Genomic DNA, 117,986 nt, shown 5'->3' with positions numbered 1-117,986 from the left:
TCCTCCCCCCCCCCCCATATTTATCTTTTTAACAGTTAACACCTCTACAGGTGAAATCCACCATGGGGGTCTCTCTGGGAATAATATTTCAGGAGGATGTCTTGGAAATATTGGTTCCTCAGAAGAAGAAGGGGTGATGGGTGCAGTGGTGATACTGCTCGATCAAAGCACCCTTTTAGAATGGAGATTGAAAGAGGTGAGCTAGTGGAACCTATCCTGCTCTCTAAGTCTCAGAGCTCTAACAGAACTCCAAGGGATCAAAACACGGGCCAGAGTGGCCATGTGTCGAACTTTAGAAACAACAGCTCTGTCTTTGAAGGGCTGTGTCCAACTTCAAGAGAAAGAGGCATCAGACGGGAGAGCTTCAGGGGCTTTGAAGTTGCCCATCATAAGTCAGCACCGGGACAGCAAACACACAGCAAAAGCCCCCTGGTCACAGTCTTTCCCACTATGGTGAGATGCAGTGCATTTCCAGTTAGATTCTAGTGTTTTCTTTCTGAATTTGAATCTCTATGTATAAATTAATATGTGCTCAGAGCTGTGCCCCATTTTGCCCTTATTGGCTGTTCATAACTAATGTTGAAGTTCAACTGCCAAAGCAGCAGAAATGGGGGAAGGGTGCCATCATTTTGCCCTTCACACCAGGCAGTAAAATGTCTTAGCCTAGCCCTGCTTTGTTGCACCTCTGTATGCAGAAGGCCTCAGATATAGCTCTGGACATCTCCAGTTAAAAGAACCGGGTAGACAGCAATGTAAAATTCCTCTGTTTGAGACCCAAGGAAGCCATTTCTAGAGTAGACATCTATGGGCTAGGAGCTGGTATAAGGTAGATTTCTTTGCTTCTAACCATGTGCCGGCCTCAGTAGAGAATTTGCCTGTTACTTATTGGATAGGACTAGAAGGCTGAGATTCTCTTTCCAGGTACAGAGTTCTCAACCTTTAGCTATGGTGGTGTAACCTACTGCTTATGCCAACTCAGCTACTCCACATCAATTAGTGTGACAAGGGACATGGATGGCGCTGTGGGTTAAACCGCAGAGTCTAGGGCTTGCCGATCAGAAGGTTGGCGGTTCAAATCCCTGCGACGGGGTGAGCTCCCGTTGCTCGGTCCCTGCTCCTGCCAACCTAGCAGTTAGAAAGCATATCAAAGTGCAAGTAGATAAATAGGTACCACTACAGTGGGAAGGTAAACGGCGCTTCCATGTGCTGCTCTGGTTCGCCAGAAGCGGCTTTGTCATGCTGGCCACATGACCTGGAACCCTCGGCCAATAACATGAGATGAGCGCCGCAACCCCAGAGTCGGTCACGACTGGACCTAATGGTCAGGGGTCCCTTTGCCTTTAACCACTGTTGTCTCTGAGGAGACCATGTACTTCTAGTTTATATTCCACCCACTCCTTTCCAAATGCCTAAAGGTGCACAGATGGACATAACACTGGTGATCCATTGTAATGTAATAGTGTGTCAGAGTAGGAACTGGGAGACCAGGGTTCAAATCCCCACTCAGTCAATTCAGTGGGTGACCTTGGGCCAGTCACTGTCTCTCAACCTAACCTACCTCACAGGGTTGTTGTGATGGCAAATGTTTGCCACCTTAAACTCCTTGGAGGACAGTTGAGATATAAAAGTAATGATAATAAATGACAGCAAATTGGTAAATTCATGCAAATGAATAATTAAAGCCACAGGACTTCAACATCTTGTAAATCCACCAACATTACATTAAAAATAAAGCAATCTTAAAAATGATGTGTGATTTAATTCCACGTGCAATAAATCTTTCAAAGCCCCCAGACTGCTGTCAACATCCTTCTCCTCCTGTTTTGCTATGTTATGGATACGAGCCTTATATCGGGGATCATCATAGCAAGTCTCACATCAGTAAAAGAGATTGAATGGGGCTGAGAAGATGTTAAATAGAGAGGCAGGAGAGGGGTGTGTGATCAGCTCTCGTTGAGAACCTAACAAGGCAGGAGGGAGAAGAGGGACTCGTGACACCACAGTGCAGCCGTGACATGAAAGAGAGGCTGTGAAGAGGAGGAAAAAGACAAGGATCTCCTTATTCTTTCAAGCACCATGAAAATAACTATCCAAATCATGTGCATCTTTCTGTTGATAACCTTGTATGAGTGTGCGGTAATCACAGGAGTAAGTTGTTCTTTTCTTTCTACTTTTCTTGTCTGATTCTAATTGTGGCAGAAGGTCTGGCTGGGATGTGTGGAAACTTGTGCCCCATTTGCTAGGAAGATGGGAGCATGTTTTTGGCAAGTGTGGGGCAGAAGCAAACAGGAAGCCTGATCTCCAGAGCAGAGGTCTTCTTGGCAGAAGCCCCAAATCTGCATTTTAAAAACTAAAATTGCTATTATTTAAGGTCATGGCAATACTTACAGTAGCAATTAGAAAGCTGTGTTACCTTCTATTGTCAGCTGATATAAATGGCCATGCTTAATTCAGATTTGGGCTCCACTACTTAGGTCTAACCACTGCACTGGTAAAGTTGATGGGGCAAGCCTGACTGAAACAAGTGAACTGTGATTTGCATGTTAATATGTTTAGAGCCAGGGTGGAAGAAATGAAGGGGTGGCTTTCCTTTTTTAATATGACAGTAAAATTGTTACTTTACCCTTTATTAAGGACATACATCCATTTAATGCAACTTCAGGATTGAAAAGGGGGGGGGACAAATCTCACCCTGCAAAATGACAACAAAAGAAATCAAACATCAAAAGAAATGGACAAGAGTGACACAAGCTATTTGAATTATTTAAGGCTTGCTGTATTTTCAGCTTCACAAAGCTCCAGGTCCTGGAGTCATGGAACTGGGTGCAAATATTTTGCTTGAACTTATATTGAAGTTTTGTGGGGAGGAGGGTGGGGAATTAAAATGTGACCCTAACCCATTTATGTAATGGTTCAAGAGTTTAGTGTGCAAGCTAAATGAATGTCAAATTATTTTTCATCTTAGTTTTTAAAAACAACAATACTGAATTTGACTAGCAATACTGAATAGTAAGAATTGCTTTTTTTGTCTGTGATGCAGAATAGTTCTCTAAAATTTCACTATAAACACAACCTTAATTATAGAAATGCTTTTCTTCCTTGATAGTGCATGGAATCATACTAAATCAATTCAGAGCAAATCTATCAAAATTAACGGACCTAAGTTATGTCCATTACTTTCAGTAGGTCTACTTGAAGTAGAACTAACATTGGATACATTTGAAGAAGTGTGCATGCACACGAAAGCTCATACCAAAATAAAAACTTAGTTGGTCTTTAAGGTGCTACTGAAGGAATTTTTTCTTTTGATTAGATACATTGTTTGCCACTCAGTATTACTGATTCTGTCAAATTTATTTCCAATATAGAATTTCCTACTCAAAATGGTGAGAAAACTCCCCACCCCCAAATGCTGCTATTTCACAACTTAAAGTAGCTTTAAATTGCTTTAAAATGCCTATTATTACCAGAGCTGGTGCAAATTTTATATTTTAAGTATATTTTAACACCTAATTAATACCTCCATGTGTTAATTAAGGCCTTTATAGAAGATTGCAGCAGTTTATTCTGTGTTTAGAAAAATGGCATCTTACCATAGCTGCCAAGTTTTCCCTTTTCTCGCGAGGAAGCCTATTCAGCATAAGGGAAAATCCCTTTAAAAAAGGGATAACTTGGCAGCTATGCATCTTACCATTATTTCTAATGGCAAAGGTAGCCCCAGAGATGTTTCATAAGTCTCAGTATTGCATGTTACACTTCTCATGTGAGAAGAGCACTTGCGTGAGCAGTTATTTCCACACAGCAGCTGATTTCTACATCAGCTCTAAGGCGAAATTCTGTTTGTGGTTGAAGAAGGGCTGTAGGTCCATGGTAGATTGTCTGCTTTGCATGCAGAGGGTTGCAGGTTCAATCCCCAGCATCTCCAGGTATGGCTTGGGAGAAATCTCTGCCTGTCATCCCAGAAAGTAGATGCCAGCCAGTGTTGAGAATACAAAGCCAGATAGAGCAATGGTCTGATGCAATATAAGGCAGCTTCCTATGAAGCTGCTGGGAAATCTCTTTAGAACTGAAGACTGCTTAAGTGTTTAGAAAGCTGCTGTTATATATACAGTATATAAAGATGGCACAGAGGTGGCAGAAAACCCAGCTGATAAAACAGCAACAAAGCATTAATAAGGTGGCTTTCTAAGGCTCAAGGCAGCTTGTGCTAAAACTGATGTAAAAGCACAGCATGGAAAGTAGGCAGGGTAACCACCCAAGCATTTCAACGCATCTATAAGTGAAAATAGTGTATAAAAGCACCATATTATGGGAAATTGCTTTGCAAAAATGTGTAACTATCAGTGGGATTCGCCTAAGGAGCCCCGTCAGTGGAAGCAGATGCAAAGACTTCCACTTCTTCAATGGGCAAAAATATTACGCGGTTTGGAGTAGCCTATTCTTCTGAGAAAAAAATCAGTATTCTTCTGTGAAAAATAAAGTTGCTTCCAAAGATACGGAGCACTTATTTAGATGTGGCATAGATTTTTTGTGATATAAATGCTTTTAACTAAATTAATAAATTCTCTATAAAGTTCTAAAACAAGCAGAACTCAGATCAATCCAAAGTCTGTTTCATCAACACTCCATCACAGTTGTCCTCCCCAGCCCCCCGTCTCAAACAAGGATGAAACTGCCAAACTTCATATTCTAATAACTGGGTTGTGGTAGTTTCATTATTGATGGGTTACTTCCTGTTCCTTAAATAATTCTGATGGCTTCAACGTGATGTCTCATGAATAAGCTTGGCAGAACTTGATTTTTATTTGTGTGGCATTTCCTTGAATGAGACTGATACTTATTTTCCTCATCTTTACTTAATTTAAACTATTTGAATTTTAACAGATGCAGGAAATTGCATTATTACATATTTGTCCTGACTTTTATCTATTTAAATTGTCACAGCTGTGTGAGTGAGTCAGATGGTTTTTGAATGACAGTGGAAGTAAATGTTTTAAAAAGATCAACCCACTTTAAGGCTACATCTATAAACCAATAACCATTTTAAATAATAATAATAATAATAATTATGCAAGGTTATAGCTAGAATGGATCTTATGACATATTATCCAATGGAATGCTCAAGAGCAGGATCCATTATGTTCACCCCATCTTTCAGAGGGTGGAATCCAATGTAGCACTGAGTTTCTCCTCCACTCCTTCTCCACATGCCCCCTAGATCTTTTCAAAGATGTTTCCCCAACCCTCTAGATTTGGGGAGAGTGTAGGGCAGGCACGGGTGTGTGTGTGGAGTTCCCATTACACAAGCGGAAATCATTGTGCCAATGGGACACCAAACACAGTCCAGTGTAATCAATTCATCAGATTTTCATCCTCCAAAAGGAAAAGGAAAACAAGGAGTAGTCAGGTGGGATTGCAGATCAGAGAGAAAAATATTTAGTAAGAGCTGCACCAAAGGCAAATTAGAGATGAACTTGCAGTATCTCCAAATCTGGGAGAGTTGTGTACAGCTATTGACAAAATGAAAAACAACAGAGCCAGCGGACCTGATGGGATACCTGCCAATGTCTTCAAAGTGTGTGGAATTGAACACACAACAACTTCACAAGCTCATCCAAAAAATCTGGGAGAAAGAGATCCCAGCAGGGCCGGCCCTAAGGCAAGGCTGGATGGCGCAATGCGCCAGGGTGCCAGGCTGCCAGGGGGCCCCCCGTGCTGCTGCACCCACCAGACAGCTGCACTGTGAAACAGGGCGGGGGGCGGGCGCCGGAGCGATCTTCGCACCACGGCGCCAGGGCGCCAGATATGCTTAAGACGGCCCTGGATCCCAGCAGACTTCAGGGATGCCAAAATTATCAATTTCTTTTAAAAAGGTGATAGAACGGATTGGAGAAACTATCGAGGCATCTCTTTATTAGCTGCAGCTGGCAACATTCTTAGCAAACTGTCTCTTAACAATATCTAAGGCTACTCTTCCTGAATCCCAAAATGGTTTTAGACCTCCTAGAGGGACAGTGGAATGCTTCAAGAGAGAAAAACCAACCGCTGTATATGGTGTTTATTGACCTGACTAAGGCCTTCGACACTGTAAATAATAATGCCCTGTGGACTGTCCTTCTGAAAATCAGCTGCCCAGATAAATTTGTGAACATCCTTCAGCTCCTCTATGTTAATATAGCAGCAACAATCCTAGATAATAATGGCTCTCAAAATGAACCATTCATAGTGGGATCAGGGGTTAAACAGGGTTGTGTTATCACCCCAATTCTATTTATTATTTTCATTGCCATAATCCTACTTTGTTGAAGGGAAACTTCCCAATGGTGTAGAAATCATATATTGAACAGATGGAAAGTTCTTTAATCTGAGTAGGCTGAAAGCAAAGAGTAAGGTTACCATAACGTCCGTCATAGAGCTTCAGTATGCTGATGACAATGTAGTTTGTGTACACTCAGAGGATGACCTCCAAACTATCCTAAATATTTTTATTGAAGCTTATGAAAAGCTTGGTCTATAGCTCAACATCCAAAAAACCAAAGTGCTGCACCAACAAGCACAAAACAACCCCTCTGCAGCGCCACAAATCCAACTTAGTGGTATAATGTTGGAAAGTGTCAATCACTTCTCCTGCTTGGGCAGTTATCTTTCCACAAGGGCCGACATTGATGCCAAAATCCAGAGCTCTGTAAGTGAAGCTTTCCCCGGATTGAAATGCAGAGTGTTTGAGGACCGTCAACAATCACAGGGAAACCAAAATGCTTGTTTACAAAGCTATTGTACTACCAACCTTACTGTATGCTTTTGAAACATGGACCACTTATAAACGCCATCTCCAACTCCTCGAAAGATTCCATCAATGGTGTCTCCGAATTTTTTTTTACATATCGCTTGGGAAGACAGGCAAACTAATGATTTTTCAACATCAACTTCATTGGACTGGTCATGTTGTTCGGATGCCCGATTATCGTCTTCCAAAGCAGCTACTCTATTCCAAACTTTAAAATGGAAAGCATAATGCTGGTAGTCAACAAAAGAGGGTTAAAGACTGTCTCAAGGCAAATCTTTAAAAATGTAGTATAAACACTGACAATTGGGAAACACTGGCCTGCGAGTGCTCCAATTGGAGAACGGCCTTTACCAAAGGTGTCGTGGACTTTGAAGACACACAAACTCAGGAAGAAATGGAGAAACGTGTTAAGAGGAAGGCACGTTTGGTGAACTCCTGCTCGGAAACCTACATTCCCATTGTGGAAAGACGTGTCAATCCAGAATTAGCCTCCACAGTCACTTACGCACTCACTGTTAAGGATCCATGTTCATGGAAGACAATCTTACTTGGCTCTGAGTGATCACCAAAGAAGAAGCACTGACTTCTGCCTTTTTCATACCACGTTTAGTTTCATGCTACCCAGACAGACCATAAAGTAAAAGATGTCATTGAATGTTGTCATCATCTACACACGAGGTTGGTGGCAACACCAGGCATCCTCGGTCAGCGGCTGGGGATCTAGCACCTTGGCAGGGTCCAACAACGTAAATGCTTGCTTTGGGATGAGACTAGGCCCAGCCATTCACCAATCTTCTTCTGTCCCTGTGACTGGGATTACAGGGTAGCAGCAATAGCAAGGAGTTGGGAAGCCACTTTCTGGATGTTCCCACAATGCCACAGAGAGATGCTACATCAAGGCCTTTGGGGGGAAATAGAAACAATGGGCAGCTCACAGGCACCCACCACAGATTGCTGCAATGCTGTTGCTGTTGTCTCCAGGAGAGGAGCTACTGGAGAAGGCACACTGGGAGGCACTTTATCAGAAAGTCCCTTGTGCTTGGTGCCAGCCTTGTCTAAATGTTACTACTGGTTACAAAAACCTGTGCCCCTATAATCACCACCAACATGGCTACTCTTCCTACTCCGCCAGTGTGGTGTAGTGGTTAAGAGTGGTAGACTCCTAATCTGGGGAGCCGGGTTCGCGTCTCCACTCCTCCACATGCAGCTGCTGGGTGACCTTGGGCTAGTCACACTTCTCTGAAGTCTCTCGGCCCCACCCACCTCACAGGGTGTCTGTTGTGGGGGAGGAAGGAAAAGGAGAATGTTAGCCGCTTTGAGACTCCTTCGGGTAGTGATAAAGCGGGATATCAAATCCAAACTCTTCTTCTTCTTCTTCCGCAATGTCTCCGAGACATTATGGTTTCCTTTCTAGCCTAAAAAGCTCTTCACCAGAGATTGGCACCTTTACATTTCCTAGATACAATCGCATCTCCAGACAAGTCAGTTTGCTACCAGGAATAGTAGTTTCCTCCATGTTGCTAATTCATACTACTGTGGTGTATCTTTCTTCTAGGCCTGTGAAAGGGACCTCCAGTGTGGAGCTGGAACATGCTGCGCCATCAGCTTGTGGCTCCGGGGGCTCCGGATGTGCACGCCATTAGGGCAAGAGGGAGATGAATGCCACCCCATCAGTCATAAGGTATTTGCAAGTGGCCATGGCCCACAAACCAACATCATTTGTTTTAAATGTTCTTAATGACTGCTGATGCACTTTTTGTTTTTTTTACATAGTTGGTCAGATGGAGGGGAGCGCATTTGGACAGGGTGCTGCCATGCTTGAAGGGGTGTGGAATGTCTCTAAGCAGTGGTTGGCTTGTCTGTCTGCTTGTCTTCAGGCATGGAGGCAAGGGCAGAGTGGAGACAGAAGAGGGACAGAAGGAGAGGGACATGATACATCTGATGCGGTTGCTTTCTGTCTGATCTTTGTACATATCTGCTGGCTAGTATTAGAGTCCAATTTGTAGTATTTGTAGATGTCTATTTGTACTCATATTTGCATTTTAGTCCAGTGAATTTGGGATGCAATAGTTAATTGCTTCCACCACTTGAGCCAGATCTGGATGTGGACCTGGGAGTTCTAGCAAAAACACAAAGTAGATTCCACAAGTCTGCCAGCTCTGTTCTAAAGCATTTACCTTGGGTTTCACTGATAGCATATTATTAACATTCTTCATTTTGTGTTTTCTCTGAAAGGTCCCTTTCTTTGGAAAACGGCAACATCATACCTGTCCATGTTTGCCAAACTTCATATGCTCCAAATTCATTGATGGCCGATACCGATGTTCAATAGACTTCAAGAGCATGGACTTTTAATGGAAAGGAAAGCTGCATAGGCCTTCCTACCCTGCAGTGCATAGTAAACACATCCTTGTTTCTTTGACATCCTATGAGAAAAAATCAGTGTCCATTTACACAAGCATTGTCCATTGACTTTAATGGAGTTCAGCAGCCAGTGATTTATCAACACAGAATAATTGTGCTCACAAATGAGTCAGGGGAGATTTTTGAATATAATTGAAAAAAGGTATGGGGAATTGCTGTTTGCACTCCATCCTAAAAAGGCTTTTGATTGGTTGGGTTTGTCTAGAGCAGACTCTCCAACCCTGCGCATGTTTCAGACTACATCTCCCATCAACCTCAGTCACTGGGTTTTTAAGCTTTTCACGTGCCACACTGAGTGTGTGTGGGAAGGAAATCAAATCATATCAGGATTGCAGTGTGGGAGGTTCAAATCTTTCCCCCTATAGATTTCCCCCAATAAAATCTCCTCTGCAACTTCCAGTTGCCCTGTAGGACAAAATCTGTAGGTACGTTCCCCTAGTACTGTGGTCTTGGTTATATTTATTCCTCCTCCTCCATGACTGCTATTAATTTTTTAAGTTCAAAGTCCCATCTAGTTTGGCACTGCCCCAATTTTACGTTATTAAGGCCTGATTAAGTATTATTTTTCTATAGTAATGAATGCCCATGATGGCCAAATAAATCAGGCATAAGGTTCCATGGAGATACAATTTGAAGTAGTTACTTCATGAAAAAGTGCTTGTGTGGGGACATATCTTCCTGCAGCAAGTTTTTCTGCTACTGGGTGCATGACATGCACACTTCTACTGACATATATGGTACTGGAAGAATATAACACTATATATATAGTGTTGTGTTCTTCCAGTACCAGTTTCCAGGCTTCCATAGGCTGCTCTGGACAGACTTTTACTTCTAATCTTAAACACTCTTCCACCTCCCACCCCCAGGAACTCGGCCAGTGGAATTGTTTTTCCTGTTTGTGTAGATACCACCTCACAGATTATTTTAACAATTATTAAAATAAGAAGCCAATCCTTAAAATAAATAAATAAAAGCATTGAAATATTCCTCAGGGGGATGGCTGGAGGGAAAGAGAAAGGCAAGTGATATGGTTGCCACAAGGACTGACCACATCTGCATTCCACACAGCTAGTTCCCACTGGAATCAAGGGGAAAGCCTCACCTTTTATCTTGACTCAGTTTGACAATGTGTACATCCATTGAAAAATGGGCTGAGCGTGAATTCCTAGCAGGCTCACTGCTGAAGATGTGTATATCCGAATCGCAGCCTCAAGAACATTGCTTTGACTGTGGATTGAAGCCCAGAATTATGGGGCCTGAATATGCCATATAACACGGAATGTTTCTCTGTAATGTGTACATTTGTTTCTTTAACCATCAAGTGTTGCTGTATTGTACTTTGAATTCTTTTCCTGCAGTTATTCATAATATTATATATGTATGGAACTTCTGTCTCATTGTGAAATTGTGGTGTTGTTTTTGGAACTCTTTGGCTGGAGCCAGAAGTTCAAAGCCTTTTCATAGATGCTTGAAAAAGAGGCCACTTCTCGTGACACGGGCACTTCTCCTACTTTGGCCACTGATAAATAGGTTTTGCTGTTTTTGTACAGCTTCACAAACCTGTTTCACCAATAGGGAAAAAAAGAAATTGTGTGTACGCACTATGGGAAGAAGACCCTGCAGGAGCAGGCCAATGGCCCATCTAGTCCAACATCCTGTTCTCTCAATGGCCAACCAGATGCTTGTGGGAAGCCTGGCAAGCAGGAATTGACCACTCTTCCCACCTGCATTTCTGAGCAACAGTATTTGGAGGCATACTGTGTCTGTCAGTGGCAGTAGAATATCACCATCATGGCTAGTAGCCATTGGTAGCCTTGTCCTTTATGAATTTGCCTACTGCTGTGCTGGCTGGTCCTGCTATCAGCCCTGTCTGCAATATGGATAAAACTGGGCTGAGATTGAACTAGTCTCTTACCCAGAAGTCTAAGGAGCAGGTAAATGGCCCGTGTGCCTGTGTTTGTGGCCTATAGATATCCCTGTTGTCTATCCCTCTGGCAAGCCTGGGTTCACGTTCCACCCTGTCCTTGCAAGTCTCCATTTTTTCACTCGGCTCTCCATCTGTAAAATGTGAATAATAGTGGTGTTCCTCACATTATCATTTTGAAAGTGACAACTTTGCACATTTTAAATATCATGCAATAACCTGCCCTCCATGTGCCAGACAATGAGAAGTTTGTGCAAGAGGAGTTGACCTGCTAAGTGAATCCATACTTGCCACGTACAACATCCTAAGAAGGTTGCTTTGTAGAAAAGGTGACCTACAGCACCAGAGCTCTTGTCTCATTCTTTGTTTATTCGCTAAGATAAAGTTGGTAACTAATGTGCTTTGACTTATTTAAGCACTTCAGTGTCAAATTCAAATGACCTGTTGCGTCATGACAAGTCATGCACAAATCTAATAAGGGAAATAGGCAATAAATTTGAATTGAGGAAATAGGACAAGAGCATAGGGAGCCCTGTTGGATCAGACCAAATGTTTGTTTAGTCCAAATGCAACAGTATCTTGTACCAAGTTGAAGACTAAAAGTGCGAGGAGAGGGAGGATAATCCCATTGCATGGACAGAAATCCTTGTACTGATGGGACAAGGGATAGGAATATCACCCAGAGTTCTTGTTCTGCAGTTCTGTGAGGGCACTGGCAATGAAAAGTAAGTATTCACCAAACATCAGATCTCAATCCCTAAAATCTGCTGAGATTTAAACAATCTGTCCAGCTGTGGGGCACAGCTGTGCGGGACGAAATACCCTTCTGGTGTTAAGAACGTCAGAGCAGCCCTGCTGAATCAGACCAAAGACCTATTTTTAGTCCAGCATCCTGTTTTTCACAATGACAAACCAGACGCCTATGTGAATCACAAACAGTAGCACTCTCTTGCGCGTGACCCCGTTACTGATATTCATCCGAGTAATTATGTCAACCATAAGCATGTGATAGAATTTTTTTGGAGGCTGTATCACAGAGATGAGCATCATAACTGATAACTCCAGGTAATGTGTAGTCAACAACACTAGTAACCATTGATAGCCAGCCACTTTATCCTCCACGAAGTCATCTAAACTGGTGGCCCTGAGCATACCCTGTGATAGCGAATTTCATAAACTATGCACTTTTTTATCTAGAAACTAAGATAGATTAGAATCACTGTGTTCATTCACAAACATTTAAAAAAGAAGACTCAATCATGTAATATTTGTCACAAAATGCAGTTACAAAATGGCAAGGAGGGGGTCACATGCAATATATAACACTAGTCACTGGAACTCCTGTAACCACATTCCACACTGCAATGAATGTGCTAACAAGAGAAGGGACCTCATTTTCCTATCAACATTGAAGTCTGCAAGTTCTGAAGATGTGATATTATTGCACCAGAAGATCAAATTGAATGGAATATTTGAGAAATGAGAAGCAGTACCACATACTTTGCATTAAAACGGGTCATTCCTACCAATAATGTTTCTGGAGTGCAAACAGATGCTCGTGGAGAACGTCCATCTGACTGGTATACAAAATTAGTTGGAGCCACATCATGGCACAAAAAAATGTCAGTGAGAAACAACCTGTATGAGGCGAATGTTTTGGAGGATGGATGAATAGGTGGAAATGCTTTTTTATGTTACTCTGAAACAACAGGAACATTCAGATACTGGAGGAGCAATGGAGGAATAAAGGTTGGGAGGAGACAGGGCTATATATTTGCATACACTTAAATGAATGAATACAAATATTATTTATTTGTGTAGCAGAAGACATTACAAAAAGCAAAATACATAAAACAGAACAAAATACACCATACAGTTAAAATAATTATTAAAACCAGGCATTCTGTCAGATAAGAGTTTGCTCTCTTGAAGAATGTAGCTTATCTCTACATTTTTTTCTCCTTGAAATTGCTGCTCTAAAGGCAAAACAAGCCACTTTTTCAGAGGTGCAGGGTGACTTTTGTCCTTTCATAATTCTTAGTTTTTCCTGCATTGCCAGTTGACTAATTTTTTTCAGAAGTCTTCTTAAACCTTGTTGTGTTTGAGACAATTGAATAGCACACACTTGAAAGACATTTACCCAGCAGGTTTGGACTTTAACACCTTGGAGGTAGAGCAGAATTCAGGATGTTGTGCAGAAGCTCATCACAGGACATTCAGATTCGGTGCAAATCCATGAGAAAGAATTGGATCGCATATACCCTAACACACACATAGAGACACAAGTAGCACTGTGGTCTAAACCACTGAGCCTCTTGGGCTTGCTGATCAGAAGGTTGGCGGTTTGAATCCCCGCGACGGGGTGAGCTCCCATTGCTCTGTCCCAGCTTCTACCAACCTACCAGCACAAGTAGATAAATAGGTACTACTGTGGCGGGAAGGTAAACAGTGTTCTGTCATGCCAGAAAGCAGTTTAGTCATGCTGGCCACATGATCTGGAAAGCTGTCTCCATGCAAACCCTGGCTCGCTCAGCCTGAAAAGCAAGATGAGCGCTGCAACCCCATAGTCGCCTTTGACTGGACTTAGGCATCCTGGGGTCCTTTACCTTCACCTTTTACCTAACACGCACCTGCAAAGGTATTGAGAAGCTTATCTCATTCCAGTTTGAGCAGCTTATCAAATTTCCATTAGACTGCTTAGTCCAATAGCAGTGTTAAATATGTACATTTGTTATTAATAAGACATCAAAGTGATTGTGCTCAAATATATGTGTTGAGGACCTCAGACAAGAGTAGTAAATTTGTTCTTTGGACATACAATGCCTGTAAATATACCCATCAAGGGCATGAGAACATTGGCTGATATAATGTAGGTGGACTAATAGCTTGGATCTGTATAAGGGAGCTTTCTCTGTTCCTAATTCACTGGCTGCCTCTACCCCTTCCATTTTGCCCCTGTAAATTTGCTGCCGTCACAGGAGATGTCAGAAGGTACAAATTTCACTGTGTGGAGGAAATTACACCTTTTTCCTGTTTTGTTTTCACTGCTGTACTTTTCCACAACGTCTTCTGATGAACCCAGTAACCCATCATTCCAGTATAGCACCCTTAAGGAAATGATGAAAATAAGATTGATTCATTTCCTTTTGTGCAATTTCAGGTCCTTTCTGGCAACCCCTTATTATTATTATTATTATTATGCATTTATGATATTTGTGCTCATGTGCTATTGAGGTGGTCACATGTGGTCATGATTTTAATTATGTTTGCACATGAAAAATTTCTGGAGTGTCACAGTGCTTCATTTGCAAGCAGTACATATTCTGAAATCACACACACACACACACACACACACACACACACACACACACACACACCACCACCACCACCACCACTAATGCACCATTGTTGTGTCAATACACCTGCAAGAATAGATGGCACCACATTTTCTTGTGTTTTTTGTCCCTTTCATTTTTCAGTCTTTTTTTATAGCAAAAACTATTTTTACTGCCCATATGGTTCTCATGGTTCATCTAGCAGCTAAGTAAAAAGGAAATGCAATCAACATTTGTTGTTGTTGTTGAGTCGTTTAGTCGTGTCCGACTCTTCGTGACCCCATGGACCATAGCACACCAGACACTCCTGTCTTGCACTGCCTCCCGCAGTTTGGTCAAACTCATGTTCGTAGCTTCGAGAACACTGTCCAACCATCTCGTCCTCTGTGGTCCCCTTCTCCTAGTGCCCTCCATCTTTCCCAGCATCAGGGTCTTTTCCAGGGACTCTTCTCTTCTCACTCAAATATCACAGTGCAATGCACAACATATAAATAGAAAATGACAACACAAAATATGTAATAAATCAAAATCAAATCAAATCAAATCAATAACCCTCCTCCCTGTAATGACCTGATCTTAAGTGTCATCAAGTATATGAAACATTTCATGGTTGAGGACTGGAGCGCAGAATGTATGTTTTGTGTGTGTTGCCCTTCTTGCATTTGGGTCGCCTGCCTTTTCCCTGTGGCAGAAGGCAAGGCGTGTTATGGTACTCCCTACTGTGGAAAGTGTTGGGAGAGGGGTCAGAAGCAAAACCAGCTACGGCTATGCTCTTGAGTTCTTAATGTTTTGATAATGTAAACGTTCTAAGTTTTGTACCAAATTTGTATATATTTTACTAAATGACATTGTATACATTGCAGCAGCCTTTGGCTATAAGCAACAAACTTGATACCATACCATGCCATACCAACATGAGTCTGACCAAACTGTGGGAGGCAGTGGAAGACAGGAGTGCCTGGCGTGCTCTGTTCCATGGTGTCACGAAGTGTTGGACATGAATAAACAACAACAACAACATTTCAATGAAGGGTGGTATACAAATTTAAATGATAAAAATACACTATTTAATACAGAGTGAGACCATTGGTCCCTCTAGTTCAGCATAGCCTGTCATCAGTTTTCCAAAATTTCAGACAGGAGATGAAACCAGAATGCATTGCAACACATTCACTGACTTCATTGATATTTATATTTACACTATGCTGGACGTATAACTTCCGCTTTCATTGTGTTTACAAAGCAAGGTGACTGATTACTTCTCGTTTCCAAGAATGGGCGGGACTTTCTGTGATGAAATATGATCTTTAGATGATGGTGGGCACTTCTCAAGCAGCTATAAAATAACAGAGTTTCCCCAACAAGCACCAGAAAAACTAGAGCAGCCCCCACTGGACAAGCAGGATGAAGTACCTTGCAGTACTCTTCACCATTGTTGCTCTCGCCGAATGTCTCGTTAAGTAAGTTATCGTTTTGTTGCTGATATTTACTCTTCTGACAGCTATACTTTCTGATTAACTAATGAAGAGGAGAGGGACTGTGAATTATGACTTCAAATCTTATAGAATTTTTCAGATATATACATATATATAAACACATACACACAGCTGAGAGGAGATCAGTAAATGCAAAATGGTCCTCTGGCAGCAATTACAAGGGTAGAAACACATAAGGTAAAGGTAAAGGGACCCCTGACAATTAAGTCGAGTCACGAATGACTCTGGGGTTGCGGCACTCATTTCATTTTAAAGACCTAGGGAGCTGGCGTTTGTCCGCTTCCGCAGACAGTTTTTCCAGGTCATGTGGCCAGCATGACTAAGCCACTTCTGGCGAAACCAGAGCAGCGCACGGAAACACCATCTACCTTCCCGCCGGAGTGGTACCTATTTATCTACTTGCAAGGTGTGCTTTCGAACTTCTAGGTTGGCAGGAGCTGGGACCGAACAACGGGAGCTCACCCCGTCACAGGGATTCGAACCACTGACCTTTTGATCGGCAAGCACAGTGGTTTAACCCACAGTGCCTCACTGAAAAAAGCATGGCTAACATCTAATTTGAGATGGAACAATATTTTGGGGCATTTGTGTGTGTGCTTTTTTTAGCCCAATAGGTCTCCTTGCCTTCAGTAGCGCAGTAACAGGATGATGATCAGCACCTGACGCTCACCACAGCATGTCCGAAGTGACTAGAGAAAGTGGAATGGTCATAATGTTCTTTGTAATCAATTGAAGGCACAACAGCACACCTTAAAGTGCTGCTGACACTACTTGAAACAAACGGAGTCTAAAAAATGGGCTGCAAAGAATTCATTTTATGTCCTTAGATTAATTCAGCTATCTTCCTTAAATTAATTGAGAGATGAAGCAGATTAACATCATTGTCATGTATCACAGCAGGAGCTGGGATCCTAGCGCTCCATATGTTGCTGGACTCGAACCCCCACCATCCCTGACTAGTTGGTTGGGGCTGATGGGACATGGAGTTCAACAACCTCTGGAAATCCCCACTGGCTTCTTTGCCCTGCATTAAAGCTGTTCAAATCCCATCCATGTCTATGGAAAAGATGCATGAATGAATGTGTGCAAGATTATAGGCTATATTACTATTTCTTGATGCTAAAAAAAGACTTTGATTGCATTGAGTGGGTGCGAACTTTCAGTTCAATTTCCTAAGTACCCCCCCTTTTTTTAGTAGCTTAGATCTAGTAGTTAAGGGAGTTTAGATGAGGTGGTGATATTAAACCTATTATTATGTTTGGAGTTATGGAGTGGAAAGACAGGTTGCAAAATCAGCAAATTTTAGGGAGACAGAAAATCCAAACCAAGCATTTTGTTTCTTATGTTCCAGGATCCCCTTGCAGAGAGGGACAAAAGTAAGAGACACTCTCAAGGAGAAAAATCTGCTGGACAATCTTCTTCAGAAACACCATTATGACATTGGTACAAAATACAACTCAGCTTTTTCCAAGGCTGCCCTGGTGGCTGATGAACCACTTCTGAACTCCTTGGATGTGAGTTGATGCTTTGCTCTTAGCAATTTGCTGTGCTGCGGAACATTTCCCCAAAGTTTTCATGATGCTCAGTTGAGATACTTCTTCATATTTCTCCTGACACCCAGAGGTTATCAACATAATACAGTGGTACCTCGGGTTACAAACACTTCGGGTTGCAAACTCCGCTAACCTGGAAGTAGTACTACGGGTTGCGAACTTTGCCCCAGGATGACAACGAAAATTGCGTGCTGGCGGTGCAGCGGCAGTGGGGGCTCCATTAACAAAAGCATGCCTCAGGTTAAGAACAGTTTCGGGTTAAGAACGGACCTCCGAAATGAATTAAGTTTGTAACCTGAGGTACCACTGTATGTTGGATGCATTTAGCACTTAGATTTACAGTGATTACCTTGCATATCTGTGAGAAAGTAAAATGTTCAAAAGCCTAAAAAGAAGGAAAGTTTTACAAATTGTGTTTGTTTTATGAATTAACAGACTGAATACTATGGAACAATCTACATTGGAACCCCACCACAGAAGTTCACTGTACACATTTTCAATGTACACATTTTCAATTATAACAAAAAGAAAAACATTTCACAAATCAATCAACAGTAATTGTGACACTTTGAATCTCGACTTCCCTCCCCCTTTTCCTGTGGTACCTTAAAAAAAAAACATCTTTCCCTGCATACCCCAAATTGTCTCAATCTATTCTTTTTTAAAAAAATCTATATTATAAAATATTATATATTTTAGAAACTGCAGGTTTTTACAATAGCACTTATTTGTTATGCACAGAAGTTATTTGAAGAGTGGGGGAATTGTCAGTTCTTCTGCTGTATTTCTCCTGTTTGTGAGTTACGTTAAAGCACATGCCGCTTTTACATTATGTCATTTATTATTTGTTTATTTGAACAATTCCCTTTTCACATTATCCCACTTTTGACAGGAAATAAATTTCTCCTTTCTAACTATTTTTTTTAAAATGTAGCACTTAGATTTACAGTGATTACCTTGCATATCTGTGAAAAAGTAAAATGTTCAAAAGCCTAAAAAGAAGGAAAGTTTTACAAATTGTGTTTGTTTTATGAATTAACAGACTGAATACTATGGAACAATCTACATTGGAACCCCACCACAGAAGTTCACTGTTGTGTTTGACACTGGATCATCCAATCTCTGGGTACCCTCTGTCTATTGCAGTAGTCCAGCATGCCGTAAGTAACTGACTATAAAAAAAAGTCTTCAAGCATGACACTCTGATATTAAAAATGGGCTGGGAGGGCCTATGAAGTGGTGTAAAAGGAATGGATTCATTATTTCATAATCCAGCATTGATTGCAGACTCAGGTCATAATTCTATTTATCTATGAGTAAGGTTGATTGAACTCAGTGAGGCCAACTTCTAAATAAATATGTGTGGAATTGAATGTGGGCTTGCAACCCTATACCCACTTACCTGGGAGTAAGCTCCTTCAGATTCAATTATGGGGCATGCTTCTGAGTAAACTTGCGTAAAACTTTACTCCAAATCATGTGGACTTGGTTTTGCAAAACTTAATTCCCATTTTTTTGTCCACAATTATTTTTAGTAATGTATACAAAAACGAAAATGCTAAAAAGAATGTGCTTTTTTGAATATATGAGTTTTTCTGCTGCCAGTTTTATTTCACTTTTCCTGTTAGTAGACTAACAAAATCCCTAAGATTTACTAGATATGTTCCAAATGCCCTACACTTTAAATTGTTCCAACAGTTTTCTTCAAGCAACCAAATTTATGCTGTAGTCTTATATCTATGATTAAAAGCCGTTTTTACGTTAATTAAACACTCTTTTCTTTTTATGTTTAGGAAAGCACCAGAGGTTTAACCCATCTTGGTCTTCTACTTTTCAAAGCACTCAACAGACCATATCCATTCAGTATGGGACAGGAAGCATGGAAGGCTACTTGGGATATGATACAGTCAAGGTAATTCAACTCAGTTCAGTTGCATTACATGAGTACAGCACAAACTGAGAAGACAATGTTATTGTTATAGGCTTCTCTAGAACCAGTGCAATTCAGTCTGCTTGAATGCTGGAACTGGAAAGCAGCTTTTCCTCTAAAGATGTGTAGAAGGATGCACATCAAGTAATTCAGAACAAACCATCTCTTATCCAAATAGTGTAAATTTTAATGGCCATTTTGAGAATCAGAGCCGTGCGATATTAAAGCTGGAGTCCTTAAGTCATAGGATCCTAAAGTAAATTTCAGTGAAAGAGATGGGACTTCCTTCTGAATTAACAGATGGAAGAAGAGGATGCAAGCATGTTAAACAGAAACAAACATTGATGAACAAATATAAGACACATACTCTGACAAAAGGGAAGACTCCCAAATGAGGGCTACATAGGAGGACGTTATTGATTCACGTACAAAATGTAAAGACACAGTTGGCCTTATAAAGAAGTTTCATCTTCAAGAAAAAAGCAAGTTTAAAAGAGCCACTACTTGCTCTGCACCTTTTTACAGATTAACCCTGTTCTATGGTTAAAAGAAAAAGAAATAAACCCTACCGGGTTTAGTTTGCTTGCATACATCACTAGTAAAAGCCTGCTCTGTAGATCACAGCTTGACATAAAAGTAAAGGTCTACTCTGTTTCTCTCCTAGGTATCCGGTCTTTCCGTTTCAGATCAGCCATTTGGCTTGAGCAGCAGTGAGCCAGGCATCATATTTCTCTATTCTAAGTTTGATGGGATCCTGGGCTTAGGCTACCCAAACATTGCTGTTGATGAAGTGACTCCAGTCTTTGATAACATGGTGGAACAAGGCTTAGTTCAGCAAAACCTGTTTTCTGTTTATCTCACCCGGTAAATAGTATTTTTTAAATCTCTTGGAAATATTATTTGTTTTGTATAGATGGGAGGAATCATGTACCTGATCTGAAATGGCTTGTCTATTGGCTATTGCTCTGGCTGTTGTATTGTAAAACAGGCTGGCCTACCCTGTACTCTAAGTAAGATGGCTGCCACTGTGCTGCCCTTGCATTGGTATAAGGCAGGGACCCCAAAAGGTGATTGGCAGAAGGGTTTGAAAGCCCCACTGAATTGGCCAGGGGGCTGAGCCCCTCCAGAGGTGAATGATCTATTGTAGTCAAGGCCACTTGATGAAGAAGGAAAGGTCCATCCAGTTTTCTAGGACGTAACAGCTGACTGCACCCTCTTGCTTGTTGTGCCTTGAGAGCAGGGCTTTGCTATGAAGAGAGGGGCCAAGCTCAGGTAAGCTAAGTGTTAATGTAGAAGAGAGGGAGGTAGACAGAGTTGAGCAGGGAGAGAAGAGGCTTCTAATTCATTTACTATTCTATAATTTGTGAAAATAGAATAGAATAATTAATTAAGTACTATGTCATCAGTAGAGTTAATATCCCTTTTGATTTCAATTGAACCACCTTGATATCCCTGTAAAAACATTAATGGAGTCTTTGCTCCAAATCACAAACTTACCCCATCCAGAATAACTGGAGGGCATTCTTGCAAAGATAATTTCACCTATTTCTGAGGTAGAGGAGTCAACAAAAAGTGTCAATATTTCCCCCTCACCATGTGTATAATATGCAGCCCAGTTCTATATATGTCAGCTTAGAAGTCAGTGCTACTCATGAGTTAGTGTGCACAGGACTGAAGTCTTGTGAAAGGAAGACTGCAATCTTCCAGGTGGTGACAATTCTAGTTCTTGTCCTCTTTCTGGCTGAGAACTATAAGGGCAACACTGAGACCAATGACAAACTTAGTTGGTCTCTAGGGTGCTACTGGAAAGAATTTTTTTATTTTGTTTCGACAGACACTATGGAGGAGGAAACTGAAAAATATTATGAGATTATGAAGGGGGAAATCAGTTTGTGATATACAGACCAGAGTTGCCAATATTATGATGTACTTGACAAGACTGGAGAAATGTATTAACAGAATATGCCTTTCGAAATACGCTAACCACCAATAGATACTTATTCATTGTGAGATATTATACACCTTCTCTCTCTCTCGTTCTCTCTTAATGGGAATTGGGACAGAGGTACAGAAATAAGTGACATTCACATTTTAAATGTGCAGTTTATCTTATTCTGAATGAATGGATTGCCAATAGCACACCATATATTTTTGTTTCAGAGAAGCAAGTGGGAGCATGGTCATTTTTGGTGGAGTTGATCACTCTTACTTTACTGGTCCTATTAACTGGATTCCTGTCACTCAGGAAGGTTATTGGCAGATTGCAGTGGACAGGTAAGCAGAAATTCCTGCTGCTACTATTACTATTACTACAGAAGTACAAAAATACAGAAGTGCAGAAAGAAAGGAAGAAATAGAGGACAGTGAGATGTGAATACTAATGTTCAGTTTACTTTGTACAGTATTTGCTAGCTGGCAGTTAGGTTGAATTGACTAGTTATTATCTAATTATATAGAATCCTCATTAACAGCACTTTTACAGAGTGTATGAAGACAGGTCCCTGCCCAGAATAGCTTGCAAACTATAGTTCCTGTGGTCTTATTGCCTTCTACAATTTCCAATGATGTAATATTGGCTAACACAGGAGAGAATGTTTCCTTAATGAGAATGGATAGCTACCTTAAGGCAGTTACCACATCCTGCTATCCATGTTATTGTAAGTTCATGTTTGGGGGAAGGTCCATTGAAGAAGAAGAAGAAGAAGAAGAAGAAGAAGAAGAAGAAGAAGAAGAAGAAGAAGAAGAAGAAGAAGAAGAAGAGGAGGAGGAGGAGGAGGAGGAGGAGGAGGAGGAGGAGTTTGGATTTGATATCCCACTTTATCACTACCCAAAGGAGTCTCAAAGCAGCTAACATTCTCCTTTCCCTTCCTCCCCCACAACAAACACTCTGTGAGGTGAGTGGGGCCGAGAGACTTCAGAGAAGTGTGACTAGCCCAAGGTCACCCAGCAGCTGCATGTGGAGGAGCGGAGACGCGAACCCGGTTCACCAGATTACGAGTCCACCACTCTTAACCACTACACCACACTGGCTCTCATTGCTCAGTGGCAGAGCATTTTTATTTTGCATGCAAAAGGTTACAGGTTCAATAACTTCAAGTAAGGCTAGGAGGAAGCCTTATCTGAAACACTGATGAGCCCCTGGTAGTCAGCTTGGAGTTTACTCAGTGAGATGGACTAATGGTCTGATTCTGTATATGTCAGTTTTGTATGTTCCATGTCTGAATCTAATGATTTCCAATTTCTCAGCATTCTAGTGAATGGTCAGACAATTGCCTGCAGTGGTGGCTGTCAAGCAATTGTTGACACTGGGACGTCCCTCTTGGCTGGTCCGGGATATGAAATTAGCAAACTCCAAAATGCCATTGGAGCTACCGCAGCACAGTATGGGCAGGTAAGATTTATTCTCCCACACCAATTCTCTTCACTTTGCGGCATCCACAATCAATACTCAAATCTTTAGCCAGAGTTTGGATTTCAGATATGCGCAACATAAGATGGTTAGGTTTAGACTTGATCCCAGTTTCCTCCTGGACTACAGCTGCTGGCATCTCAGTCCCATGCTTCATGTTTCTTCATGATACTGCAGAAGCAAACAAATGTGCACAAGCATAAGGAAATGCGGCGTGTAAGACTGGAGTGGTAACATCCCTTGTGAGCATGTATAAAGGATGCAGAAGGAAGAGACAACGGCAATGGTAGGAAAAGGAAACAAGCTGAGGTTTGGCTGAGCCAGGGTGACATCCAGGGAAAGAAACAGCTCCAGTGGGCCTAATACTGAATTCTGAAGAAGTGTGCATGCACACGAAAGCTCATACCAAAATAAAAACTTAGTTGGTCTTTAAGGTGCTACTGAAGGAATTTTTTTATTTGAATTCACAAAGTTAGCTGAAAAGATGGCACTCATTCGGAAAGGCTTGTTGACTCTTGGTAAATTGCCCTCTGTTGTTAGATCCTGATGTAATGAGAGGATGATCTGTGAAATCTTCTATCTGACTGACTGGAATTTCACATGTTTCCTTGCCGTTATCATATGATAAGGGTAACCTGAGAATGTCCCATGAGTTTATTGGACTGTTGTGTGTGCTTGGGGCTGCCTGGATATCCTTTGCTCTATGCAGAGTTCTGAGAAGGGTTTACAATTTTTTATATTGTAATTTTTTTTTTACATTTTACACCTTTTATAGTTGTGTAGAAGAGGGATTTTCAGTAGGTGTAAGCTAGCATGACAGGCTAAGTCTTCTGACATTCACAAGAGCAGGGGCAGGCAATCTAAGGCCCAATCGCCTTCTCAATCTGGCCCGTGGACAGTCTGGGAATCGGCGTGTTTTTACATGAGCAGAATGTGTCCTTTTATTTAAAATGCACCTCTGGGTTATTTGTGGGGCCTGCCTGGTATTTTAACATGAGTAGAATGTGTGCTTTTATTTAAAATGCATCTTTGGGTTATTTGTGGGGCATAGGAATTTGTTCATTCCCCCCCCCCAAATAGAGTCCGGCCCACCACATGATCTGAGGGATGGTGGACCGGCCCACGGCTGAAAAAGGTTGCTGACCCCTGCACAAGAGCCCTGTTCAATTCTGCATCTGACCACACTACCCGCAGAGAGAGAAAAAGAGGGACACCTTACTGTCATTAATTTGTACTATTGTCTCTCTTCAAAATACCCTGACTGGTAATTGTGAAAAGGGGTCCTTTCCCTCAAACAGTGTTCTTCAGCACAGAGCATACCTAGGCATTCATTACTTCAGCATGCAAATAGCTCCACCTTCAGAATTAGGAACTGAGACTCAGGCCAGAGTTCAAAATGCAGTGCTGTATTATCTGAATTGGTTGGGGCACACATGGTTGTATGTATGAAGATTAGATGAGAAGTTTTAGGTTGCTTTACTTGTAGTCTTCAGTGAGTTGCTTTGCTTTTATGTCACAATGTTCCGCTCAGGCCTGTGGGTTATACCAGATGCTTATCTGAGTGAAGTCCAGAAGTTTCAGAGTTTCACTTCAAGTGGAAGGTTTGGTTTCCTGAGGCAGACTTTTTTTTTGGGGGGGGGGAGACTACTACATTTCTTGAGCAAACCTGAGGTTTGCCTGTTCATTTCCTTCAGAATAACTCAACACTCCTCCTTATCTTTTTCAGTATGACATCGACTGCAGTAACCTCCCCGATATGCCTGATGTTGTTTTTGTAATCAACGGAATCCAGTATCCTCTCACCCCTTCAGCCTATACTAATCAGGTACAAAACAGATTCAGAATTGTATTTACTCATCACGACTGTGCAGGTTCAAAAGGGTTTGGGGGTTTATCAGCAGGGCAAAATCTTTATGAACAAATGGGCTGCAAACCAGAAAAAAGGAAATAAATCTTTGGGAAGAAATATTATTAGATATACAGACACTGTCAGAAGAGCTGGGTTGATACCTGTGTATCTCACACACAAAAATGGTCAACCCAGGTACAGAAGATGGCTCGGTCCTGTCAAGGATCAAGAGACTCTCCAACAACATCGTTTCATGACTGTTAATATTGCATCTCTGACCACAGACGATTCCCATCCTGGAAAGGTGCCCCATTAACGTGGAAGACCTGGGTGCCCGATTGTTCCCAGGAGGACTCACACTACACCTGCCACCAAAAATAGCCTCCTGAGATCAAGCTATAAATACAGTGCTCAAGTGCTACAAGTTATTTGTTTTCCTGTTGCAGAGATGGCAGAATGTGGAAATATGCTCTGTTTTTCTCCCCTTCTTTCCCCTTATCAGATATTGTGCAATCCAGAGAATTTCAAAATCTCACTCCCTGCATTATCCTATTCCCCAATGCATCAAATTTAACCTCGGAAACACAATGCAAGAGAAAGGGCCTCTTTGCACCCGCTGCCCCTGACTGCTCCATCCGTAATAGCTCCTCTATTTCCACACCAAGGGCTTGAAGGCAAAGCGTTGCCCTAAAGCATTGATAGGAAACCTGTGGCCTTCCCAATGAGGTGTGACCCCAGCTCCCATCACCTCTGACCATTGGTCATGCTGTCTGGGGTTGATGGGAGTTGGGAGTCTAACAACATCTGAGAGCCACAATTTCCCCACTCCATCCTAAAGGGGGGGGGAAATAACCTAGATACAGCAGCAACATAACATAATACGAACCCTAGCATACAATATGTTTTCAATATAGGATGCCTGGCAGATTGATTCTATGATTGTGCTGTGCCAGGTAATTGTCACTTGCATTGACTTGAATCCTGTCCTTTGATGTAGCAGAGGCAGGTGGGAGGAAGCAAGTAGCATTTAATAGAATCATAGAATTGGAAGCAACCCCCAAGGGTCATCTAGTCCAACCCCCTGCAATGCAGGAATCAATGCTTTTTTTTCTTGGGCCCTCCACTGACTCCACAAGGAAGGGTCGTAGCTCACTGCTAGAGCATCTACATCGCATGCTAAAGGCCCCAGGTTCAATTTGTGGCATCTTCCATTTGTGGCATCTCCGAAACCCTGAAGAATTGCTACCAGTCAGTGTATACAATAATAGGTTGGATGAACCAATGGTCTGTCTCAGTATAAGGCAGCTCCCTATCTTCCTATGACTTCAATGGAAGTATTCCCCCCCCCCCTTTAGATAACTTCTTTTGCGGGCATATTGTCACATTCTGTTGTCATCCAACTAAGCTCTTCTCCCTATCAAGTGCCCTCCCCCCCCCTTGTGGTGGTGGTGGTGTCAGCCAGGAATAAGGTTAATGTCAGTGCAGCAGTGCAAATTCGCCACACTGACATGACCGTTTCCCTACACAAATTTCAAGGATAGGATTGCATTTCCATTCAATGACTGTTTTCAACAGAGCAGAACAAAAGCAATGTCAGAATCATAGCTGCCAAGTTATCCCTTTTTTTAAGGGATTTTCCATTATGCTGAATAGGCTTCCTCGCGAGAAAAGGGAAAACTTGGCAGCTATGGTCAGAATCATGATTTCCTATAACTTTTAAATACTATCCTTTGCTTATTTGAATTGATTAGGATATTGAATTATTTCTTGATAGAGTGAATACATAATGTGAACCATTCTCTCTTGTTGAATTTGCATTATTTCTCTCCATTTCTTTTGAGACTTTTTCAGAGAATAGCCTGCAGCTTCCTTTTTTAAATGTTGAAATGTTACCCTATGCATTTTTACCTAGATGGGTATTTATGTAGAATAACCCCTATCTGATGGCTGTCCTTTTCTTCCCTTCTAGGTGACGCAAGCAGGTTGCACTAGCGGTTTCCAAAACACATCTGGGGACCTCTGGATCCTAGGAGATGTGTTCATCCGGGAATACTACAGTATTTTTGACCGGGAGAACAACCAAGTTGGACTGGCAAAGGCAGTCTAGAATAATTGTGCTTTTAAACAACAGCGCGGGCTGTAATTGCTCATCTAATCAACTTACTCAGATTGCATCTTAACTTCATAGCTATTTATTTGAGCAAATAGCAGCAACTCCAGTTATGTACTTTTAAAAGTAATTACTATCTAATGTCTTTAAATAACCTGCAGATGATAGCACTGTTATGCCATATACAATCTGAAAATGGTGAATTTCAAATTAATAAACTGTCCTAAAGTGAAGTTTTTTTGTTAGCGATTTCTGTGCAAAGTGCAAAAGCCTAGCGTTAATGTGAGTCGGGGTGCCAACTTGAATAAAATATGGGGGGCAGGTAAACCCCACCCTGCATAATCAATCATATGATGCAGTGTGCACACACTATTTGAATAGCAATGCCCATTAATTTTTTGGGGGGGGCTCAAATATTTTATTGGGGGACCAAAGGGACCCCGGTGCCTAGGAGTTGGCCCCTATGATATGAGTGAAGTTGGGGTGCCATTTCAAAGGTCAGCAAGCAGAGCAGGGGAGGGAAAAGGCACGGGCCAAGGACCCACTCTAAGAATCACTCCAGTGCAAGTTATAAGGAGGAAAAAAACACATCAATATACTTTATTTGTTTTTATTTCTTTTCTACTGCACAATAAAACAAAACAAAAAACAATGCACAGAATTAGAGAGTGACCAGAGATATAGGAGCTCCTAATTCAGGAATGGGGAACCTGTGCCCGCCCCCTCCCCATAGCATAGCTGTCAAGTTTTCCCTTTTCTTGCGAGGAAGCCTATTCAGCATAAGGGAATTTCCCTTTAAAAAAGGGAGAACTTGACAGCTATGCCGCATATGTGAGTTGTAGTCCAGCAACATCCGAAGGACCAAAGGTTCGCCAACTCTATTCCTAATTGATCATCACATTTTGCCCTAAAGTGGGTGGAGAGGATACAACAGTGTCACCTTGCTGACCTAATAGTTTCAGGTGATTCCTATCTTAGTTATCCTTAGAGCCACCTTGTTAGGTAGGCAAGAACAGTTTGAAAAGTGAATGTATAATCAGATGTTGGTCATAATCCAGAATGCGACAGCTTACTGGTGACTGGGAGCGGCCTCCGGGACCACATAACACCGGTCCTGAGAAATCTACACTGGCTCCCAGTATGTTTCCGAGCACAATTCAAAGTGTTGGTGTTGACCTTTAAAGCCCTAAACGGCCTTGGTCCTGTATACCTGAAGGAGCGTCTCCACCCCCACCGTTCAGCCCGGACACTGAGATCCAGCACCGAGGGCCTTCTGGCGGTTCCCTCATTGCGAGAAGTGAGGTTACAGGGAACCAGACAGAGGGCCTTCTCAGTAGCAGCACCCGCCCTGTGGAATGCCCTTCCATCAGATGTCAAGGAAATAAGCAACTATCCTAATTTTAAAAAACATCTGAAGGCAGCCCTCTTTAGGGAAGCTTTTAATATTTAATGCTGTATTGTTTTAATATTTAATTGGGAGCCGCCCAGAGTGGCTGGGGAGACTCAGCCAGATGGGCGGGGTATAAATAAATTATTATTATTATTATTATTATATAACATCTGGATTAACTGAACATTTGGATTAATTGAAATACGACCATATTTGGATCCTGTACGGGAAACATCCTTTCTCCAGGGAGCCTCACCACTAGGGATGGCCAAATCCATCCATTTAGCTTTCTCCCAGTTTCTTCCTTTTTCAGCCTTAACTTCAGTTCTCCACATTTCCACAATTAAAAAAAATGTGTTCATGAAAATTTACATAATTTTAGTTCTAATGTCTCCTAATATGCACGTTTGCATGCCATTTTGCCAAATATGCATATTTCCCCCAAGCAAAAGTGTGTTTTTCTATGCTACTCTCACCAATACATTACCCTGGTATGTGGATTTTAATTTTTTTGCACGCATTGCTTTGCGGGAGAATTGTCCTGCAAAATTTGGAGTAGTCCAACTCCTGAAAGGTGGCTGCATTTTGGCATTTGTTGGGTGGCCTTTCAATGTGAACAGAATCGAATTTTCCCCCCAACTCTGCTCACCACTTCATGTGCATTTCTACTGGGAAATCCACAGCTGCTATGGCATGCTGAAAGACTGACACAAATTGCTCATTAAATAAGCACCTAGGTTTTTGCGCATCCTGTTTTGCACAGCTTTTCCCCACGAGCCCATCAGATAGGCAAGATACTGGGCAAAACCTTGCCTGGTATTTTGCTGCAAAGGCGTCCCGTGCCTATTGGGTGTGGAGTGAGGCATGCAAGATGAATATTAACCAAACAGAGCTTTAAGTTTTTAGAGGCTTTTTATTTAAAAATATATAGAACAACTGAATTTCAAAAGAAAAATCTAATCCACTAAAATATATTGTAAGTCGCCCCCCCCCCATGATAAGTAATTACTTTATACAGAAAATTATGATACTTTAGGAAGAAAAAATTAAAGTAGATCCCTTTCTGCCTTTCTAAAAGTACTAGTTACAGGTAGGTAGCCGGGTTGGTCTGACACAGTCAAAATGAATATAAAAAATCCTTCCAGTAGCACCTTAGAGACCAACTAAGTTTGTCATAGGTATGAGCTTTCATGTGCATGCACACTTAGGACCCAGGTGGCGCTGTGGGTTAAACCACTGACCCTAGGGCTTGCTGATCAGAAGGTCAGCGGTTCGAATCCCTGTGACGGGGTGAGCTCCCATTGCTCGGTCCCAGCTCCTGCCAACCTAGCAGTTCGAAAGCACGTCAAAGTGCAAGTAGATAAATAGGAACCGCTACAGCGGGAAGGTAAACGGCGTTTCCGTGTGCTGCTCTGGTTTGCCAGAAGCGGCTTTGTCATGCTGGCCACATGACCTGGAAGCTGTAGGCTGGCTCCCTCGGCCAATAATGCGAGATGAGTGCGCAACCCCAGAGTCGGTCACTACTGGACCTAATGGTCAGGGGTCCCTTTACCTTTAAGGTGCTACTGGAAGGATTTTTTATTTTTTCTAACAGTAATAAGTTTAAAGTGCCTGTAGGTGGAAGCATTGCTATGGCACAGACAATCTGAAAATTATGAATTATGAAACTGGCTCAAAGCTTGGTTTTCTGTAGTGATTCATGTGCAGAAGCCTATAGTTAATGTGAGTCTATAGTTAATGCCAATGAACTGGATGAATTGCTCTGTTCCAGCCTCTGCCAACCTACCAGTGCAAGTAGATAAATAGGTACTACTGCGGTGGGAAGGTAAACAGTGTTCTGTTGCTCCAGAAGCGGTTTAGTCATGCTGACCACACAATCCGGAAAGCTGTCTCCATACAAACTCTGGCTCCCTCAGCCTGAAAAGCGAAATGAGCGCTGCAACCCCATAGTCATAGAATCATAGAATCATAGAGTTGGAAGAGACCACAAGGGCCATCCAGTCCAACCCCCTGCCAAGCAGGAAACACCATCAAAGCATTCCTGACAGATGGCTGTCAAGCCTCTGCTTAAAGACCTCCAAAGAAGGAGACTCCACCACACTCCTTGGCAGCAAATTCCACTGCCGAACAGCTCTTACTGTCAGGAAGTTCTTCCTAATGTTTAGGTGGAATTTTCTTTCTTGTAGTTTGAATCCGTTGCTCCGTGTCCGCTTCTCTGGAGCAGCAGAAAACAACCTTTCTCCCTCCTCTATATGACATCCTTTTATATATTTGAACATGGTTATCATATCACCCCTTAACCTTCTCTTCTCCAGGCTAAACATACCCAGCTCGCTAAGCCGTTCCTCATAAGGCATCGTTTCCAGGCCTTTGACCATTTTGGTTGCCCTCTTCTGGACACGTTCCAGCTTATCAGTATCCTTCTTGAACTGTGGTGCCCAGAACTGGACACAGTACTCCAGGTGAGGTCTGACCAGAGCAGAATACAGTGGTACTATTACTTCCCTTGATCTAGATGCTGTACTCCTATTGATGCAGCCCAGAATTGCATTGGCTTTTTTAGCTGCTGCATCACACTGCTGACTCATGTCAAGTTTGTGGTCTACCAAGACTCCTAGATCCTTTTCACATGTACTGCTCTCAAGCCAGGTTTAACTGAACATTTGTCTGGACTTAAGCATTCAGGGGTCCTTTACCTTTTACCTAATACACACCTGCTAAGTTATTGAGAAGCTTATCTCATTCCATTTTGAGCAGCTTATCAAATTTCCACCAGACTGCTTAGTCCAATAGCAGTGTTAAATATGTACATTCGTTATTAATAAGACATCAAAGTGATTGTGCTCAAATATATGTGTTGAGGACCTCAGATAAGAGTAGTAAATTTGTTCTTTGGACATACAATGCCTGTAAATATACCCATCAAGGACATGAGAACATTGGCTGATATAATGTAGGTGGACTAACATCTTGGATCTGTATAAGGGAGCTTTCTCTGTTCCTAAATGGCTGGTATAGCACCCTTAAGGAAATGACAACCCCCAAAATAAGATTTATTCATTTCTTTTTCTGCAATTTCAGGTCCTTCCTGGCATCCCTTTTTCTTCTTCTTTTTCCATTCATGATTATTTGTGCTCATTTGATTGAGGTGGTCACATGTGGTCATGATTTTAATTATGTTTGCACATAAAAAAATTCTGGACTGTCACAGTGCTTCGTTTGCAAGCAGTGCATATTCTGAAATCACACACACACACACACACACACACACACAGTCTTTCGTTCAACATTCTTGCTCAGGTAGACCTTTCTAGAAGAATGTGTAGCCTCCTTTTTCTTCCTTTAAGTTGTCCCTCACCTGCTCTTCGAGTTTCTTGAAGCGCTGTAATATCAATGTTAAAACGTTGCAGCTCCCTTGCAATGATGGCAGTTCTGCGCTTGGGATGCTCATTGTCTGTGTTACCCAAAATATTCCACCTTCCAAAAACAATTGTCTTTTACAACCGCTGGGTGGTGACTCCACTGGGAATGGTAATCCAGTCAGGGAAAAAGGGAGGCAGACTAGAATCATACAGTTGGAAGAGACCACAAGGACCATCCAGTCCAACCCCCTGCCAAGCAAGAAACACCATCAAAGCATTCTTGACATACGGCTGTCAAGCCTCTGCTTAAAGACCTCCAAAGAAGGAGACTCCACCATACTCCTTGGCAGCAAATTCCACTGTTGAACAGCTCTTACTGTCAGGAAGTTCTTCCTAATGTTTAGGTGGAATCTTCTTTCTTGTAGCTTGTATCCATTGCTTCGTGTCCGCTTCTCTGGAGCAGCAGAAAACAACCTTTCACCCTCTTCTATATGGCATCCTTTTATATATTTGAACATATAGTAGCACCTTAAAGACCAACTAAGTTTATATTTTGGTATGAGCTTTCGTGTGCATGCACACTTCTTCAGATACACGTGTATCTGAAGAAGTGTGCATGCACACGAAAGCTCATACCAAAATATAAACTTAGTTGGTCTTTAAGGTGCTACTGAAGGAATTTTTTTATTGCTTCGACTCAGACCAACACGGCTACCTACCTGTAACTATATTTGAACATGGCTATCAAATCACCCCTTAACCTTCTCTTCTCCAGGCTATGGTTAGGACAACTTTTCTAGCCTCTCCCCCTTTTTGGGGTGAACTGAGTGGATCCCATATAGAGCTGCTCAGTCATGGATACAGCTGCTGAGCTGCTCAACTGCCTCGTTCCTTGAGTCAGAGTGACTGAATCTGTATCCAGTGATCATGTGCCAGTTCGTGACTAGGGCCTTCCAGATTTTACGGTCCTGCCCCAGTTACCATTTGCCAATGGCCATGGGACTTTGGGGGTTTGGGTTTGGGGTGGATTTTTGGAAGAAACCTGTGTGTGAATTTGTTTTATGTATGCAGTTCATCCTGACCAACGCTTAGTCTTCTCAGTAAGGCTCTATTTCGATGGCTTGAGTACCACGATGACCGGTAGATTCTTATCTGCTGCAGCCTTTATCCACCTTCACAGCCATTGTAACATACCTTGTTATCTTCCACCTGTTCATCTTTTGAGGACTTTTTGGATCATTCTTTGTCTAGCTCCTCCCCTTTGACCTAACCGTCTTGGGTGACTCTGCTGGGAGTACGAGACTCCTGATGGCGTTGCTCACAAGGGTCATAGGAAGGTGCAAACCCACTCTCCCCAACACGGTGACAATCCAGCGAGTGAGATATTTACAATATTATATGCTGGATACATGACTTCCTCTTAGGTATGATTTCATTGTGTTTACAAAGCAAGGTGACTGATTACTTCTCATTTCCAAGAATGGGCTGGACTTTCTGTGATGAAATATGATCTTTAGATGATGGTGGGCACTTCTCAAGCAGCTATAAAATAACAGAGTTTTCCCCCAACAAGCACCAGAAAAACTAGAGCAGCCCCCATTGGTCAAGCAGGATGAAGTACCTTGCAGTACTCTTCACCATTGTTGCTTTCTCCGAATGTCTCGTTAAGTAAGTTATCGTTTTGTTGCTGATATTTACTCATCTGACAGCTATACTTTCTGATTAACTAATGAAGAGGAGAGGGAGTGTGAATTATAACTTCAAATCTTAAAGAATTTTAAAGATATATACATATATATATATAAACAAATAAATACATACACACAGCTGAGAGGAGATCAATAAATGCAAAATGGTCTTCTGGCAGCAATTACAAGGGTAGAAACACATAGACTCACTGAAAAGAAAGCATGGCTAACATCTAATTTGAGAGGGAACAATATTTTGGGGCATTTGTGTGTGTGGTTTTTTTTTTTTTTTAGCTCAATAGGTCTCCTTGCCTTCAGTAGCGCAGTAACAGGATGATGCTCAGCACCTGACGCTCCCCACAGCATGTCCAAAGTGACAAGAGAAAGTAGAATTGTCAAACTGTTCTTTGTAATCAGCAAATTAAGGCACAACAGCACACCTTAAAGTGCTGCTGACACTACTTGAAACAAAAGGAGTCTAAAAAATGGGCTGCAAAGAATTCATTTTATGTCAGTCAAATATTGAACACTCTACACACCTACAGTTGTTGTTTTTTCCTTTCAGATATCTTCCTTTAATTAATTGAGAGATGAAGCAGATTATCATCCCTGTCATGCAGGGGACTAGGATCCTAACACTCCATATGTTTCTGGACTTGAACCCCCACCGTCCCTGACTATTTGCCGTGCTGGTTGGGGCTGATGGGACATAGAATCATAGAATCATAGAGTTGGAAGAGACCACAAGGGCCATCCAGTCCAACCCCCTGCCAAGCAGGAAACACCATCAAAGCATTCTTGACAGATGGCTGTCAAACCTCCGCTTAAAGACCTCCAAAGAAGGAGACTCCACCACAATCCTTGGCAGCAAATTCCACTGTCGAACAGCTCTTACTGTCAGGAAGTTCTTCCTAATGTTTAGGTGGAATCTTCTTTCCTGTAGCTTGAACCAATGCTCCGTGTCTGTTTGGAGTTATGGAGTGTAAAGACAGGTTGCAAAATAGGCAAATTTTAGGGAGACAGAAAATCCAAACCTAGTAATTTTGTTTCCTGTGTTCCAGGATTCCCTTGCAGAGAGGGACAAATGTAAGAGACACTCTCAAGGAGAAAAATCTGCTGGAAAATCTTCTTCAGAAACACCGTTATGACACTGGTACAAAATACAACTCAGATATTTCTAATGCTGCCCAGGTGGCTGAAGAACCACTTCTGAACTCTTTTGAGGTGAGGTGATGCTTTGCTCTTATCAATTTACTGTGCTGCTGAACAACATTTCCTCAAAGTTTTCATGATGCTCAGTTGAGATACTTCTTCATATTTCTCCTGACACCCAGAGTTTATTAACATATGTTAGATGCAATTCAGCAAAACACAGCCACAACTCAATCACACTATGGGACTTAGCCATGACTATCACAAAGCCCTGTTGTTTTCAACATAAGAGGTTGCAACTAACTTTTGCTGGATTGTGACCCATAGAGGAGTTATGATCCAGCCAGTTACATTGAAATCCCATTGACACCTAGGGTAGCCAGAGTAGAGAACAGGGTTCTTGCACCTTTAATAGTTGTGTAGAAGAGGGAATTTCAGCAGGTTGTGGCTTTTCATTCAAGTTCACAGATGCTGAGTGCCCCTTTATTACAACTATTCAAGGTGTGAGAACCTGTTCTTTTTTGCATCTAGCCATCTTATTAAAGGGCAGGGCAGGAAAATGATGAAGCCACGATGTTGTGTAGGCCAGAAAAATAGTACTTTAGCTTGCTTTTTGTGGTGAACATTGTGAGAGCTCCTCTATGGCAATAAATGGTACTTTAAAAATATTTATAATTTTCAATTATAACAAAAAGGAAAACATTTCACAAATCAATCAACAGTAATTGTGACACTTTGAATCTCGACTTCCCCTTTTCCTGTGGTGCCGTAAAATTGTTTTCATCTTTCCCTGCATAGCCCAAATTGTCTCAATCTATTCTTTTTTTTAAAAAAATCTGTTATTATATATTTTAGAAACTACAGGTTTTTTACAATAGCATTATTTGTTATGCACAGAAGTTATTTGAAGAGTGGGGAAAATGTCAGTTCTTCCGCTGTATTTCTCCTGTTTGTGAGTTACGTTAAAGCACATACCTCTTTTACATTATGTCATTTATTATTTGTTTATTTGAACAATTCCCTTTTCACATTATCCCACTTTTGACAGGAAATAATTCCCTCCTTTCTAACTATTTTTTTTTTAAAAATGTAGCACTTAGATTTACAGTGATTACCTTGCATATCTGTGAAGAAGTAAAATGTTCAAAAGCCTAAAAAGAAGGAAAGTTTTACAAATTGTGTTTGTTTTATGAATTAACAGACCGAATACTATGGAACAATCTACATTGGAACCCCACCACAGAAGTTCACTGTTGTGTTTGACACTGGATCATCTACTCTCTGGGTACCCTCTGTCTATTGCAGTAGTCCAGCATGCCGTAAGTAACGGACTATAAAATAAAAAGTCTTCAAGCATGTCACTCTGATATTAAAAATGGGCTGGGAGGGCCTATGAAGTGGTGTAAGGGAATGGATTCATTATTTCACAATCCAGCATTGATTGCAGACTCAGGTCATAATTCTATTTATCTATGAGTAAGGTTGATTGAACTCAGTGAGGCCAACTTCTAAATAAATATGTGCGGAATTGAATGTGGGCTTGCAATCCTATACCCACTTACCTGATGTGTCACCAGTTTAAGTAAGGGTGGCAGTGGAGGGGGAGAGGCAGGGTAGTAGGGGGGGGGCACATCCCATTATGCTTCAAGTGGCAAAACAGGACACTCCACTGCTGGAGAGAGAGAGATCCCAGTTTTTAATGATCAGGTGTAATGATCTCAGGCAGGCAAACGAGCTCCAAAAAGAAGTAATGAGCTTTTTGGAAGATTTACAGTACATTTATTTACAATTAATACGCCATTCTCAGCTACGAGGTGCTCAGTCTGAGTCCCTGCGTTGAATGCAACACGAAGGCTGACAATGTCCGGTCCTTCCCCTCTTGTCCTTCTGTTGTATCTTAACCCTTTGCACCCCTTCTGGTGTTATCCTGTACCCCAGGAACTCTACTTCAGGGATGTGGAATTGGCATTTCTCCAACCATGTAAAGCTGGTGCTCTCTCAGCCGCTGTAGCACCTCTGTCATGTTTCTGAGCTTTCTGAGTAGATCAGAAGATCATCCAAATAATTAATCATGAACATGTCCACTAGGCTCCCTAGAATGTGGTTGATGAAGGCTTGAAACATTGCTGTCCCCGACTGCAGCCCCAAAGGCATGACCAGGTATTTCAAGCTGCCATACCTGGTGCAAAACATTGTATTCCATTCATCTCCCTCTCACACACATATCAAGTTATAAGTCCAGCTTAATGGAAATTTTCGCTGACCTCAGCCTCTCTAATAAATCTCCAGTGCATGTAAGGGGTAGTGATTTGGCTCCATTATACTGTTTTTATTTTCCTAAAACCAACACAAAGTCTCAATTCAGGTGTGTTTTTCTTCTTAACAAAGCACACGGGGAACCCCCTGGCGCTTTGGATGGCCTGATGAAACCCTGTGCCAGATTTTTCTCTAAAAACTCATTCGAAGTGGCCATCTCTGTCTCAGACATTGAATAGAGGTGACTTATAGGCATCTGAGCCACTGGCAGGATGTCTAGCTATCTTACAGTCATAAGACCTGTTGGGGGGGGGGGCAGCTTGTCCGCTTCCTTCTCACAGAACACATCCCAGTAGGCCTTGTATTGCAGAGGCAACTGCTCTTCCTGTCCTGTTAGGGGTCCCAATACCTCCACCCCCTAACTGCTGCCACTACTGGGGCCTCAATACCTAGGCAGAGAAGGTGGCAATAATCTGAAGGAAACTTTATGGACCACTGCCCCCACGCTATGGCTGGATCGTGTCTGTTTTCTTTTTACTTTTAGAAAGACACCATAGATTTGACCCACGCAAGTCTTCTACCTTCCATGGAACAGGAAAGCCATTCTCCATTAAGTATGGGAAAGGAAGCATGGAAGGGATCTTCGGACTTGATACAGTCAAGGTAAACTAATAGTATTTTATAGATACAGGACAAGTTGAGAATACAAGCTTATAAAAATATCAAATCTTCTGTGCATTTCCAAGGCCAATGCTTCTCAATGTTTTTGAATCCTGGAAAATGTAAAGCAGTAAAAACTGAACCAGCCCTTTATATTCTGTGGAGGTATTTATGTACAGTATATATACATTGATGGCTGCTCCTCAAGGAATTCAGAACACAGTATGTGGTAACCAAGAAGTTTATTTAAAATCGTTGTTGTTACAATCAAAGTAGTACAAATTAAAGCTGCAGTACTAAGGTTATGCAATGCTGAAGTAAATATCAATGAAATTGATGAGACCTACCTCTGAATAAACAGGTTTAAAACTGGGACCTAATTTGCTCTTGCCCACTATCCATAGGAACCAATTCCTATGGGTCATGGTCCCTTCATCCCCCAAAGTTTGCGCCCCAAAGTTAATGGGCTTTGCTATTCAAATGGTGTGCATGGACTTTGTCTTGTGATCAATCATGCAGGATGGGACTTCCCTACCGCCCCCAATATTTTGTTACCTGCCACTATCCATGTTTGAATATTATTGTCTGAAAGGTCAAATGAGGTTCCCTCTCATGTTAACACAGGATTGTAGCCTGAATGCATCGCTCGTAAAACCTCTGTACTTCACAACTTGATACAGAAGTAAGGGAATACTTTGTTTTTCTCCTAGATATCTGATCTTACCATTTCCGATTTGGAATTCGGCTTGAGTACCAGTGAGTCAGAAGACCCATTTTCCAGAACTAAATATGATGGGATCCTCGGCTTAAACCCTTGGAAAAAAAGTTCATTCTTTGATAACCTGATGAAGAAAGGCTTGCTTGAGAAAGACGAATTTTCTGTTTATCTCAGCGGGTAAAGACTATTTTGCTTTACTGCTAAGAAGATTTGTTGCATGTTGATGGAGGACTCATGGAAGGAAACCGTGCCTGAGATTACTTTACAGGTTGGCTAATGCTTTGCCTGCTAAATATTGTAGAACAGGTTGTACAATCCAGTCTGCCACTGTGCTTTGTTTGCACAGAGGTTGATGGGCAGAGGGGAATGGAACCCCCATCCCCAAATTGGTCAGAGTGCTGAGCCCCTCCGGCTCCAGGGATGAATAAGCTCTTGTAGCCAAGGCTACTTGATGATGAAGAAGAAAAGGTCCCTCCAGTTTTCTAGGACCCAGCAGTCGACTGCACCATCTTGCTTGTTGTGCCTTGAGAGCACAGCAGAGCAGGGGCCAAGCTCAGGTGAGCTAAGTGTTAATGTGGGAAGAGAGGGAGGTAGACAGTGTTGAGGCAGAACCACTGCTTCTTTTACTATTCTGTAATGCATGGAAATACGGAATTAATATATACGTGTGTGTGTGTGTGTGTGTGTGTGTGTGTGTGTGTGTGGACGTGGGTAGCGCTGTGGTCTAAACCACAGAGCCTAGGGCTTGCTGATCAGAAGGTTGGTGGTTCGAATCCCCGTGATGGGGTGAGCTCCCGTTGCTCAGTCCCTGCTCCTGCCAACCTAGCAGCTCAAAAGCACATCAAAGTGCAAGTAGATAAATAGGTAAGATAAACAGCATTTCCGTGCGCTGCTCTGGTTCACCAGAAGTTGCTTAGTCATGCTGGCCACATGATCCGGAAGCTGTACGACAGCTCCCTCGGCCAGTAAAGCGTGATGAGTGCCACGACCCCAGAGTCTTTCGTGACTGGACCTAAAGGTCAAGGGTCCCTTTACCCCTTTACAGAAAAGGCTACCTTCCCTTTTCATTTTCATTTAATACTGGACCAACTAGAGACCTCCCCCCCCAAAAAAAAAACACTTTAGAGATTTGAAGTTTTTGCTCCAAATCACAATCCTACCCCATACAGAATAACTGGAGGATAGTATCACAAAGACCATTTCACCTGACTATTTTGAGGGCAGATCAAGAACTAAAGGGTATAAATTGCTTCCTCTCTTCAGGTGGCTAATATGCTGCCCATCCTGTACATGTCAGCTCAGTGCTATAGTGCCTGGCACTGCAGCCTTAATGGTTTTTTGAAAGGGAGGTAGCAAGCCTTTCTAGGGCAGAAGGCAGAAAGGGAAGCAGTAGGTAGAAGCAGTAGGTAGAAGCAGAGCCAGCCACAAATAAAGCTGATTTTGCCCGCATTCTCCACTGAGCTGAGGATATATTGGGAGCAATTAGACTGTCTAAGGAGGAGGAATCTGACAGGCAGTGACACACACTCCCTGGACTCGGTGCAAGCAGGCAGGCAGGCAAGCAGATGAGGTTGGCTGGAGGTAGGCTGAGGTTGGTGGAGTAGAGGCCCTTTCCACAGAATGGCTTCCACTGCCCCAGACTGGCTTGCTTAAAATCACAATGAAAAGAAATTAGAAGGACAAAATTTATGAAGATTATGAAGGAGGAAGTCAGCGTGTTGTATACAGAGCTGAACATGAAGCATGGTGATATGGAGAACAAAACAGGAATAGTATATTAACAGCATTCACCTTTCAAAATCTTAGAGCCTTCATTGTCCAGTGTTCACCAGTAGATACTGGTGCAAAAGTTCTATTCTCTCTCTCTTTTTCTCTAATTTGGACAGAGGTACAAGAACATGATACACACACTTTTTAAATATGCAGTCCAGCTTATTCTGAATGAATGACCTCACAACAGTGCACTGTATACCGTATCTATGTTTCAGAAAAACAGATGGGAGCATGATCATTTTTGGTGGAATTGATCAATCTTATTTCACTGGTCCTATTAACTGGATTCCTGCCACATATAAGAAATTTAAGATTGCAGTGGACAGGTAAGCAGGAATTATTCTTATTAGTAGTATTAGCAACTATTGTTAATCTGAACATATTGACTGGGTACAATAAAACTGAAAAGTTTTTCTGAATAATTTTAATGGCTACTAGTTAGCTAAACAGGAAGAGATGGAGGGCAATAAAATGCAAATACGAATGCGCAATTTACTATACTTTGTGTTTTCTAGTTGTCTGTTGCTATATATAGAACCGTTGTTGTACATGGCATTTACAGAGCACATGAGGGTAGGTCCTTGCCCTGAGCAGATTACAATCTGTAGTTCATGAGTTTTGTTTTATGCCTTGTTTTATGCTGCCCCCAGGGACATGGCGTGCGTTCTGGGGGCGGGGCAGGCACGTGTTATGAGCGGGGCACACATTTGGGGCGGGGCACACTCAGGGGGGCACGCGTTTGGGGGCGGGGCGGGCAGCCGCGATGGCACCCCTGGGATCGTGCCACCCGGGGCAGCACGCCCACCAACACCCCCATCTTCCTACGCTACTGAATGCAGCTTCCCGAAAGTACTTATCACATCCCACCCTCCAGTTAAAAAAACAAACCCTACCTCAGGGCCCTACCTCAGCTGAGGACCATTTGCTTTGCAAGCAGAATCCTCCAGGGACACACCTATACAGCTGTTTTAAGTGTGTTTTAAGTGAAATACACAATGTGACGCTAGATGTTGTCGGTGAGCCTTATGGAAAATTCAATGCTATTTTTTAAAACTTTTTTTTAAAAGCATTTTCAGAACGGTTTTTATATTCCACCTGGGTTGCTTAACTGATATTTCCAGGCAGTGCTATGAGAACTCCCTCTCTGAACTCCTGGAGAGCTGCTCCATACAATGTGGCTTTTTAATGTTTCATGTCAGAATCTAAAGAATCTAATGATGTCCAATTTCTCAGCATTCTAGTGTATGGTCAGGCAGTTGCCTGCAGAGATGGCTGTGAAGCACTTCTTGACACGGGGACATCCTTCTTACTCGGCCCAGCATCTGAAATTAGCCAAATCCAACAAGCCATTGGAGTTACAACAGTAAGATTGACTTTTGCTGGTTGTCTTCATACTGTAGCTGAAGAGGCCCTGTACCATCCTATTCACTCCAGCATCCACACCCCATACTCTAATTCAGGCTTCCTCAACCTCGGCCCTCCAGATGATTTGAGACTACAATTCCCATCATCCCTGACCACTGGTCCTGCTAGCTAGGGATCATGGGAGTTGTAGGCCAAAAACATTTGGAGGGCTGAGGTTGAGGAAGCCTGCTCTAATTGTTAGCCAAAGCTCAAGTTTCAGAGGCACACAACCGAAGGTGGTGAGGATTAGGCTTGACCTAGGATATCACCTGGACTGCAACTGCTGAAACCTCAGTGCCAGGCTTCATAGTTCTTCATGACACTGCACATGCATGCAAATGTATCATGAGCATACACATTATGACCATGGAAATGGCAGGAAAAGAAAACAATCTGGGAGGGTGACGTCCAGTAAAATAAACACTTCCAGTGGGCCTAATCAGTGGTGAAGCTGCATGCTCCGGCACCGGGGGTGGAGAGTAGGCAGGGGCACGGCTGGAGCGCATGCCGGGGGCGTGGCACACGTCCCAGAGGTGTGGTACACCATCCTGCGGGATGTGATTTGCATGCGTCCTGGGGGCGTGGCATGCTGCCCACAGGGGCGTGGCACCTGGTGCAGTGGGGGGATGCACAGCGCATGTTGGTGGGGCGGCCGCGATGGTACCCCCCCTCCCCGATGGTGCCAGAGGAGGTGCGCTCCCCCCGCTCCCCCCTTCCTCTGCGCAGCTCTCGCTAGAAAATTATTATTTTTCTTGTTTTCCTCCACTAAAAACTAGGTGTGTCTTATGGTCAGGTGTGTCTTATGGAGCAAAAAAATACGGTACATTGAGGGACAGCTGTGAGGGCTTTATTTCCCCCAAACAACATCTCTCAAAACAGATTCAGTACATCCGTGTGCCCTCAGCACCAATTTTAGAATGGAGAATTTGGTCTCATACTGGACTTTAAAAATGGATTGCATCACCTTCATTGCTTTAGACTGCGAGTTTTTTATATGAAGTGTTGAGATGATTTATTTGTAATATTCAGCAGCATGCCTTGCTTCTGTGCTACAGTGTTCTACAGTGTGCTGTTCAAGTGAGTTACAGTAGATGGTTATTAGGTCCTCACACTTAAAGTGGTACGTTTGCTTTCCTGAGATTGGCTCAGGGACAAATCCACTACATTCTCAAGCAAACTTGAGGTTTGCTGGTTCAATTCCTTCATGATCAGAATAATGCCCAAACTCAACTCTTTTCCTTATCTCTTTCAGCATTCCTTCAACTGCAGAAACCTCCACAATATGCCAGATGTTGTTTATGTAATCAACGGAATTCAATATCCTTTGACTCCACAAGCCTATACTCATAAGGTACATGATAGAACTGGAATATTATCTACTTGCCATAATAATGCAGGTTAAAACAGTTTGGGGCAGATTAGAAGTGCAAAATATTTATGAGCACATGAGCTAAAGACAAGAAAAAATGGAATACATTTTGGGGCAGAAAGCCTATTAGATATGCTAAGCTGGTCAGAAGAGCTGGACCCAAACTTGCATGTCTTAAGCAAAAGGCCAATGCAAATTCCCCAACATAGTTTCATGACAGTTTAGTATAGTATCTCTGACTACAGATGATTCCTAGCCCAGGAAGGTTGCCCCTGATATGTTGTATAACATAGGCGCCTGTTCACCCCCAGAAGGACTTAAACCTTCCATCACATATAGCAACATATATATGCAGCTCTCAGATGTGTTTGCTTGGCAGTTGCAGATATGGAAGAATTTTGAAGCAAATGATGTTCTTTCTCCCCTCGTTTCCTCTTTGTAGTGATGACACAATCTAGAGAGTTTCTAAATCTCACTCTCAGCAGCATCCTAAGCACCCAAAGAAGGGCTTCTATTGCAGAGGGACACAGTGCTCCGATCCTTTACAGATAGCAGGAGAGGCGGAGTGAGGAGGAGATGGAAAATAATTTTCTTGTGATCTCCATTTACTCCATAGAGGGGCCCATAGCTCAGTGACGTAGAGAATTTGCTTTGTACAATTTAGTTGTTCATTATTAAGGTATTATGCTAATTATTATAGGCTGAATACACAATTTACAATATTGTACGCTATTACGATTGTCCTAGTGTTACATCTACAATATTTATCTCCTTTTGAGACTCCCCCCCCCCCAGGAAAAATCCTTCATCGTCCTTCTTTATGTTGGAATGTTACCTTATGCTAGGGTTTAAAATATGGAAACCCTACCTTGTGCATTTTTACCTAGATTAATTTCTTGGTTGATATGGATGTCAAATCACCCACATCTTAAGGATATCCTTTCCTTTCCTTCTAGGATAACGACCATTGCAAGAGTGGCTTTAGCTCTGGCAGCAAAGATTATGATCACTTGATACTAGGAGATATGTTCCTCAGAGAATACTACAGTATTTTTGACCGGGAGAATGACCAAGTTGGACTGGCAAAGGCGGTGTAAAAAAAAATTCTGCATTTAAACTATGCAAGCACTGTATTTGCTCATTTAATCAACTAATGCCAATGACATCGTCACTTCGTAGCAATATATTTGAACTAATACTATCACTTAATATCCTATTAAAAATTATTTGTCAGATGTCTTCAAAGAAGGTGCAGGTGGTAGCATTGTTGTGGCATATATGATCTGAAAATTATGTATTTCAAATTAATAAACTGTTCCATGGCTAAGCTTTTGGATGTGATTTGTGCACAATACCCTATTATTAATGTGAGTGAAGCTGAGGTGCCATTTCTGAGGTCGATGGGGAGGGAAAAGGCAAGGGCAAAGGGCCCACTCTCAGGATCACTCAAGTTTAAGTTATGGAGAGAAAGAGAGAATAAAAAGCCACCAAGATACATTAACAGTATTTGTACTCATTTATTTTCTTTTTTGTGCCCTATAAATAATACACAGCAAGTACTGTACACTAATACCACGCGCAGAACTGGAGAGTTGTCACAGATACAAGCACTCCTCTTGCAGGGACAGGGAACCGGTGGGCCCCCATACGTTGTTGAGCTGCAGTTCAGCCCTAACCTGCATGGTCAGTGTTCAGGGATGATGGGACTGTAGGGTCAAAAGTTCTCCATGCCTGCCCTTTTTGATAATCACATATTGTCCTAAACTGTGTGGCGGTGACAGGACTGTGCCCCCTCACCATCTAGTGGTTTCTCTGGAGCAACATCTGCTTTCACTGCCTCCTTTCACAATTTCACATTCTGACCAGATGAGGCATGTGATTCAAGGGCCAAACTTGGCAGCCTTTTCAACTTGCTTGGACATTGGGGAGTTTCTTGATCAATGAGTTTTTTAGGTTGCTTCACTACCCACTGACTGTATACTACAGATCAGGAAAGATACAGTACCATGAAAGCCCAAAGGATACCAGCATGGTTAACAAGCCATGTTGAATATGAGGATTTCCGTGTTTTTTTTTAATCCTGGTACATTAAAAAGCTGGAAGGCAACCAAACAAGGAATAATTGTCTGGATATGAAAAATTCATGTAGTTCGTCCAGTTTCATTCATTTGTATTTTGGATACAGAAAGAAGAGACCAAAACATGGTATTTGATTATGGCTGTGCCCCCCATCCCACCATCTGTTGATTCCCTGAAGCGGTGCTTTCCTCGTTCCTCTGCAAAAGATAAGGAAAGAAGTTCCTTAGGTCACAGGCTATGATACATAAGCAAAACAGTGCAAAATTCAGAATATGTGAGTCCGTCTACTTTTAACATAGAAACCTATCGGCCCCTTCTGCCTTTAAGAAACCAATAAGACACTTTCCGCATTTAACAGCAGGGAGAATTTTCTACAACACCCAACCTGCAACTCTAATAGTAAAAAGCAGTCCTTTTAAAAACTGTAATCCAGAATATCTGAACACATTTCCTATGAAACATTCCATGAAATACTGGATCTCTAAAACACATCTGCAACAAAGCACTCCAAACCCCCTTTACACGGGGGCACCAGGGGCTTGGGCCAAGGTGTCTCCACACTCAGCCCTGCCAACATCCATATACAGAATGACACCAGTGTCACACTGACAGGACAGAGTCCCCCCTTTCATTTGCTGAAGTGTTTCCTGCCAACAACAGCTAGCTGAAATCTCTGAGCTGCGACAGGGAGGGACTGAGGTGGCCAAAATCTGTTGCATCCCAGTTTGCCTGCACTGCAATCACACGATGGTATTGGGACCAATTAGGGCGCAATTGCTGTGCGAGCTCCAGGCTGGCGCAATGAACAACATGTTCCTCCCACCATCTCTGATTAAACCATGCAAGGCAGTGATCAGCACTAGGGTTATACACCAAATAGTTTATTAAAATATGAGCCTGAAATTAAGGCTGGGCTGAAAATCCCTTTCAGTGGGTGTGGCCAGTGGGAAGCTGCAGTAGGAGCTTTGCAGCATTTCAGCAGAATGGGAATTTTAAAAAAAAGGAAAGAAAAAAGCTTGAATAAGGAAAACCTTTGGCCACCTGGTGAGCTTAAGCAAAGGAAACCCCTCTCAAAACTTCCAAGAAATTTCTTTTCTCCACCCCATGATATTTTGGGAGTCTTTCATTCTCATGCAATGAATGGTTGAAAAGAAAATTTCAAAAAGTCCAGCACAGCACAGCTCAAAGTGATGTTTTTTTTTTTTATTACAGGCAGAGCTCTGATTGCTCTCTAGAGTTCATCAAAGTTGCATCGAGGTTTCACTTGACTGAGCAATTTACTGCTGAATCAGAAAGTTGGAGAGAAACTCCCAGAAATGAAGGTACAACATCATGCAGAGCATACACCAGCATTTCTCTTTCTGGCCAGGTATATAATAATCCCACAACAGCTTAGCTATCTGTGAATAGATGGTACCGTATTTCATAGGAGGAGGAACAAATGTCCCGGAGAAGCAAATCCATCACCTATAAAGGGCAGATGTCCTAAGAATGTGAAATTCTGTGAATATTAGGGGCTGATAGATGCAAGGTTAACCATAGCCTTGCTGGTTAGAGAAAATCTCTGGATCATGCAGCTGTCTTACCATGGGGACAATGACAGGCACAGAAGTCATAGTCATCCCAGAACCTGCCCCAGCATTACTCTTTCTAGCCAGGCTTATGATACCCAGATGATGGCCAGCTATCTTCTCCCAATTACAATCTGTGGAGAGATTATGTTTCTACTAGGAGGATCAATAAGTAAGTTGGAGTTCTTGCCTAGGAATCACACAAAAACGATAAGAGGACAAGAACTCAGGCCACTGTAATAATAAGGTCCTTTTTGTGATACAAATGATGCGATCATTTCAAAAAGTCTCTTCTATATGAAGAGAATATTTGAAACAGGGCCCTGTCCTGATCTGATATCTGACATACCTGATATGCACGCTTCATCTGATAAATAAATCCCCATATAGAAGAGACTTTTTGAAATCATTGCATCATTTGAATCACAAAAGGACCTTATTATTACAGTGGCCTGAGTTCTTGTCCTCTACTTGGAGGGTGGCATGTGCTGGAGAAGCATATCAGCCCCCTAAATGTGCAGTTATCCTATGGAATTCCATGAATACATGACGGAAGCAAGGGTAACCATATCATTATTGCTAAAATATCAGGATTAGGCACCTTTCTTACCATGGGATTGGTGATGGGGACAGAAGTCATTGTCATCTCAGAAACAGGAGACTTGATATCTTTCTTGCAAGAAATCAAATGCCAGTATGTTTCTCTCACCTGAGGATTCAAAATACAAAGCTACTAGGAAGAGATTTCTAGTCTCCCCATAAAAACACTCCCTTGCATAGCTGCCCCTTCTTCTCACATGATGCTGAGTGACAATTGTGACTATCTAACCTTTCTCCTCTCCCCATTTAATTGCCCCATGTCACACTTTCTGCAAACTAATTTTCCTTTTGAAGTATGTGCTTGTTTCTTCCCCACTGCCCCTCTCCTATTTGATTTTTCCTTTCAGATTTTGATGTATGCCCTTCCTTCTTGAGTACTTCAGTATTCACACTGGTGACCATAGATTCCTCTTTTTCTCAGTGCCTCCTTTGATATCCATCCTTAGACTTCCCTATTTGGGGCCTGTCTTTGACCCCCATCCTTTGCAGAGGGCTATTTTACCTAAACTTGTACATCACTTGTTAACACTTTGCTTGATGTCTCATCACTCCATGATTCACAGCTGCAGGTCTGAACCGTCTCTATTGAGCCCACTGTTCTTTTTCTCATCCATCTCCGGAATGCACCTCTCTAGCCAACACCACATCTCCGTTCATGTGTCTCAGTGGCTGTAGGCTTTCCCTTCTAGCACACATCCTTTGTCTCATTTCCAATACATTCACAATGTTTAGTTTTCTCCTGCTTCTCCCCACTCTCAACCTATTGTCTCTCATCTTTTTTTTTATTAAAAAGAATTTTATTGGTTTCCATTTAAAAATCACAGTGCACAACAGTGTTACAAAAACGATAATCACAATATACAGAAATACAAACAAATAAAGATATATACCTCGTCTAACAAGCTCAGAGACGACGAGGCAAAAATAAAGATAAGCTAAAGGAAAAACTAAAGTAAAGAAAAAGAAAGAAAAAGGGAAAAGGAAGAAAGAAAAAGGAAAGATTGAGGTTTGTCTTCCAGTTACTTATCTGTACCTCATCAATTACATTCATTTTCATGGCACGATTCTTGATTTATCTACAATATTAGTCTTCAGATATTCTATTTTGGGCTCAGGTATGCTCTACTGGTTGGCTTAATTATTTATTATTTAATTTGATTCCAGGTATTCATAAAATAATCTCCATTCCATTTTAGTTTTTTGTTTCGTCTGTCCTCTAATTCTTCCTGTAAATTTTGCAAGCTGTGCATATTCTTTCATTAATGATTGCCACTCGAGTTTGCTGGGTATGTTGTTGCTTTTCCAAATTCTCGCTAACAGTATTCTTGCCGCCACTATTCCGTACATCATCAACGTTCTGTTAGCGCTTTTTACATTTTCAGGTATTATATTCAATAAGAAAACCTCTGGTTTCTTTTTAAATGTTGTTTTTATCATTTTCTTAAGTTCCTCATAGATCGTATTCCAATATTTGTTTATCATGGGACATTTCCACCACATATGTATTTGTGTACCTGCTTCTATTCCGCACCTCCAGCATTTATCAGATTGGTTTTTATACATTTTGGCTAATCTATCTGGTGTTTGATACCACCTGTACATCATTTTAAAGATATTTTCTTTTAAATTGTAACAGGCAGTAAACTTCATGTCCTGTTTCCACAGCCTCTCCCATTGCTCCATGAGGATGTTATACCCAAAATCTTGGGCCCATCTCACCATTGATGTTTTGGTTTGTTCTTCTATAAGGTCCCACTCGAGCAATAAATCATATATCTGTGAGATATGTTTCCCTTCTTTATTCATTAAGATTTTTTCAAATTTAGACTTTTCTTTAGCAATACCCAATTTTTTGTCCTCATTAAATCTTTGATTTATTTCAAAGTATTGGAGCCATACCGAAAGGTGATCTTTGATTTCCTCATATTGTTTCAATTTAATTTCATTTTGGTTTATTTCCAATAGATCATGGTAGGTAGCTCTTTTCTCATCCATGTTTGTTTTTTAACTGTTATCATATTTATTGGGGAGGCCCACAGAGGTATGTTTTTTTCTAAAATTCCTCTATATTTTATCCAAATTGTATATAAAGATTTTCTTACCAAATGATTTAAGAAACCCCTGTGAGCTTTAACCTTCTCATGTAGCAAATATGAGTGCCACCCAAAGCGATTATCAACTCCCTCCAAGTCTAGGAGTTCTGGGTTTTCCAGGGTTATCCATTCTTTCACCCATACTAACCCTGCTGCTGCGTGATATAATTCAAGGTTAGGCAGCGCGAAGCCCCCTCTTTCTTTTTTATCAGTGAGTAGTTGATATTTAATACGGGGTCTCTTACCACTCCAAATGAATTTCGTTATGTCTTTGCGCTATTCTATAAAACATTTCATTCCTCCCAGTATTGGTATTACCTGAAATAAATACATTAGCCTAGGGAGTACATTCATTTTGATTACTGATACTCTGCCCCATAGTGATAATTGTAGCTTACTCCACTGCTCCATGTCCTTTTTTACCTCGTTCCACACTTTTTTGTAGTTATTTTCATACAGATTTAGGCTCTTCGCTGTAATCCAGACCCCCAGGTATTTGACTTTCTTTCTTATTTCTAGACTTGTTAGTTGTTGTAATTCTTCCTTTTCTTTTTTATCCAGATTTTTTGTTAATAACATAGTTTTCTTATAATTCACTTTTAGCCCTGCTACCTTCCCATATTCGTTAATGATTTCCAATACTTTCGGGATGCATTTAATAGGGTCCTGTGATGTTATAATTATATCATCCGCGAACGCACGAACCTTATATGACCTTTTGCCGACCGTTATGCCTTTCACCATCTCTTCATTTCTGATGTTATTTAATAATACTTCTAGTACCATTATAAATAGCAAGGGGGATAATGGGCACCCCTGTCTTGTGCCCTTTGTTATCAGGAAGCTGTCCGTCACATCTCCACTCAATATTAACCTGGCTTTTTGTTGGTTATAGATAGCTCCTATGGCATTTTGTATTTTTTCTTTAAACCCCATCATCTCTATTTGTTTTCTTAAGAACTCCCAGGAGACATTATCAAATGCCTTCTCGGCGTCTAATAACAATAATGCTGCTTTTTTATCAATTTTAAATTCCAGGTATTCTAAAATATCAATTACATTTCTTGTATTGCTCGCTATCTGCCTTCCTGGTAAAAATCCTGCCTGGTTTGGATGTATTACTTCTTTAAGGATGTTTTTTACTCGTTGTGCTATTATCCCTGCGAAGATCTTATAGTCGCTATTTAAAAGGGATATCGGACGGTAGTTTGCTATTATCTCTGTGTCTACATCTGTTTTTGGTAATAACGTAATATATGCTTCCTTCCACGACTCTGGTGTTAGTCCCTTTTCTAGTGTCTGGTTCATTAGGTCTTTTAACGGATTGAGGAGAATACCTTCCATTTTTTTATAATACTCAACCGGAAGTCCATCTGGACCCGGTGATTTTCCTGGTTTACTTTTCTTCATTATGCTTTTATTTCCTGTATTGTGATTGGATTTTCTATCTCTTTTGTTTTTTCTTCTATATTTATTTTCAATCTGTGTAACTCTAGATATTGTTTTATTTTTTCCCTATCCTCCTCTTTTTGTTTGTATAATTCTCCATAATATTTCACAAATTTCTTCATTATCTCCTGTGGCTTATCTATTGTCTTTCCCCCTTCTCTTATTCTATTTATCATTCTCTCGCTTTTTCTTTTCTTTAATTGCCAAGCCAAATATTTGCTCGGCTTATTGCCAAATTCGAAGGTGTTCTGTTTCCATGATCTTATCTTCCAATCCATTTCTTGTTCTATTTTAGCTTTATAATCTACTCGTAACATATTAATTTCTTTCTTTAATCTTTCATTATTTGGATTTTTGTTTAGATCTTTCTCTTTTTTCTCTAGCTCATCTATTATTTTCTTTTTTTCTTTTTCTTTGGCTTTATTTACTATGGCATTTTGTTTTATAAAGTAACCCCTGATTACAGCCTTGCTGGCATCCCACACAGTTCTATTTTCCACTTCTTTGTTGTTATTCAATTCAAAAAATTCTCTTAGAGTTTCTTTGGCTCCTTCTATTATTTTCTCATCGTACAACAATGATTCATTCAATTTCCACCTCCTCATTCCAACTTTCCACTCTGGTTTCAGCTGTAAAGTTATTGGGTTATGATCTATTGTCTCTCATCTTAACTCTCAGGCCCTCTCTTAACTACATCCTGTCTTCCCTCTCCTTGCTTCTCTAAAATAAATCTGAGAGTTGTGCTCATTGTCCTCACTTTTGAGAACTCCAGTACAGTGGAACCTCGGTTTAGGAACACCTCGGTTTACAAATTTTTGGTTTACGAATGCCGCGGACCCATCTGGAACGGATTAATTCACTTTCTATTACTTTCAATGGGAAAGTTCGCTTCAGTTTATGAACACTTCAGTTTATGAACAGACTTCCAGAACCAATTGTGTTCATAAACCAAGGTACCACTGTACGCTTCGGTTTGAGTATTTTCAGTTTAAGTACTCCACGGACCCGTCTGGAATGGATTAATCCACTTTACATTACTTTCAATGGGAACGTTCACTTCAGGTAAAGTACGCTTCAGGTTAAGTACGGACTTCCAGAACCAATTACACTCATACTTCGGTTTAAGTACGCTTCAGGTTGAGTACTCCGCGGACCCGTCTGGAACGGATTAATCCACTTTCCATTACTTTCAATGGGAAAGTTCGCTTCAGTTTATGAATGCTTCAGTTTAAGTACTCCGCGGATCGTCTGGAACAGATTAATCCACTTTCCATTACTTTCAATGGGAAAGTTCGCTTCAGTTTATGAACACTTCAGTTTATGAACGCTTCAGTTTATGAACAGACTTCCAGAACCAATTGTGTTCATAAACCGAAGTACCACTGTATTGCCTGATTGCACAATGGAGAGTGAAAAACTTCCAGAAAGAAAAAAAAAGAGAGGGAATAGAGTAGTGCAGATGCTAGCTGCTGACTAAAGGTCTAGCCTCAGTCAAAACCTCCTAGTCTCTGCAGTCACTAGAGTAGCCATCTCCAAACTTCGGCGCTCCAGATATTTTGAACTACAATTCCCGTCTCCCCCGACCACTGGAACTGTTAGCTAGGGATCATGGGAGTTGTAGGCCAAAACATCTGGAGGGCCGCAGTTAGGGGATGCCTGCACTAGAGGATAGCTTATGTTGCATGCATGTAACAAGCAAGCAAAATGGGACAGATTATTAAAAGTGATTTATACACTCTTAATTAGGTTATAGGAAGATGAGAGTGCAAAACAAAAAGAAAGAAAACAGAATGGCACAGATTAAGTTTTACCATCTACCATCTCTGCAATAACCTTTGTTGTTGTTGTTTAGTTGTTTAGTCGTGTCCGACTCTTCGTGACCCCATGGACCATAGCACGCCAGGCACTCCTGTCTTGCACTGCCTCTCGCAGTTTGGTCAAACTCATGTTCGTAGCTTCGAGAACACTGTCCAACCATCTTGTCCTCTGACGTCCCCTTCTCCTAGTGCCCTCAATCTTTCCCAACATCAGGGTCTTTTCCAAGGATTCTTCTCTTCTCATGAGGTGGCCAAAGTATTGGAGCCTCAGCTTCACGATCTGTCCTTCCAGTGAGCACTCAGGGCTGATTTCCTTAAGAATGGATAGGTTTGATCTTCTAGCAGTCCATGGGACTCTCAAGAGTCTCCTCCAGCACCATAATTCAAAAGCATCAATTCTTCGGCGATCAGCCTTCTTTATGGTCCAGCTCTCACTTCCATACATCACTACTGGGAAAACCATAGCTTTAACTATACGGACCTTTGTCGGCAAGGTGATGTCTCTGCTTTTTAAGATGCTGTCTAGGTTTGTCATTGCTATTCTCCCAAGAAGCAGGCGTCTTTTAATTTTGTGACTGCTGTCACCATCTGCAGTGATCAAGGAGCCCAAGAAAGTAAAATCTCTCACTGCCTCCATTTCTTCCCCTTCTATTTGCCAGGAGGTGATGGGACCAGTGGCCATGATCTTGGTTTTTTTGATGTTGAGCTTCAGACCATATTTTGCGCTCTCCTCTTTCACCCTCATTAAAAGGTTCTTTAATTCCTCCTCGCTTTCTGCCATCAAGGTTGTGTCATCTGCATATCTGAAGTTGTTGATATTTCTTCCGGCAATCTTAATTCCGGCTTGGGATTCATCTAGTCCAGCCTTTCGCATGATGAATTCTGCATATAAGTTAAATAAGCAAGGAGACAATATACAACCTTGTCGTACTCCTTTCCCAATTTTGAACCAATCAGTTGTTCCATATCCAGTTCTAACTGTAGCTTCTTGTCCCACATAGAGATTTCTCAGGAGACAGATGAGGTGATCAGGCACTCCCATTTCTTTAAGAACTTGCCATAGTTTGCTGAGGTCGACACAGTCAAAGGCTTTTGCATAGTCAATGAAGCAGAAGTAGACGTTTTTCTGGAACTCTCTAGCTTTCTCCATAATCCAGCGCATGTTTGCTATTTGGTCTCTGGTTCCTCTGCCCTTTCGAAATCCAGCTTGCACTTCTGGGAGTTCTCGGTCCACATACTGCCTAAGCCTGCCTTGTAGAATTTTAAGCATAACCTTGCTAGCGTGTGAAATGAGTGCAATTGTGCGGTAGTTGGAGCATTCTTTGGCACTGCCCTTCTTTGGAATTGGGATGTAGACTGATCTTCTCCAATCCTCTGGCCATTGCTGAGTTTTCCAAACTTGCTGGCATATTGGGTGTAGCACCTTAACAGCATCATCTTTTAAAATTTTAAATAGTTCAGCTGGAATATCATCACTTCCACTGGCCTTGTTATTAGCAGTGCTTTCTAAGGCCCATTTGACTTCACTCTCCAAGATGTCTGGCTCAAGGTCAGCAACCACACTACCTGGGGTGTACGAGACCTCCATATCTTTCTGGTATAATTCCTCTGTGTATTCTTGCCACCTCTTCTTGATGTCTTCTGCTTCTGTTAGGTCCTTACCACTTTTGTCCTTGATTAAATCAAGGACAAAAGTGGCAATAACCTTTAAACAAATGCAAGGAGGTGAGGGTGCTTCAAACAGTGCTTTTGATAAGCACTTTAAGGCAGCTTCTGCACCGACATTAGAGCTGAAAGAGGATAGTGGAGGCTACTTCAAAGTGTTTCTCAAAAGCACTATTTGAAGTAGCTTGCATGCTTTCCATGCAAGCAGGCAGGCAGCAGCGCGGGGGGAGGTTGTTGTCACAGTTGCCCAGCCACTCACTTCATAGGAGCATGAGCTGCTTCAAACAGTGCTTTTGAGCAAGATTTAATCCCTACTCATCAGACGATGAGCGGAGATTAAACCCTGCTGCCTTGGCTGTGTGAACTTTCTTCCTCCTGGGAACAGGGCACACAGCCAAGGCAGGATTAAACATTGCCCTCCCAACCATCATCACCTGATGGGTAGGTGGGTGCATTTTGGGGGAAATGACCTCCTCACATGCCAAATTGGATGCCTAGTAAACCCAGAACAGCTCCCAGACTGTTGGTTCCCCATCCCTGCACTAGAGCATAACCTATATTGCATGCATGTAACAGCCAGCCAAATGGAAGGAAATTGTTCAATGTGATTTATATACTCTTAATTAGGCTTCATAAATTCATTCCACTTGCGCCAGTTGAGAGGAGGAAGGGGACAAGCGCTGTCAAAAGTGAGGAGTTTAGTTCTGAATACCTGTAGTAGCAATATAAATGGTCATTGGGGAGTCATAAGAGGAGGAGGAGGAGGAAGGAAGTTTCTGATTCTGAACCCAAGGTGCACTTGCAGAGCTGATCTGCTCAGTATTGGCTGCCAGGGCCACACAACAATCTCATTCTGTTTCTTTGAGTATTGCAGGGAGCAAGGAACAAAATTGTCCCTTGTTCAACGGTCCACAAACCAGGAGTCAGCCTTGAAAATTTGCACTAAGTTATATCTTCTTGTCAATTTACATTTCTTAGTACAGAAAGTATTGATCTGATGTGTAGAGATCTTTCCTATTCTACTTAGTTCAAGAGGATTCTGGAAGCTTCTCAGTGTGGAGGAATCTTCATGGTGTTTGAGAAGCTGAGTACAGCTGGTTTAAACTGGTTCTGTTATCTCTTTCTGTCAAGGTCATGCCGACTATAATAGTAGGGCCAGAAGGAGTCTGGGTTTCACTTACTTTCTCTTTCTATCTCTTTTCCGTCTGGTGTGGTGTTCTGTATGCTTAGTGTTAAGTTTTAGACTTATTATAAGTATTGTAAGTTTAAGTTAAGTCTGCTGCAACTGGATTTGTTATGGGCAGTGCCAGTCCTGAATGTATTGGATTTGTGACCATTATGCTCATTTGCCTTCTATAGCAGTAAAGCTCTGCTGGATGAAATATTCATTGCCTCTGGTCTAAGTTTTTTCCCTGCTAACTATTCATTGGAATCTGCTCTGGATCAATATTGAGCAGAATTTAAATGACACCTGTATCCCATTGCCCCACATTTTATTTGATATTGCTTGCTCTAAGTGCTGCTCTCTCTTGTTCCATACATTACCTTCTTGTTCAGCAAGCAGTGCACCAGGAAGATGAAGAATCCCTGCACACTGTTGGTGATTGTGAACAGGTATGCCATTACGTCAGCCAGAGGGCCAAACTGAAAGAGGCCTAGACACCAAGTCACGCCCAGGATGAATACATGGGCCATTGCCTTAAATGTCAGTGACCTATAAAAGAGGAAGGCAACAGCATGGATGTCATGAAGAGGTAAAGGCTGTACTGGGATGTTTAATAGAAGGAAATCACAGCTTCATAAGACAGGAAAACTTGTGGGTAGCGATGGAAAGCAGTTAAGATTTGTTATAATCTGAATTTTTCCAGTAACTCAGGGGCCAATCACCAAGTCCATTTTTTAAAATCACCACTTAAAACTGGGCAGCTGGATTTTGCACTACTATGTGGTTTATCTTACCTGCTATTTCTGAGGGTAGTTATCTCTGAATTGAGAGATGCAAGTTTCTTACGCAAGATCATCAGAATAAGGCAGAAAAACATAATGTTGATCTGAGAAAAAGAGAAATGATTTGAGAAAGGATAAAAAGTGTTCCACTGGAAAATGCAAAGCATAATTCTTAGGGCTGTTGCATTTTGTGAGTGGGAGTCAATTGCAAAGCAGTACATTTATGTTGGGCAATGAAAACAAATTTAGTGCTTACGTGCAATATACCCACTTGTAAAACACACACACACCAGACCTTTTGCAGGAAAGAAAAAGATGGGGCAATGTACTGGTAACTCATGTAACTGCACCATGAGCTAAGCAGAAATAATAAACTGGGTCATTGTATAACCTTCCCGCAAATATTGTGAAAACCAATCAGGATGACATTTCAATGAACAAACTCTATGGAAGTCACTTTAGTTCATATCCAGTTTCGAAATGAGGGATGCAGATTCACTGTCAGTTTGAAAAAGTTTCTAGTGACATTGCGAAATTATTCCTAGCCCATATGAGTGTAGTAAAAGGGAGCTATTGCACAGTATTGATAACTAATTAAACTGAAGGCATGAGGGCAAATATAGAAGTAACTCTCAGGGCTCTTGAGGGAAATATAAGGCTGCAGTGTCTGACGCCTTTCAAGTATTAGATGAAGCCAAAGACCTGGCCTAGATCTGGCTGACAACAAGAATGATGAATTCTGTCCCTCAGCCCATAAAAGATTTCCTTTCCTTTAGCAGTTATAAAGCAGGGAGATGTTCAACAAGCAGTCTGTGTTTTCTTGTGTTTTTGCCCCATTTTCCTGTGGGGTGTTTTTTTTAGAGAATGAAACTATTTTTACTGACCATGATTATGGCACAGACAGGTCCCAGGAAACTCCAGATAAAACCTTTCTCATGGTTAAGCCAGCAGCTAAGGAAAAAGAAATACCATCAACATAACTCTTGGAAAACCCACAAGCACCAAAAATGTGGTTACACCTGGAAACATGGCTACATGTACACAACATTATAGTTTACATTCAGTGCTCACTCAGCTTGTTTTTTTCTCCCTACCTAGTCCCACACAGTCTAGAACTATTGCTTACTATATACCCCTCAAAAACACTTTTTCATAAACTTAGTTTCATTCTGAAAGTAAAAACGCAATGCAGATTGATTCTGTTTTATGTCTAATGCCCAGTACGGTATGTCCATTTGATTATAGATGGAAGAGGATCCAGCGATTGCAGGGGGGGTGAGATCCACATCTGCCCAGTGACGTTCTAACTAAGTTCACAGTTACCACTTCCTTATTGTGTTGGGGTATGTGGAAAGGGCTTGGAAAACCTTAGTTGGTCTTTGTGTCTGTTAGCCCACAAACCTGGGTCTGTAGAGTGATAATAAAACCCATCATTCAAGATTGAGGTGCAATAGTTACATGGGCAATCCAATTATTTTAAACAGAGGACTTCAAAGGAAGATCTCCCTGTCTATCTTCTAAAACAGACACTTACTGATAATGGGTCCCATATGAGCCAGGTGAAATTGCTGCAGAAGTGCCAACTATCATGGCAGGGAGCCCATAGCCACAGAGGTACATGGATATCTTCATGCCCTTGCTGGCACCACCATAATTTGCCACTTTCAGGTTCTTGACGATGATGAAGAGGTTCACGCCTTCCAAGAACATCCACACAAAACAGGCCAGGAAGAGGTACTGCAGTGTCCCAGCTATGACTGAGCATAGGATCTGGAATGGAAATGAAAGGGGCCCTTTTGTCAGTACTCAGTACTAGATTCCTGTACTGCTTTGGATCAGAGGGCATGACTGGATGGGGTAGTGAGCAGAGTTATCGAGTCTCCCCCATATCCTTCAAGGACACGCCAAAATACCTTGTTGTATGTTTTGTCAATTCCGATTAAGAAGAGGAGGTCAGCAAAGAAGAGGCACAAACTCAGCTGCAGGTGGATGAAGGTGCTGCTGTTTTGGACGGAGTGGCAAAAGAGAAAGGTAACAATGGACAGGAAGAGGCAGATGAGCGAGATGGTGAGTCCAATGTAGCTGATAATGGAGAGGATCAGAGCTCCCTGTAACACAGGACAGTTGCTCTCAGAACCAAAAACTGACTTTTGATAAACATGGGTTTTTGACACTGCATCTAGCAGATTTTGATTCCATAAAGGAACAAAATCATCAGCTTCCACAAACTCCAGTGATTTCATAAGGGAAATTAAAGTGATGCTGAGCATCTTGCTGAAATGTCATTCATATATATATAAATCACCTAATAGTTATGCCTTAAATATAATAAAAAGTTGATGTGCAGCACCTCAGCCTGATTCCACCCCCTCACCAGGTGTACAAATTGCCCTTTTAACCATTAATGATGACAGAGAATCACAGGTGCCTAGTCTCCCGTATTCCCCGGGAAACCCCCGTTTTTCCAGCTGTTCCCAGCTGGAAAAACGGATTTTTTTGTTTTTCCCCGGTTTACTTACCGGCTGGGGGAGGCTCCTTCTGCGCATGTCTGGAGTCTCTGGACATGCGCAGAAGCAATTTCAGGCGTGGTGGCCATTTTGGAACTGGGCGGAGCATGCTCAGAAGCGACTTTCAATGCTGCTCTGCCCAGTTCCAAAATGGCCGCAGCGAAACTTCCGGCATGGTGGCCATTTTGGAACTGGGCAGAGCAGCATTGAAAGTCGCTTCTGAGCATGCTTCGCCCAGTTCCAAAATGGCGGCAGCGCTACTTCCGGTCTGCCGATCCCTTATTTTTCCAGCAGGAACTTGGCAGGTATGCAGAGAATCCTGCAGCAGTTTTAAGAAGTATTCTATGAACGTGTTTTTCCACCACTAACTCTAGAGTAGCCTCACACTATCTAATCCATGAAATACTATAACAAGACCCAAAATAAATGGATTAGTGGTGACTTAGGGTCTAGTGTTTCACTCTTTCCTCCGTTAGAGAACTCAGACATTGTCGGGCCTAAGTCTGACTTACCTGCTTGGGAGTGGGGGCCATCAGCACAGCAAAGTTGGACAGGTACTGACAGCTGCATTCTGAATGAGTGCTGTTAGACTGGAGGAGACGGCAGCCCTCAGGGGACCAGGCACCACTTCTGCTTGCAGAGTCCCAGTGGACACAAACCACTTTTTCCTGGGGAACTTTATTCTGAAAGGAAGGAGAAGGGTTGGAGGAAGACGGGGAGAAAGTCCACTGAAACCTATGCATCTTTCTGATGCAAAGAATAGGAGCCACCAAGTAAGATTAACAGGTAATGAATACATGACAAGCAGAAGGAATTATGTCTATGACAACATTTCTGGTAAACTAGGATACCTGCCTGTGAATCTGAGTGTACAGAGTATACAGAGAGTTCAGCTGGGGGTCTTGGCCCAACTCTACATTTTCCTTGATATTTGGGGGAGGGGTCTCTCTCATGTCTTAATAGATATTCACAGTATGAATAGAAAAAAAAACCCACTTCCCTGATTTCCTCTACAGAATTCATTTGCACACCTCAAGGTGACGAAAAGTGAGGTTGACAGGGCTGGAAATATTCCTCGCCCAGTGGCTGGTGGAAACGCTTAGCATCCTGGAGTTCATGTGGAAGATTTCTCCCAGAATTCCCCTGCTCTGCTGAGTCTCATCCTGCAAAAGAATCCCACTCAGGAGTGATCCCAGTCCACTGTATGACATAAAGGCCACAGCAACAGGACCTGCAAGAGACAGAAGGAATATCGGAGGCAGAATAGTGAAAATACATGTCCCATACCAAAGATTGCCTCAGTATACGCACATGTACTTTTCTTTGGTAGAATCGAGTGTTGCAGGAGTGAGAACTTGATTGTCCCTTAGGCAATTCCACACATATAAATTTTTCTTGCTGCTGTCTGTCCAAAGCACTCTTAGTCCCTGGCACAGGGACACCACATCCTGATGCCAGCCACAAGGGAGTCATATTTTCTAGTTGTCCTTCCACAAGTCTCAGTTTCTCATTTCCCAGCCAGGGCCAGTGGTTTGTATCTGAAGCCTGGACCTCCTTCTCAAATATGTACAATTAGGTTGCACTTTGTTACTGCTAAGAAATACAGGTCACACTGATGCTGACAGTCAATGAAACTAGTTAAAAGAACATGGTAAAGATAGTAAAACGTTTGGTGTGTCTGAAGAAAGAGAATATTCGAGGTACTTTTCTAAGGGATTTAGAAGCGCTGTGATAAGTTGCTATTCTTTATCTTGAACAAGTCTTATCTGAGAAATGAGCAGAAAGCATACCTTCGGTGAACCTGTCAATCACTGCCCTGGGATCAATGTCCAATTGGTCTTCTTGAGCCTCTAAATGCAGAGCTTCATTTTTTGAAATAACCTCTTCACTGATTATGTGGGTTTGGATCACTACAATGAGCAAAGAAAGGACATGGGTTCTTAGCATAGCTGCCAAGTTATCCCTTTTTTACAGGGATTTTCCCTTATGCTGAATAGGCTTCCTCACGAGAAAAGCGAAAACTTGGCAGCTATGGTTCTTAGATACATATCATGATGACTAACTATGTGTTTGTGGGGCAATGAAAAAGCAAGTCCCAGAAGGGACTGCAACAACAGGCATGCAAGCAGGAGCACACATACACCAACATTATGTGCTGACCTTTGTGGAAAACACAAGCCATGAAACACTGACTTTTCCAAACACTAACCATGAAAGTTCACAAAGAGCCTAGCTCATTCCCGATCTAGCCAATGCGAGCTCACCCATCACTATAAATGACTAGGGGTGTATGGATCAGCTTATTTCCATTTAAGTGACGGTTTCACATGCATTCAATAAAAAGTCTGTTGCATCCCATTTACTGCACTTTTTTTTTTAAGAAGAAAAATGTTTGTGTGGTTTCATTCATTTTCTCCTAATATACACATTTTGTACTTATCCCCCATCCCCCTTTGCATGCAGGGGAGTTTTTAACTGTGTTCCACTCAATGTATAAGTTTGTTAATGTTCTGTTTAAAGTAAGGTTACCAGATTTTTTTCAATGAATCCAGGGACCCTTTAATTAATTAATTACTACACATTCGGGACATTGGTGCTGCAGCAATGGCGATGGCAGAGGGGCCACCACCGCCTTGACCTCAACCGCCACATTTTCCTTTCCTCTGAGGCTTCTATCTCCTTTCTCCATGAGCCTGGGCAGCCCCTGAGTTGTTTGTTCTTTGGTGGAGGAGGAGTGGTGAGGAAGCAGTGCTTGGTGGGTCAGGCGTGGATCACGGAGAAGGAGGGCCGAGAGCAGTGGCGGCGGCGAGGCTCGGGCAGTGTGATGCCTCCCTTCCCATCGGAGCAGCCCCAATCCCATTCCTACTTGCGTGCAAGCAGGAGGGGGTGGGGATCCCTCAGCTGGGAAGGGAGGCTTCACACTGCCTTTCGGAGGGAAGGTGGAGGCAGCCCAGAAGCTGCATCTTAGAGCCCCTGCACCACCATCATATGGGGACTTCCGAGCAGCTCCTGAAGCCAGCCAGCAGAGCCAACTGCTCCGGGCTGCTGAGATTGCCGCTGCTGCATTTCACGGGGACATGAGATGAAATCTGGGGGCATTCCGGGGATGGGGACATCTGGTAACCCTAGTTTAAAGTGCAGACCAAACAGAATTCTCTTCCATCCCTATGTGTGACAAACCTTTCGAAATCTCCAAACCTTCCTTCTAAACCTTCCAATATAGTTGGTAAAAAAAAAATCCCCAATCATGGCTTACTGTTAGCATCACAACAGAAATACAAGGAAACAGAATGAAGGAAGGAAAGGGGAAGCAGAATTTCATCCACTGGGTTTCAGCAATATAAAATGAAGACGAACAAAACATTTCTCCTGCTGCTGCTGCTGCTTTGAAAACCCTCTTAATTCTCCTTACCTATTGAGTTAGTAACCACAGTCTGACGTTGGTGCTCTGGAGATGCAATAGCTTTTGCAACTGCGACTGAGGCCAGTCCGTCCAAAACCAATGTCACAGCTGATACACGCTCTTCATTAGTTTCAATACTCTGTAGGGAACTGCTGACAAGAAGTTCGTCAAAGGAGCCCACTGTGTCCTGCAGCATTAGAAGAAGCAAAGAAACGACATGACCATTCAAAACCTTGCTTGCCTTTTTACAATCATTTCATCAAGAGAGGCAGGAGGGTAGCAAACACGAGAACAGGCCTTCTCTGCAGTGGCTCCTCATCTATGGAATGCTCTCCCCAGGGAAGTTCACCTGGCGCCTTCATTGTACACCTTTAGGTGCCAGGCAAAAATGTTCCTTTTTAACCAGGCCTTTGACTGACCTAATCAACATCCTATACCCTTTAAAATGTGACTTTCGGGAGGGGAATGTTATTGGACTATTGTTTTTACTTTGATTTCATATATTGCGATCTCTTTTGTGAACCGCCCTGACACCTCCAGGTATAGGGCGGTATATAAATTCAATAAATAAAAGAATGAATTCTCAGAATATGTACAGAGCACAGTAGATTTTGTACGGCTCAATGGGTGTACATTATCCTAGAGCAAAAGAAAATATCTACCTGTCTGTCTGTTCTTTAATTGTGAAACAACAAACAACAATTGTGAAACAACAAACAAACAACAAAATTTACAATTTATTATCAACTACATAGACCACTTCAAGACCGAAAAATATTATCTTTCTTTCTATATCCTTCTTCCATGGATAATGGGTAAGGATGATACGGTAGGAGTTCTAGTCCAATAACATCTGCAGGGCCACATGATCTCCGTATTTTTATTTGTTTGAAATTAAACAGTTTTGAACTTTGAAAGCCTTGTCTGTGTAAACTGTCATAGATCCACCCCATCATTCATTGACCACAGTACACAGTAGAAACCACACAGTCTTGCAAACAGGAAGACACAGAACTTCTCAGGAAGGAGACGCTATGGCTAAATGTTGCCTCAGTTCTTGGGAAGCCTTACCTGCAAGGAAGTTGGTGTCACACTGCCATTTTCACAGAAGGATAACAAAACGTCGAAGGCTGGCCCTACCACTGAGCAGTAGAAACTGTTGTTATGACTGAAGTGATTCTAAGAGAAGAGAAGAATCGTGTGTTGGCAGAGATCAGCTGACAAGGAAATACAACGAAATACCTACAAAGTTATATAGGCTGGGATTACGTCAAATGGTCTGATATCGCCTCAGGCATGAGCAGAAAATTTTTTCCTGGGCTAAATAGTGGTTATAATGGTTGCACTGGGATTGGAGATACCCAGATTCAAATCCCCTCTTAGCTAGGAAGCTCGCTGCCTTTTGCTGGGCAGATCAATCAAGCATTTAAAGAAAATTACTGCCCCCAAAGAATCCTAGGAACTGTAATTCCCCCCTCCCAGGGCTGCTATTTGCAGAATCCTTAACAAACTACAATTCCCAGGATTTTGTGAAGAAAGATGTGTTTATTATTGCCCATTGAATATGTTTTAAATGTATGGGGTGGATCTGCCCATTATCTCTCAGCCAGACCTACTTCACAGAGATGTTGGGCAGATAAGACCTATTTCAGTTTCCTCCCTTTGCTTCCAGCAGCTCTTCACAAAAACAGTGGTTCTTTCACAACCCTCCCCCAGCCCCTTTCTTAACACACCCTTTTCTTCAACATCAGGGTGAGGTCTGCAACATAATAATAATAATAATTTTTATTACATTTATTAGTGACAAACATAAAAGTCTCAATAATAGAATACAACAAAAGGATTTTAAAATCAGGAAACTTTATAACAACGAACAATACAAAATATATACTATATATATGAATGCATATGAATACCTCTGTGGATATATAGAGTAACAACAACAACAACAACAACAACAACAACAACAACAACAACAACATAAAGTATTACTTCCCCATATAGAAATCATAAGCAGGTTGCCTCCCACACATGCTTAGCCCAGGCTTTTCATTTTGTGTTCTAATAATTATTTTTCTAATCAGTTAAAAATGGTTTTCCACACCTGCCCAACTGAAAAAAACAACTTTCCAGCAGAGGGGAAGGAAGCACTTCAACATTTTTCAAATGTCCTTTATCCATAAAGTAAAAGAGTAAGTAGAACATGAACTAAGAATTTTCCTTGTTCAATTCCCTCCTTCCCTGTTCCCTCAATTTTCAACAGATTGGGAGAATGAGGGTGAGTTAGCTAACAATAAAAACATCTAATTTTCATTTAGCACTACTGTTCCAGTGGGGAGAATCACCATTTGCATTTCAAAGAAGAAACATTGACAGTGTTAGCACACCAGCCAACCTGGTAAGGTTAAGCATATCAGATTTAAAGGTAAAGGGACCCCTGACCATTAGGTCCAGTCATGACCGACTCTGGGGCATAGCTGCCAAGTTATCCCTTTTCTCACGAGGAAGCCTATTCAGCATAAGGGAATTTCCCTTTAAAAAAAGGGAGAACTTGGCAGCTATGCTCTGGGGTTGCGGCACTCACCTCACGTTATTGGCCAAGGGAGCCGGCATACAGCTTCCAGGTCATGTGGCCAGCATGACAAAGCTGCTTCTGGCGAACCAGAGCAGCACACAGAAACGGCGTTTACCTTCCCGCTGTAGTGGTACCTATTTATCTACTTGCACTTTGACGTGCTTTCGAACTGCTAGGTTGGCAGGAGCTGGGACCGAGCAACGGGAGCTCACCCCGTTACAGGGATTTGAAACGCCAACCTTCTGATCGGCAAGCCCTAGGCTCTGTGGTTTAACAGAATTGTATTAATTTCACACATACCTCTGGTTTTGTTGCATTGAAACACACATCATTTTGTCTTACAATATCTGGTTGGCAGTGGTAGGGAATTTCTGTAAAGAAAACATAATGTACAACTAACATGCAATGGAAGGGGTCCATGTAAACCTGTATGATTTGTGTGCTTGTTATGTGTGTGGAGATGACAGTTTGTGCCACCATTATTTTTTCTGATCAAAAATTATATCTTCTAGTTATTTCTGAACGTATTGAACTGGTGAGTTCAGGTTTCTAAATACTAAACACTTTTGGCGTGGATTGCTTTTGTATAACAATCATTTAAGCTTATATGTGTAAGAGAAGACTGCTATGGGTGAAGAATATATTGCAGCCGCCACCCTCAACCCACCAGGTGTTGCTGCAATCCTCTGCTTTTATCTGTGCCTAAAGAGCTTCGGGTTCTGATCCTGACAGATGCACAATTCTTCCAGAAACAGAATCGGAGTTTCATTGATAATAAAGAAATGCTTTCTACCTTTTGGGATGATTGAAACCACAGTGTTATTTATTAACTTACATGCTTCCTGTATTCCAGAATGGCTTGCAAGCAGTTTACAGCTATAGAATCAATTAGGACATTCATTCGTGATTATAATACACAATAGCAATTCAATAAGAGAGGAATGAAATGTCATTTATTAAAACATACAATAAAGAAGCCAGCTGAAACCATGACAATTACAACCCTTTGAGAAACAGTTTAGAATTGACAGAACAATAATCGAGAATTGCCATTGGTTATTACATTAGCAACGGCTGAAAATTGAATTTCCATTCATCACTGTGCAGCTCAAGAAGATGCCATTTAAAGGATCTGAGAATTAACACACTTACTCTCATAATTGGTCTGACCAGTTCCCAAAGTTGTCATTTCCCTGTATCCTTCTTCACAAACACAGCTGGATTTATTATGTGAAACAGAATTAGGACAACAGTCGATGGATACGCCACTGCCATTGGTAGTACTGTCTTCATCATCCACAGAAACTAAACAGATGAAAACATAAATATGGTATTCCACATACAATAAAGAAGCCAGTTGAAACCATGACAATTAAAACCCTTTGAGAAACAGTTTAGAATCGACAGAACAATAATGGAGAATTGCCATTGGTTATTACATTAGCAACGGCTGAAAATTGAATTTCCATTCATCACTGTGCAGCTCAAGAAGATGCCATTTAAAGGATCTGAGAATTAACACACTTACTCTCATAATTGGTCTGACCAGTTCCCAAAGTTGTCATTTCCCTGTATCCTTCTTCACAAACACAGCTGGATTTATTATGTGAAACAGAATTAGGACAACAGTCGATGGATACGCCACTGCCATTGGTAGTACTGTCTTCATCATCCACAGAAACTAAACAGATGAAAACATAAATATGGTATCCCACGGGCAAGCTGTGCTCTCCTGCACTGAGGGCAGAGAAGAACTGGTTGGTCTTGGGAAGATGTGGACAAGGAACAAATATTTAAGCCGCAAGTTTATAAGCAGTGTTACTTAGCAAGTGCTAACTAGCACAATGACAAGTATATAAACAGTATGAGTGCACTGATTTGCATACAAAACACTTTTGGAAAGAGAACTGTCACCAGCTAGCTATGCAATATTTTCAAACCCTCTCCATTTTATAATGGCTTGATTGTCTCTGAGAGGGTCAGGGCTCTACATCATTATACCAACAGGCATAACATGGTGGCAGCCAAGGGCATAGCCAGGATTTATTTGGTTGGGGGGGGCAGGCTTAATGTTAGGGGGACAAGATTTATGTTGGGGCGGGGAGAACCGAGTTATAGTGGTACCTGGGGTTAAGAACTTAATTTGTTCCGGAGGTCCGTTCTTAACCTGAAACCGTTCTTAACCTGAGGTACCACTTTAGCTAATGGGGCCTCCTGCTGCTGCCGTGCCACCGCCGCGCGATTTTTGTTCTTATCCTAGTACCCAAGGTACTATTTCTGGGTTAGCAGAGTCTGTAACCTGAAGCATCTGTAACCTGAAGCGTCTGTAACCTGAGGTACCACTGTATTTGCGACACAATTGGTCAGTTAAATCAGTCTGATCCAAGGTGAGGCAAGGCTCACACTGCCACCCAGGTCACTATCCTTTAGGCTGTTGTATTAACTTTAAAGTTGATTCTGTCGTGGTTTAATGCGTACATACTCAGTGGAAGAATGGCAGTTGAAAATGATGGAATATATGGAATTAGCTGAAATTAGGGAAATTAGCAGAAGTATTGTAATATTAATTAGTATGAAATGGATCTCGAAATACATAAAATGCTGTAGTTTAGGAATTTGTTTTAGGATTAAGGAAAATATGAAAATATGATAGATAATGGTTTAGAATTAAAAATAAGTATAAATAGAAAATATGACAAAAGATTAAGAAATAGAAATTGCTAAAGAGGATTTGCTGTGAATCGCAGTATGGGTGGTTCGAGGATGTCACCCTAAAATGATTAGAAAAGAGGTTAAAAAGGTAAAGGGGCCCCTGACCATCAGGCCCAGTCGTGCCCGACTCTGGGGTTGCGGCGCTCATGTCGCTCTATAGGCCGAGGGAGCCGGCGTTTGTCCGCAGACAGCTTCCGGGTCATGTGACCAGCATGGCAAAGCTGCTTCTGGCAAACCAGAGCAGCGCACAAAAACGCCGTTTACCTTCCCGCCGGAGCAGTCCCTATTTATCTACTTGCACTTTGATGTGCTTTCGAACTGCTAGGTGGGCAGGAGCTGGGACCGAGCAACGGGAGCTCACCCCGTTGCAGGGATTCGAACCGCCAATCTTCTGATCAGCAAGCCCTAGACTCTGTGGTTTAACCCACAGCGCCACCTGGGTCCCTTAGAAAAGAGGTTAAGTTTATGAAATTTTGTATTTTTGTTGTTGCTGTTTATTTGTTTTTGTTTTTTCTTGTATTTTTCTTCTGTATTTTCTGTTTTGTATTTGTGTATTGTGGATGTAGTGTTTTGTTTCTAATAGATGTTTATAAAATTAATTAAAAATTTGGAAAAATAATAATAATGCGTACATACTGTAACAATCAAATGCATGCCAATGGCCTACACGTTTTTGTCTAATTCTACTGTGTGAAGGGGTTGCTTGTACATGCCTTCGTATAACATTTACTTCATAACAAGTGCAAATGCAGTGTTGTTCCGTGTCGGGCTCCACTTCACGGAGCAATGTGCATTGTTACCCTTTCAATTGCTCCAGCACGGGATTTACAGGTGCTAACAACGCGGACATGGTCCAAAACATACCATTACCATAAAGCTTCCATAATTCGTCTAATCGCCATTGTCGTGGACCACCTGACCCTACAAAGAAGCAGCAATTGTTAACATTTTTTAAAGAAGCAGAGTCCCATGAACAAGATATGTTTACATGGAAGTACTTCCTAGTGCATTTGAGGATAGGATGTGCACATAATATAGACACTATGGACTATTCAGCAGATAAAGGAAAGAAAGAGGGATTAACCTTTGTCCCTGGGCTTCAGCTAAGGAGCTGACTGCTGCCTATATTAATTCTCCCCATCTCACTTTCTGTCTGGATCTTGCAGTTGCAAATTAGCTACCCATCTTCTGAAGTGAAACCCATGCATCAGGAATTATCCACCCTTTTATTTTCATTCCAAAGTCTGGTACAGAGGACAATGCATGTGCAGTTTGACACAACTTTCAGTTCCTGTGTTATGGTCAAACAAGCATACAGTGTGTGTGTATATATATATATATGTGGTTCATATATTAAGTCTATATTTGACCCATAAAATTATTTAAAAGCCACAAATTGAGGTCTATTATTCAGAAATTTTCTTCATTTGTACTCTTTTGCAAGACCATCACATGTGCTGATAGATCATTTGATTAAATACATTTGCACAGTCAGGTGGAGTCCCCCCGAGTCCCCAGGGCAGTCCCGAGTGGAATAATGACACAAGACCACGTTTTATGGGATTAAAATTGGCCACAGCTTTATTAAAATTCAGATGTAGGAAGACCTTGGCGCAGGCATTGGGTGTATATCCCTCCCAGCTCCCAGCCGGGGGTGGGGTGATCTTCAGGGTTGTCCAGCATGTGTGGGGGTTGAGCTAACTCTGGAGAACATATGTTCAAGCAGATAGCCCGCCCCCCCTCGATCGCCACTGCTGGAAGGGGAGGGCAATAACAGCCAATTGGCATCGCCAAATGCCCCCCCTGGAGCCCCGTTTACGGGAACCCTGTTATTGCCGCCGCAATAGGGCGGGGGGTCGCCGCCCCACGCCCCTCCCCTTTATGTAAATGACTAAAGGATTCTTCCCAAGGCCTGCATCCGCCAAAGTTGTGACAAATTGCTACGGGAAAGGCGAAACCTGCCAATGCAGGGAAATTACTTTCCAGCCCTTTAACAGCAGCCGGTCATAGCAGCGCCTGCGTGTGTGTACACCTGTGGAAGTAAGAACCTGTAAAGCAAGCAGCCTGTGGAAGTAAATAACCTGTAAATCAAGCATAAAATTAGGGAGTGGAGGGTGGGAAAGCTCTGAAGCCGTCGGCTGCTTCCCAGGAATGGCTCCTCTTCTTTGTGTGCAGGTAAGCCTACCTGAACCTACCTGGCCAATCCCCCTGGCATGCCTCCCCTTGGCTGGATTGGTCGGCTAACGGAGTGGGCGGCGACACCAGCCTCCAGCCTCAGGTAGGCAGTGCCAGCTTCCAAACTCCAGAACTGCCTCAGGGATCCCAGGAGGGGGGGGCTGCACGCGACTGCACAAAATGCGCCTCCACTTTTATGTTGGGGAAACGGTCATTCTTAAATAGATGAATACCTGCAAGGAGTAGGGGCCAATCACATTGCCCTCTTCAACAACATTAAAATAATAGTAAACAATAGTAAAAATTGAATCAATAATTGCTCCCAATTTTTTCCAATGATTCTCCAGGAGAAAATAATTTTTACCTCTTTCATCTTTGTGCACGACAAATCCAAGACAAATCCCTTGACGAATAACAAATCCTAGGACCAATATTTAAAAAAACGATGTTAAAAACAGCTGTTTGCCGGGATAGAAAGCCCCATACTGAGTTGCTTTTAAAAAAAGAAAAGAAAGAAACATTGCTGAGGCAGCAAATGTCTAAAGCAGAAAGTTCTTCCTTATAAAATTCCGTACATTCATCTTTAAAATGCCAGAGACTTCTTCACATTTTGCAGAAACGGATTTCCTCTAACGTTTTTTTGGTTGTTCCAGGTTTGTGTCTGTCCCTTTCCTCTCCCTGCTTCCGTCTTAATCATAATTACAAAGGGTTGTAATCAGCAAAGCACCAAGGACAAGGTTCTGTCAAAGTAAGGATTTCTTCCTATGCAGCAGAATGCCCCCCTCCTATGCCCCCTTAGTCTCTTCTGTAGGTTTATCCAACCTTCCAAAGCTGAGTTTGGGGTGTGCAGTGTGCAGTGCATACAGAGGTAGGAGGGGGGAGGTCCAATTGCATTAGTGCTCACCCTTGTACTAGTGCTTTTATTTAGTTGAATGCCACCCAGAATATCAGGGTCTGCCACTTGAGTTGGAAATGGGGTGTGATGGAGGCTTTGGCTAAATGGTCTTCACAGCAGTTCATTCTACGCCAGTCCTAACAACACACCCTCCGACATTTCTCCAGTGAAAATAGGGGGTCTTTCACATCACCCGCTACAGTGGTACCTCGCAAGACGAATTTAATTCGTTCCGCGAGTCAATTCGTTTTGCGAAAAATTCGTCTTGCGAATCGCGGTTTCCCATAGGAATGCATTGAAATTTTTTTTTTTGCCCATAGGAACACATTAATTAAATTTCAATGCATTCCTATGGGAAACGGTGATTTGCAAGACGAATTTTTCGCAAAATGAATTTGTCTTGCGAGTCACCATCAGATCGCAAGACGCATTCGTCTTGCAAAAAATTCATCTTGCAGGGCATTTGTCTTGCGAGGCACCACTGTAATATCTAACCTGTCTAACTGTACATACATACTACCATGTGTTTATAACACACTTAAAGCACATCCCCTTGCAGAAAAGAGAGAGAGAGAGAAGAATCCTGAGAAATTTTGCTTCTTGATGGTGCTGGGAATTGTAGCATAAACTACCATGCCCAGAACCATTTGGGGGTGAATGTGTTTTAAATATGCCTTTAAATATATGGGGCATATGCAGTCTGAATCAATTCAACTTTCCGCATGCAGTGCATTTGTTCTGCCTCTCAGCTATTTCTCCTTGCTTATGTTGAATTTCTTAGCCTATCCATTTCCTACTCACCCAGAAGAAGGCAGCTGCATGTGGTCCTCATGGTCTTGTTGGGACTGAGGTAATGAATGGTTTGTTTAGGTTGGTGACCAGAAGTTAAAGCATAAAGGAACTAAGAAATGCTGAAACCACAAGTTTAAAACAGTTCCCATAAGTAGTATTCAAGTTCAGTCCCCACTATGTCCCCAAGATCTCTTTCCTGGTCAGCTGAGAGTATACGCAAAATTTCAATTTTTTTATACTTGCTTACATTGAACTGCATTTGCCATTTTACTGACTGTTCATCCCATTTGGAGAGAATCTTTTGGAGCTTTTCACAAAAACAGCACTGAACTATTTGCTTCCATCAGCAACTTCACCACCTCACTCCTAACTCCATACCATTATTCATTCATTTATTACTAACAATAATAGTAATAATAATAATAACAACAACCCACCCTTTACTCTAAGGTCACAGGGCAGGTTACAACAATTAAAACACAATCTTAAATATAGTTTAAAACAACTTAGATTCACAGAAATAAAGTGGGTCCGAAAAATATGTCAAAGGCAAGAGGAAAGAGGTGCTTCTTCAGCATTTGCCAAAGGCTATAGAATGAAGTCTCCAGGCACACTTCTATGGAGAGTTCCACAACATAGGGAGAGAATGCCATCCATCCCCTGAGTCACCATTCTCCAATCTTCTGAATAAGTTTTTTTATTAAAAAAAACCAGGTCTAAATACCAAACCTGGGTGGACTCTACTTTCCACATTACTCTACTTCTTGGTCCCAGCAGCAGTTGGCATAGGATCCAGCAGAGGCCCCCACTAAGGATGGAAGGATGTGCCAATTTCAGTTCTCTCTCTGAACTGCTGACCTTACAATCAGCAAGTCCAAGAGGCTCAGTGGTGTAGACCACCGCATTCCTATTGCTATTTTTGTGAATACTGGTAGGTTGCAGAACTGCGTTGCAAAATGCTGATAACAGAATTCTGAAGGATAGCTGTGCTTCAGTTTGCATATTGTTTCAAAAAGTGTAAAATTGATAGATTTGGCTTCAAATGCAAACTAATTCAAGTTTTCCCCCTATCCCTAACCCCTTCCCCACCTCACACACCATGTTTTGGGGTTTTTGTATTGGCTAGTGCCAGCGAGGAAGCAACCTTCCCACTCCAAAATGGCAGATTGGGGGTTTGAATTCTTCTGTCCAAGACCCTATTAACTGGTGATGACCAGAACCTAGAACCTTATGGACACAAGGTATGTGCTCCACAACATAGCAATTAAGAATATGGGTTAGGGAGCTAGTTCCGAGCCCCATTTCTACAATTAAGAACAACTTCCTTATTTATCTAACTGGAGTGTGAGATGAGGAACTATTTCTGTATGCACACTGCACTGTGACCATTTTAGTTCCTGTTGGGTTTTCCCCTCCGTAAGGAACCAGAAGGGTTACTAGCAATTATCGTGGCAGTGAGGGTTTGAGGGGCGTAGCTTTGGATGCCACACTGCCTGCCCTGTGACCCCTAAACTAGCCTGCTGCCCTCAAATATGGTGGAGGGCATTGCCCCATCACTAGTGTTGAAGTAAAAGTGCCCATCTTATTGAATTATGTGCATTAAATGGAGAATAGGGTGCGTTCTTGTCTTTCACCTCAGGCAGCAAAATGTCTTGGGCTAGCCTGGCACGGCATCATTGTGGCACTTGGGCAACACTGTGGCACTAAGCACAACTTGGCTAAATAGATATCTAAAATCTCAGTATATTGTTTGGAGAGCTGTGTGGCATTCTGAAGTTGTTGTACACTAAGAATTTCATTGTTGTTGTTTATAAATTTTGTTTAAACCAGGAGTGTATGTTTTTTTTTACCTTCAATTCTATCAAAATTGGAATTTAGTGCTTTTTTAAAAAAAGTTGTTTAGAGGCTCCTGGATTGGCAAAGGCACTGCAGAATAACTGTACCTTTAAGCAACGGCAAGGGCTATACTGTAATGGTTCGTTTAATCAACTTAACTCAAATTGCATTTTAACTTCAGAGCCATGTATTTGAGCTAAAAATAGCAGCTCCAATGGTGTCCTTTTAAAATTTGTATTTGCTTGATGTCTTTAAAGAACTTGCAAGTCATGGCACTGGCAAATATGACCTGAAAACTGTTAATTCCAAATTAATAAACTGCACCAGAGCTAAGCTTTTTGTAAGTAATCCATGTGCAAAAGCCGGGCAGGGGAGAAAAACACCAAAATATGTTAAATTCCTTTCCTGTGATTTATTTTCTTTTTCATGCCGTATTAATAATGCATAGCAACTACTGTGCAATACAGTGTGAGATACAGGCACTCCTCATGCAGGAAGGAGGACCTTGTTGCCCTCCATATGCTGTTGGACTATGGCCAATGCTCAGGGATTATGGGAGTTGTAGTCCAGCAACATCTGGAGGGCCACAGGTTCCCCATACCTGCCCTCATTGGTAATCACATGTTGCCATAAACTGGCTAGAGGGGATAGGACTGTGTCTCCTTGTTCTCCCATTAGTTTATCTTAGTTATCCTCATATTCATCTCAGAAGGCAGACCAGTATGATTTGGAAAGTGGAGTCTATAATTAGTTGGTGCTCCTAATAATCCATTCACATTCATTGGAATCAAAGCACATTGGAATCCTGGACTGAAAAGGGCCAGTTTCCAAGCAGATTACCCACATGTGTACTGGTCCTAGATAACACTGAATTGGCATTGGGAAAGAGTTAGATGAATCGCTCATTAGATCAAGGGGATTGACCTCTAAAGTCCATCCATGCAAAGCCCCAATGCAGTCCAATATATCCATTCACGATCTTCATTTATCACACATTTCAACAACCCAAGCACACACTCAAGGATCACCATGTGTGTGTGTGTGTGTGTGTGTGTGTGTGTGTGTGAGAGAGAGAGAGAGAGAGAGAGAGAGAGAGAGAGAGAGAGAGAGAGAGAGAGAGAGAGATTGCCAATAGTGTGCTGCTGCCAAGGCACTACTGAGCAGCTCCAATAATAGTGATGTATTCTCTCTGCAGTGTTTCTTCAATCCATTGCTTTCTTAAGAGCTCACACTGTCCCATCGAAAATTGAATGTGCAAGAGGAATGTTAGAGATCTAGAAAAGATATTGGTGTTTTTTTTTAAAGTTACAGAGAGAAAATGCTAATAGCAATAGGAAATGTCTTGGAGTTCAGCATCTGCATGGTTCTGGAATCCTGGTACATCGAAAAGATGAGAGCATCTTGACTACATGGAGGTACTCTTGTGGTGGAAAGGGAGCGTCTTCTTCTATGTTACGTCTACAAAAATGCAAAATAATCTTTTCTTTAAAAAGGATAAGGCAACCAAACAATGAATATTTATCTAGATCTGAAACATTCCTGAAGTCTGTCCAGTTTCATTCTGTTGTACTTTGGACATGGGAGATAGATACCAAAACACGGTACTGGATTATGGCTCTTCCACCTTCTGTTGTTTCCCTGAAGCAGTGCTTTCCTCATTTTTCTGGAAAATAAAAAATCCATTATTTAACGTTTGCAGCAGTTTGTGATATATAAGCATTGCACGGGGCAAAATTCAGAACAGGAGAGTCTGCCTAGCTTTAACATAGGCTGGATCGAGACACATCAAAGAAGTGTTTCAGTCAAACATGTTGTAAACTTCATAAAGGGAAATCACATCAATGAAAGACGGGACTCCACATCGCCATCTGGCGTCACAGTGTTATAACACATATAAAGTGCTTTTTCTTTACGGATGTAGCTGAATCCATAGAAATCTACCAGCCATCTTCACCTTTCAGAAGCTAATTATATGTTTTCAGCATTTATTTGAAAGAGCAACATTATATGGGAATCAATTTCTATAATTCTTAGGAATGCCTATAACTCCAATTAAAAGTGGCCCGTTTTAGAACTGTAACTGATAAAAGCCAGCTAACACCTCTCATGGAGTTTGTATACACACTTAGGGTAGATATGTAAAAGACTCGTTTATCATTATATTCTGGGAATAATTCATGTTCTTATGTAGCTGCATTGTTTTATACTTTGTTAGGTCCAGTCGCGGACGACTCTGGGGTTGTGTGCTCATCTCGCTCTATAGGCCAAGGGAGCCATCATTTGTCCGCAGACAGCTTCCGGGTCATGTGGCAAGCATGACTAAGCCGCTTCTGGCGAAACCAGAGCAGTGCACGGAAACACCATTTACCATCCCGCCGGAGCGGTACCTATTTATCTACTTGCACTTTGACGTGCTTTCGAACTGCTAGGTTGGCAGGAGCAGGGACCAAGCAACGGGAGCTCACCCCGTCGCGGGGATTCGAAACGCCAACCTTCTGATTGGCAAGCCCTAGGCTCAGTGGTTTAACCCACAGCGCCACCTGCATCCCCCCTGGATGTCTTATGATCGTATTATAAAGTAGTTGTGTTCTATGTTATAAAGCAAGTACTGCTAGGAGTTGATTCTTTTTTTGTTTTCCATTATATTTCTTACCAATATTTTTTTGGGTGTGGTGCAAACAAATTTTTATTCTGAAAGTGTGGCCCAGATGGGAAACAGAAAAGAGAACCACTGTCACAAATTGGCTTGCTAAAAACTCTGAATCGTGTATTTGTCTTACCATTGCACTGCTGACAGGGAAAGAAGTCATAGTCATCTCAGAAACAGGTGGGATATCTTTCTTCCAGCAAATCAATTGCCAGTATGTTTCTCTCACCTGAGAATCCAGATACAAAGCCACTAGTAAGAACTGTCTGCTCTGCCAGTGTAAACACTAACTTGCCTCTCCTCACATGATGCTGAGTGACATAGTGGGAGAACAAACCTTTCTACCCTCCCCATTTAATTGCTCTATAACACATTTCTTTCCAACTTCTATTATTTCCTTCGAGGTGTGTCCAATCCATTTATTTTCTCCCCTCTGCCCCACTCTCACTCCACCTTTCCTTGCTCCACTATGATATATGCTCTTTCTTCTTTAGTAATTCAGCTTTCGCAGCAGTGACCATCAAATTTCTCTCTTGCACTGCCTTCTTTGATACCCATCTTCAGTCTAGGTGGAGGAAGCAGAGGAGAAGGTGCTGCTCGCCTGTCTGCCCACTCACAGCACACGCACTGCTTCAAACGGTGCTTTTGATTAAAAAGATGGGACCCTGTATACTGAAATCAATGTGCATTTACAGCACTGATCTGCTCAGGATCTCTTGTCAAATCGACACTGACATTTTCACTCTTTCTTTGGAGTGAAGTAAGACTGGGAGGAGCAATGAACCATTGTTTGTGTATAGATCAGGGGCTCAAAAATACAGCATTTTAGACTGTATTTAGACTTTATAGTTCACTATGTTTTATCTTATAAACTAGAGCCCCACATTTTATTGAATGTTGCTTGTCTATGTGCTGCCCTCTCTTGTTCCGTACATTACCTTCTTGTTCAGCAAGCAGTGCACCAGGAAGATGAAGATTCCCTGCACACTGTTGGTGACTGTGAACAGGTATGCCATTACGTCAGCCAGAGGGCCAAACTGAAAGAGGCCTAGACACCAAGTCACGCCCAGGATGAATACATGGGCCATTGCCTTAAATGTCAGTGACCTACAAAAGAGGAAGGTAACAGCACTGATGTCATGAAAAGGTAAAGGCTGTACTGGGAAGTCATATTATCTGAACGACTTCCACAAACCCTCCAAGTGTCTCTATTTTCCAAGGACATCCCTGATTTAGAGGCATCCCTGATTTGATCCCAGACTGTCCCTCTTTTCCTTGTTGTTGTTGTTGTTTAGTCGTTTAGTCGTGTCCGACTCTTCGTGACCCCATGGACCATAGCACGCCAGGCACTCCTGTCTTCCACTGCCTCCCGCAGTTTGGTCAAACTCATGCTCGTAGCTTCGAGAACACTGTCCAACCATCTTTTCCTTAGGATGTCCCTATTTTCATGGATAAATGTTGGAGGGTATGGAGTTATTTGACTCCCAAGCTGTCTGAAGGCAATCATATATAGGAAAGGTTTTTTTTAAAAAAAAGTTTAATGTTTTATTGTGTTTTTATACAGTATATGTTGAAAGCTGCCCAGAGTGGCTGGGGCAACCCAGTCAGATGTGGGGGGTATAAATTGTAAAATTATCCTTATGGAATGGGCTGTTCCTATTTTCATAGGAGAAATGTTGGAGAGTATGCTTCCAGACTACCCTCTTCTCAGTGGTTGTCCTTGAAAGTACATGTTCTTCACTCATGTTTAGTGGAAGGGAATCAGAGGTTTCACAATACCGGAGGGGAAGGGGACAAGGTATGGGGACTGACAGTTAAGATTTGCTGAAATGTTCCAGCAAGTCAGGTGCCTGTCACCAAACCCAAATTTTTAATCACTGCAACTGGGCAGCTAGAGTCTGCACTGCTATGTATTTTGTTTTACCTGGTATTTCTGAGGGTAGATATGTCTGAATTGAGAGATGCAAGCTTCTCGCGCAAGATCTTCAGAATAAGACAGAAAAACACAATGTTGACCTGCGAAAGAAAAAAATAATTTGAGGAAGAATCAAAAGTGTTCCACTGGGAAATGTGAAGCTCATAAAAAGATTTCTTTTCCTTTAGCAGCTATAAAGCAGGGAGATGTTCAGCAAGCCTAGGATGGTCTGTTCTAGGATAAGAACTCCTTTCTGGAAACACAGAGAACCGCTACCTGTCACTGGAGACAATACTGATATAGGAAGTTGGGTTTCTTCCCTCTGTAGAGGACTCTGCACCTTTCTTCACAACCATTGGAGAATGTCTTCTGAGGAATACAGTAATTGTGCAAGTTGACTAACTCTAATTAAATTTACCGTAATTCACCCCTTTTTGTAGAATTTGAATTAGTACTCTGTTTTCTTCTGTTTCTTTTCCTAGAGTTGATTCTATTAAATGATTCCTTTTATCCATTGTTTAAGAGACTGAGAGCTATTTTTACCGACCACAATTATGGCACAGACAGGTCCCAGGAAGCTCGAGATAAAACTGGTGATTGTATAACCTTCTCCCAAATATTGTGAAAAACCAATCAGGATGACATTTCAATGAACAAACTCTCTGGAAGTCACTTTAGTTCACATCCAGTTTCTAAATGAGTGATGCAGATTCACTGTCAGTTTGAAAAAGTTTCTCGTGGCATTGCAAAATTATTTCTAGCCCATATCAGTGTAGTAAAAGGGAGCTATTGCACAGTATTGATAACTAATTAAACTGAAGGCATGAGGGCAAATATAGAAGGAACTCTCAGGGCTCTTGAGGGAAATACAAGGTTGCAGTGTCTTTCAAGTATTAGATGAAGCCAAAGACCTGGCCTAGATCTGGCTGACAACAAGAATGATGAATTCTGTCCCTCAGCCCATGAAATATTTCCTTTCCTTTAGCAATTATAAAGCAGGGAGATGTTCAACAAGCAGTCTGTGTTTTCTTGTGTTTTTGTCCCATTTTCCTGTTTTTTTTTAGAGAATGAGAGCTATTTTTACTGACCATGATTATGGCACAGACAGGTCCCAGGAAGCTCCAGATAAAACCTTTCTCATGGTTAAGCCAGCAGCTAAGGAAAAAGAAATACCATCAACATAACTTTTGGGAAACCCACAAGCACCAAAACTGCAGTTTCACCTGAAAACATGGCTACATATTTATAACATTATAGCCTACATTCATTGCTCACTCAGCCTGTTTTTTCCCCTACCTAGTCCACACACAAAGACTGGACCTTTTGCTGGATCATGCCTATGTTGTGGGCTGCTATTGACCAGAAAGTTAGCCCTTGACACCTTGGTTAAACTAAAGAGCCCCTAGAATTTAACATTATTTATAGCCTGGATCTGCACTGAACATGTAAGATGAATCATAATAATGAATCGTGGCTCTTTAGACCTCCAAGAATGAACAGTACAATATAACAATATGCTTAATTAGTGAGATTTTGATCAGACAGTAGAACTGAATCTAAATTTGTACCATTGCTCTATTACAGCTTCCTGTATCTTGATCACCCACTCACAAGGAGTCCAGTTCTGCTGATGAAAATTAGTTCATCATTTGAGAATCACTGGGAATGAAGGACCCCCTCTGGGTCTAGTTACAGAGGCAGGGAACTTACTTGAATGAAAACATCCATAGAAATAACCAGTTTTGGGATTTCCAAATAACTATGTTTAAGACCAGGCATCCCCAAACTGCGGCCCTCCAGATGTTTTGGCCTACAATCCCATGATCCCTAGCTAAGAGGACCAGTGGTCAGGGATGATGGGAATTGTGTCCAAAACATCTGGAGGGCTGAAGTTTGGGGATGCCTGTTTAAGACTGAAATGCAAGCGAAAAGAAGACTTCCAAGGAAGACCTTTGCAGATCCCCCTGCCTCCATATTTTCTAAAACGGACACTTACTGATAATGGGTCCCATATGAGCCAGGTGAAATTGCTGCAGAAATGCCAACAATCATGGCAGGGAGCCCATAGCCACAGAGGTACATGGATATCTTCATGCCCTTGCTGGCACCGCCATAATTTGCCACTTTCAGGTTCTTGACGATGATGAAGAGGTTCACGCCTTCCAAGAACATCCACACAAAACAGGCCAGGAAGAGGTACTGCAGCGTCCCAGCTATGATTGAGCACAGGATCTGGAATGGAAATGAAAGGCGCCCTTTCGTCAGTACTCGGTACTAGATTCCTGTACTGCTTTGGATCAGAGTGCATGACTGGATGGGGTAGTGTGCAGAGTTATCGAGTCTCCCCCATATCCTTCAAGGACACGCCAAAATACCTTGTTGTATGTTTTGTCAATTCCGATTAAGAAGAGGAGGTCAGCAAAGAAGAGGCACAAACTCAGCTGCAGGTGGATGAAGGTGCTGCTGTTTTGGACGGAGCGGCAAAAGAGAAAGGTAACAATGGACAGGAAGAGGCAGATGAGTGAGATGATGAGTCCAATGTAGCTGATAATGGAGAGAATCAGAGCTCCCTGTAACACAGGACAGTTGCTCTCAGAACCAAAAACTGACTTTTGATAAGCAAGGGTTTTTTATACTGTATCTAGAAAATTTGGCTTCCATATAAAGGAAGAAAATCTTCAGCTGCTTAAAATCTCTTTAGTGATCCAATGTTGGAAATTAAGTGATGCTGAGCACCTTGCTGAAATGGCATAAAATATATTATAAATGCAATAGTTATGTATTAAATGCAATATAAATTAATGACATAATTAATCTGGAAATATACACACACAGAGAGAGGGCGGGGGAGAGCTTTACTGTGGCCCATAGACCCAAAATACACAGCACAACAACAGTATATATCAACAGTTATTAAGATGTAAAATCGGCCTTGCTAGCCAACAGAGGAGCTTTATAGCCTTTACATACTGATTTCAGATTTCAGAATGATAGCTAAACATTTGCTAGCATTGTTAACACAATTTAAAGAGATTAGAATCTCAATTTTCTCCCATGTCCTATAGACCTTTAGTGCCACTGATTTTACTTCAATCACAGTTCAAATTAAATATGGAGGCTTCTCCTCAGGAGCCAGAACTGGAGAATTTGGGAGGGATCACAAGACAATTCACACATTTGTACATCATTCATTAGTCCAGGGATAGGGAAGCCATGGCCTCCAGCCATTGTTCCACTAAACTCTCATCCTTCTTGTCTGTCGGCAGACTGAGACTGATGGGAGGTGAAGTCCAGTCAATCATAAAACCACACATTTTTTTAAAAAAAGAATGCATGAAAAGTGTGCATTTAAACTGTATTCATTATGTAACACATTTTACTTTACCTTAAAAAGCACTTTTTACCATAAAAACATGCATTTCCCCAGTTTTGCACATTTAAATTGTGTGATCTGATGGTGCATTCTATCCACTAAAAGCTCAGGACTGTTGTCTTGGGACTGTCCACTAAGCCCCACATGACCAGCAAAGCTGAAAAAAAATAAAATCTACCACATCCGCTACCAATCCAGTGCGGCAGATTGGGGATACTCTTCTTGCTATTAATGAGTTTTAACCATTGAAGTGCAGCCATTTTAATTGTTATTCTCATGGGTGTGATTCTCCACCATTAACCCTGGTGTAGCTTCACTAACCGTTCGAATACTTTATTGGGAATTCTGGGGGCAAACCTATAATGTTCAATCTGGACTTAGCAAGATGAAAAATGAATGAATGGGCACTATACGCACTATAAATTTAAAGGATATTTAAAGCACCATACTGTCCCAGGCTACCATTCAGAGCTACCCTTTAACAGGGTTCCTTAGGAGAAGTCATGTGCTTGGAATGCGCTTTAAATGCATGATGTGGAAGCAGCCACTGTGACTTAGGGCCTGGTCTTTCGCTCTTTCCTCCAACAGGGAACTAAGATATTGCCAGGCCTAAGTCTGACTTACCTGCTTGGGAGTGGGGGCCATCAGCACAGCAAAGTTGGACAGGTACTGACAGCTGCATTCAGAATGAGTGCTGTTAGACTGGATGAGATGGCAGCCCTCAGGGGACCAGGCACCACTTCTGCTTGCAGAGTCCCAGTGGACACAAACCGCTTTTTCCTGGGGAATTTTATTCTGCAAGAAAGGGGAAGGGTTGGAGGAAGATGGGGAGAAAGTCCACTGAAAGCTATGCGTCTTTCTGATGCAAAGAATAGGAGCCGCAAAGTAAGATTAACGGGTAATGAATACATGACAAGTAAAAGGAACTGTGTATATAACCGCATTTCCTTTAAAAAAAAAAAAAAGATTTCATTGAGACTTTTCATAATACATTAGAATAAAAAAACAAACTAATCCAAACAAAAATAAAAACAGAGAAGAAACTCTTATCCCATTCAGAAAGAGGTGAACTCCCCCAGCTCTCACCTGGGAGCTTCCCTTTCTTCTCCCAGCCTCCCACCCTGAGAGATCTTCCCTTCCCTGCTTCTTGCACAGGGTCCTTCACCTGGGGTTGCCATATTTTAAAAAGTGAAAATCTGGACACAAAAGTTGCTGAGATTTTTTTTGGCAAAGTTGTTGAGCCTCCAACCTTTTTATTTCCATCACTCAGTCAGTTCAATATATCTCTCCATTTATTCATTATTTTCAATAGTCCCAAATTGATATTTTCCAGGTTTCTCCTCCTCCTCCTCCTCTTCCTCCTCCTCCTCCGTCTTCCATTTAAATTCCAGCATTTCTCCAAAAGATGCTTGGAGACTGGGGATAGAAAAAATATGTTTGACATTTCCCGTATAGAATTTGTTTACATACCGCAAGGTGTTGAAAAGTGAGGTTGACAGGACTGGAAATATTCATTGTCCAACTGCTGGTAGAAGCACTTAGCACCCTGGAGTTCAAATGGAAACTTTTTTCCAGATTTCCGCTGCTCTGCCAAGTTTCATCCTGCAGAAATGTCCCATTCAGGAGTGTTTCCAGCCCACTGTAGGATATAAAAGCCGCAGCGACAGGGCCTACAAGAGATGGACTAAGGGAAGTTCCTAAAACACACCACACATTGCCTGGGTGGAATTTAGACACATGTTTTTAAAAAAGCTGTGAAAATACTTTTTAATATATATATATAATTTGCCATAAGCTCACCAGTGCCATCTAGTGTCACATTTGTAGAAAGCACTTAAAACTCACTTAAAATGTTATATTTACAGCTGTATAGCTGAGTCCTTATATACTGGTAGGTAACAAAAGGATCAGTGTACAAACACACATTTACTTCTGTTTGCTGGAATAGGGTGCTACAGGAGTGAGAATCTACTCATCCTTAGACTGTTCCATGCATATGTACTTCTTGCAAACCTCTAATATTAACCAACTTGATATGCACCTTCTGGTCCAATGTGCAGATCTGAGCTTAAAAACCCACTGTTTTTGCACTTATCAAAGGTTCTGACAAAGTCTTAAGCTCCAAAAACATATTGAGATGCATTTGAAATACAGATTTTGAGAGAAAATGTATTTTAAAATCAAATGAAAATGTGAATTCTTGTATGGATTTTAAGAAAATAACAAATTGCTGATGAAAGTAGAACTGAGATCAAATAGATATCAGAGAACACATGCAAAAGTAAGGTATACTCGAAATAGACCAATTCACCCAGCCTTGGGAGACTGAGAAACAATGGCTAGTGCAAGGTCACCTGGCAAGTTTAATGGCTGAGGTGAGATTTCAACCTGGATGACACTCAAGCTACCATGCCACATACTTGAGGACTGGCCCTTCAGCTACAATATATAACAAATAAATGCTGTGCTTTGTTATTTCTAAGAAATACAGATCCTTATGGCACCAATAGTCAATGAGGTTGGTCCAAAGTAAATGGTAAAGATAGTAAAGACTTTTATGTGGGTGAAGAAAGAGAATTATGCGAGATATGAATTGTGCCATTCATATCTTGAACAAGTGTTATCTGAGAAATGAGCAGAAACTGTACCTTGGTTGGTCCTGTCAATCACTGCTCTGGGATCAATAGCTATTTGGTCTCCTTGAGCTTCTAACTGGATAGTTTTGATTTTTAAAATGTCCTCTTCATTAATGATGCGTGTTTGGATCACTACAATGGGCAAAAAGGGGACTTTAGTTCCTGGATACATATCATGGTGGCTAACTATGGGTTTGACCAGTTGCTAAGTTTACAGCCCAATAAGCATTTTTTTAATTCATTTTTTTATGTTAGAGCCAACAAATGTCCCCAGTAGCACTTCTGCTCATGAGACACCATATTTTCTCACAGCATTCAATTTGATAAGAAAATCAAAGAGAAAACACCATTTCTACCAAGTATAATTTTTATGTTTCTAGTATTTATATTCTGTTTGCTTTTGTAAAGCAAAAACATGACAGCTAACAAGAAGATACAAATATTGTACTATCCAATTTAAAAGATCCATTGAAATCTGCAAAATGGTCAAAGTGGTGCAATAATATGCAGAGTCTAAAAATACAGCTACAGCGTTAATGGAAGGCCTGTCTCAAAAAAGGATGCATTAATACTTCCTTCTAAGGAATTGTGTGGTTGGGCTCTGAAGGTTATTAAAAACAGTACTTGCCACAACTATCATTTGACAATCCAGAATCAACTCTGAGTTCAAAAGTACATACAGACTGCAAACAGTTTTTCCATAGAAAGCAATAACCCATCCACTACAGGCCACCACCACATAATCACCTCTTGACCACATAAGTTACAAACTACAGTACTGTCGCTTCTATCTTGTCTGGACCTACTCGCAACCTGCTTGTCCTTATCCAGTTTCCCATAGCCTCCACTGAAGCAATAAAGCACGGTGCTCCCAGATCAGGCATAGGCAAACTCAACCCTTCAGATATTTTGAGACTACAATTCCCATCATCCCTGACCACTGGGTCCTGTTAGCTAGAGATGATGGGAGTTGTAGTCCCAAAACATCTGGAGGGCCAAGTTTGCCTATGCCTGTCCCAGATCCATAACAAAGACAAACATATAGAGAGACATTAACACAGTTGCCAAAAGTGATGTCTTAGGGACTCCACTCCAGATTTATGTAGGGTTTACTTCGTAAGTAGAAGTACCACTGTAATAGTAAACCACAAAGTCTTCCAATAGGAAAGCACAGCTTCTCACAAAGGAGAATCGGTGACCAAATGTCTCTTCATTTCTCACCTGCAAGGAAGCTGTTGCCTAGCTGCCATTTTCACAGATGGATGTAAAGAGTCTGAATGTGGATTTCACCACCGAGCAGTAGAAACTGTTATGATTTAAGTTAACCTAAGGGTAAAAAGAAACCCTGTGTTTTTGGCAGATATCAGTCAACAAAGAAATATAATCAGGCACCTGTATATTTGTTCAGATTGGCACTGGATGGTGTGTGAAGGTTTGATATTCTCCCAGGCATGAGCAGAAAATCTTTTGCTTGCTAGCAAGGTTATGCTTAAAATTCTACAAGGCAGGCTTAGGCAGTATGTGGACCGAGAACTCCCAGAAGTGCAAGCTGGATTTCGAAAGGGCAGAGGAACCAGAGACCAAATAGCAAACATGCGCTGGATTATGGAGAAAGCTAGAGAGTTCCAGAAAAACGTCTACTTCTGCTTCATTGACTATGCAAAAGCCTTTGACTGTGTCGACCACAGCAAACTATGGCAAGTTCTTAAAGAAATGGGAGTGCCTGATCACCTCATCTGTCTCCTGAGAAATCTCTATGTGGGACAAGAAGCTACAGTTAGAACTGGATATGGAACAACGGATTGGTTCAAAATTGGGAAAGGAGTACGACAAGGTTGTATATTGTCTCCCTGCTTATTTAACTTATATGCAGAATTCATCATGCGAAAGGCTGGACTAGATGAATCCCAAACCGGAATTAAGATTTCTGGAAGAAATATCAACAACCTCAGATATGCAGATGACACAACCTTGATGGCAGAAAGCGAGGAGGAATTAAAGAACCTTTTAATGAGGGTGAAAGAGGAGAGCGCAAAATATGGTCTGAAGCTCAACATCAAAAAAACCAAGATCATGGCCACTGGTCCCATCACCTCCTGGCAAATAGAAGGGGAAGAAATGGAGGCAGTGAGAGATTTTACTTTCTTGGGCTCCTTGATCACTGCAGATGGTGACAGCAGTCACGAAATTAAAAGACGCCTGCTTCTTGGGAGAAAAGCAATGACAAACCTAGACAGCATCTTAAAAAGCAGAGACATCACCTTGCCGACAAAGGTCCGTATAGTTAAAGCTATGGTTTTCCCAGTAGTGATGTATGGAAGTGAGAGCTGGACCATAAAGAAGGCTGATCGCCGAAGAATTGATGCTTTTGAATTATGGTGCTGGAGGAGACTCTTGAGAGTCCCATGGACTGCAAGAAGATCAAACCTATCCATTCTTAAGGAAATCAGCCCTGAGTGCACCCTGGAAGGACAGATCGTGAAGCTGAGGCTCCAATACTTTGGCCACCTCATGAGAAGAGAAGAATCCTTGGAAAAGACCCTGATGTTGGGAAAGGTTGAGGGCACAAGGAGAAGGGGACGACAGAGGACAAGATGGTTGGACAGTGTTCTCGAAGCTATGAACATGAGTTTGACCAAACTGCGGGAGGCAGTGCAAGACAAGAGTGCCTGGCGTGCTATGGTCCATGGGGTCACGAAGAGTCGGACACGACTAAACGACTAAACAACAACAACTAGTGGTGTAGTGGTTGAACTAGGATTAGGGAGACCCACTTCACCATGAAACTCACTAGGAGAGCTTGGTCAGCCACTGGGCAAATCTCACACACATTCAAAGCACATTATTTTCTCCAAATAATCCTTGGAACTTCACGCTCACAGAGCTACAATTCCAGACATGCTTAACAAACTGTTGTTCCCATTTTCTTTCAGTCAATTTACCTCACAGAGATGCTCTGAGGATAAAATGGGAAGAGGGAGAACCACATATACCATGCTAAACTTCTTAGAAAACATTGGCATATAAAATATATACACCACATAATTGCACAAATCACACAAATGTCAATCACACAAATTATTGCTGAAATGTTAGCACACTTTCATTCTGCTGGGGTGTGGGGAAAATGAATCAGTTTACATTTTTGAGTCTTTGGTTTGCTGTCCTGAGATGAAGGAAGTGAGAATGGAAAAAGTCAGGAAGGATTTTGCTTTACAGTTTCCTTTTCAAACTATGCCAGCTGTATCAATCCTGCTAGTCCATGTTTAGATAAGTTGGAAGAGTGGACAACACACCAAAAGCATGAACATCTTGATTCAGGAAGTAGATTAATTTCACATATATAACAACTTACCTTTGGTTTTGTTGCACTGAAACACAGCCTTACACTGGCATTTTGTCTTGCAATATCTGGTTGGCAATGGAAGGGAATCTCTGCAAAGGAAAACAATCTGCACAACTACTATGCATGTAAGGTGTTCATGTAAACCTGTAATATTTGTGTACTTGCTGGGGGGGGGTGTCCACATATTATTTCCCCATTGCTTTTGTCTGATCCAAATTTTCAAGGTTGTTGGCTAGAACTCTTCTAGTTATTTGAGGGTATTAGACTCGGGTCTAAATGAGTTCAGGTTTATCAGTGCTAAATACTCACTGCTTTTAGTATGCATCATAGAATAGAATCATAGAATTGTAGAGGTGGAAGGGACCCTGAGGATCATCTAGTCCCACCCCCTGCAATACAGAAATATGCAGCTGTCCCATATGGGGATCAAACCTGTGACCTTGGTGTTATCAGCACCATGCTCTAACCAACTGGGCAGAAATAGTTATTTTGGGGGGGGGGGCTTATTTCCAGTTCTCATTACAAACTAAGTTTATACAATTTATCCTTAAATTGTAGGTATGATATAAATATTTTAAAAATGGAATTAAGAAAGCTTCTACACTGTCATTATTGTGCAGATGGGAGTCATTTGCCCAGAGGCAAATTTAAGTTGCACAATGAAAATGGATTTGGTGCTCTTGTGCAAACGCACTTCCATTTTTTTAAAAAAAATATAGACTTTTGGGGATAAAGAAAGGGAAAGGAAGATGCATTGGAAAGTATGGAATAACGATTGATTGATGTGACATCATATTAGTGTGATGCTATGCATGTGTATTCAAAAGTAAGATAATTTTAGTTCAGTGGAACTTCTTTCCATTTAATTGCCTAAAGGATTGCAGACTCAAACATTAATGTGCAAGGAAAGCATGTGGGGGGAGTTGGGGCTAAAAATCCATTGTTTGTGGACAGAAAGCACATGGTAGCAGTAATGGACTGTTGCCATTGATCATGACATTAGCCATGACTGAAAATTACATTGCCATTTGTTACGCTATGGTGCAAGAATATGCTGTTTAAAGGAACTGAAAATTAATACACTTACTCTCACAACTGATCTGTGTGGTTCCCAAGGATGTCACTTTCCTAGATACAACCCTGTAGCCTTCTTCACAGACTATGCCACTGCCATTGAAGTCCGTGTCTTCCTCATGCCCAGTAAAGAAACCTAGGAAAATAAAAAGTGTGTTTCAAGGGCAGAAATGGTACCCTCTTTCATCCAAATTCACCCAGAAGTGGTCTGCTTGACAAGAACTTAGGAAGGTGTGGACAACCAGAGAATAGTTACGTCACAAGTGCAGAAGCAGTACTAACTAGTGCAATGACTTTCATCCGAAATGGCAACAATCATAGGCTCTATGCAATATTTTCGGACCATCCTTATTTTATACTGCCTTGGTTCCCTCTGAATAAATGTCAGCTTTTGGTTAAGTCATAGTGAGAGGATAGAGGGCAGCAGATGACCACAAGCAATGAGCAGCAATTGAGGGGATCTGGGATCCACACAAGGCCTCACAGGGTGGGGGACTCTCCTTCACTGGTTGTTCTTAAGCAGAAGTTGGATGGTCATCTGTCATGGATGCTTTAGATAGAGACTCCCGCATTGTAGGGGGCTCGACAAGGTGACCCTTGGGGTCCCTTCCAACTCTACGATTCTATGGTGGTCCTGGCAGTTGAGTCACAGTGGCAGATGAATCGGACCGTCCTGCTTTACCCAGCATGAGCCAGTGACAATGGTGGACCACGGCTGCACTTAGCGCTACTGGCAAGTCAGCAAGCATGTGTCCAAATAATGTTGCATGGAGTGCCTGTCAATATGGCAAGAGGCCAGGAAAAGTCTCTTACATTTGATAGGAAAAGTAGCACTTGCTTCATCTCAGTCCCACAATTGCTCCAAGGGGCGGTTCCCATGTATATTCGCTTGTCTTTAAATATCTGGCAGCTTAATGACAGCTATCCTTGAGACTGAGAATCCTAATCTGGCAATCCTGTACCTGGTTTTGCTATGTTTTAATATTTAAATTTTAAATGCTGCTTAGTCAATGGATTTTTTTGCAGCCGGTTCTATGGCAATCAAATTCAAGTCAATGCTCTACTAATCTACAGCAATCTACACTGTGCTATGAGGTCACTTGCATATGCATGGACTTTATATGCTGATTTATAACAGGTGCAATTGCTGTGTTGGCGTCTGTCCAGTGTCTGGCCCCACTCCATGGTGCTATGTGCACTATTCAGTTTATTTAGCATATGATTTGCTAATGCTGCAGATATGGTCCAAAATGTACCTTTCGATTCCAGAAGAATCCAATATGCAGCAGGGGGCTGTTGATGTGGACCAAGAGTTCCTATTAAAAAAGAAGAAGGATTTTTATAACTTTCTTTTTTTTTTACTTACTTACATAAAGGTAAAGGTACCCCTGACCATTAGGTCCAGTCGTGACCGACTCTGGGGTTGCGCGCTCGTCTCGCATTATTGGCCGAGGGAGCCGGCATATAGCTTCCAGGTCATGTGGCCAGCATGACAAAGCCGCTTCTGGCAAACCAGAGCAGCACATGGAAACGCCATTTACCTTCCCGCTGTAGCGGTTCCTATTTATCTACTTGCATTTTGACGTGCTTTCGAACTGCTAGGTTGGCAGGAGCTGGGACCAAGCAACGGGAGCTCACTCCGTCACAGGGATTCGAACCTCCGACCTTCTGATCAGCAAGCTCTAGGCTCAGTGGTTTAACCACAGCGCCACCTGGGTCCCACTTACTTACATACATATGTGTATTATACAAAATTGAAAATGGTGAAAACAGGAAGCTGCTGAACAAGGTAGCCTCTCTCAGAGATGATGAGTTAACCACAGAGGCACTTTGAGATCGGGGTTGGGGGGGGGGAGGAGTAGACACCACCAACTGGAGGACTGCCGCTACTGCCACTGGGAGAAGCCGTCCCTGAAATTCACCAGCATAGTCCCACTTTTGCTGCCAACAAATAGCAAAAATGCTTTGAATGTTCCATAAAAATATGGAGTATACGAACACAGTGACATGGCTGGAATTGCAATAGCCTGTCCCCGTAAGTTCAAGTGAGCTCTATGCAGTGCAGGAGAACGAGCATCCCAGACTGGGCTTTGTAAAACCTTATTTTTCAATCATTTGAAAGCTGCTATGGTTGTGGATAACTTGAGGAAAGGGACAACATGATGAAAAGCAGGCTTTCACTGCAAAGAAAATGAGCTGGCAGAGATACACTGCATCACGGCCGCAGTAACTTAAGTTATCACCGACCTTCCCTCCCCATCCCACAGCAGATGAAGTAATTTCTACCTTTTACATTTTTGAGGATGAGAAATCCGGAGATAATCCTGTGAAAAATGATGGATCCTGGGATAAACACCAAAATAAATTTGTGTTAAAAAAAATCACCTGTTTGCTGGGATAGAAAACCCTGTATTGATTCTTTTAGCAGAACATTGCTGAGATAGCAAATGCTTGGAAATTAAGCAAAAAGATGTCTAAAGCAAAAAAGTCTTCCTCACAAAATTGAATGCATTCATTCTCAAAATGCCAAAGAGTCCTTTGCATACTGAAATAGGTATCCTTCAAATATTCCCTGGTTGTTGTTTTTCTGGAAGGGGCTGTAACTCCCTGCCTCCTCCTCCTCCTTAATCGTAGAATCATAGAATGGTGCAGTCGAAAGGGAGCATGAGGGTCATTTTCTAGCGCCCCTGCAATACAGGGAACTTTTGCCCAACATGGGACTCAAATCCAAGACCCCAAAATCAAGTATCATGCTTTACCAAGTGAGCTATTGGGAGAGCCTGGTGTTTAACACAGTGCCAAAGAGTACAGTCCACCAACGCAAAGATTTCTCCTAGTGTGCTGGAAAGTCCTCCCTCCCTCTCTCCTCCCCCCACATGCCCCCTGGGGCTATTCTGGGGGTTTCCCCAAACCTCCAAAGCAGATGCTGGGGGGGGGCTGTGTGGGTGCATGCAGGGGAAGGAAAGGGGTGGAAGTTGAGTTGTGCTAATCCTTGCTGTGGTGCTTTTATTTAGTCAAATTCCACCCAAAATATGTGCCTACAACTTTCGCTGAAAATAGGGTGTGCTGAAGGCTTTGGCTAAATGGTCCTCATTGAAGTTTGTCGTGTTGTGGCCTGATGGAAGTTCTTGCACACGCCAGTCTTAACAGGCACTACCTCAAAATGAGCCACACTGGTTTCTCCCAAGTGCATAGAAGCCCTGGCAGCCTTAACAGCTGGAGGTAGTTTCACAAACAGTGGATACAAGATGGTACCTCAGGTTACAGACGCTTCAGGTTACAGACTCTGCTAACCCAGAAATAGTACCTCGGGTTAAGAACTTTCCTTCAGGATAAGAACAGAAATGGCGCGGCGGCACAGGGGCAGCAGGAGGCCCCATTAGCTAAAGTGGTACCTCAGGTTAAGAACAGTTTCAGGTTAAGAACGGACCTCCAGAATGAATTAAGTTCTTAACCCGAGGTACCACTGTACAGCAGAACATTCTCCCTTGGGCTAGCACCACCCCTACACTGCTCCCATCACAATTCCTTTCTGCCTGCGGATAGACCTGTTGGAGACCAAACTACGGCCATCTCAACGTGGCGTACCAAGATCAGAAAGGATCTTTTCCCCACCCCCACCCCAATGCTCAGTGCGGAACGGATCTATGTTTGCTTTCCTAGAAGATGTTAGGAGCAATCCCAATAGAAACAAACATATTATAAAGATGTGCAAATAATTCAGTTGCAAAACCTTCTTTAAGCAGAGGCTTGACAGGCATATGTCAAGAATGCTTTGATGGTGTTTCCTGCTTGGCAGGGGGTTGGACTGGATGGCCCTTGTGGTCTCTTCCAACTCTATGATTCTATGATTCTGCAATAGATTTTTTTAAAGTGTAAACTTCTACAGTCTTAGACTCAGAAGGAACGAGGCAGTGGCCTTCTCGGTGGCGGCGTCCGCCCTGTGGAACGCCCTCCCATCAGATGTCAAGGAAATAAACAATTATCTGACTTTTAGATGACATCTGGAGGCAGCCCTGTTTAGCGAAGTTTTTAATGTTTGATGTTTTATTGTATTTTTAATATTTTGTTGGAAGCTGCCCAGAGTGGCTAGGGAAACCCAGCCAGATGGGTGGGGTATAAATAAATTATTATTATTATTACTCAAAGAATCATAGAATTTGAAGAGACCCTGAGAGTCATCTAGCCCAACTCCCTACAATGTAGGAATCCTTCCGGGGGGGGGGCTCAAACCACCAACCAGCCAGGCACACTGACTGGCATGTAGATTTCATTTCTATGGGTTGCTCCCTTTTATCTGCCTGCATAAGAAACACCCTTAAACCAAGTCAGACTATTTGTCCGTTTGTTTGTCTGTTCTGACTGACATCAGCTCTGCAGGGTATCAGGAAGAAAAGAGTTATTTCACATTGCCTGCTACTACCTGATCCTCTTAACCGCTGATGACAGGGACCGAGACTGAGTCTTCCACCTCCTATGTGCAAAGCATTTGCTCTCTCTCTGAGCTCTTTCTCCTTGCTTACGTTGGATTTCTTAGCCTAGCAATTTCCTACTCACCCAGAAGGCAGCTAAGTGCCGTCCTCATGGTCTTGTTTGCAGTGAGGTAATGAATGCTTGAGCATATAGGAACTAGGAAATGCTGACAGCAGATGTTTTGAGCAAGTCATCACGTTACTCTACACTTTACATAATGAATATTCAAGTCAAGTGTATTTGGCCTACAGACCATAAACATCAAATAAACTGCAAGAGTATAAGATAAGTGGGGTGGGGTGGGGGACAAAACACCTGCCCCTGCACAAAAGCTGTGCCCTTTTTACAAGAACGTTACAAAATCCAGAAATAGGTAAAAATACAGAAAATTTTGACTAATTTCCCCATCAATAATTGTGATCTAGTTTTGATGGCCACAGCAAAGAAGTTGGTTGTGCATTCCGTGATCTTACCATTGGAATCTGCCATTGAAATGAAAACATAAAATTCATCAGTGTTCCCCAAGTGTAGAGAAAGTACATGAGGCCATGTGATGTGGCAGTGGAATCAAGCCAAAGGCAGAACTAGTTCAGCATCCTGTTCTTGCAGTGGCCAACCAGATGTCCATGAGAATCCCACAAGCAGAATGGGAGGACATTATCCACATTTGTGATTCCCAGTAAGTGCTATTCAGAGGCAATCCTCCTCCAACATTGATGGTAGAACATAGCCATAGTGGTTGTCCGCCATCGATACCCTTGTCCTCAATGAATTTGTTCAATCCTCTTTTAAAGCCGTTTGAGCTGGTGGCCATCACCATCTCTTGTAGGAACAAATTCCTATACGCTGTGGGAATAAGTGATTTCTTTTGTCTGTCCTGAATCTTCCAACACTCAACTTCATTGAAGTTCTAGTACAGAGAGAGAGAGAGAGAGAGAGAGAGAGAGAGAGAGAAATACTTTTTGAGGTGAGGCGGCCAGAACTTTATGCAGTATCCCATGTGCAGTCACATTGTATATTTACACAACAGCATTATCATATTGGCAGTTGGGTGCATGTTATATTTAAACCAGTAGATAAGGCTCTTATTACCTTGGGTGAAACATCTGAGAGATACAGGAATTTTTTTTAAAAAAAAAATTAATAAAGTGAAATTACAGTCATAGGTGCCTGGCTGCCTTCAATGGAAGTTTCTGCATTGTGAAATGTAAACAAATATCCCACAAGAGGAAGCTATGACCGCTCTTGCAGAAATGTTAGATAAAGAGGAAGTATTACACACACACACACCGCTCATTTTTATGTGCACTTGCAGAACTAGTACTGGAAAAAGTTTATTTCAGTTACAGGACAAAATATTTCTGCAAACTCAGGAACAGCTATGGGGTGCCATTTTGCCCTAGGACTGGCCAACATTTTTCTGGATTAAGTTGAGACAACATTCCTATTACACAGCAGCAGTCACGACAGGGGTGATATAGTGTTCAAATGGTATTTAGACAATGTGTTTATAATCTGGGCTTGTACAGAGAGCAGAGGGAAAGTTTTTGATTAGTTTGTCAACACTCTGCGCCATACTTTCAAATTTGAAAATACATAAGCTACAAACCACATTCATTTTCTAGACATTGAGATAAAAAACCAAAAACTATTAAAACCTTTGTTATGTACTGAGCTGAATCCTAGAACAATAGGATTCAGAATCAGCGGGAGCTACCCAATCCAACTCCAGGTGGAAGTGAATCCGCAACCTGATTGGCCTGCTGGAGCAGCCAATCAGGCGGCTGGCAGAAGTGAATCTGCTACCTGATTGGCCTGTAGGAGCAGCCAATCAGGCTGCAGGCAAAAGTCAATCCACAATATAATTGGCCCACAGGTGTAGCCCTGAAGTAGCCAATCACGCAAGGCCCATTGTGTAAATAATGTATATAAGCAGATGGTTTTGGGAAAAGAGCCATTCGTCTTCTCTTCTCCTCCTTGATGACTATGAGCTGAATAAAGAGCATGAAATTCACTCTTGACTCCGAGTATATTTCACTGGCGACGAGGATGGGATCCTGCTGAGCTGACCGCCACCACGCACTGCACCGCAGCACCGCCACCTGCTGCACCGCTGCATCGCACCGTGCATCCAGGCTTCAGCTCCAGGACCCAAGGAACCCAGAATGGCAACCGACAGCAGCTTCTCGCCATTCAAACCAGCATCAGGAGACTGGGAAGGGTACGCCGCCCGTTTCAACTTCCTCCTGCAAGCGAAAGAAGTCACCAACGATGCCATGAAGAGGGCGACATTCTTCAGCGTCTGTGGAGAGGAGACGTTTGAAATCGCCCGGGCTCTCCTTGCACCTAGAGATGTCGCTACCGTCTCTTACAAAACAATAATGGAACGGCTGAAGGAGCACTTCTCACCACAGCCCTCGGTGGTAGCTTGCCGAAATGCCTTCTACGCAAAACGGCAAGCCCCGGGGGAAACCATAACTGGGTTTGTGACCTCCCTCCGCCAAGCCGCCCGGTTATGCAACTTCTCAGAATTGGAGAACATGCTTCGTGACCGCCTCGTCGGTGGCCTGAGGGACGAGATGTTGCAACGACGCCTCTACGCCAAAAAAGACCTCACGTTCCAGATTGCTCTGGAGGAAGCCCTGGCAACCGAAGCCGCCGAGAGGTCAACGCAAGAGGCACGACCGGCCCCGCCATCCCAACCGAGGGTCTACCACGAAGACCTCACCGACGAATCCGAATCTGACAGGGAGGAAGTACACCGAGTACAGCGGCGCACTCAAGCAGCACACACACCACAGCAGCCTCGACGAGAAGGAGGGAACTGTGCAAGCTGCGGGGAGAACCACGAGAGGAGGACCTGTCGTTTCCGCAACGCAGAGTGCAGGCAGTGCAGAAAATTGGGACACATCGCCCGGGTGTGTCGGGCTCGACTCACCCGTCGACAAGCATCAGATGACCGACCCAGGAGCCCCAGGTCACACGGCACCATGCACCAAGGCAACTCGACGGAGATCACGGACTACCAGGTATTCCAGTTGCCCCATCCCAGCACAGAGAAAATTTATATAGAGGTACAGATAGAGGGAGCCCCATGCCGCATGGAGCTGGACACGGGTTCAACTCTATCCATAATCTCGGCCCGAACATTAAGGGAACTGTGCCCTAATGGGGGTCCCAAACTAAGGCCGGCCCCATTCACCCTCCGGGACTTCCAGAAACGTAAGGTCCCTACTATGGGGGTGGGGACCTTCAGGGTGCAATATCGAGGGCGAAAGCAACAATTGGACTTGCTGGTAGTTAAGGGCCCCTACGTTAGCTTACTGGGACTGGCATGGTTTGGACCTCTGGGGCTAGCCGTTACCGGGGTGAACCGCACTAGCTTACAAGTGGACGTGGACGCCATATGCAAAGAGTTTCCAGGGGTTTTCGATGGGGCATTGGGACGATATACAGGACCCCCCATTGCCCTACAGCTAGACCCCGCTGTACGACCCATCAGGCACAAGGCCCGCCGGGTCCCGTTTGCCCTGAAACCCCGCATAGACGAGGAATTGGACCGGCTCGTGGAGCAAGGAGTGCTGGAGCCGGTGCCCAACGCCCCCTGGGAAACTCCAATTGTCACACCCGTCAAGCCTAACGGTTCGGTCCGCATCTGTGCAGACTACAAATGCACCATAAACAAGGCTCTCACGGCCCATGCATACCCAGTGCCAGTGGTCAGCCATGTCCTCGCCACCCTGGCTGGGTCAAAAATCTTTGGCAAACTGGACTTGGCCCAAGCGTATCAACAGTTGCCTGTGGACGAAGCCACAGCAGAGGCTCAGACGATTGTGACGCACAGAGGGGCATTCAGAGTAAAGCGGCTGCAATTTGGCGTTAGCGTGGCACCAGGCATATTCCAGAATCTAATGGACTCTCTCCTTAAAGGGATTCCTGGTGTCACCCCCTTCTTCGATGATGTACTGATCGCCGGGCCCACACCAGAGGAATTTGAGGACCGCCTCTGCTCCGTCCTGCACCGTTTCCAGACGGCGGGCCTCAAGGTGAAGCGGGAAAAGTGTTTACTGGGAGTGCCGCAGGTGGACTTTCTGGGATTTAAGGTGGACGCAGAAGGGGTCCATCCAACCGGTGACAAGGTACGGGCCATTTGTGAGGCCCCAGCGCCCAAGAGCAAGCCCGAACTTCAGTCATTCTTGGGACTATTGAACTTTTACCATGCCTTCCTTCCCCATAAGGCAGCGGTAGCGGAGCCCCTACACAGACTCCTAGATAAAAGGGCCCCTTGGGTGTGGGGCCAGCGACAAAGGGCCGCATTCCAGGCAGTCAAGGACTTGCTCGTCTCGAACTCGGTCTTAGCACACTTCGACGAGAGGCTGCCAGTGGTGCTGGCATGCGACGCCTCTCCCTATGGCATCGGCGCTGTCCTGGGACACCAACTCCCGGATGGAAGAGAGGTGCCGGTGGCATACTTCTCCCAGACGCTTGCTGCAGCCGAACGAAACTACTCACAGATTGACAAGGAGGGTCTGGCAATCGTGAAGGGCGTAAAAAAATTCCATGATTTCTTGTACGGGCGGCCCTTTACCATAGTGACTGACCACAAGCCGTTGCTTGGCCTGTTTGCCCCTGAGAAGCAGACCCCCCAAGTGTTGTCTCCACGTGTCCTCAGGTGGTCAATTTTCCTTGCCGGCTACCAGTATGCACTAATCCACCGCCCTGGGAAGGCGATGGGCCACGCAGACGCCCTCAGCAGGCTACCACTACCAGAAACAGGCCCCGACCCAGCGCCTGCGCAAGAGGTTATGACCCTGGAGCTGCTTCCCGACCGACCCATTCAGGCACAAGAAGTTGCGCACCATTCCACAAAAGATAGGGTCATCTCCCGGGTCCTGGACTGGGTGTGGCGAGGATGGCCCAGCAGCAGCCCCGGGCCAGAATTCGCTGGCTACACAAACCGCAAACATGAACTGTCGGCCCACAAGGGGTGCCTGTTATGGGGAAGCAGGGTTGTTGTTCCCCAGCCCCTCCGCAAAAGGGTCCTCACAGCCCTACACGAGACACACCCAGGGGTAGTGAGGATGAAGGCCCTTGCCAGGAGTTATGTGTGGTGGCCGGGGATTGACAGAGAGATAGAGGCCTGGGTCCAACACTGCCAGACCTGCCAAGAATCCCGCCCGGATCCCCCAAGGGCCCCAGTCCAGCCCTGGGAGTCCGCCCGACATCCATGGTCACGCTTGCACGTGGACTTCGCTGGCCCCTTCCAGGGAAAAACATTCTTCATAGTGGTGGATTCCTACACCAAATGGCTGGAGGTCGCACTGGTACCATCCACTTCTACGGCGGCAGCCATCCGGGTACTACGTAAGCTGTTTGCGACCCACGGGCTCCCTGACACCCTCGTCTCGGACAATGGAACCGCATTCACGTCAGAGGAGTTCCAGACCTTCACAGCGCAGAACGCCATCCGCCACATCCGCTCAGCACCATTCCACCCTGCCACCAATGGCCAAGCGGAGCGCATGGTGCGGACCACCAAGGACAGCCTCCGCCGCATGACACAAGGGGACTGGGAATACCGCCTTGCCGCATTTCTTCTAGCACAGCACAGCACCCCAAGCACAACGACGGGCCGGAGCCCAGCTGAATTACTAATGGGCCGGCGCCTTGCAACTAGACTGGACCGACTTCACCCCGACAGAGCTCAGGATGAGGTAGTGGTGGGGAAAGGCAGGAACCCCCGGACATTTGTGGCCCAGGACCCAGTGTATGCAAAGAATTTTGGGGCAGGCCCAGCATGGGTACCCGCCACAGTCACCAAGGTGACCGGTCCCGTGTCGTACGAGGTACTAACGGAAGGGGGGCAATGTTGGCACCGCCACTGCGACCAGATACGGCGACGATTCCCAGGAGGAACCCGGGAGGAGAGCGGGACAGAGGGGTCCCAAGGGGACAGCAGGGCAGTGAGGCCTGTAGAGCGAGAGGGGTGGGCAGAGGAAGCAGAAGCAGTAGGCACAGAGGGGCGCCCCGAGGCTGGAAGGACACCGGAACCAGAGCTACAACCTAGTGGTTCAGTGGCGCCAGACCAGACAGCCCCGGCACAGCCAGCAGCCTCGGAACACGAGCCAGAACCAGAACCCCTGACCAAGGAACACCCCAGGCCACAACGCACACGGAGGCGGCCAGCAGACCTTGGGGACTACGAATGCAACTTCCCGGGCAGGACTGGAACTTAGAGGGGAGGGGTGTTATGTACTGAGCTGAATCCTAGAACAATAGGATTCAGAATCAGCGGGAGCTACCCAATCCAACTCCAGGTGGAAGTGAATCCGCAACCTGATTGGCCTGCTGGAGCAGCCAATCAGGCGGCTGGCAGAAGTGAATCTGCTACCTGATTGGCCTGTAGGAGCAGCCAATCAGGCTGCAGGCAAAAGTCAATCCACAATATAATTGGCCCACAGGTGTAGCCCTGAAGTAGCCAATCACGCAAGGCCCATTGTGTAAATAATGTATATAAGCAGATGGTTTTGGGAAAAGAGCCATTCGTCTTCTCTTCTCCTCCTTGATGACTATGAGCTGAATAAAGAGCATGAAATTCACTCTTGACTCCGAGTATATTTCAACCTTGATACTAACACATTCAAGAATCCTGCAGGTGTTAATTCATACCTACAGTATGATTGCTATCACCTGGTGTATTTTAAATGTCACCTCCCATATTCTCAAATGTTAAACTTTAGATTAAGAAAGACTACAGTATGCTGTCATTGTCTCTCTTTATATGCATAAAGACAACAGTGGCCTCTAGCGGCCAGGATCCATGACTGCAGTCCTGTATAATTGTAAGGATAAAAAAGGTAAAGGTAAAGGGACCCCTGGCCATTAGGTCCAGTCGTGACCGACTCTGGGGTTGTGGCGCTCATCTCGCTCTTGATGTCTCTCAACCTTTGGCCCATGAAAATGAAAGAAAAAAGCTTGACAAATGAAAAGGTCTCAAGGATGAAGGTCAAATCAGGGTATCTATGAAAGCAGTGTAATATGTAGAAGAGAATCAGCTTTCTGGGCACTTGCCAGAGCCATCTCCATAATGTATACTTTCCATAAACTCACAGCTTCAGGAGCACATTGTTAAGAAACCCCGCACATCAAATGTTGATACGTCTGGGGAGGGGACATTAGCTTGACTCAAAATTGGTTTAGGAAAAGTTAATGGTGGCAATTTAAGAGTTAAAGGTGGGGTGGAGAATCCCATGCCCAGTGGCCAAATGCAGTCCTCTAGCCCTCCTTCTCTCTGGCCCTTGGGAGTCTCCCCAGGCTGCACCCTCACCAGATCCCGCCTGGAAGTACAGCTGGTAATATGCTATGGAGAGAACCATGAGACATTTCTGGCCAGCCACACTTTCTTGGCAGCAAAACAACACAATGCCTTGGGAGCAAAACAATGCAATTGTTGTGGAGTTGATCCCAAGGCTTTCCAGGAAGTGCAGCCATCAGGAAGCTGCAGAAAGAACCTTGTGCTGGTGTGAGCATTGGGAACGGATTGGGAACGGATTCATCTGACTATTTTGCCCAGAAGTGCAAATAATCAAATGAAAAGGTTCCAAGAACTCAGGCCAGGAAGGAGATTAATTATGAATTCTTCAAACTGTTTTTATGCTTAAGGTAATGAGACAAATTCCAGTTGAAATTATTTTCAAATCCAGGACAAGGCCCCGTTTCGTTTATTCTTCATCAGCTATAGTTTCATGCCACTACCGAGAAGGCCCTCTGCCTGGTTCCCTGTAACTTCGCTTCTCGCAGTGAGGGAACCACCAGACACAATAATACGAATAAGAATAAACTATTCAAAGTTAGACTTGCCAGCCAGACTGTGCAAAGGATGACTATTGTATCAATTTTTGTTTCACTTCATTAAAGAGTTCAAGACGAGACGTGGTTCTATATAGTTTAAACCACAGGCTGTGCTATTTTTAGCAAAGTGGTGAAATGAGGGGTTTTTTGGTTTCTTATTCAACCAGATTGTTCTTCACTGTACGGTAAAACACTTTTGCTATTAAACCAAGTAGAGATTTCCCCAACGGTGTGCACTACCGGTAAGGGGAGAGAAAGCCCAACTGTGCTAGTGCAAATCTTTGCATTGGCTTCTGCTGGTAGGACCAGTTAGCTGAATCTGTCCCCAGCCATAGTCAGCTTCATTCAGCAGAATGGGGCAAAAGAATGCTGAGATAGTTGAATGGATGACACCACTTCAGACTTCTAGGTAGAGAGTCGTATTCCCAAAATTTCCCATTTTATTCTGCTGCACATAGCAGCTCAGCCTATCCAAGCTAACTAAGGGACTTTTCAGGTGAGATATTTCTGTAGTTTAAGTCTTTTAAAGGATGTGACCTTCAATGTCATTGTGCCATTGGGTTTGGTTTGCCCTTATCTTGCTCTTATCAAAGTGGGAGGAAAATGGTGCCATGCAGTGACTCCAAATTACAAGGGGAATGCATGGCACGGATGTCATTAAGGAGGAGGAATTCCAAGGCAGCTAATCCAAGGAAAGCACATGGGGTGGGGTAGCATCCATGCCACACCAGAGATCAGGTTTAAGATGGGGAAATGGCCCTAGCAGGACCACCAATGGTAACAATAAAGGGCTTTGAGGGCTTATTGCGTCATTTCTGTACTTCATCATGTCAATATCCCGTACCTGATTGTATTATCATGCTTTCACCACGGGATTGTTTCAGTCAAGGATCAAAGTCGGCCTTTATCCGGTCCAGAGGCCTGCTGGATTTCTGAGGGGAGGCCCAAGGGACAGCCAACAGCTGGATCCAGTGAGAAGTCCTCTTCCCCTTCAAAAAAAAAAAGCAAAACCGAAAAACAAGACAGCCGTTCCTGTTTGAGGGAGAAAGTGTGGCGACAGCAAACTGGTGAGCAGTGCTGAACAACCTGATCTGAGACCATTCCCCCACCACCACTTCTTTTCAAACTCTCCCTCCAGAATGAGGCTGAGGCCACCATCACTATTGCCAGCTGGAAAATATGTCAGCAAGCCCGGGAATGAAAGAGTGTGTGGGACCCTTGTTTATTTCCCTCCCTCCTCTAGATCACTGTTGACTTTCCACTCCAGTTGCCCTACTATGTTTGCTTCATTCATTATTGTTGATATACCGTATTGGCCCGAATATAAGCCCCCCTTTTTTGCCAAATTCCGACCGTGAAAAGTGCAGCTTAACTTCGCGACCTTACAAAAATTGGCTATTATGCTATCGCTGCCGAAACAGACATACAGTAAAATGGAACAAAAAATGTTATATTGCTGATTTTCAAGCTTCAGACTGTTGTGCAATTAATTCTAATGTCATTCATTGCTTTCCCCGTATTTCACAGTTTTTTATTTGCATTTACAGTGCTACGAACAGGTGTTTAACCCGCTTGTGGGTCCTCTCTAGTACCCGCAGGATTTTATTCTACGTTTGCCATTTACGGGAGTGAGTGCCTGTGGATTCGTAGCAACTGATAGCGAATCACAATTTTAGTGATTGTACGGTAATTATTGCAGGTGGCTTATATTCAAGTATTGTCTTTTTTCCCCTTTGAATTTTAAAGGTTGTGGCTTATTTGCGGCTGCGGCTTATATTCAGGCCAATACGGTATTGTTACCGGTACTAGTAATTTTGGGTTTGCAACATTCAGATTAATTATACTTCTCAGTTCTGTGTGGACTATGACATTATCATAGACACAGGTAGTCAAAGGGTCAAATAGCTGCCAAATCCCAGATCTTACTGCTTCTTACCTCTTGGTGATGAGTTTGTGAGTAAGTACCCTGATAAATAATAATAATAATAATAATAATAATAATAATAATAATAATAATAATAATAATAAATATAGCAGCAATTACTACTACTATTAATACTGCCACTGGCCTTTTTGAATTTGGGAGTGGGGTGACAAGGCTGCTATTGCTAATGATACCCTTTAGGGCATTAGAAATAAGTTTCTTTGGATTAATTAATACAACGAGCTAGACTGCAGTCCTTGTATGTATACAGCGTAAGTGCATTCTTGTGGCCTGTGGTGGGATTTGATCAAGCCTTGTCCACTCGTATAATTCTGTAATCAGCAGCTTAAATTCAAGATCCCAAAATAGTAAGCGGGGCATTGCATTTCCCAACCTTTTACAGATATATTCATTCAGCTTTCCATGTTAGCCTGACCTTTGTGGATTTGCTTTCCATAGAAAGTTGGCATGCGGTCAGGAGTGAGGGTTTTTTAAAACTTTAAAAAACGGGTCGCACATTTTGTAATTTAGGAAAGGGTACAATATGCCTGAGCGTAAGTGTAAACCGCTTGTGTCGGTTGAAGGAAGTTGAATGACAGAAGGCTATTATATTTTTGCAGTAACTGAGGGTAATCAGTTACTACGACAGCAAAGTTGTTAAAAATCGAGGAAAAGCTGCCTATCAAGCCAGGCTGTTAACCATCTGACATCTAATCCCTACATGCACATCCGTTATCTAATTGACCTTCTCATGGTTGCCATAGCAACTGAGAGAAAAAGAAGGGATTTCCAGTAAACTGGAGGGGAAAGGGTATCACACGGAGGGGAGAGGTTTTGAGGTTGAAGCCAGCAATGAACAGGGGTGCTGAAGAGGCAAGCCACAGCCTACGCCCCCAATTCAGTCCTCCATATGAGGCAGACTGAGAGCCACAACCAGCCATATGTGGTTTTTCTTTTCTTTTTAAATAACAGCCTGGGGCATGTTAGTGCTCTGCAGCCTCCAGCTTCATATTTCAGAAACCAGAAATAGAGGTATGCTCACTTCTTTAAAGAGGACTTCACATTCCTGCTACCTCTATTTTAACTCCTCTCCCTGGATCACGTCACAGTTTCAGTGACCACCTGAAAAGCTGTCACCTACTGGTAGGGATGGAGAAGAAATTTGACTGTGTTTGCATTTAAAGGTGAGCCTACCTAATTTGCACTATCTGAAGCTATACATGAATCGAAACACAACCATCCTTCAAAAGCCTCTGAATTTTACAGTTCACATTTTAGGCCAAGTAATGCATAAGAAATTGCATATACTGGGGTAATGTGTGTATAAAAATGCACATATTAGTGAATATAGCATACAAAATGCATTGTTTCAGGGAAAACTGCTCTGCAAAAACATGTATATTACACAGAACTGCATACAAAAGTGTATATTAGGAGAAATTCACTGGTGAATTTTCATGAGGGCTTAAACAAAATTCACAAACTGATGTAGAAATGCGGGGAATCAAACTTTTAATATTGGGGGGACGGGACAACTGAGAGAACCTGAAACTGGGAGATTTGCCCATGCCTGCCAACTGCCTTGGCTGCTTCTAGTCGTCTGATCATTTGCAGACACCACCTTGTGTCAGATTTTACTGCAGGAGTCCGGTTTGGGGTTTTGTTCTTTAAGAAGCATTTGCAGTGGTGTGCAATAGTTCAGTTCCATGCATGAGCCACAGTTGCACACAGTCAGCTACCAGGTATCCAATGGTTATATGAATTGGATCTAAGTAAGAACAGACTGCATTGAAACAAAGGGCTCTCTCTCTCTCTCTCTCTCTCTCTCTCTCTCTCTCTCTCTCTCTCTCTCTCTCTCTCTTTCTCTCTCTCTCTCTCTCTGTGTGTGTGTGTGTGTGTGTGTGGTGCTGGATTTACATATAAGATAAACAAGCTATATACTGGATGTACATTTCCAAAATATAAGATAAAAAAACAAATAAAATAAAACCTACATACAGCTACAGTGTTTTGTGTTGTGTTGTGTAAGTAATGGGACCCGCCAGCTAGCCTGCTCCCTAAAATATCACATATAAAGGGCCCCATTACCTTTGGTAGCTTAGGGCCTCATCAAACCTAAATCCGGCCCTGTGTGTGTGGTAATCTGAATTAAAGGTTTGTGTGAAAATGGCCAAGGGGAGGAGTTAAAATAAGGAAATAACAGGAATGTGGAAATTCCAAAAAAAATCCCGAAGTGCTTTTTCCTCAAAGATTTTTGTCAGATGAGGGCTTTATCCACCTTTTTTGAGTCTGTATCTGTCCATCACAGAGGACTCGCTAGGTAATAGAAGAAATTAAGAGTTCTGTGATGTGCTCATCCAACTTCATTCATTTGACCTAAGAAATATTTGATGCTCCTTGTAAAGAAGGAGGAATGTACTTCTCTACATCATGTGAATGGTTCGGAAAGCGGGTACCCACACTTGAAAAATCACCCACGGTTGCACAAAAGCTTGTGTTTATTTTGTGTGGTTATTTGGGCAAAAACACTCCATGCCTTCAATTCTGAGAAGAAAAGACACATATTTATGGAAGATAACAAGAAGATGATTACAAAGATAAGGCGAGGAAAGACAATGAAATGAAATGCGACACATTTAGCAACATACCCTGGTCGAGAGGTGGACTGCCAGTGATTGAGAGTGCAACCCTACACATGTCTGCTCAGAAACAAGTCCCACTGAGTGGAAAGGGACTTGCTCTCACTCAGTTCCAGGTGTACAGGGTTGCCATCTGAGAAAGCAGGAACAGGCACTCCCCTTTACACTGGGAGCTGAACCAGGTGAAAAGGGATAGAGATGAAAGAAGGGCAAACAGAGGAAATGGGTCTCAAAACAGGTACACTTTTTGGTAAATTGCGACAGGAGCAAGCCTAGAAATATTGGAGGAGCAGCAGAAAGAAGAATCCTGTCAGAGTGAAGTACAAAAAATACTACCTGAGAACTGGATGTTTCAAGTTCTCTCATACTTAATAGTTGTAGTGTTGTTGCTAAATAAACAAGACAATCTAGAGGTAGGTGTGTGTTTGTGTGTGTGAATTACTTACATAGTCAGATGCTCAGCTGGTAAATTTTTTGCTATATTTAATGTCTGTTTGAAACCAGTGCTGTGGATTTTGCCCTGTTTATCTGACCCACAGGGCAATCTTATGCACCAGAAGAATTGCAGCCGTTGTCTAGTTTTATGCAGGTTCCCTCTTTCTGCTTCTGTAGCTTTTTTTTATCTTATACACAACTTCTACTCAACAGAGCTTCCTTTCAGTAGACAGGATAAGGACAGGGGGGAGAGTTTTCAGTAGTGCTGGCGGGAAATGCAAACAAGGTTCAAAAATATATGCTCAGATATATTCTAAATAAATGCAAAAAAAGAAGTTTATTTTAATAACAAGTCTTGTGATCTAAAATGGCTCATAATTACCAGAGATCCTGCCAAACAATTGCATATGGGTCAAATTGAGTGAGAAATCCATTGAGGAAGACCGTAAAACAGCATTAATTTACCACAGCAATTAATATGTATATAGTATATATACATGTATATAGTATACATGTCTACTCGCAAGAAAGGGGCTTATTTTCAAAGTTAGTGGCTGTTAGATTGCAGTCTAAATTTGCATTTCTAAAAACCTACCTTAGCAATACAGACACTGATTAATATTAGGAATGCTGATGTAATTGTTAATTTCTTAAAGCAAAAATAAAACCAAGTGTTCACGGTCAATGAACTGCCAATTATAGAGCTGAACGAAACATTTATTGCAGCTGGATGTCTTCTCCAAAGCTTCTATGTGATTACCAAGTGATTCATCATGCATCATGGGATATTTATGCAAAGTTATTATACAGAAATAGTCTCTTTTATCTTCCTTTCTATTTTAAAGTTTCACTTCTTCTTTCCAGCCACAGTCAAAATATTAGCACTAATCATTCTTAATGACTGACTTGAAAAAAAAATCCTCTTTTGGGGAAATGGTCAGTTTTTGCCAAAGGAAACTGCATGGCATATTCATGATAGCTTCTCTGAGCAGGTATAATTTAGCAGCAGGATTCAGTTCTGGAAGCTGGAGTGAAATAAATAATATTTCTGAGCATATGCAGAGTGCCTTCCCTTACTACCAAGAAAACCTCCAAATTTCGCTGAGATCAGCAATTGTGAGAGGCTGACAAAAAGGGCAGCAAGAAGCTTTCCAGTTGCAAGGAGTTGCAGCAACTGTATTTTGGCACAATAGTCACATTCCTGCTACTTCATCTAGACTAATAGCAATTAAAACAAAGATAAGTTTACATTTTTGTTGTTGTTAATTCCAATCAACAATAACCCCATTTTGTGTAGGGGAGGCACCCAGAGTATCTATGGCCAACCTAGGATTAAGGGAAAGAGCTCGTTTATAAAACAACAACAACAAAACATTGATAATAAATTCTCATATTAGGGAACAAGTATTGACCTCAAAGCAAAGAAACAAATGTGAGACAGCCTAGCACTTGGTTATAAAAAGAGACAGGTGATCAAGGAAGAGAGATAAGAAATACTCTGTTTATTCGAAAAGTCACAAGAAGTCAGATAGCAAAAAATGAAAGACTGAAAAACCCAAACCAAGTTGTTGCTGTTTTTTTTTTAAAAAAAAAGAGAGATTGAGTTACACAGTAGACTTGGTATATCAATGGATGAGTCAGAGACCCTTAGACCCTTAAAACTTTTATCTTCTGCGACTGCTCAATATTTTTTTGTCTTGTCTTGAGAACAATTTTCATTTGTGTTGTTCAGGGAGTCCATACTCCCATTCCCTGTAACCACACCGGTGAGTATCCTTTCTACCTCCCTAGGTAATATTTGTCTCTCTTCATTCTCTGTCTCCCTGTGATAGAAATAGTTAAAGTTGGAGACAATGACTGGCACAGGAAGTGCAATAGTGAGCACCCCTGCAATAGCACATAAAGTCCCCACTATCTTTCCCCCCAGGGTGGTAGGACACATGTCTCCATAGCCCACAGTCGTCATGGTGACCACAGCCCACCAGAAGCCATCAGGTATGCTGGAGAAATGTGACTCTGGTTCGTCCACCTCCGCAAAGTAGATGGCACTAGAAAACAGGATGACCCCAATGAAAAGGAAGAAAATGAGCAAGCCCAGTTCCCTCATGCTGGCTTTGAGGGTCTGTCCTAATATTTGTAGCCCCTTGGAGTGCCGGGAAAGCTTGAAGATACGGAAGACCCTCACCAGGCGAATAATCCTGAGAATGGCCAGGGACATGTTCTGTTGGCCGTTTAGCTCAGTCTGTTGAATCAGCTCCGTGGTGAGGGTCACAAAGTACGGGATGATGGACACAATGTCTATGATGTTCATAATATTCTTGAAGAACTCAGCCTTGCTGGGACAAACAATGAATCTGACAAACAACTCAAAGGAGAACCAGACAATGCAGGCAGTTTCTATCACAAAGAAGGGGTCTGTGAAGGTATTAGGGACCGCAATGACTTTGGTTAGATTGTTAGCTTCAGCCTTGAGATCCTTGATCTCCCTCTCATCTCTGAACTCAGGTAAGGTCTCTACACAGAAAATGATAATAGAAATGACAATAACCAGGACCGAGACCAACGCCACTCCCCTGGCTGCACTAGAGCTTTCAGGGTACTCAAACAGCAACCAGAACTGCCTGTGAAAGTCATTGGTTGGCAGAAGAGTGACAGGGTCCTTGATGAAGCCTTCATCCTCTCTGAACTGGTCCATGGCATCTTCGCCCAGCTCATAGAAAGTGATCTCATCAGCAAAGACATCTATAGGGACGTTGGCTGGGCGCCGGATTTTTCCTCCCGATTGATAGTAGTAGAGTATCCCATCAAAGCTAGGCCTGTTTCTGTCGAAGAAGTACTCGTTCCTCATGGAATCAAAGTAATGTATCCTCTTCTCAGGATCTCCAAGAAGGGTTTCTGGAAACTGATCGAGAGTCTTGAGCTGCGTCTCAAACCTCAGCCCAGCAATGTTTATGATGACTCTCTGGTCGCCCTCATCCATGCCCACATTCTCCAAGCCCAGGTGGTCACTGAACTCAGTAGACAATTTGGAGAATATGGTCTCATTGTTTGTGTTCTCACTGTTGATGAGAATTCTCCAGTTGGACAGGAGGCTGGTACAGCTGGGGTGCCCTTTGTGCGATTGGTCAGCAGCCCTGAGGTCATTTGAAAAACAAGGCTCTTCCGCTACCTCGTCGGTGTTGTCAAAACTAACCAGTGCCACCTCCATTTCCTTCCAAGTGGACACGTCCATCATATGGGGGTAATCAGATTAGCGGCATAAATCCCGAGGTTCGATACCGGCAGCTTGCGTCTTTCCCACGCTATGATGATCTGCAAGTGAACAGACAGAGAGACCGAGAGGATTTTATGTCTATGTGTCGCTTGCTCGCAAAGAATGAAATCAAACCGAGTCCAGGATAACTCATCTTCAAACAAACAGAATTAATTGCTTTTAATGCTATTAACTTAGTACTGCTGCTGTTATCCCTTCAAGGGAGGATTCGAGGAGGTGTTTCGCATGCACTCGTTATTTCTGCAACACGTCCCAGCACAGTGCTGAAGGTTATAGGGTTTTACAGGGGCAGTATCTCGGATGGTTTCCAGAAACCCAGCGCCTCTGCTCTTTTCCCAGGCACCGTAGGTTATCCCTTCAAATAAGAGTTTCAAAGCAAAGATCCTTGGGGCAGGAAAAGAGGACCTTAATATTTAATTTATTAGCATCTTTTTAGGACATGCTTTCCCCCCTTTCCTTGTTTGGGGTAGAGCTGAGTCAGGCAAGCAACAGAACCCTCAGTGGCCAGTTTGGATGAGTTCAGTCTTAACCTGCTTATGGCAGCTGCGCCCCCCCCCCAGTCATGCTTTCTGCTCCCAAACGTATGGGAAATGCATTGCTCTGGCTTCTTCAAAACAAGCAGAAGTTGCAAATTTTGCATACTTCCATGTGACAAAATGCTAAGAGGACAATATGCAGAGGTTCAGGTTCTTGCGGAAAGAAGCCTGTTTCCCATATGTCTGGAAGCAGAAACAGTGACTCATGGGAGGGTTATTTCCACATGGGCTCAGAGCAATCATCAAAGCCCCGAGAAGAAAATCAGTCGCCACTAGTAGAGGCCATTGTGAGCACTGGCCTGGACACACAATGCATTTTTTCTACCACTACTACTACTACTTCAACAACAAAGCAATTTAATAGCAGGACCAACACGTCAAGGGCAAAATCACACAAACTTGGATTTAAACTCATGGCACCCCAGAGATGCCAGTATCTGAGTGGTCCACAAATAATCTGGAAAAGGGTTTATAGAATTACAATGAAGTACAGTGGTACCTTGGGTTACAGACGCTTCAGGTTACAGACGCTTCAGGTTACAGACTCTGCCAACCCAGAAATAATATCTCGGGTTAAGAACTTTGCTTCAGGATGAGAACAGAAATCACTCGGCGGCAGCAGGAGGCCCCATTAGCTAAAGTGGTACCTCAGGTTAAGAACAGTTTCGGGTTAAGAACGGACCTCTAGAATGAATTAAGTTCTTAACCCGAGGTACCACTGTATGGACACTTTTGAGAAAGGAATTTGTGCTGCTACAATTATTGAAAAGTATGGCACTCCTCTATAACTGGGATAAAAAAGAGGAGCAAAAGTGCTGAAACAAATTTGGGAGGGGGTTGATTTTTGTAATAGAAATGTTTCGCTCAGCTTTTCAAATTCTCTTTTGGCTTGTAGACACCCAAAGTTCTGACAATCTGACTTTGGAATCTGATTTTTAGTTCTGTGTGGTGCTTGTTTGAGAGAAGCCAAACCATTTCCTCCCATGTCTGCACCGTTTTGTAACTATTTTCCCAGCACAGACAGCACCATTGTAAATGTACTTACACAAAGTCCCATGGAGTTCAATCAGACCTACATCCAGATAAATGAATATAGGATTGTAGCCTGAACACCTTACATTTACTCTTGTGATTTTTCCTGTAGAAAGCAAATTATGTCATGGTTGTGCTTGAGAAATATGGCTGAACTTCAGAGATAACTGTCTTAAGTATATAATGTGATGCAGCACACTCTTGATCATGGAGGCTGATTCCTGATATTCCCAAATGACATAGGACAAAGCCACCCTGTTCAGCATGCTATCTCTAGCTGCTGCAATCCCTAATGCCCTAGATAAAAGGTAAAGGTAAAGGGACCCAGGACCATTAGGTTCAGCCACAGACGACTCTGGGGTTGCGGCATTCATCTCGCTTTACTGGCTGAGGGAGACACTGTACAGTGCTCATGTGGTCAGCATGACTAAGCCGCTTCTAGAGAACCAGAGCAGCACATGGAAACGCCGTTTACCTTCCTGCTGTAGCAGTACCTATTTATCTACTTGCACTTTGACGTGCTTTCGAACTGCTAGGTTGGCAGGAGCAGGGACTGAATAATGGGAGCTCACCCCATCTCAGGGATTCAAACCGCCGACCTTCTGATCGGCAAGCCCTAGGCTCTGTGGTTTAACCCACAGTGCCACCTAGATAGGAATGGACAAAACTGTCAATTTCAGTTATCTACCTTTCCCATTTTAAAATTCAGTTCTTCACACTTCTGGGGGGGGGGGAATCCTCATGAAAAACTGTTTGCATTTTAATGCAAATGTCCTTCAATAAACACATTTTGATGTGCACTTTTGTCTAACATACACATTTCTGCAACCAATTTTCTGTAATATAATGTGTTTAAGATGTTATTTCCATTAATACATGCATTTTATGCACATTTCTCCCCAATATATGTATTGTTTCATTGCAGAACTGTATCGCAAAATTCAGAAAAGTGTAAATTGCTTAATTTCAGTTCATATATTGGTTTGAGAAGTGGGAATTAGGTAGTTTCTCATTAAAATGGGAACAAAATCAAATTTCCCCTCTGCCCCTAGCCCCAGAGAAGGGTTGGGGAGTAGTCAAGATCTTGGAATTGCTATGCACCATTATTATTATTATTGGTCTACTCAAAAATATCTGGTACACTGAGAAGGAGCACTGGAGTGGCTCTACTGGGGTGCCTGTGCAGCCCCTGCCTTTTTGTTATACCTCTACACTGTTCCAGAAAATGGCAATAACACTAGTGTTAGGAAGGTAGCTCTGTAGCCCTGGTCCATCTCACTGACCACTCCTGAATGAGCCCAATCCCTCCTCTACAGGAGTACATAGAAACAGATATGAAGAATGCACACTATTCAGAGTTGTGTGACCATAGTTCCCGCCACCCACCATATTTGGGAGCTAAATAAGAATTTTTTTAAAAAAAACTTGATGTCTGTGTGCAGTCCTAGTGGCTAAGAGGCTGGCTTTTTTGCACTGGGTGCATGTAGATGCATGTGCATATGTTTGTATATGGCTCTCTTTAATGCAAGGATGGGGATCCAGAACTGAATATCCTTCCATGTGCCACTTCGACAGGTGGGTGGGGTCGCCCATCTGCCAGTCATCTGATGTCACAGGACACCAGGTGATTCAAATTAAAACCTGTGACTATAAAGAATCAGGAGCGCTCCTGATTTTTCCTTTAAAGCTATGGCTTGAGTTAATAAATAAATAAATAAATAAATAAATAAATAAAGTTACAGCTGCACAGATTCTTCCTTTTCAACCCATGGCTTCAAAGGAAGAATGGCACATACTCTCTCTAAGCAGGCTCCCAATTCTTCCTTACCAGCTTGAATTCACTGCTTTTTTAATTTGTTGCATTTTCTGTCACAATTCAAAACGTTCGGAACTCAAGTAGCAAACTCCTAGTTTTCTTTTCTTTTAATTTTGCACCACATCGTTTTCTGTCATACATACACCTGGCATCACAGAACATCAGGTGGGCATAGCCTGGGCCAAATCACAGCATCGGCAAAATGCAGTAGGTGCTGGGCATTGTTAGGACCATAGAACAGAGGTTCCTCATTGCTGCTTTGATGGAATCCAAAATCTGCTGCATTACTCTGCCTTGGCCACACCAGCAGCCAGGCAACACAAAGGGAAAAGCTATTGTTACTGAAAGCAGTCACTTCGCATCCATCTGCAGATGCTACAGGGCTCTGTTACCTTCTCCCTCTTACTATGTGAAAGCAATACTTTGATGATGATGATGATGATGATGATGATGTCACAGCACACCAAATTAGCCACAGCTCTCCCCTTAATGGAGGAAAGCAGAGCTTGTTCAGCCTGTGTATGTACAAATGACTGGTGAGTCTTATCTGTGCGTATTGGTTACAGTTTGCCGTCGCCACTATTGCCGCACTCTCTCAAGATAGTAATACAATACACCATTGTCTGAGAATGGCGAATGGCAGATGAAGTTCTAGAACCACCAGACAACCAGACTCATGTGCCAGTGAAACTGCCGATATGAAACTGTTTCCAACCCGAGTAATTGCAGCTGTGTCCATTCTGTGAAATGACACTTACAAACATCTCCCCACTCATTTTCCCCGTGTATGGTAATCAGATCACCCTTTCCATACACCTGAGCAAAACGGCCTTCATGCTTTATGGAAGACTACCCACTATCAACTTAAAAGGGAATATTTAGGGGGTTCTGGGGTCCACGGACACAGTAGATGTGGTCTTCCTTTTTCCTCAACCTTCACAAGGAATGTTACCTCCCTGCTGCACTGTGAAACTGCTTATGTTTTGCACATTGTAGACAATGGACACAATACCAGAGGAGTCTCTTGCCCAAGTCCAATCGGAATGAATGGGAGCGATATGGAGACCACAGTCATAGATAACTCTGCATGAGCCCTTTTTACTGGAATTGCCATCCTTTGCACACACATGTTTTATGAAGAATCAAGATGTTTAGGCCCAGCCTTTGCATTCTAGTCCCCCCCCCTCTGTTTTTAATCTATATTTCTCAGGCCAGTTGTTGTTGTTCTTTTGGGATGAACTAAGGTGAATCTAGGGGAGTGCAATTGGTTTGGTAGCACTGGTTGCACAACTTCTGGGGCACTGAGGCAGGCGCCACAACTATTGACACCCAATGGAAAGTAAGAGGTAGTGCCAGATTTTGGCATCACACAGGGCAGCACTGAAATTTGAGATGTCAAGGTCTACTACTGGGTGGGGGGAATAAAACATAGTTTAGGTGCTAGCTTGTCTGTGTGCACATGCAAAGTTCTTTTGATGCAATTGAGGAATACTGTACCATTTAATTAAAAGCTTCCTATTTGCAGCTTCTGCTCATTTGCTATCTCTTCCTGTTCTGTGCAACATAGTTTTTTACCTTTTTACCTGCTTGGAGGGATTTAAGTACTGGCTTCCTTCCACTATTTTACTTCCATAGCAAAATAATGCAAGGAAATCAATATTCATACTTACACCCAGACACGAACTTATATAGCTGTAATAGAAGCTGAGTATCTAACAAGCATCAAATACTCCCAACTGCATCAAAGAAGAAACAAGAAAATGGGAAGATGCTGCAGGGAAGAAACTTTTAATTAAGCTCTACTAAGCAGGATTAACTTCTTTAGTATGCATTATGGAAACATTATTGGCCATGTGGATTGCCTTGGCTCAATAATACAGCATAGGAGAACATCCTAACTGTACCATTTGCACCTGCTGTGAAGATTATCGTAGGATCAACATTGATCAGTACCATACTCTGCTCTGCCATAAATGAATGCATCAAAGGCAAACACAGGAACACCAGCCGTCACGTGGACATGCTTCTCTTTTCCACTGTATTTTTCTTGTTGCTAATGTATGGAAATGCACACTTTAGCTGCAAAGCTAACTGCAAAACTTACTCATAGCTAACTGCAAAAAAGAAAAAAAAAAACTAACAAAGGAAGCCAGGGGCTGCTGGCCCTATTCATGGACTAATTAAAGATATTAGTTGGCATCCTTTTCAGAAAAGAAAAGTACAATGTATTTGCAATGCACAAGGAAACATGCAATATCTAACTTAGTTTTCAGCATTGATTTCAAAATGGAAAGTTGTCTCATTTACTCCTCTCTGTAAATCATTCAACAGCTGCTTCCCAGAATCTGATTAACTAATACTCTTTATCTTAAATCCTCTGCTGGAAAAAAAATAAAGGTCATTTTAGGAGGTAGAGTGTTTCTCCCATCACATTCTCTTTGTAAATTAGTATATTTATGCTGTGCTTTCTCTTTCTCCGCCCCCCCCCCTCGCAACAAGCTCTTGCCCTTGTCCCATCCCAAAATGCAGTTACATAAAATTGGTCTCGCTTCAGAGAAGAAGGAGCTCTCGGGTTTCTCCAGTGACTAAAACTCACTGTAAATGGGGGGAAAGCACCAAAATAGATGCAGCAATGCATCGTTTTGTCCCCACCTCACCCCACCCCAATTGCTTAGTCAAGATGACCAGTGAGTTTTTAAAAGCAAGTAACCCTCTGTAATATACTTAGCCTCGGGACTTACCGGTACAAGGCTGAGACGCACCAAAGCTCAATGCATCTGTCACATGAAACAATATTACAATAATATTTTTTTTAAAAAAAAAACTTAGAGGGGAGAAAAAAGATAATTCACACCTGCCTTTGCTAAGTTCTTCCGAATAGGATAAAGGCAGCAGGCAGGCAATGTAACTGACACAGCTCTCTTCTATTTTATTAACTTTACATCCAGATAGCTGGTACCTAAGAGGCTGCAGTAGCATATGGTGCTGTAGCCCAAAACTTTACCCCCCTGTTTTTCATGGGAAGAAGAAAAGAAAAGAAAAAGAAGACTTTCATCTTATTGTCCGGCTGGCTTCAGGAAGAGGAGCTGAGAAGTATAGTTAATGCTCGAGATGCAGCAAAGTCGCCTTTGAAAGATGTTGATGAAGTAGCCGGGCTTGGTGGAAATAGCAGGTAAGATCAAATAACCTCCGGGACAATCTCATCTCTTATCCCATTCCACTCCTTCAATATGATCACCCTAAACTGCTTATAGAATCATCCCGCCTGCAATATTTGATATCCTTGTAGTCTAGGCAGGAATACATTTACTCCAACGAGCTCCCATATGCACCACGGGAGGAAAAGCTGGAGCATTTCCCTGTCCCTCACGAGGAGCATTGGCTCAAATAATGTACTCTGCCAGGTTTCAAAACAGAAAACGTGCATGCTTTTCCCAGACCCTCTCAGAATGCGCCCTTCTGAGGAAGTTGCATGCACATCAGTGTTGAACGGATGTTTTGCATTGCTTCAATATGTGGTGTTTTGTTTTGAATGTGTCTTCATTCCTTTTCTGTTGTTATTTACAGCCAATCTTTATCCGGAAACTATATATTTTAAAGGTACTGAGCTAGAATAGCAGCCCACTGCACCCCCTGCCCCATTCCACAGCTGTTCCTGTCATCCACCCTTCTGTTCCATGTGCCGTAGCCAGCAGAACTCCAGATTCACTGCATGGGGGAAAGAACCAGGGCACACATGGAGAAATTATTTTATTATAATCAGTTATTTATGTAATGGTTATTAGCATAAAGGGCATTTCAAGTACATGTGTGGCTCTCAGTCATCAGGACTTCATAAGTAAGCAGTGAATGCAAGGTTTGGTGGGATATACATATATATAACCTGCAACCACCCTGCAAGGTAGGTCAGTTATATTATTTTCTTTCAAACATGGGAAGCTGCCTTGCCCCAAATCAGGCCAATGGTCCACCTAGCTCAGTATTGCTGGATAAGTGTTTAATAGTTGTTGTATTTGTATTCGTTTAAAAACCAATAAAAAATTGTTAACTGGTAATAGCTCTCAGTGGTCTTTCTTGGGCTTACCGGAAGATACCAGGGATCAAACCTGGGAGCTTTTGCATGCAAAGGGCTGTATTCTGCCATTACGCTATCCCCAAATGGCAGGTGAGGGCAGAGGTTAGGAGAAACAGAAGCTTGCCTATGGCTGGGGCAAGGTTAGAACCAGGGACATCAAAGTTCATTGTTCACACTCTTCTTAGTCATGATGCTACACCAGCTCTTACATAGCATCATCAGTGTGCAAGGCACTTCAAAGAAGAGTCAAAGAAGCAAACGAGAGAGATCTCTGCCCCACGGAGCTTGCAATCTAAATTTCAAAGGTGGACACAACAAGTGAAGAGGAGCAAAGAGGAAGGGGAACAAATGTGAGCTGCACATACTTATTAGGGAAGCTTATAATGTTTAACAGACCATTGTATTTTTATATATTGTTGGAATCCGCCCAGAGTGGCTGGGGAAACCCAGCCAGATGGGCGGGGTCTTAATAAATTTATTATTATTATTATTGAATTGTAGAGTTGGAAGGGAACATGGAGGTAAATAATAATTTATTTATCCCAACTAGTCCAACGATCTGTAACGCAGGAATAATATGGCCCCTGTGGGGCTTGAACCCATGAACCTGAGATTAAGAGTCTAATGATCTGCCAACTGAGCTATCCCAGGTTATGCTTTGGTTCATTTGGCAGTGAGGTGAGGAATGGTGTGGGAGACCCAGTGGCTGCATCCTGCATTCTTGGTGCTTCAGAGTTTTAAAGGTGACATGACCACCCTATGCACGATAACAGTGGGAAGAGGAAACCCTCAGGAACACTTGCCGCTATATGTCCATACAGAGTCAGGAACAACAGTCAACCCCCCTTTCCTTGGCAGATGTATCTGCATATTACAAGTGGCTGAATCACCTGTCCCAGGTGTGCATGTAAAATGTTCAGCAGTTACACCCGAACAACTTAACGTGGGAAGCAGCATTCAGAATGATCCTGGCCCCCTCTGAGGCCTTTTGCTCAGATATTGCAGCTAATCCCTGATGCTACTCAGTATTTCTCAATGGAGAGGGTACCAGGCAGAGAGCTTGCTCACAGACTTTCCATTTCTAAAGGACCCCATAACATTTCAGCCCAGAGACCTGATCTCAACGCAAAGCACAAAAGCAAAGATTAATAAACACTCAGTTAGGTGTGCCTACCTCTCGCCTGAGACCATGAGGACAGCAGGCTCCTTTAGCTAGGGTGCGCTCACACTCACTTTGAGGCAGCCGTAGCCACTCTGAATCCAACAAGCAGCTCATTTTAGTCCAGGTTCCTGCCACAGATAGTGGTCAGTGCCTTTCGGACAGCGGTTATGACTCAAGCCATAACGCTGTGAGTGTTTATATCCTTTGCAAATAAATAAATAAAGGAAATGACTTCTATAATGAAGCTGTGGATTAAGCTTACTATTTATACACTTAGCTAATATTTGCCCTCCTTTAATCCTGTTAACCTCTTTGCCTCGGTATCATACTGTTGCAGTGAGTTCCACAAGTTAGATACATCTCTTGGAATATTTTTTTTAAAAAGGATAGGGTTCCTATTTATAAAGCTCAGTAGTTATTAGAATTCATCAGAATAAATTAATTGTGTAATACAGAGTTACATATTTCACATGCATGGAATATGATAGCTGGTTACTAAAATTGGCTGTTTTTTTGTGTTATGAAACATAACAAATGATAATTCAAGGACAGTAATGGGCATTTTAATACGTACTGCTTCCCTAAATGCTGACTTTCATGTGCCTATATTAATCAGTATTTTCACAGCCAGAACAATTTATATGGCTTTTAAAGCCCCGCATATTTTCAACTGCATATCTGCTGTTGTTATTGTAGGGTTGCATATAATAATAATAATAATAATAATAATAATAATAAATTTATTATTTATACCCCGCCCATCTGGCCGGGTTCCTCCAGCCACTCTGGGCGGCTTCCAACAAAATATTAAAGTACAGAAATCCATCAAACATTAAAAGCTTCCCTAATTCTGACTAAACTGTGTGAAGCAGTGGAAAACAGAGGTGCCTGGTGTGCTCTGGTCCATGGGCTCATGAAGAGTCGAACACGACTAAACGACTAAGCAACAACAGTAATATTTATTTTTGCTGTTTAATGCTGCTGTATAGTTTTTATCATTTTTTGTTGCTGTGATTCGATTGTTGTATCTGATTTGATGTTGTCAAACCTCTGGATTCTGTCTGAAGAAGGCT

The 117,986-nt window shown here is 42.6% G+C and overlaps 6 protein-coding genes across 7 annotated transcripts; 3 read left to right on the top strand and 3 right to left on the bottom strand.

Moving 5' to 3' along the window:
- The first annotated feature begins 2,076 nt into the window (after positions 1 to 2,076).
- On the top strand, positions 2,077 to 9,142 carry PROK1 (prokineticin 1). The gene is made up of 3 exons (XM_035124295.1): positions 2,077 to 2,148; positions 8,343 to 8,468; positions 9,023 to 9,142. The coding sequence occupies exons 1-3, from the start codon at positions 2,077 to 2,079 to the stop codon at positions 9,140 to 9,142; spliced, it is 318 nt and encodes a 105-aa protein (XP_034980186.1).
- Positions 9,143 to 15,811: 6,669 nt separating this feature from the next.
- Positions 15,812 to 27,040, top strand: LOC118089401 (embryonic pepsinogen). Its single transcript, XM_035124024.2, has 9 exons — positions 15,812 to 15,930; positions 17,318 to 17,480; positions 18,562 to 18,679; positions 19,313 to 19,431; positions 20,114 to 20,313; positions 21,610 to 21,723; positions 22,696 to 22,840; positions 24,585 to 24,683; positions 26,677 to 27,040. Exons 1-9 carry the CDS (start codon positions 15,875 to 15,877, stop codon positions 26,812 to 26,814), a joined length of 1,152 nt encoding a protein of 383 aa, XP_034979915.2. The 5' UTR covers positions 15,812 to 15,874; the 3' UTR covers positions 26,815 to 27,040.
- Positions 27,041 to 33,169: 6,129 nt separating this feature from the next.
- Positions 33,170 to 43,712, top strand: LOC118077562 (embryonic pepsinogen-like). Its single transcript, XM_060277518.1, has 9 exons — positions 33,170 to 33,237; positions 34,319 to 34,481; positions 35,611 to 35,728; positions 37,210 to 37,328; positions 38,036 to 38,220; positions 40,032 to 40,142; positions 41,050 to 41,179; positions 42,473 to 42,571; positions 43,546 to 43,712. The coding sequence occupies exons 1-9, from the start codon at positions 33,182 to 33,184 to the stop codon at positions 43,684 to 43,686; spliced, it is 1,122 nt and encodes a 373-aa protein (XP_060133501.1). The 5' UTR covers positions 33,170 to 33,181; the 3' UTR covers positions 43,687 to 43,712.
- Positions 43,713 to 44,104: 392 nt separating this feature from the next.
- Positions 44,105 to 70,983, bottom strand: LOC118089111 (adhesion G protein-coupled receptor E3-like). Of its 2 annotated transcripts, XM_060276980.1 has the most exons (18): positions 70,879 to 70,983; positions 69,547 to 69,603; positions 67,872 to 67,928; positions 65,824 to 65,976; positions 65,448 to 65,600; positions 64,596 to 64,666; positions 62,792 to 62,899; positions 61,730 to 61,907; positions 60,108 to 60,227; positions 59,349 to 59,548; positions 58,830 to 59,000; positions 57,724 to 57,918; positions 57,345 to 57,580; positions 56,695 to 56,761; positions 55,823 to 55,914; positions 55,409 to 55,577; positions 46,850 to 46,948; positions 44,105 to 44,865 (listed from the first exon to the last, which is right to left on the bottom strand). In XM_060276980.1, the coding sequence occupies exons 1-18, from the start codon at positions 70,907 to 70,909 to the stop codon at positions 44,803 to 44,805; spliced, it is 2,220 nt and encodes a 739-aa protein (XP_060132963.1). In that variant the 5' UTR covers positions 70,910 to 70,983; the 3' UTR covers positions 44,105 to 44,802. The 2 variants fall into 2 exon arrangements, with proteins under 2 accessions (XP_060132963.1, XP_060132964.1); XM_060276981.1 differs by lacking the exon at positions 67,872 to 67,928.
- Positions 70,984 to 74,314: 3,331 nt separating this feature from the next.
- ADGRE3 (adhesion G protein-coupled receptor E3) lies at positions 74,315 to 92,281 on the bottom strand. Its single transcript, XM_035123526.2, has 16 exons — positions 92,254 to 92,281; positions 89,983 to 90,039; positions 88,953 to 89,012; positions 87,710 to 87,832; positions 86,632 to 86,711; positions 84,524 to 84,602; positions 83,289 to 83,408; positions 82,111 to 82,310; positions 81,265 to 81,435; positions 79,643 to 79,837; positions 79,264 to 79,499; positions 78,356 to 78,422; positions 77,277 to 77,368; positions 76,291 to 76,459; positions 75,486 to 75,581; positions 74,315 to 74,368 (listed from the first exon to the last, which is right to left on the bottom strand). The coding sequence occupies exons 1-16, from the start codon at positions 92,279 to 92,281 to the stop codon at positions 74,315 to 74,317; spliced, it is 1,827 nt and encodes a 608-aa protein (XP_034979417.2).
- Positions 92,282 to 106,699: 14,418 nt separating this feature from the next.
- On the bottom strand, positions 106,700 to 108,253 carry KCNA10 (potassium voltage-gated channel subfamily A member 10). Its single transcript, XM_035123527.2, has one exon. It carries the CDS (start codon positions 108,251 to 108,253, stop codon positions 106,700 to 106,702), a length of 1,554 nt encoding a protein of 517 aa, XP_034979418.2.
- Positions 108,254 to 117,986: the final 9,733 nt, after the last annotated feature.

Source organism: Zootoca vivipara, chromosome 7 (assembly GCF_963506605.1).
Source record: "Zootoca vivipara chromosome 7, rZooViv1.1, whole genome shotgun sequence".
Classification (NCBI taxonomy): Eukaryota; Metazoa; Chordata; class Lepidosauria; order Squamata; family Lacertidae; genus Zootoca; species Zootoca vivipara.
Note: the sequence above shows the minus strand (reverse complement) of the source record. Positions and strands in the feature narration are given on the sequence as shown.

Bases quoted from the DNA above. Each gene is read 5' to 3' on its own strand.
- PROK1 (XM_035124295.1), top strand. From the start codon at position 2,077: ATGAAAATAACTATCCAAATCATGTGCATCTTTCTGTTGATAACCTTG. The intron at 2,149-8,342 runs GTAAGTTGTTCT...TCTTTCTTCTAG, and splicing joins AGTGTGCGGTAATCACAGGA to GCCTGTGAAAGGGACCTCCA. The intron at 8,469-9,022 runs GTATTTGCAAGT...TTTCTCTGAAAG, and splicing joins GCCACCCCATCAGTCATAAG to GTCCCTTTCTTTGGAAAACG.
- LOC118089401 (XM_035124024.2), top strand. From the start codon at position 15,875: ATGAAGTACCTTGCAGTACTCTTCACCATTGTTGCTCTCGCCGAATGT. The intron at 15,931-17,317 runs GTAAGTTATCGT...CTTATGTTCCAG, and splicing joins CTCGCCGAATGTCTCGTTAA to GATCCCCTTGCAGAGAGGGA. The intron at 21,724-22,695 runs GTAAGCAGAAAT...CCAATTTCTCAG, and splicing joins TGGCAGATTGCAGTGGACAG to CATTCTAGTGAATGGTCAGA.
- LOC118077562 (XM_060277518.1), top strand. From the start codon at position 33,182: ATGAAGTACCTTGCAGTACTCTTCACCATTGTTGCTTTCTCCGAATGT. The intron at 41,180-42,472 runs GTAAGATTGACT...TATCTCTTTCAG, and splicing joins AAGCCATTGGAGTTACAACA to CATTCCTTCAACTGCAGAAA. The intron at 42,572-43,545 runs GTACATGATAGA...CTTTCCTTCTAG, and splicing joins CACAAGCCTATACTCATAAG to GATAACGACCATTGCAAGAG.
- LOC118089111 (XM_060276980.1), bottom strand. From the start codon at position 70,909: ATGAGGACCACATGCAGCTGCCTTCTTCTGG. The intron at 62,900-64,595 runs GTATGTGTGAAA...CTCTTCTCTTAG, and splicing joins TCAATGCAACAAAACCAGAG to AATCACTTCAGTCATAACAA. The intron at 44,866-46,849 runs GTAAGAAAGGTG...TATCTTTTGCAG, and splicing joins TCCCCATCACCAATCCCATG to AGGAACGAGGAAAGCACCGC.
- ADGRE3 (XM_035123526.2), bottom strand. From the start codon at position 92,281: ATGAGGACGGCACTTAGCTGCCTTCTGG. The intron at 87,833-88,952 runs GTACATTTTGGA...TTATTTTCCTAG, and splicing joins GATTCTTCTGGAATCGAAAG to GTTTCTTTACTGGGCATGAG. The intron at 76,460-77,276 runs GTAAAACAAAAT...CCTCTTTTGTAG, and splicing joins TCTACCCTCAGAAATACCAG to GTCACTGACATTTAAGGCAA.
- KCNA10 (XM_035123527.2), bottom strand. From the start codon at position 108,253: ATGATGGACGTGTCCACTTGGAAGGAAATGGAGGTGGCACTGGTTAGT.